Source organism: Hyla sarda, chromosome 12 (genome assembly GCF_029499605.1).
Source record: "Hyla sarda isolate aHylSar1 chromosome 12, aHylSar1.hap1, whole genome shotgun sequence".
Taxonomy (NCBI): domain Eukaryota; kingdom Metazoa; phylum Chordata; class Amphibia; order Anura; family Hylidae; genus Hyla; species Hyla sarda.
This window is the reverse complement of record NC_079200.1, coordinates 60,075,301-60,219,479: the sequence shown is the minus strand read 5'-3', so window position 1 is coordinate 60,219,479 and position 144,179 is coordinate 60,075,301. Positions and strand designations below refer to the sequence as shown.

General features: G+C 44.1%; 1 protein-coding gene across 3 annotated transcripts; it reads left to right on the top strand.

The window, feature by feature from the left end:
* Window positions 1-42,703: 42,703 nt before the first annotated feature.
* On the top strand, window positions 42,704-136,841 carry TAF4 (TATA-box binding protein associated factor 4). 3 transcript variants are annotated; one of them, XM_056548973.1, is made up of 16 exons: window positions 42,704-43,445; window positions 44,079-44,993; window positions 89,883-90,055; window positions 97,165-97,284; window positions 100,478-100,597; window positions 110,288-110,410; window positions 115,518-115,607; window positions 115,725-115,958; window positions 121,375-121,522; window positions 121,645-121,759; window positions 121,848-122,017; window positions 123,079-123,209; window positions 128,394-128,519; window positions 128,714-128,770; window positions 128,858-128,977; window positions 135,031-136,841. In XM_056548973.1, the coding sequence occupies exons 1-16, from the start codon at window positions 43,175-43,177 to the stop codon at window positions 135,196-135,198; spliced, it is 3,081 nt and encodes a 1,026-aa protein (XP_056404948.1). In that variant the 5' UTR covers window positions 42,704-43,174; the 3' UTR covers window positions 135,199-136,841. The 3 variants fall into 3 exon arrangements, with proteins under 3 accessions (XP_056404948.1, XP_056404947.1, XP_056404950.1); XM_056548972.1 differs by having other exon boundaries at window positions 42,705-43,445; window positions 44,073-44,993; XM_056548975.1 differs by lacking the exon at window positions 100,478-100,597 and having other exon boundaries at window positions 42,706-43,445; window positions 44,073-44,993.
* The last annotated feature ends 7,338 nt before the right edge of the window (window positions 136,842-144,179 follow it).

Sequence of the window (144,179 nt, the reverse complement as noted above, 5' to 3'; positions counted from 1 at the left end):
AGATAACACTGATCAATGCTATGCTATAGCATAGCATTGAACAGTGTATACAATCAGAATATTGCATATAATAATTCCCTATGGGGACAAAAAAAAATTGTGTAAAAATAGTAAAAAAATTAAGTTAATAAATGTGATTTAACCCCTTCCCTAATAAAAATTAGAATCACCCCCCTTTTTCCATTTAAAAAAAAAGTATGTAAACAAAAATAAACAAACATACATGGTATCGCCGCATGCATAATAACTGACAATTTTAAACATACTAATTTTGGTGCATGTAGTTATAACTTTTTAAAGTAATATAATAAAATGAGGGTCTGAGGAAGCGTGCCTATGCGCACGTGCATTGGCTGTCACCCCTTCGTTCGAGCCATGTCCTTGTCTGTATTGAGCACCTTGCACTTTGTTGGATAAATAAAACGGTTTTCGTCTACGGCAGTGGAGTGTGATCAGTCTTCTTTACATTTATATAATAAAATAAAACCGACATAAATTGGGTATCCTTGTAAACGTATGAACCTACAGAATAGACAAAAGGTGTAATTTTTACCAAAAAGTGCACTGTGTAGAAACGGAAGCCGCAAAAGAAATTAAATGACGTTTTTTTCTTCAAATTTGTCCTACAAATAATTTTTGCAGATTTTGTGGTGAAATGACTGATGTCAATACAAAGTACTATTGGTAGCACATAAAAAAGTTCTCATATAGGTCTGTTGGTGGAAAACCGTTACGATTTTTAGAAAATGAGGAGGAAAATACAAAAGTGCAAAAAAGGAAAAACGCTCCTTTTTTCTGTTAATGTTTACTTATCCGTATGAGGGCTAATTTTTACCCCGTGATACGTAGTTTTTTATTGGAATTTTTATTCACTGTTTATACTGTTACGCTGAGCGCTCCGGGCCCCCTGCTGGCCTCGGAGCGCTCACAGCATGTGTCCCCAGGCACTGCTCCTGAGTCTCGCCCTGTGCCTCCCCGCTCTCTTGGGCGCGCGTGCGCCGGGACTCTTAGATTTAAAGGGCCAGTGCACCAGTGATTGGTGCCTGGCCCAAAGTGGTTATTAAGGTTTAAGGTTTGTGAGAGGCAGTGCTGTTTGGACTTAATTAGGCCTGCACCTGTGCACTGCCTATAAGTACCTTCCCCTCCCACAGCCTCCTGACGGATCTTTGTTGCCTTTTGTGCCATTGTGAAAGCGTTCCTGTGTATTCCTTGCCTGTTGCCGACCCGTTGCTACCGACTCTTGCCTGTGAACCGTTGCTGCCTGCCCTCACCATTTGCTCTGTCTGACTACGCCTTGCTTGATCCTCTTGTACCTTGCCTTATCTCAGCAGCCAGAGAGGTTGAGTCGCTACTGGGTGGAACGATCTGGGGGTTACCTGCCGTAGCAAGTCCATCCCGCTTTGCGGCGGGCTCTGGTGAAAACCAGTAATCCCTTAGATTCTGTTCCCCTGGTACGGCCCACGTCATCACCTCTCTGGCACAGCGGATCCATCAACAGCCTCCGCTACCAGCTACCAGCCCGGATCCTGACAGTAAGATCCGGCCATGGATCCCGCTGAGGTACCTCTGCCGAGCGTCGCTGACCTCTCTGTTATGGTGGCCCAGCAGTCGCAGCAAATTGCACAGCAGGGACAACAAATGAATCATTTGGCCGCCATGTTGCAGCAACTCCTGTCTGCCCAGCAACAGCCGTCACCTCCGCCTGCACCTGCTTCACCACCACAGCCAGCAGCTGTCTCCACTTCCAGAGTCCGCTTGTCCTTGCCGGACAAGTATGACGGTGATCCGAAGCAGTGCCGCAGGTTCTTGTCGCAGTGCTCACTTCATCTGGAGTTATTGGCCGACCAGTTTCCGTCCGAGCGTGCCAAGGTGGCCTTCATACTCTGCCTGCTTACTGGTAAGGCCCTGGCCTGGGCTACACCTTTGTGGGACCGCTTTGATCCAGCCACTACCTCCGTCCAGAATTTCTGACAAGAGTTCCGGAGTGTATTCGGGGAACCTGCCCGGGTTACCTCTGCAGAGACTGCTTTGTTGAGTCTGACCCAAGGAGGCTCTACCGTGGGTGAATACGCCGTCCAATTCCGTACCCTTGCCTCAGAGTTGCATGTGCCACTTTCAAGAAGGGCCTAAGCAGTGAGATTAAAGACGTCCTAGCTGCACGTGAGATACCATCTACCCTTAGTGACCTTATATTACTGGCCACTAGGATTGAGCGTTTCTCTGAGAGACAAGAGGAACTTCTGCAAGAAAAGGAGAGAGCTCGTCCAAGACGCTATCCTCATCTGGCTCCGGTTCTTCAGCATCCACCGCAACCCTTCTCTGGGCCTCCCGCCGTGGAAGCCATGCAAGTGGACCGGTCTCGCCTGACCTCTCAAGAACGGAGTCATCGCAGAAACGAGAATTTGTGTCTGTACTGCGCCAGTACCGAGTACTTCCTTAGAGACTGTCCTCTCAGTCCTCTGCGTTCGGGAAACGCTCGCACCTAGTAAACGTGGGAGAGGCGTTGCTAGGTGTGGATTCTTCCTCTTCACGTCTTACGCTATCAGTGCAGCTTTCCGTGCCTGCCAAGTCTACCTTCACTGCCACAGCCTTCTTGTACTCTGGATCTGCCGGCAATTTCATCCATGCCTCCTTGATTGACAAGTACCAAATTCCCGTGGTTTGTCTACCCAAGCCTTTCTTCATTTCCACAGTCAATGGAGAGAGACTCACTACTACAGTGCAATGCCGCACTTCACCACTTCAGATGGACATTGGCTTCCTGCATACTGAGAAGTTGGAGTTCTATGTTCTTCCTTTTTGCTCCTCTGAACTCCTCCTGGGTCTGCCTTGGCTTCAGTGCCATTGTTCAGTCCTGGATTGGTCCTCCGGAGAGATCCAGAGTTGGGGTCCCTCTTGCTTCAGCCGCTGTCTCAAGACCGTTCCTGTCAAGCAAAATCCCGTTGCTTCTCCTCCACCTGGTCTGCCTGAGGCTTATCACAGCTTCGCTGATGTCTTCTGCAAAAACCAAGCCGAGGTTCTTCCGCCTCACAGACCCTATGATTGTCTCATTGACTACTCCTCCACGGGGTAGAATCTACCCACTCTCTCCACCTGAGACTCTCGCCATGTCTGAATACATCCGTGAGAACCTACAAAGAGATTTCATAGGGAAGTCTTCCTCTCCCGCTGGAGCCGGGTTCTTCTTTGTCACCAAAAAGGACGGCTCCCTTCATCCTTGTATTGACTACAGAGGACTTAACAAGATCACGGTCAAGAACCGTTACCCTCTTCCCTTGATCTCTGAGCTCTTTGACCGTCTCCGTGGGGCCAGAATCTTAACCAAGTTGGATCTTCGTGGTGCTTACAACTTGATCCGTATTAGAGAGGGAGACAAGTGGAAGACCGCCTTCAACACCTGAGATGGACATTTTGAATACCTGGTGATGCCCTTCGGTCTCTGTAACGCTCCTGCCGTGTTCCAGGAATTTGTCAATGATATCTTCAGGGACCTCCTCTACACCTGCGTGGTGGTTTACCTCGATGACATCCTCATCTTCTCTTCCAACCTTGACCAACACCGGGTACATGTCCGTCAAGTACTTTCCCGCCTCAGGAGGAACCGCCTCTACACTAAGATTGAGAAGTGCCTATTTGAGCAGACCAGTCTGCCTTTCCTGGGGTACATAATTTCTGCCCAAGGCTTACAGATGGACCCGGCCAAACTCTCCGCGGTTCTGGACTGGCCGTGCCCCTCTGGGCTTCATGCCATACAAAGGTTCTTGGGTTTTGCCAATTATTATAGGCAATTCATCCCACATTTCTCCACACTGGTGTCTCCCATTGTAGCCTTGACCAAGAAAGGGGCTAATCCCAAGTAGTGGCCTCCTTAGGCAGAAGAAGCCTTCTAGTACTTGAAAGCAGCCTTTGCCTCCGCCCCAATTCTCACCAGACCTGACCCTTCTAAGCCATTCTCCTTGGAGGTGGATGCCTCCTCTGTGGGAGCTGGAGCCGTGCTCACTCAGAAGTCGCCCAGAGGCAAGACCGTAACTTGCGGCTTTTTCTCCAAGACTTTCTCTCCAGCCGAAAGGAACTATTTGATCGGAGACCGAGAGTTGTTGGCCATAAAATTGGCACTTGAAGAATGGAGGCATCTTCTTGAGGGCTCCATCCATCCTGTGTGCATCTTCACGGATCACAAGAATCTTGCTTATCTCCAGTCCGCACAAAGGCTTAATCCACGCCGAGCCCGCTGGTCCCTGTTCTTTGCACATTTTAACTTTGTGATCCACTTCCGCCCTGCTAGCAAGAACATCAGGGCTGATGCCCTCTCCCGCTCTTCTGATGTTGTGGGTAACGAGAATACTCTCCAGCATATCATTCCGCATGAGCGTCTGATTGCCGTTGCTCAAGGGGGATCTTCGCTCTCTTCCTCCTGGCAAAACGTATGTGCCTCCTCGCTTTTGCCTTCAAGTCCTCATGTGGGGTCATGCTTCCTTGTTTGCAGGTCACCCAGGGGTCCAGAAGACAATCCAGCTTGTTTCCCAAAGATATTGGTGGCCCTCGAGGGATGTCTCGGACTACGTCCAAGCTTGTACTGTCTGCGCACGGGACAAGTCGCCTTGTCAAAAGCCAACTGGGTTGCTCCTACCTCTTCCTGTCCCTGAGACTCCATGGTCTCACATAGCAATGGATTTTGTGACCGACCTTCCTCTTTCCCGTGGTATGATGGTCATTTGGGTCGTAGTAGACCGATTCTCCAAAATGGCACACTTTGTACCCCTGCCAGGACTACCATCTGCACCAGTGTTGGCAAAACAATTTTTTTTACACATTTTTCGCCTCCCCGGTCTTCCCAAGCATATTGTTTCAGACCGTGGGGTGCAGTTTGTCTCTAAATTCTGGAGAGCTCTCTGTGGACAGCTCAAAGTGAAGCTGGATTTCTCATCATCTCATCACCCCCAATCCAACGGCCAAGTGGAACGTGTAAATCTAATCCTGGGGATTATCTTCGCCATTTTGTATCCTCGCGCCACGATGACTGGGCTGATCTGCTTCCTTGGGCAGAGTTCTGCTATAATTACAGAAATTCTTCTGCCTCGAACAAGTCTCCATTTTTCATGGTTTATGGTCGCCATCCTCTTCCACCTCTGCCGTTGTCTTCCACTTCTCCTGTTCCAGCAGTTGATGAGCTTGTCCGGGACTTCTCTTTAATTTGGCAGGAGACTTGCAGCACTCTACTTAAAGCGTCTGCCCGCATGAAGTCCCAAGCGGACAAAAGACACAGAGTTCCTCCGGTGTTTTCGCCTGGTGACAAGGTGTGGCTCTCGGCCAAGTACATTCGATTTAGGGTCCCAAGTTACAAGCTGGGTCCTCGCTACTTGGGACCCTACAAGATTAAGAAGAGGATTAACTCAGTGGCTTATTAGCTCCATCTCCCCTCCACTCTCAGAACTCATTTCATGTCTCCCTCTTCAAACCTGCTGTCTTTTACCGGTTCTCCCCCAAGGTCACCACTCCTAGCCCCGTGGCCAGAACTTCTGACATCTTTACGGTCAAAGAAATCTTGGCATTGTTACGCCGAGCGCTCCGGGTCCCCCTCCTCCTCCGGAGCGCTCGCGGTGTTCATCCTCCGTTAGCAGCGCCCCGGTCAGACTCGCTGACCGGGAGCGCTGCTCTGAGTCCCCCGGCGGGGATGCAATCCGCGCGGCAGGACGTGCCTGTCCGCGGGTCGTATCCCGTTCTTCTCACCTGTCCCGTTCCCCGGCTGTCACGTCCCGGCGCGAGCGGCCCCACTCTCTAGGGCGCGCGCTCGCCGGCTCTCTGAAATTTAAAGGGCCAGTGCACCATTAATTGGTGCCTGGCCCAATCAGTTGTTATCACTCCCATTCTATATAAACCCACTTCCCCTTCCTGTCCTCGCCGGATCTGGTTGCCTTAGTGCCCTGTGAAAGCGTTTTGTGTATCCCAAGCCTGTGTATCCAGACCCTTGCTGTTGCCCCTGACTACGACCCATTGCTGCCTGCCCTGACCTTCTGCTACGTCCGACCTTGCTCTTGCCTTGTCCCTGTGTACCGCGCCTGTCTCAGCTGTCAGTGGGGTTGAGTCGCTATCGGGTGGAACGACCTAGGGGTTACCTGCCGCTGCAAGTCCATCCCGCTTTACGGCGGGCTCTGGTGAAAACCAGTAACCCCTTAGATTCCGTTCCCCTGGTACGGCCCACGCCATCACCTCACTGACACAGAGGATCCACCACCAGTGTCCTCTCCCCATACCAGTCCGGATCCTGACAGTAGATCCGGCCATGGATCCCGCTGCCTAGTGTCGCTGACCTAACCACCGTGGTCGCCCAGCAATCACAGCAGATCGCGCAACAAGGACAGCAGCTGACTCAACTGACCGTTATGCTGCAACAGCTTCTGCCGCAACTACAGCAACCTTCTCCTCCGCCAGCTCCTGCATCTCCTCCACAGCGAGTGGCTGCTCCCAGTGCCGTGGATTCCTGTCCCAGTGTTCCCTACACCTGGAGATGATGTCGGACCAAACAGTCTAAGGTGGCTTTTGTGGTCAGTCTCCTGTCTGGAAAGGCCTTGTCATGGGCCACACCGCTTTGGGACTGCAACGATCCCGCCACTGCTACTATCCAGTCCTTCTTCTCAGAAGTACGTAGTGTTTGTGAGGAGCCAGCCTGGGCTTCCTCAGCCGAGACTGCTTTGCTGAACCTCGTCCAAGGGATGTGGGTGAATACGCCATCCAGTTCCGCACCATCGCCTCAGAGCTATCCTGGAATAATGAGGCCCTCTGCGCGACCTTCAAGAAAGGCTTATCCAGTAACATCAAAGATGTCCTGGCCGCACGAGAAATTCCTGCTAATCTGTCAGAACTAATCCATTTGGCCACTTGCATCAACATGCATTTCTCGGAAAGATGCCAGGAACTTCGTCAGGAAAAGGATCTTGTTCGCACCAGGCGGTTTTTCTCCCAGGCTCCTCTCTTCCAGCATCCTTTGCAATCTGTTCCTGTGCCTTCCGCCGAGGAAGCTATGCAAGTGGATCGGTCTCGTATGACCCTACAAGAGAGGACTCGCCGCCGAAACGAGAATTTGTGCCTGTACTGTGCTAGTACCAAACATTTCCTTAAAGACTGTCCTATCCACCCTCCGCGTCAGGAGAAATGCACGCACCTGGTTCACAAGGGTGAACGACACTTGGTGTGAATTCTGCCTCTCCACGTCTGACTGTACCTGTGCGGATTTCTCCTTCCGCCAACTCCTCCTTCTCAGCAGTGGCCTTCGTGGACTCAGGTTCTGCAGGAAACTTTATCTTGGCCTCTTTTGTTAATAGGTTCAGTATCCCAGTAACCAGTCTCGTCAAGCCGCTCTTTATCTCTTCAGTTAACGGAGAGAAATTGGACTGCACTGTGCGCTACCGCACTGAACCCCTGCCCATGAGCATTGGACTTCACCACGAAAAAATGTAATTTTTCGTTCTGCCTAACTGCACCTCTGAAGTTCTTCTCGGCTTGCTGGGGCTCCAGCGTCATGCTCCTACCCTCGACTGGACCACCGGGGAGATCAAAAGTTGGGGTCCTTCTTGTCACAAGCGATGTCTCACATCTGCTTCCACTCCTGTGTCAAACTCCTGTGGCTTCTTCTTTACCAGGCCTTCCCAAGGCTTACCAGGACTATTCAGATGTATTCTGCAAAAAGAAAGCAGAGGTCTTACCTCCACATAGACCTTTTGATTGTCCCATTGACCTTCTTCCTGGTACCACTCTGCCCCGTGGCAGGATTTACCCTCTGTCAGCCCCAGAGACTCAAGCCATGACAGAGTATATCCAGGAGAACCTAAAGAGAGGTTTTATTCGGAAATCCTCATCCCCTTTGTTTCTAAAAAGGATGGTTCCTTACGCCCATGTATTGACTACCGCGGTTTAAACAAGATTACCATCAAAAACCGCTATCCCCTGCCTTTGATCTCCGAACTCTTTGAATGTCTACGCGGAGGAAGTATCTTCACCAAACTGGACTTAAGGGGCGCGTATAACCTTATTCGCATCCGTAAAGGTGATGAGTGGAAAACCGCTTTCAATACCAGAGATGGACATTTTGAATATCTAGTCATGCCCTTTGGGCTCTGCAACGCCCCTGCAGTCTTCCAGGAATTTGTTAATGAGATCTTTCAGGACTTATTGTATACCTGTGTTGTGGTCTACTTGGATGACATCTTGATTTTTTCCTCTAACTTAGAGGAACACCGTCGTCATGTCCGTCAAGTGCTCCAAAGACTCTTCCATACTCATTGCGAGGTTTATTGGCTACAAAAAGAAGGGGAGACCAAAGGGGGTAGGTACTGTTACGCCGAGTGCTCCGGGTCCCCCTCCTCCTCCGGAGCGCTCGCGGCGCTCTCCGCATACCAGTCCGGATCCTGACAGGCATCTAAGTTTATCCGGGGGAGAAGATTTTTCTTAATCGACTGGGAAGTCTGCGGTCCTGAGGAGAGGTCTTGGGAGCTGGAAGAGAACATCCTGGACCGCAGTCTCATCCTCAAGTTCTTGGGTACCAAAAAGAGGGGGAGACCAAGGGGGGGGGGGGGTACTGTTCCGCTGAGCGATCCGGGCCCCCTGCTGGCCTCGGAGCGCTCACAGCATGTGTCCCCAGGCACCGCTCCTGAGTCTCGCCGTGTGCATCCCCGCTCTCTTGGGCGCGCGTACGCCAGGACTTTTAGATTTAAAGGGCCAGTGCACCAGTGATTGGTGCCTGGCCCAAAGTGGTTATTGAGGGTTAAGGTTTGTGAGGCAGTGCTGTTTGGACTTAATTAGGCCTGCACATGTGCACTGCCTATAAGTACCTTCCCCTCCCACAGCCTCCTGCCGGATCTTTGTTCCCTTTTGTGCCATTGTGAAAGCGTTCCTGTGTATTCCTTGCTTGTTGCTGACCCGTTGCTACCGACTACCGCCTGTGAACCGTTGCTGCCTGCCTTCACCATTTGCTCCGTCTGACTACGCCTTGCCTGATCCTCTTGTACCTTGCCTTATCTCAGCAGCCAGAGAGGTTGAGTCGCTACTGGGTGGAACGACCTGGGGGTTACCTGCCGCAGCAAGTCCATCCCGCTTTGCGGCGGACTCTGGTGAAAACCAGTAATCCCTTAGATTCCGTTCCCCTGGTACAGCCCACGTCATCACCTCTCTGGCACAGCGGATCCATCACCAGCCTCCGCTACCAGCTACCAGCCAGGATCCTGACATATACATTTTTTTCTCATACGCAAAGTTATCAAAAATTTGCAATTCTGGACTTCAGATTTTTTTTTTACTTTTTTTGTTTCAAAATTTTTTTTATTGAATTTTCAAGAAATACAAAGAACTAATAAAAATGACATATAACCAAAACAAAAATAACATGTCTGCATATAAACAATAAATCTCAGACAATCTGTAGCATGTTATAGAATTGTAACAAATGTGTCAAAATTAAGGCTTCAAACGTAAACTGTACCTATTTTGTTAGGATTAGTATCGATTAGTGAAGCTTGGAAAGTCTCTGCATATACTACATACTAAATATATATGATGTAGTGGGTGTTAACATCTTAAATATATTGAGCATATTTCAGTTGGGTAGGGATAGAAAATGTGAACAATAAATTATAAGTAACAGTTTATACCATTACTTTTATGCTATGACTGTGCGGTTTAATATTATATTTCAATAGCTTGGACATTTCCTCAAGTGGCGATACCACATGTTTATTTTTGTTGTTTATTTTGTTTTACATTATTTAATTTGAAAAATGTGAAAAGTGGGGGTGATATAAACTTTTATTAGGGAAGGGGCTTATTCACATTTATTAACACTTTTTTTTAAATATTTTATTTACTATTTTGTATTACCACCTCTAGTATTTGGGGCAACAATGCACTACAACTCCCAAGTGACAGTGCATTACAAGCTCACAACCTCCAGCACACAAGGCAAGAAGGCACTACAGACTGTGTAGTGCCTTCTTGTTTTGTGTGCTGGAGGTTATGAGCTTGTGATGCACTGTAGTTTTACATACTGGGAGTTGTAGTCCCAGTCCACTGGAGGACGGGATGTGAGGATTAGAAATGAGGATTAGATATGGGGACAGGATATGAGGACAAAAGCTTCCTCCTTTGTTGAATTTCCTCCCCCACAAGGATAAGGTAGGAAAAACCGGGCAGCGCCGGGTACTCATCTAGTGGCAATATAAAACCCGAAAAAAACGTAAAAATATATGAATAGAGGGGATTTACATGGAAATAATGGATGGAATGAATGAATGTTATGTTAAACAAATAAAATATAAAATTGAATATAAATAAAAATAGAAAAAAATAAATAAAAATAAACTTGTTCCTTCCAAAACCTTATGCACGTGTACCTAGAAGAATTGATGCTGTTTTGAAGGCAAATGGTAATTACACTAATAAAATTGATCATATATATATATATATATATATATATATATATATAATTATTATTATTATTTTTTATTAAATATACAGTATTACACCACACAAATAAATACAGCTCAGCTTTAACTGAAACAGCTGCCAATTAAGGGGTACTCTGGTGGAAAAAGTTTTTTTTAAATCAACTGGTGCCAGAAAGTTAAACAGATTTGTAAATTAGTTCTATTTAAAAATCTTAACCCTTTCAGTACTTATTAGCTGCTGTATGCTCCAGATGAATTTCTTTTCTTTTTGAACTACATTGATGAGACTCCACTCCCTTTCTCTGCAAAGCCAGAAAATTCAGCAATAGAAAATCATTTTAGTGTGGAAATACAATTCAGTATGGCTAAAAAAAAAAAACATGCATGCCTCATTAGCTAAACCAGGTAAGCACAAGGCATATTCAAGCCCTTCTACACTATTCTGTAATAATAGCTACTATACTGCACTATATAAGCAAAGAAAATATTTCCCAAAGTACTTCTAAAAGTAAAACACCATAACTTTTTATTTGATAATATAACCATTAGCAAAATAGAACTACAAAAACACACACCACAGACCACTGCAACTACTGTAGTTTCCATGTCCACAACCAGCCCTGGCACTGGTCTAATGTCTAAAGTTTGAGTGTAAAGTCAAGACCATCCAAGGTTCAAACCCATACCCAAAAAATACCCTTCCTCCTTACATACAGTACATTCCATCCTAACAACCATGTGCAGTGAAGATCAGCTCACCCCAATTTGCCTGTCCATGGCACGGACCAGTGAGGACTTCACCGAAATCAATGGGACAAACACAGAAGAGATGTCCAGCTCGGCAGCTTGTGAACGAGAGGATTTCTTTTATTACACGCTTACATGAAACACAAGTACGGGACAACAGAAGTGACGTGTTTCAGCCAATCAGCCTTTCTCATAATAAAAAACATCTTTGTAAAACATTACATAAAATACCGGTATATATATATACAACATATACACAACAACATGAATCCATGTTCCAACAAAGACAAAAATTGTTCATTTAATACAAACAATAAGAAACCACAATTAGAATCTAAATCTAAACATGAATCATTAAAAACTGCTAATCTTGTAAGAACAAAACATATCCATGTGGTGTAAAATCAAGGGAAACAAAACCTAAATTCACAAAAAAAAATTCTTTTATTATAATAATATGTCATCCCCAATAATACACAACATGGATAATAAGAGGAACTGCAGGGCACTTAAACGGATGTGTAGGTAAACGGTATGAAGAACAGAATACTAGAAAAGAACCGGACATCTTAAAAAGAGACCTATCATAACCCATATCGTATTACACAATCCTATAGTGTGAACAGGTGACTAAATAAAACTAAACAACTCAATAATGTAACATCACATCTTGCCTGGCCCTTTTGGAAAACGAGTATTTCGTTTAAATGGGCACTGTCAGATACAAAACCTTTTGGTATGTTGTAAAGCATGCAAAACCAATAGGTTTTGCAATTGCTTTCATTAGAAAAATTTCAGTATTTCATACTGAAAAAGCCAGTCAAACTACTGCCCCCCCCTGCCTGCTTGGACACATACTAGTCCTGCTGTGTCCATGCATCATCACCTATGTCATGGACACACTTCTTTGATTGACAGCTGTGAGCGCGGGGCTCACATCTGGAGGAAAAATCCTCCCACTATCAGTTTGTGTCCCGTTACTGTCAGTGAGGACAAGCTGGGAGTTGTAGTTTTGCTAATGCTAGGGGAGATGTGAGCAGACAGCATACTGAGGGAGGGGGCGGAGACCTGCACAGTGAGGTCACGCCCCTCCCCTTTGAGAGGATTTCAGACTAGTGAGCTAAATTAAAAGTGTAATAAAAAAAAAATAAAGGTGCTAGAAACATACAAATTAGATGTACATGGTCAGGACTAGGTACTGAGTGATATATATAAAAAAAAAAAGTTTTTTGTGGGATCTGACGGGTACGCTTTAATGATCCAAAATATCTCTCAATCGAGGAGTTTCTTTCTATGATTACTCCCCCCCCCCCCCCCCCAAAAAAAAAAAAAATTGGGCAGACACTCTCTTAATATCTGTACTGACATAGTTGCAAAACTGCCTCCATGGTACTTAGCACAATATCTGGAAACAATGGAGACACCCCTCAAGCAAAAATGTGGAATGTCCGAGAGGTGTTTACTTACACGTACCTTTAAAGGGGTACTCTGATGGAAAACTATTTTTTTTTAATCAGCTGGTGTCAGAAAGTTAAACAGATTTGTAAATTACTTCTATAAAAAAAATCTTATTCCTTTATTGACTTATCTGCTGCTGTATACTACAGAGAAAGTTCACTTATTTTTTAATTTCTTTTCTGTCTGTCCACAGTGCTCTCTGCTGACACCTCTGTCTGTCTCAGGAACTGTCTAGAGTAGGAGCAAATCCCCATAGCAACACTCTCAGAGGTGTCAGCAGAGAGCACTGTGGTCAGACAGAAAATAAATTTAAAAAGGAAAGAACTTCCTCTGGAACATACAGCAGCTGATAAGTACTGAAAGGATAAAGATTTTTAAATAGAAGTAATTTACACATCTGTTTAACTTTCTGGCACCAGTTGTTAAAAAAAATAAAAATAAATTAGTTTTCCACCGGAGTACCCCTTTAAGGCATTGGTTGTGCACCCCACGTACTGAACTAAGCAACTGTCGCAGGAAAACAAAAAATAACAAAACTAGTATTACAAGTAATAAAATGCTTTACCTACAAGACTTCCTGACTAGCAAAGGACGTGAAGTGTGTGGCTTTCAGCGTGAAATGTGACCACATTTATATGAACCAACCGTGTTAAGCCAAGTAGATCTAGATTGAATATGATCCAAAAAATAAACATGGTGACAGTTTTTGGCCGATAGTTGGGGCCCTCTTGGCCACAATGCTATACCAATTTTGCAATGTTATCGAAAAAAGCAGGATCAGAAACAATAGCTGCCATGTATTTATGAATAATCCTACTGATACCACTGTATTTATTTCTATATTGGGTGGGAAAAATACTGGTTGTTTAGGATCAGATACTTTTATCTCATTACATGGAGTAATAAGTGAATCCCTAGATCTAATTCTGGCTATGTTACATGCGCCTGATGTGCTCCAGCCTGGATAATCTCTATGCTGAAGGCGTATTTCAATATTATCAGCCTCTAGTTCGAATCCTGCCAGAGTGAAGAACGCACCATTTTGCCGATTGGCAAATATTTTATGACGCGCTGAGGATGGCAGGACCCTGCATGCAATATAGAGTTCACCACCATCTCTTTTCTTAATATGGTCGTGAAAATCTGCTTGGACTCTCTGTCTCCCTCTAAATTCAAATCTAAAAAGGAGATGTGTTTATGATGATGGGAGACAGAAAAGACCAAACGCATGGGATTGTCATTAATTTATGGCCTCCATATTGGATTCCCAAATAAACAGGAGATCATCAATATAGCAACCATACAGATTAATCAAAGAAAAAAGGGATTGCGGGGTGAGAATAGATACTTCTTCTCCCACAAACACTCATATATATATATATATATATATATATATGCTACATAGAAATGAAACAGCTATTTAAACCATATCAAATGACAAATTAAAGTGTACCTGTCATTTCAACAAATTACTGACATGTCATAGTGACTTGTCAGAGGTTTTGATCAATGGGGTTCTAAGAGCTGAGAACCACCTAATCCATAGGTCTATGGAATCCAGGCCTCAATGTGTGGGAGCACGGGGGGGGGGGGGTCATATTAAGGAGGCTGATCAGTGTATGCATTCACACAACTGTTATTTTGTGTATGTCACAAATGCAAAATTTTTCCTCTGTATAACCTAATTGTAGAAAAAAATTGTCCAGAAAAGCTGGATGACTTGGTACTGTTGTGGGACAGTTTCACTTGGCCAGACTGGAACCCAAAATAGGCCCGGGTATTTTAGACTAGGCAGCCCATTTCGGTCATGGGTGTGGCTATGTGAAGGCAGGGCCACAAAGGGAAGGGGTGAAATGTCAATCATAGTTGGGCATAATAGGGTACACAATAGGAAAAAATATAAATATGACAATTCCCCATGATACATGAACCTCTATATCAATCTTATATTTACCAAATAACACAGGTATATATGGAGGAATATTATCACCATACATACATTACCATCATACTGTTACTGACAAAATCCCATATACTGACCAATATTACCAATGATACCAGTATACAAGGAGAAATATTATCACCATACATATTACCATCATACTGTTACTGACCAAATCCTGTATACTGAGGCTGTGGGAGGAGAGGGTATTTATAGGCAGTGCACAGGTGAGGCCCAATTAAGTCCAAGCAGCACTGCCTCTCACAAACCTTAACCCTTAATCAGCCACATTGGGCAAGGCACCAATCACCGGTGCACTGGCCCTTTAGATCTAAGAGTCCCGGGCCCAAGATAGCAGGGGCGCACACGCTGAGACGCCGGAGCGCTGCCTGGGGACACACGCCGTACGCGCTCTGGTCCAGGAGCGGGGATCGGAGCGCTCGGCGTTACACCTACGTCAAAGTAAAGGTGTTTCCACAGCTCATAGACTTGAATACAGAACACCTTCTACTAGAAACATTTAGGATACAAATCTTTAAGTACATAACATACGAGCACAACCTTTGAAATTAAGAAAACATATTTTTACAAACAAAAAAAGAACAATCTATTTCTTAACAAAAAACTCTCATATCCAGGCGATCGTTCAGACCGAGGTTACCCTCAGCATTTGTCTGAATGATCCAGCTAGCTTCGTGCTGGAGGAGTCGTTTGCGATTATCTAATCCTGAGGCAGAAAAAACATATTCTACGACCAAGAACTTTAAACTTTTTGCATCTCCCTGATGTTCTTCCAGTATGTGCGAGATTAATCTTGGGGAACCCTTATTTGTAGTAATAGAGCGTACATGTTCTCTAAGCCTCACATTTACCGGTCTAATGGTGCAACCAATGTAAAACCACATGCATGGACAAAAGATGGCATATATAACATTACTAGTTCGGCAGCAGACTGCGCTTTTTGGAGTAATATTGATACTTCCTAATGTCACATTTTTGTCAATGCATGCCTGGCTGCACCAATTGCATGTACTGCATTTATACATTCCTTGCTTAGCGATTTTTTTAACCAATCCTCCATTTTATTATGATTTTAAAATGTACTGCTTACTAAGAAGTCTTTTAAATTCTTGCTTTTCCTAAAGGCAACAACTGGTTTTTGTCTCGTATATTCAGCCAGATCGGCATCATTTTGTACCAAAAACCAGTTGTTGTGTATAGACTTTTAATTTGTTCAGCCATTGACTGATTAACCTTGCTGGGACAATGGAGGTTTATTTGTACCGAACTGTGCTGACCCACTAGTCATGGCTACTTGATGCACAAGATAACTTTCTTTTCCATGTCTTTTCTTTTCGTTACCTCTCAGGAGTACCCTTCTGTCTTGTTTTTTAGCTCTTTCCAGTGAATTTAAAACTGTTTTTGGGTAGCCTCTTGCCAAAAGACGGTTAAAGAGATCCTGTGCCTGGGAAAGAAAATCCTGTACGGACAATTTTTAAGATTGAAGCGGATAAATAGCAAAGAAGAGGATTTTCTTGATACGGTTTGATGTTCCTGATCCTGTACAATGAACGGCATAAATGGACGGCATAAAATTAACGGCATTAAAAAAAAAACACCAAAATTGCTGATTTTGGTCACAACATGTCCCAGAAAAAATGTATTAACCTCTTCAGGACACAGGGCGTATGGATACGCCCTGCATTCCGAGTCCTTAAGGACCGAGGGTGTATCCATATGCCCGTGGGAAATCCGGTCCCCACCGCTAGCCGGTTGGGGACCGGAGCCGGATGCCTGCTGAAATCATTCAGCAGGCACCCTGGCACATCGCCCAGGGGGGGTCCTGAGACCCCCCCCCCCCCCATGTCGGTGATCGGAGAAAATCGCATGTCAATTCAGACATGCGATTTTCTCCAATTCTGGGCTGATCGGGTCTCTGGTGACCCGATCACCCGGAAAATAGGGCTGATCGGAGCTGTCAGCAAAAGCCCCGATCAGCCTAAAGGATAGGAGTGAGGTCGCAAAGCTGCGATCTCCTCCTATCCCTTGGCATTAGTCAGAACGGAGGCAACCCCCGTTCTGCCCGCCCCTGGATGTCGAGGGGCTCTGGGAAGAAGATGGAGGCTGTACCTGCAGGAGAAGATGCCTGGGGACCTGGGATTTTCGCTGGAGCCTGCTGGATCTTTGCTCAGGTAGGGAATCGACAGTGGGGGGGGGGAATTGAAAGCGAAAGTAAAACGATCTTTACTGTGGCAACCACTAGGGGGGCCAAACTGCAACTCCCAGCATGCCCAGACAGCCAAAGGCTGTCTGGGCATGCTGGGAGTTGTAGTTTTGCAACATCTGGAGGGTCAAAGTTTGGAGACCACTGTTACAGTGGTGCCCAAACAGTAGCCCTCCAGATGTTGCCAATCCAACTCTCAGCATGCCTCGACTGCCCAGGCATGCTGGGAGTTGTAGTTCTGTAACATCTGTCCCTTCAGATTTAGCAATTTTCATGAAATTTTTGAAAATTGCTGCTCTACTTTGAAGCCCTCTAATTTTTTCAAAAAGCAAAAGTATGTCCATTTTATGATGCCAACATAAAGTGGACATATTGTATTTGTGAAGAAAAATAAAATTTATTTGGAATATCCATTTTCCTTACAATTAGAGAGCTTCAAAGTTAGAAATTTTGGGATTTTTCACCAAAAAAGGATGCAATTAACGCCGAAAATTTACCACCAAAATAAAGTAGAATATGTCACGAAAAATCAATCTCAGAATCAGAATATTCGGTAAAAGCGTTTTCGTGTTATTAATTCGTAAAGTGACGGTAGTCATAATTGCGAAAAAGGGCTCAGTCCTTCAGGTGAAAAAGGGCTGCGTCCTTAAAGGGTTAAACATGATCTAAAAGGTACATATAAGCAAAAATGGTACAGTTAAAAGCTACAGCTCATGGCGAAAAAAAAAATCTCAAAAAGAACCCTTTCAGAACATGGCACTGAACAATCTTTTTTATTTTTTTATTTACCAGAAAACAAACAAAAAATTATCCAAGTATAATTGGAATCGTACTGACCCAGACGTTACTGCTCCACAAAATTGGGCAATTCAATTTTTTTTAATTTGCCTTACATATATATATATTTTTTCTGGCTCTGTAATACATTATATAATAAAATAAAGTGTGCCAATGAAAATTACAACTTGTTCCACAAAACAAGTACAAGTAATACAACTTTGTCAGTGAAAAAATTAAAAAGTTATAGGTCTTAAAATGTGAGGAGGAAAAAAACATGAGCAAACAAGAAAAACATTTGTATGCAGCACAGACTACAACTCCTAGAAGTCAGTGCAGCTCTGGGTAATGGCTTCCAGCCAACTGCTTTCAATCTCTGTGTGCAGGCTTACACTGCAGCTCTCACACACTTGTACAGGTCTTTTCTTTCAGACTTTCCTTCCTCCAGCAATAAATCATGATGTGCTCTGAATGGCAGCAGTCAGTGATTAGATCTACACAGGAAAAAAGCAGCGTTATGTGCTCAATTGTGACTGAGAATCTTTACTGCTCTTCTCTCACAGCTCACAAGCTTCTCACGCAGGTAGGGGAGAGGGAGGGGATGTGTGGCTGTACAGCTCTAGACCAGACAGAAATCATGTGGTGTTATCATGAAGGGAGGGGGCTAGATCTCACTGAGGAGACAAAGTGGATCTGAAAATGATGTTTTTCTCTCACTTGCTGCTTGTAAATGACAACTGAAAGAAAGAAACTGCTCTATATAGGTAATGAATGATATTTAGACAAATACATAGGTTACATAGTTACATAGTTAGTATGGTTGAAAAAAGACATACGTCCATCAAGTCCAACCAGGTTGGTGGGAGGGAAAGGATGGGCTATGGGTTTAGTTCCCCGGAGTACCCCTTTAATTGTAATTAATACATGTGTATGGTCTGCCTTCTGGCAAACTATACAAATCGATCGCAGATAACATTGATCAGTTCTATGCCAATGCATAACAAAAAAAATTATCAAAAAAAATTAAAAAATGTGAACAAGCTCCTCTCCAAATAAAAAATGAAATCACGCTTTTCCCATTTTACTAGGATAAAAAGCAGCAAAAAAATAAAAAACATATATTCAGTATCACCGCATTAGGAAATGTCCAAACTATTAAAATATAAAGTTAATGATCCTGTACGATTAACAGCATAAACAGAAAAAAAATAGTAAAGTTCAAAATTGCTGCTTTTTGGTTACATCACATGCTAGAGAAATTAAATAAAAGTGACCAAAAAGTTACATAAATGCAAAAGTGGTACAGATAAAAATTACAGATCACAGGGAAAAAAATAAACCCTCATACAGCCTTGTATACGGAAAAATAAAGTTATACTGGGTCAGAACACTAAAATGTTAAACATACTGTACTGCACTGTAGAACCAAACCCTCCAAAAGTCTCAAAATTGCTGATTTCTTTTAAATTTTCCAGCACAAAATGATACATTTTTCATTGGGCCATGCATTTTATGGTAAAATTAAATGTGTCCTTACAAAGTACAATTGGTCACTTAAAAAACAAGCCTCATGTTCATCTTCCAATGGAAAAATAAACGAGATATACAGTACAGACCAAACGTTTGGGCACACCTTCTCATTCAAAGAGTTTTCTTTATTTTCATGACTATGAAAATTGTAGATTCACACTGAAGGCATCAAAACTATGAAATAACACGTGGAATTATAGACATAACAAAAAGTGTGAAACAACTGAAAATACAGTGGTCCCTCAACATACAATGGTAATCCGTTCCAAATGGACCATCGTTTATTGAAACCATCGTATGTTGAGGGATCCGTGCAATGGAAAGAATAGGAAGTTGTACTCACCTGTCCCCGCCGCTCCAGACCCGTCACCGCTGCCCTGGATGTCGCCCTCCATAGCTGTCGCCGCGTCCCCGATGCTCCGGACGTCTCTGCTTCCCTGGGATCCTCGCTTTCCGTTGCCACCATCACGTCACTACGCACGCCGCTCCTATTGGATGATGGGACGGCGTGCGCGGCGACGTGATGACGACGATGGAGAGCGCCGGCGAGGCAGAGAATCCCGAAGAGGAGCTCCGGAGCCCCGAGGACAGGTAAGAGACCATCACCGGGGCACACAGGGAACCGTAAACGGCTATCCGGCGGCAGCTGATGCAGTCAGCACTGCCGGATAGCCGTTTATGCGATGGCCCCGACATACAAAAGCATTGTATGTTGATGCTGCTTTCAACATGCGATGGCCTCTGAAAGGCCATCGCATGTTGAAATTATCGTATGTCGGGGCCACCATAGGTCGGGGGGGTCACTGTATGTCATGTTCTAGGTTCTTCAAAGTAGCCACCTTTTGCTTTGATTACTGCTTTGCACACTCTTGCCATTCTCTTGATGAGCTTCAAGAGGTAGTCACCTGAAATGGTCTTCCAACAGTCTTGAAGGAGTTCCCAGAGATGCTTAGCACTTGTTGGCCCTTTTGCCTTCATTGGGTTCAGGTCTGGTGACTGTGGAGGCCAGGTCATCTGGTGCAGCACCCCATCACTATCCTTCTTTGACCTGTGTAAGGTCAAATAGCCCTTACACTGTCTGAAGGTGTGTTTGGGGTCATTGTCCTGTTTAAAAATAAATGATGGTCCAACTAAACGCAAACCGGATGGAATAGCATGCTGCTGCAAGATGCTGTGGTAGCCATGCTGGGTCAGTATGCTTTCAATCTTGAATAAATCCCCAACAGTGTCACCAGCAAAGCAGCCCCACACCATCACACCACCTCCTCCATGCTTCACGGTGGGAACCAGGCATGTAGAGTCCATCGTTCACCTTTTCTGCGTTGCACAAAGACACGGTGGTTGGAACCAAAGATCTCAAATTTGGACTCATCAGACCAAAGCACAGATTTCCACTGGTCTAATGTCCATTCCTTGTGTTCTTTAGGCCAAACAAGTCTCTTCTGCTTGTTGCCTGTCCTTAGCAGTGGTTTCCTAGCAGATATTGTACCATGAAGGCCTCACACAGTCTCCTCTTAACAGTTGTTCTAGAGATGTGTCTGCTGCTAGAACTCTCTGTGGCATTGACCTGATCTCTAATCTGAGCTGCTGTTAACCTGCGGTTTCTGAGGCTGGTGACTCGGATGAACTTATCCTCTGCAGCAGAGGTGACTCTCAGTCTTCCTTTCCTGGGGCGGTCCGCATGTGAGCCAGTTTCTTTGTAGCTCTTGATGGTTTTAGTGACGGCACTTGGGGACACTTTCCACCTAGAATATGACATTTTTTCAGTTGTTTCACACTTTTTTGTTATGTCTATAATTCCACATGTGATAATTCATAGTTTTGATGCCTTCAGTGTGAATCTACAATATTCATAGTCATGAAAATAAAGAAAACTCTGAATGAGAAGGTGTGCCCAAACTTTTGGTATCTCTTTAAGGGGTACTTCGGTGGAAAACAATACATTTTTTTCAAATCAACTGGTGCCAGAAAGTTAAACAGATTTGTAAATGACTTCTATAAAAAAAATCTTAATCCTTCCAGTACTTATTAGCTGCTGTATGCTCAAGAGGAAGTACCTTTCTTTTTGAATTTAATGTCTGACTGCAGTGCTCTCTGCTGACACCTCTGTCCATGTCAGGAACTGTCCAGAGCAGGAGAGGTTTGCTATGGGGATTTTCTCCTACTTTGGACAGTTCTTGACACGGACAGAGGTGTCAGCAGAGAGCACTGTGGTCAGACAAAAAAAATTCCTCTGCAGTATACAGCAGCTGATAAGTACTGGAAGGATTGAGATTTTTTTTAATAGAAGTAATTTACAAATCTGTTTACATTTTGCCACCAACTGAGCCTCCAGGCCTCAAGGAGCCTCAAGGCCAAATGGGCTGTGTTCTTAAGGGGTTAAGGACTACATAGTGACAAGGTTTATTATGATATGCTGACAAGGACAAGCAGCTCCCTTGTGCACTATCCCAACACAATCATTACACACCCTAGCCATTCATAGGCACTTAGCAGAAGGAAAATTGGTCTTAGGGCTCATTCACATGAACGGATTGATTTGCAAGTTTCCCGCTGCGTATTTGAAAGGGGGCGTGCTCCGCCGCAGACCCTATTGACTTCAATGGTGGATTTTCCGCTGCGGAAAATCTGCTGTGGACAGCCGTGAAGAGCCTGCCCACTTTTAAATACGCAGCGGGAAACCCGAAAATAAATCCATTTGTGTGAACGAGCCCTTAGGGTACATTCACATGGGGGGATTACCTGTGGAAAATCCGCAGTGGACTTTGCTACCATTGACTTCAATCAGCAGAAAATCTGCAATAGAGGCCGCAGGAAATTCTGCAGGTAATCCGTTTGTGTGAACATACCCTTAAGGCCCCCACTATGTGTTCTGCCTTTGACAACCAGCCACCGCCATCGGGACTGCTATGGACTGGAATCATATTGTTTTTAGGATTTAATAATGGTTGGCTACCAATATGGGGGCCTGATGGTTAGCACTTCACTCCTGCCTTTGCTAAGGAGCGACACACTGCCCCAATTGCTGGAGAGATGATGTGGGGAGCCATCGCATACAACAGTCACTCCTAGTAGTGATATAAGGGACACAGCCCTGAATTATGTGCAGGACATTCTGTGGCCACATGTGTAACTTCTCATAGCAGGGCTTCCAACAGGCATTTTTCAGCAGAATAATGCTTACCCACAAGATGGCCTGCCCCATCATATTTATAGCAAATCTAGTATTTTTGGGATGAGCTGGAATGCCAACTTCATCACCCTATACGTTTGCAGGATCTACAGTCCCAGCTACAACATCTGTTGCCAAATATGCCATAGGATGCCATATTAAACCTGTATACCTCTATTAGCGATCGACCGATTATCGGTATGGCCGATAATCACGATTTTGGGCATTATCGGTATCGGCAATTACCTTGCCGATAAGCCGATAATGCCCCGCCACCACCCCCCCGACCCACCGCACCGCGTCGCACCCCCCCGAAACACCGCACCGCGTCGCACCCCCCACCGTAGTGCTGGGCGGTATACCGGTATGAACCGGATACTGTTTTTTTTTTCTCCCACGGTATGGATTTTTGCCCATACCGCTATACCGGTTGGGCCCCTCCCCCACCCTCCGAGTCAATAAAAAAAATGTAACTTACCCGTAATGGGGGTGGTCCGGGCCATCCATCCTTCCTGTAGTGTCCGGCGGCATTCCGGGTGGAGGGTGAACCGGTCCGGGCTGTCCTTCTCCGGGGGTCCTCTTCTCCACTCCGGGCAGGCTCCGGCCTAGTACGCTGCATAGACGCCGCTACGCCGTGACGTCAGGTGCGTCGCTGCGCAGCGGCGTCTATGCAGCGTACTAGGCCAGAGCCTGCCCGGAGTGGAGAAGAGGACCCCCGGAGAAGGACAGCCCGGACCGGTTCACCCTCCACCCGGAATGCCGCCGGACACTACAGGAAGGATGGATGGCCCGGACCACCCTCCCCGGATGGTCCCTGCAGCAACTGGTTCTGGGATGGACAGGGGTCTGTATAATATACTATACCTACAGTAGGCTCTCCAACTGTTGAGGCCCTCAAGCTGTTGCAAAACTACAACTCCCAGCATGCCCGGACAGCCAACGGCTGTCCGGGCATGCTGGGAGTAGTAGTTTTGCAACAGCTGGAGGCACCCCTAGGCGCGGTGCGGCGCGGCGGGGGGAGCGGTGGCGGTGATAGGTCTCAGGACCCCCGGACAGGCAGGGGGAGAGAAGCGGGTGGCGGTGGCGGCCTATGGCACCGCAAAAGCCACTGCAGTGCATTGATTTAAAGCGCCCGCTTTAAATCAATGATCTGCAGCTGTGTCGCGGGGGGATAAATAGCCGATAACTTATACCGGAATATCAGTATAAGTTATCGGCTATCGGCCCTAACCTCCACCGATTATCGGTATCGGCCCTAAAAAAACCAATATCGGTCGATCCCTAACCTCTATGCCTAACTATATCTCATCTTGTATCCAGGCTAGAGCTGCCCAACAGAGTACTAGAGCCTTCTTCCAGTTGTACAGTTTTATCCAGTAACATTTTGATTTCACTCTAACATTGTAACCAATTACATATATCATCATTATATTCACACAAATATTATTGACTTTTTTTTTTTCCCCCAATGAGTGCACTACATATTTATAAGTGACCTTGTAGAGGGATTGCATAGTAAAATATACTTTTTGCACATGATACTAAAATGTGTAAGATGAATAACATAGTAGAGGGCAGTATACTGATATGCATGGATGGATAAGTAGGAAGCTTGGGCTGAGAAGTGGCAGATGAGATAACAATGGGTAATAGAAGGTTAGGCACATGGTTAGGGAAATTTGATCCAAGATTATTTACTAAATTGGAAAAGTTTAATTGTAGTTGATGTAGGAAATGAACCTGTAGCATCCAATGGTAGGCAGCTGCTACTAAGGCAAATAAGACCATGGGGGCATCAAAAGGTGCATAGTATAATATGTGAATTCTCCAGATTGCAGGTCTTAGTTTGCTATTATGACTAGAGATGAGCGAACTTACAGTAAATTTGATTTGTCACAAACTTCTCGGCTCGGCAGTTGATGGCTTTTCCTGCATAAATTAGTTCAGCTTTCAGGTGCTCCCATGGGCTGGAAAAGGTGGATACAGTCCTAGGAGACTCTTTCCTAGGAATATATCCACCTTTTCCAGCCCACCGGAGCACCTGAAGGCTGAACTAATTTACGCAGGATAAGTCATCAACTGCCGAGCCGAGAAGTTCGTGACGAATCGAATTTACTGTAAGTTCGCTCATCTCTAATTATGACCTACGGCAAACATGCACAGCCAAACACCAACTTCTGGTAGCATTCCTGAGGAATCTTAGCCCTCTCCTCATGGAAACTGGCCTCCAGTTCACTGATATTCTTAGGTTTGTGTTCTGCAAAGGCTAATAGACTCGTCTACTTCCTTAAATCTTACCAATAGTTTTCTGTGGGGCCACTTCAGAATTTTTTGAGGAGTTTTTATAAAACCAATCCTTCGAGGTATGATTGAGATCATTGTCCTGTTGGAAGGCCCAATGATGCCCAAGCCTCAGCTTTCTCACAGGAGACATAGAATTTTATCCTTAGAATATTCCTATTCAATGATGTAGCGCTGACACCTTGTGCAGTAACACCATAAGGAGGCCTTTTATAGGAGTTAGTGGGCATAGTAGTGCTCTTCGGGGCATAAGAAAAGTAACATAGTTGTGATAAGTTTGTGCCATCAGCCTATAACAGCAAGTTATTATGGGATGATAACCTGTTGATAGGGTCCCTTTAAATGGTTTTGAGCCTGTTTGAGTTGACTTTTCTTGTGCTTTTGGATCAGTTATAGGTGCATGATTTTGGAGTTTGGGCATAAGGACTTTCAGTGCTTAGTACATGTGCCTTACTGTGCAAGTGGAAACCTTAGTGCCCTCTGCCACCAAATCTTGTGCAGTCACTCTGGGATTTTTGTACATTTTTCTCTTCTGGAATCTGGTGGCAGCTGGTGATAGCACCCTCTTTCTGCCTTGTCCTTGAAGTGCAGCCAGCATTCCTCAAATGCGTTACTGTCATTCACATTGTCTTTTGACATTAGGATTGGCTCTAAGACCCCTTTCGATTGTCAGTCGTGGCTGGGTGAAGTGTGCTTAATCCCACCATAACTAACAACCAATCTTAGGCTATGTTCACACGGCAGAAATTTTGCATAGATTCATGAATATCTGCAGGAATTACGCATGTATCCACAGTGCACCCTAAAAAATGCATTTATTAATTGCAAAAGTTCAATTTTGTGTGGAATCCATTTGAATTATGCACAAAATTCTGTTGACGCTGAGGACAACAGTAAGAGATCCAACACAGAACTACAGAACTTCCTGGCCCACAAACAGGTAAGAAAAAAAGACACATTCTACACAAACATATAATACATGTCAATTGCAAAAAACATGAACATTAAAAGAAGATGCAACATAGCCAAAAATCTTAACCACTGGAGTACCCCTTTAAGCAAAGAAAAGAAGAAATGACTTATAAGTTTTATTCATAAATATAAATTAAATTGAAATAAATGCTCAATAAATTTAGTATTGTTGTAATCATACTTACACTGAATTAAGATAGCATCAGTTGAACGGTGCTCTGCGTGAAAACTAAGCGCCCCCCCCATTACAAAGTCCAATTAGTCCTGCAAAAAACTAAGTCCTCATATGGCCCTGTAGATGGTAAATTAAGAGTTATGGCTCTAAGAAGAAAAGAAGGAAAACATTTAAAAGCAAATAAAGTAAATTTAAAAAAAATAAAATAAATGGCAGTACCTATCATATTCCACAAAAAGTTATATGTTACTCAGTACCTGATCTTGATCATTTACATGTAATATTTATGTGTCTAGCACCTGTATTTCTATCACAAATACCTACTATCTGTTGTTCACTTGGTTTGTCATTCAGTGCTTTGGAGGGGACGTGTCCTTCTCTTTCTCCATGAGTCTGCTGTGCTGTTCTGGGTCTCTTTATCCAATCACTGATGGCTGCTCTGTAACCTCATCCTCTCCGTTTTCATGTTGCAGTCTGATAGCTGATAGGACAGGAGTGAGCACAGAGGAGTGCTAGTCCCACCTTCACTTATTAGACATTGTCCCAGCCTGTGCTTTAGCCTGGGAAAAAAAAAAGGATGCTGCAGCTGGACAGGATTATGTTCTGGATGTTATGGGGACCCCTAGAGGCCTTTTATTTAAAGCGAGGATTTCTATAAAAAGGAAACAAAATTTTCTCATGAAGTATATTAGAAAGGTTCAAGGAAGTGTTTTGTCAAGATGTACAACATTTAAAAAGTTTTTGAATCTGACAGTGCATATTTAAGGGGTTAAACAGAATCTGCGACGATGGCCCTAGCCAGTCCAATGTGTGATGTGTTTTATCTCAAGCAAGTATTGTAGCCCTAGATGCCAACACCTAATCTGCAAATGTAATGTGTGCACTTACGAGAGATTCTATTAGTGGGGTTGAATAATTCTGACAACACAGTAGACAGTAACTGGCATTTTGTGTTGAATGTTTACATTGTTTGTTTTAGTAAACAGCTAAATGTTGGTAAATAAAATTAACCCCTTAAGGACACAGCTCATTTTCACCTTAAAGGGGTAATCCGGTGAAAACCAATTTTTTTTTCATATCAACTGGTGCCAGAAAGTTAAACAGATTTGTAAATTACTTCTATTCAAAAATCTTAATCCTTCCAGTACTTATCAGCTGCTGTATACTACAGAGGAAGTTGTATAGTTATTTTCTGTCTGACCTCATTGCTCTCTGCTGACACCTCTGTCCATGTCAGGAACTATCCAGAGTACAAGCAAATCCCCATAGCAAACCTCTCCTGCTCTGGACAGTTCCTGACACAGACAGAGGTGTCAGCAGAGAGCACTGGGGTCAGACAGAAAACAACTATACAACTTCCTCTGAAGTATACAGCTGCTGATAAGTACTGGGAGGATTAAGAGTTCTTAATAGAAGTAATTTACAAATTTGTTTATCTTTCTCACACCAGTTGATTTGAAAAAAAAAAATAGTTTTCTTCCGGAGTACCCCTTCAAGAACTAAGCCCTTTTTGCAAATTTGACCACTGTCACTTTATATATTAATAACTCTGGGATGCTTTTACCTTTCATTCTGATTCCGAGATAGTTTTTTCGTGACATATTCTACAGTACTTTAACATAGTGATAAATTTTCGTTGTCACTTGCATGAAAATTTCATGAAAATTTAGAAAATTTCGCTTTTTCTAACTTTTAAACTCTCTGCTTGAAAGGAAAATGGATATTCCAAATAAATTATATATTAATTCGCAAATACAATATGTCTACTTTATGTTTCCATCATAAAGTTGACATGTTTTTACTTTTTGAAGACTTTAGAGGGCTTCAAAGTATAGCAGCAATTTTCAAAATGTTCACGAAAATTTCATAATCTGAATTTTTCAGGGACTAGTTACATTTGAAGTGGATTTGAGAGGCCTTTCTGTGAGAAATACCCCCAAAATGACCCCATTATAGAAACTGCACCCCTCAAAATTTTCAAAATGACATTCAGTAAGTGTGTTAATCCTTTAGGTGTTTCACAAGAATAGCAGCAAAGTGGAGGAGAAAAATCTTAATCTGCATTTTTTACACTATCATGTTCTTGTAGCCCCATTTTCTTTCATTTTAAAAGGTGAGAAAAAGCCCCCACAATTTGTAGCCCAATTTCTCTCGAGTATGGAAATACCTCATATGTTGACATAAAATGCTATGCGGGCTCACAACATGGCTCAAGAGGGAAAGAGCAACTATGGGATTTTTTAAAACAAATTTTGCTGTCATGGTTTTGGGGGCCATGTTGCATTTAGGAAGCCCCCATGCTGCCAGAAGAGAAAAAAAAAAAAAAAAACACATGTCATACTATTTTGGAAACTACACCCCTCAAGGAACGTAACAAGGGGTATAGTGAGCCTTAACACCTCACAGATGTTTGACGACTTTGCGTTGAAGTTGGACGGGAAAATTTGATATTTAACACTAAAATGATGGTGTTACCCAAATTTTTTTGCAAACTTTGAAGCCCAATTTCTCCCGATTAAGAAAATGCCCCATATGTGGACATTAAGTGCTCTGCTGGCGCACTACAGGTCTACAGAAGGAGCGCCATTGGACTTTTGGAGAGAGAATTTTGCTGAAATTGAAGTCGGGGGCCATGTGCATTTACACACCTCCCATGGTGCCAGAACAGCAGAAACCCCCCCCCCCCCCCACAGGTGACACCATTTTGGAAACTACACCCCTCCAGGAATGTAACACAGGTTTTTTGAACAATGGGCCATAAATGTAAAAACTTTGATTTTTCTCACAATTTTGATAATGTTACCCCAAATGTTTCATTTTCACATGAGGTAATAGGGCAAAAGGCCCCCAAAATGTGTAGTGCAATTTCACCTGAGAAAGAAAATACCCCATATGTGGATTTTTGAAAAGTGGGCCATAAATTGAAATTTTTTATTTTTTTTACACTAAAATGTTGGGGTTACTCAATTTTTTACATTTTCACAAGGGGCAATGGGAGAAATTAGGTTACAAATTTTGGAGGGCTTATTCTTCTGACTATGGAAACACATCCACATATGGGGTAACATGCTGGGCGGGTGCACAACAAGGCTTAGAAATGAAATGAAATACAGAAATGAAACATCCACATGTGACACCATTACAGAAAGTACCCACCCTGAGGAATGGGTATAGGGGTAAAGAGGACATTTTGAACGCACGTGTGATTCCTAAATTTATTTTCCAGGAATGGATGAAGGGTAGCTTTTGAAATGCGTACCCCGCTCAGGTGGGGAGAGAGCGCTGCACATTTGTGGCAGCTGCAAACTCCCAATGCTGTTGACTCTGTGTTCCATGACCCATTTTTGTGGGAGGGAAAAAGAAAAGATATCGGGGGTATTGGGAAATACGGTAGTTTTTATTTATTTATTTTTTTTGAGAGGGGGGGAGTGTTTGGTTTTAAATTTGGAAGACAATGTACTCTGGACTGGTACATTGAAGTCGAATTTTGGGGAATGAAAATCCGGTGACGGGATTAAAAATTTAGAACTCCATGGAAGTGTGATACTCCCTAAAGCAATCCTTAATGCAGAGGCCCGGATGATCGGGGCAAGTGTTGCACTGAGTGGTGGTGTCTTTCCGAATCCCCCTCCTGTTACACACTCTGCATTTTTTCTGGGATCATCTCTTCATTCCAGTAAGGGGGACCTTACCTGGAAAATGTTGGCCGGGGATGATCCAGGGGACCACAGTTCTACAGGTGCTCTGATCCGCTCCTTGGCGGTCACCAAAGATCAGGGCCTTTAGAACTTCCGCTTGGAACTCCTGGAATGTCCTTGTGTTACCAGCATACTGGGACAGTACAAAAAAGTTGTACATGGCAACCTGTATCATGTAGATCGCAACTTTTTTTGTACCATACCCGTGTTTTCCACATGGCATCATATAGCTTGAGGACTTGATCAGAAAGATCAACTCCCCCCATATACTGATTGTAGTGCAGAATACAATCGGGCTTGAGGACCGGTCCCACGGTACCTCGCACAGGGACAGGGGTGCTGTCGTTCCCATGAATTGTGGTGAGCATAAGGACATCCCTCTTGTCCTTATACCTGACCAGCAACAGGTTTTCATGGGTAAGGGCCTGGGACTCACCCAAGGGGATAGGAATTTGGAGGGGCTATGAAGGAAGGCCTCTTTGATGCTTTTGGACTGTCCCACAAGCTAGCGTGGATCTTGCGGTGAGGGATGTGAAGAGAGGGGATACTAGTATAAAAGCTATCCACGTAAAGGTGGTAACCTTTATCTAGCAATGGGTGCAAAAGGCCCCAAACAATTTTCCCGCTAACACCCAGAGTGGGGGGACATTCTGGGGGTACAATACAGGAATCTCATCCCTCATACACCATAAACTTGCAAGTGTATCCTGAGGTACTCTCGCAAAGTTTATACATCTTCACGCCATACCGCACTCGCTTGGTAGAGATGTATTACCGGAAGCTGAGTCTCCCCTTCCAGGGACATAGGCCTCCCAAAATTTAGCCCCAAAGTGATTGATGACCGGCCTGATTTTATACAGGCCGTCATATGCGGGATCAGTTCGGGGGGGACATGCCGCATTATCAACATAATGCAAACATTTCTGAATGGCCTCGAATTTGGGACGTGCCATGGCCATATTGTAGAGCAGGGTCTGGTAAAGGACGTTCCCACTCCAATATTGCCTTACACTGTTTTTTTTTTTTTTTTTTTTTTTACTAGGCCCCAAAATTTCCTCATTTTGGCTGCATCGACTGGGAACCAGCCATCGGGCCTAGCCGAAAGTAAGCCCGGGTTTGTGGCGACGAACTGTTGGGTGTACAGGTTCATCTGCTCAACCATCAGATTGACAAAGTCGTCTCTGAAATAATAACTAAAAAAGTCTATTTCAGTGAAACCGACTATGTCAATCTTGATTCCTGAGTCCCCAACAAACTCAGGAATCACGGGCTCGTGGTCCGCTGGCTGAGTCCAGACAAGTTCTTCGGTATGGGGCACCAGTAAACTTGGCTGGGGGGCTTGACTAGTATGTGCGCCATGGGGACTCATACTAGCATGGGGCACAGGGTCAGGAGCAGAGGCGGTTTGCGGTCCCACATGGCAGAACACAGAACCAGATGAGGAGTATGACAAAGAAATAAGGAAGGTGGGGTCTTCCTCGTCCTCTGTGGCGCTTTCAGTGTTGGAGGCAAGTATTGCATATGCCTCCTTCGCTGAAAATGCCCTGCGGGCCATTTCCCTACTCTAATGGGGATGAGGGTGTGTATGTGTGTGGTGAAAACTTTATTTGTGTATGTGCTGTGTGTGGTTTGGTGCAAGACTACCTCCCTAACCTAACTAAACCCGCCCTAACAGAAAAAAATATAAACTAAAAAGGGGGGGGGGGGGGAAGCGTTTACCTAATCAGTGGTGTGCGCACTGATTAGCGCTTAGTGGCGGCAAGAGGCGCAGAAGTCAGTGGGGGGGGGGGGTCCAGCCACTCAGCCCAGAACAGTGGCTGGTGGCACGTACACAGATCCCCACACAAAATACCCGAAAATTAAATAATAAAAGGGGTACTCTGCCCCTAGACATCTTATCCCCTATCCAAAGGATAGGGGATAAGATGTCAGATCACCGCGGTCCCGCTGCTGGGGACCCCCAGGATCGCCGCTGCGGCACCCCGCTGTCATTACTGCACAGAGCGAGTTCGCTCTGTGCGTAATGACGGGCGATACAGGGGACAGAGCAGCGTGACGTCATGGCTCCGCCCCTCGTGACATCACGGTCCGCCCCCTTAATACAAGTCTATGGCAGGGGCGTGACCACCACGCCTCCTCCCACAGACTCGTATTGAGGGGGGCGGGCCGTGACGTCACGAGGGGCGGGGCCGCGACGTAACGATGCTTCGTCCCCTGTACTGCCCATCATTACGTGCAGAGCGAACTTGCTCTGTGCAGTAATGACAGTGGGGTGCCGCAGCGGCGATCCTGGGGGTCCCCAGCAGCGGGACCGCGGCAATCTGACATCTTATCCCCACATCCTTTGGATAGGGGATAAGATATCTAGGGGCGGAGTACCCCTTTAACCCCAGAAAATGCACCCGCCTGAACCCCCCCCCCAAAAAAAAAAACGTTGATCAGTGATAAATCACTGACAGCAGTGGGGCAGGCCACACACAGAGGTACGGTCCGTCCACACAGCACAGGCCTGCTACTGGTGCTACGGACCGCCTATCCGTGCAAACAAATTAATAAGCCGATATAACCCAAAAAAGCGCCTGCACCCCAAAAAATTAAAAAAAAGCTATGGGACTGATCAGCGGCGGGTGGGCTTTAGCTAATGGTAGCGGACCACTCTTTTTTAACTAAGAGGGCCCAGCCACACGTTTAACTAACAAAAAAAAAAAAGGTCTGCGCCAAAAAAAAAAAAAACTGTCCCTACCTAATCTAAACTGTCCCTGATTGCTTTCTGTGCCAAGGGGCCACAGAAAGGGGTCACTTTTTTTTAACTCTGAGGAGGGAGATAGCAACATGGGGCTCTATCCTGCACACCAGATCACTGAAGTATGGTCGGCAGAACAGAGCAACATGCTCCTCCACCCACCTCCCCAGACTGCTTTGGTTGGTGCAGTCACTACAGCTGCCCAATCACAGCTGTACTGGGGGGTGGCAACACTGCCACCTTCTAGTACAGTACAGATGATGATTGGTGGTGTATATTACACCACTGATCATCATCCTTATCCGGGTCATGGAATTTCCACTGCAGAAACATCTGCCATGGAAATTTTGCCGTGTGCACAGTGTAGGAGAATCCCATTGAAATGAAATGGGGCTGAATATTCCAGTGGAATTCCGCTCAGAAACATTGAACATTGCCTAGAGCAGAATTATCATATGGTCGCAAAAATCCCATTAAACTCTGTAAGAGGCTTATTTTATGCAGAATACACACTGATTTTAAGGCAAATTCCAACCAAAATTAAAGGATGAGTCTCACACATTAAAAGGTATCCCATAAATCTTAAAGGGTACCTTTCATCAAAAAATGTTTTTGATATATTATAGATTAATGTATGCAGAACAACTTTCCAATAGCATGTTATTAAAAAATATGCTTCTTTCTATTTAATTTTCCACTTTGAAAAAATGACCACTAGGGGTCTCCCTACCAGTTATTTTTTATAGATTTCAGACTCATGCTGGAGTCCTAAATCTCAGACTGCAGCCGGGACACAGACAAGCTCAACACTGCTCCCTGGCATTGAGCAGTGTTGAGTTTGTCTGTGTTCCAGATGCAGTCTGAGATTTAGGACTCCAGCATGAGTCTGAAATCTATAACAAAGGACTGGTAGGGAGACCCCTAGTGGAAATTTTTTCAAAGTGGAACATTAAATAGAAAGAAGCATATTTTTTAACAACATGCTATTGGAAAGTTATTCTGCATACATTAATCTATAATATATCAAAAGTTTTTTTGATGAAAGGTACCCTATCCGGGGAGGGGGGGTCTGAGCACTGTATGGAGCCTCTGTGCTGTAGCACAGGAGCACGTCACGACCCCCGCCCGAAGCAGAGGCCCCCACACCCCCTCCATAAAGCTCTATGGGAGAGCCGAAGGTTACCGAATGGTTCTCTCATAGAACTATATGGAGGGGGCATGGTGGCCTCCGCTTTGGGTGGGGGTCATTACGTGCTCCTGTGCTACAGCACAGGGGCTCCATACAGGAGGTCACGGGGGTCCTTGGATAGAGGATAAGTTTTAATGCATCAGACTTATTCTTTAATCAGTGTATACTAGCCCAATCTGTAATTGAATGTTGTTAAATAATTTTGATAACTATTGTATATATACACACATAAAGATACTGTAGAGAGATCTCCCTCCCATAATCATGTCCAAAAGTTGGTTTTCACAAGTTTTGCTGCCTAAAAGGGGCTATCTGGCAGAAAGTGTGTTGGGCCTGGGCCACATGTACTTCCACTCATTTAAAGGGCCAGTGCCCACATTTCTTATTCCTTCCCCCCAACCTATTCACGCTGGGCATTGTATACTGTATGTAAAGGGGATCCAAGACTTGTGGTAGCACTTACCATATATACTCGAGTATAAGCCTAGTTTTTCAGCACGATTTTTCGTGCTGAAAACGCCCCCCTCGGCTTATACTCGAGTGAACAAAAAAAAAAAAAAAACGTTTTTGGCTTTAGCTGTGAGGGGATGGTCCCGGCCTGTCCACCTGTCAATCCCTTATCAGTGGTCTTCAACCTGCGGACCTCCAGATGTTTCAAAACTACAACTCCCAGCATGCCCGGACAGCCATCGGCTGTCCGGGCATGCTGGGAGTTGTAGCTTTGAAACATCTGGAGGTCCGCAGGTTGAAGACCACTGAGAACGGATTGACAGGCGGTGATGATGAAGGGGGTGTTAATGACGGGGGTCTGGATGATGACATGGGGGGATGATGTATTTCCCACCCTAGGCTTATAGTCGAGTCAATAACTTTTCCTGGGTTTTTGGGGTGAAATTAGGGGCCTCGGCTTATTTTCGGGTCGGCTTATACTCGAGTATATACGGTACCTTTTCTTCTCCGGACAATTTCTTTAAATGTCCCAAACAGTCTGAAGGGGCTTTATCATAGAAAATCACTTTACCACAGTTTTCTGCAGTCCAATCCCTGTACTTCCTGCAGAATGTCAGTCTGTCCTCTTGGAGAGAAGTGGATTCTTAGCTGCCCTTCTTGGCATCAGTCTCCAAAAACCTTCACCTCACTGGTCCAGATTCATCAATCTGTCTAAGACGAAGACTGGAGTGATTTCCCTATAGCTACCAATCACAGCTTAAGAGAGCTTGTAAAGATATAAAGCTGCGCTCTGATGGGTTACTATCGGCAAATCACAGCATTTGTCTAGAACAGACTGATAAATCTGTGCCACTGTGTGAACACCAACCTGCTGCCATCCTGAAACAAACTTTGCACTGGTGTTGGGCCAACCCACTTGCTCAACTTTTATGGGCACACTGAAATCTTCTTCCCAGCAACTGAACGTCTCTCCATTTAGTTTTTGATGATCTGATAAATGGTTGATTTAAAGGGGTACTTCAGTGAAAAATACTCTTTTTTTTAAATCAATTGGTGTCAGAAAGTTAAACAGATTTGTAAATTACCTCTATGTAAATATCTTAATCCTTCCAGTACTTCTCAGCTGCTGTATGCTCCACAGGTAGTGCTTTTCTTTTTAAATGTATTTTCTGTCTGATCACAGTGCTCTCTGCTGACACCTCTGTCCATTTCAGGAACTGTCAGAGCAGGAGAAAATCCACATAGCAAACCTCTCCTGCTATGGACAGTTCCTGACACGGACAGAGGTGTCAGCAGAGAGCAGTGTGGTCAGACAGAAAAGAAATTCAAAAAGAAAAGAACTTCTTCTGTAGTATACAGCAGCCAATAAGTACTGGAAGGATAACATTTTTAAAATAGAAGTAATTTACAAATCTGTTTAACTTTCTGGCACCAGTTGATTTAAAAATAAATAAATAAATAAATTCCACTGGAGTACCCCTTTAAAGCTCTTTTGATGCAAAGTGTTGGTGACTGCACATTTCATTGAAAATAGCCTTGGTAAACAGAAGACAATAATTTTTAAGCACCAGTCCCATTTTACAGCCACATGACAGCTGCCTTGTCCTTGTTACACTTTATCCTGAAGATCACTTTGTTGCAATTCATCTGATCACTCTTAACAATCTAGAGTTAAAGGGGTATTCCACTGTTTTTCAAATAGAAAACTGAAGCAGCAAACTGTAAAAAAACTAAACTAGTTTATTTTATTTGGCATCATTTAATAGTAAAGAATGTTTTAAGAATAATAGTGACGTTTTAGTGATCCTGTGCCACATTCGTCTATCTTTTCTTTCAAAATGTTTTTACTAGAATTGTTCAAGGAATGTAGCAGTTTTGTGAATAATAGTATAATACTCTAAACATTAGTCTTATACAGTGTAATGTCTCCCTTTACCATCCTATGGAGGATATTCCTCTTTAGGGTGCGTTCACACTACGGAATTCCCGCAGAATTCCAAGAGCGGAATTCCGCGGTGTGAACTTAACATTAGTGTGAATGGGTCTCCGCGAGACCCGTTCACACTGCGTAATTTCCGCGGCGGACAATTCCGCCGCTGAAATTGTTCTGCGCAAACAAAGAACGTTCATTCTTTGCGCGGATTCTGCGAGCACTGCATAGCCATCAATGGTGACGGCTCAGTGCCCCGTGGGCCCTAGCGCCGAAGGATGGTCGGCAGCGGCCGCCTGGCGGAATTCCACAGTGTGAACGCACCCTTAGGTGAATGGGTAGCATCTTCTATTATCTTTTCAATCAAAAATATTGGCAACCACTGTATTTATACCAGTTTATCTACAACAAGGGGGTATACTCAACATCTAGAGGAAGGAACAGAATTGGTCACTGTAAAGGCCTATTCATACTACAGAATTTCCAAGCAGAATTCCGTTTGGAAGTTCTGGTGCTGCAGCCTCCTATTGTTTTTCATGGGATTCTGCTGAAAAGTGCACAATACTGAATTTTCCCGGCTAAGAATTCTCCCACCGAAGTTCAAATCCCCTACTCTGCCGAAAGAATGAACAGGTTCATTCTTTTTATATTTAAAGGAAACTTTAGTGCTACCTAAACAACACAAGTCATCGGGCTGTCCCTGGTGGCTTCTGCCTGCCCCCTCAGCCTTGATTGATAGCTCTAACCCTATACACAAATATCAGAAATAAAAAGACAAAACAAGAGACAGGGGGCGCTCCCTTTGTAACAGGTAAAAGTACTGTAAGAACCCTCCACCACACCTAGGTGATATTACTCATCCGTTGGTGCAAATCTCTGTGGAGGATTGGTGGGTAGAGGTATTAGGAAGCTACTGCACTCAGACCGGGACTGGACTCTAAGGGCCCGTTCACACGTCGGAATTCAAGAGGAATTTACTCGAGTAATTCCTCTTGAATTATCCGCTCCAAAAGAATTGCCATCTCCTCTGCCATTGACTTCAATGTAATTTCCGCTGTCCTGTTCACACAGCGTAAATTCCGCTAGCGGAATTCCAACACTGAATTCCGTTCCTCTTGAAGAAAGAGCATGTTCATTCTTCAAGTGGAATCCGCTAGCAGAATTCAATTGAAGTCAACGGGGAAAATTTTTTACGCCCGAGATCGTTTCCCCGCGGAATTCACGCGGAAAAATGTAGAAGAGACAGCCCATGGAAAAAGGATGACACCCATTCTCCACCCCACACTCCACCCTTTTTTTACTCGTCAGACATTTTAGGACAAGATAGAAGCAGAGGAAAGTGCTGTCTTTCCAAAATCTGTTAAAAATTAGCGAAACTAAATGATATTAATTATTAAGAAACTAATTTCTGACTAGCACAATCATAAAATGGCCGATTTGGCCGTCCCACAAACCCTCCCCTTCCTTCTTACCCCTTTCCGCGCGTAATTCCGTGCGCATTTCTGCTCGAAATGAAATTTGGATTTTTTGGACGTAATTTTTTTTCTGCTCGAATTCCTCTTCAATTCCAACGTGTGAACGCACCCTTTGCAGGAAGAGCCAGTGTTGACACAAATATCTCAAAAAGAGGCAAAAACGGTCTTATGAGGCGCTGCTTAGGAGATCACAAAACGGAGAGACTCAAGCCAGCACAGGACAAGTGATTTTTATTTGCAAAAAGGACAACGTGTTTCGGCACATACAAAGTGCCTTCCTCAGGTCCAAACGTACAACAGCACTCTTCCAATGCTGATGGGTGCAAGAGATGCTGGTAAGGATTCCTGTGTGTTGCGGCACTGGAGGTCAAACCACGCCAGCGCCGCAACATACAGGAATCCTTACCAGCATCTCTTGCACCCATCAGCATTGGAAAAGTGCTGTTGTACGTTTGGACCTGAGGAAGGCGCTATGTATGTGCCGAAACACGTTGTCTTTTTTTTGCAAATAATCACTTGTCATGTGCTGGCTTGAGTCTCTCCGTTTTGTGATCTCTTTAACAGCGCCTCATAAGACCGTTTTTGCCTCTTTTTGAGATATTCGTGTCCTATACACAAATAGTGAGAGCTCTATTAGTCAAGGCTAGTGGGGTGGAACTGAAGTGCCATTGACTTGTGTGTGATTTAGGCACCATTCAGGTTGTCACAAAATGGTCATATCATAGCGTCTTATGGTGTGATCACGTGGCATAGACTGTGAAATGGCCTGCAGCTAGTACTGGGAGCTCAGCTGAGCTATTGATATTCATATTCATATTTTTACGCCTGATGTAACTTATGGGTTTCTTAATAAAAGAATGTTTTTTTTGCACAAACATTATAGGGTGACTCCCATGTTTATTTTTCCTTTTTTCTGTCGCATTGCAGGACTATTTTCCTATGATTGCGCCCCCCGTCGCCCCACATGTATACCCTGCTGCAGCCATATTGGGGTTGGATATGTTGCATTCCTTTTGTTGCTGATCACTTTGTGACTTTTGTTCTGGACTTATGGCTACAAAAACTGGCCCAACAACTGAGGGTCTAATAGCCCAAACATACAGTATCAAAACCATCTACATCAGTGGTCTTCAACGTGCGGACCTACAGATGTTGCAAAACTACAACTCCCAGCATGCCCGGACAGCCAACGGCTGTCCGGGCATGCTGGGAGTTGTAGTTTTGTAATATCTGGAGGTCTACAGGTTGAAGACCACTGATCTACATCATAATGTTAAACTCAGAATGGTAACCCTGCCATCAGACTGACATCAGCCATAATATAGATGTTAAAATGTGACCTATGACTACAATAAAGCTATAGAATTAGGTTTATCAAAACCTGTGCAGTGGAAAGGTGATGCATTTGTACAGAACAACCCTTTAGATCACTTCTATTTTTTCAGAGGCCTTTTTTAAACTAACAGCTTGTCCACCCGGACTAAACCCAATATACAGGGTTATAGTGCAGGTGAACCGTATTACAATTATGTATAACCCAGATTGGTGCTGCCATACTAGAGATACAATCGGTATTAGCCTGAATTACTAGTGTAAAAGGGAAAAGTTTTTTTTTTTTTTTTTTAAATCAACTGGTGCCAGAAAGTTAAACAGATTTGTAACGTCTATTAAAAAAAAATCTTAATCCTTCCAGTACTTTTTAGGGGCTGTATACTAAAGAGAAATCAAAAAAGAAATGCATTTCCTGTGATGTCCTGACCACAGTGCTCTCTGCTGACCTCTGCTGTCCATTTTAGGAACTGGAGAAAATCCCCATAGCAAACATATGCTTCTCCGGACAGTTCCTAAAATGGACAGCAGAGGTCAGCAGAGAGCACTGTGGTCAGGACATCACAGGAAATGCATTTCTTTTTGGTTTTCTCTTTAGTATACAGCCCATAAAAAGTTCTGGAAGGATTATGATTTTTTTAATAGAAGTGATTTACAAATCTGTTTAACTTTCTGCCACCAGTTGATAAAAAAAAAAAAAAAAAAGTTTTCCACAGTAGTACCCCTCTAAGGATGGGTTAATGTGTGGCCTTAATCTGTGAGTGACTACCGCTGTACTATTTTGCCGAGCATCGACGTAAGAAAATTCACACCATGCCACGTTGGTATGAATTCCCTCCTCGGTGTTGACTTGGTTTTTACATTTGGAAAAAGGAGGGTTAGTTATGACATCACAATTAGCATGTTACATTTTGATTGGTTGTTTGATTATTGTGTCCGTATATATTAGCATATCTAGTGTCCATTAATTTCTGGGCAGAAGTTCTCTGTTCGTCAGATGTTTAGTCTTTCTACTCCCGCATGGAGTCATTTCAAGGCCTATATTCAGAGTCACGAGCAGATAGCATTCTGATGTATATGGGTTTAAGTGTAGGTAACAGGTATATTTTTCCAGCAGCAATGGCATTTTAGTATTAGTATATTGATAAGGCATTAGAAACATAAGGGTCATCCCTATCACTAGTATGGCGGTAAATAACCCCCTTAGTGCAATGGAGGCAGGCGCCAGCAACCCTGCCTCCATCAACTTTGCCCCATTATACTTGCCAACCTTACATGGGCAAAGGAGGTCTCATGGATATTAAAGAATTACACCACTGAAAAACGTTTTTATTTTAAGCCGGCTGGTGCCAGAAAGTTAAAAAGATTTGTAAATTACTTCTATAAAAAAAATGATGTAATAATGACGTAACTGCTGCTGCCCGGGACCCTGCAGAAAGCAGCAGCGGTTTGGGCGGAGCTTACTGATGTCACCGCTGCTGCTCTCTGCTGGGTCCTGGGAACAGCAGCGGTTACATCATTAAGCTCCGCCTGTGCCCCAAGCCAGTGCCTGGAGCGAAGATACCGGAGAAGATTACAGGAGATCCTCGCAATGGACCAGGACAAGGTAAGTACCGTTGTCATCAGATTCACCTGCACTACCTGTCGGTACCGACAGGTTAGTGCAGGTGACACTGGAGACAGATTTCCTTTAAGATTTTTTAATAAAAGTAATTTACAAATCTGTTTAACTTTCTGGCATCAGTCCATTAAAAAAAAAAAAAAATTCCAGGGGAGTACCCCTTTAATGTGCTGGGCAGGAATATGGGAGCAGAGGTAAAGGAAGTAAGGTTGCACCCTATATTGTACAAAGGGGGGTTAATTAGCATATTAGCAATTCAGGCTAATACTGGCTGCAGCTGGGGGTCGAACCGCCGGCAACCCCCAGGTATGGGGGGGGGGGGGGGGGTTGACCCCCCCACAAGGCAGTAACCAACACGATCCCTCCACGTGTCTGTAGGAGAGAAGTAGATACAAGGGGAGATTTATCAAAACCTGTCCAGAGGTAAAGTTACTGAGTTGCCCATAGCAACCAATCAGATCACTCATTTTTGAAAAGGTCTCTAAAAAATCATTGCCATGAGCAACTTTCCTCTGGCCAGGTTTTGACAAGTCTCCCCCACAGTGTTTGGGTATCTCAAACCCTCCCATAGTGAAACATATGGGCGGCATGCCGGCCACCACTTCACGCAGGGGGGGGGGGGGGGGTCGACATGCCCCTTTCCTGGGGACTACCAGGCAGGCGAATGGGTGCGGTGATCCCAGCAGTCAGACACTCACAAACTAAACATTTTCATCTATCCTTTGGATATGGGATAAGTTTTACTGTACTGAATAGGGCTGGGCGGTATACCGGTTCATACCGAAATTTGTGCTGCACGATATGAATTTTAACCCATACTGCAATACCGGTTTGGCCCCTCTCCCTCTGGAATGAATGAATTATCAGCCCAGTGCTGCGCTGTCCCCCACATCGGGGAACTAATCATGTGACCCGCAAGGACTGTTCTGCTTCTCCCCAACAAATTATCAGCCCAGCGCTACTACTCACATATGTCACCCGCAAGCGCTGCCCTCCTCGTCCTCCTGTCTGTTGCGGCCGCCGGCACTGACACACTATACCAGTGGTCTTCAACCTTCAGATGTTGCAAAACTACAACTCCCAGCATGCCCGGACAGCCATGCTGGGATTTGTAGTTTTGCAACATCTGGAGGTCCGCAGATTGCAAACCACTGCTCTATACTGTATCCCTATGCCCGGGCTGCAAAAGGTAAACAAGATAAACTTTAACTCACCTTCCCCGTTGGTCCGGACCAGCTTCCCAGGGAATGGACCATCGGACAGCTGTCAGCCTATCACCTGCCGCAGCGATGTTCCACCTCGGCCGGTGATAGGTTGAGCGCACTGTCATGTAAGGAGCCGGCTTCTTACATGACAGTGGGCTCAGCGTATCACCGCCCGAGGCGGAACATCACTGCAGCCGTTGATAGACTGCCGGCTGTCCGATGTTCACGTCCCCAGCGTAAGGCCGACGTCGGAACATGCGTTAGTTTATTTTGTTTACCTTTTGCAGCCCAGGCATAGGGATACCGCACAGTATAGTGTCAGCACCGGAGGCCGCAACAAACAAGGCCAGGAGGCAGTGCTTACAGGTTACGTTAGTACCCCGATGGGGACAGCGCTGGGCTGATTTTTTTTTTTTTGGGGGGGGGGGGGGGGGAATACCGTTATATACTGTGGAACCGCCAAAGGTTACAAAAATACCGTGATACACATATTTGGCCATACCGCCCTGCCCTAGTACTGAAGTACTCCTTTAATCCAGATTGCAGGGTTCTCCCACACTTATGCTTCTTTTGCAGTTTTATATTAAGTTTTGCACTGGGTATATCCGCAGAGGGGTTTAGCAGGTAAAACCACATTGCATACCCACTTTATTTACAGTTTTGAGGGAGGAAGTGCATTCCCCCCAGTTGTTTTTCGGCTCAAACAACCCTAATGATATTTTCCCACAGGTTCTGCACATCACACTTAGCAGTACAGACCAGTGGCAATAAGTTTGAGAATACACCCTAGGGCAGGGTCATACGGGGTGGAACCGCAGCGCGTTTCACACTGCGGATGCGCCACGTGAAATGCACTGCGGATCTGCCCCATATGACCCTGCCCTAAGGCAACATTTCCCAACCAGGATGCCACAAGCTGTTGCAAAACTACAACTCCCAGCATGCACTGTAGCATCCTAAAAGTGCCGATTGTATGTCCACTGAATGGACTGCTACTGGTTTGACATATGCTCGTGTTCCCCAAATACTGCAAAGCTACATCTCCCAGCAGGATGCCGAGGCGTACTGTAGCCTTGCAGTATTTGTAGAGTGTGATGTAATCCATTTCACTGACAACAAGCAGAGATCTTGATTAACTGGTGACGAATCGTGAAGTACGAGAGAAAGTTGGTGAAGTTTTTTCTGACGAGCAGTATAGAGCCCCCAGCAGTGACAGGAGGTGGAGCCCCCACTACACCCGGGCGGACCCCCGCACCTGGGCACTGTTACCTCGTGTACCCGGAAATGGTGTGACAGCCCCGCCCCCCCGGTATCCCGCGCCCCGCACATACCGCCTCCATATCTCCGCCCCCGGAGGCTGGGTGTGTATGACAAGAGAGCTGGCTCCTGTCCCCCGTCTATAGCGCTGTCAGCCGGGGGGACTAGCAACCTCCAGCCGGCGGCAGGTGTGACGCCCTTCAGCCGGGCGCTCACCCGCAGCCATTTTGAATTAGCACAGACAAAAGAGCCGAGCCCCCCCCGTGCTCCTGGGGGCGCCCTGAGTGCCGTGCTCCAGACCCCGAGCCCACGCCTGGACCCGGTCATGTCCGCCAGGCCCGCCGCCGTGTAGCGCGCCCGATGTCACCCCTGGAGCTCCGCTCCATTCCCTCCTGGAACACCAAATACCGCTCGCAGCCATTTGCCCACGCTTTATATAGGGCGGCTCTGGCCAATGAGGGCGTCCGCTTGTCGTGACGTGTTTGGCCAGCCGCGCAGGCGCATAGCGCCGTTGCCCTCCTGGAGTTGAGCGGCGGAGTAAAGATGGCGGCGGGTTCGGATCTGCTGGATGATTTCTTCAACACGGACGTGGACGAGAAAGTGGTCAGTGATCTGGTGGGCTCATTGGAGTCCCAGCTGGCAGCCCACCACCACCATCACCACCACCACCCACAGCAGCCGCATCCGGGCCCCCCCGAGGTCCGCAGCCAGGCCCTAGCCAACCATGTTGCCAGCCCTGGGGTAGGGGCAGCAGCCAGTGCCGGGGTCCAGCCAGAGACGAAGCTAGGAATCTCCCCGGAGATGCCCAAGACGGGTGAGCCAGGGGAGCAGTGTGCTGGAGGGCTGGGGGGCCCCTGGATGTTTAGGGATGTGCTGAGGACAGACACTGGGTGCCTGGGACCTGCCTGCTGTCACTGCTGGGGGGCAAAGTCCTACATTGGGGACCCCAGTCATCTACATGACTGTTTGGGGTGTTTGCCACTCTTTAGGGGGGTGGTGAAGTACTTGGGGTGTCTGGGGGGTCATCCACTTGGCATAAAGTCAGCCTGGGGGTGATCTGGGGACACTGTGGGGCCTAGCAATGGATCCAGTAACATCTAAGGTACATTGTGGCGGTCAACACTATATTAGTGCAAATGGTCACGTGATCTGACTTTCATACGATGCGAGCGCCGCAAATGTTTCGTGTGATCTCAGTTAACAAGAAGGTCATGTTAACTTTTAAGTGTCTGATTAGTCACCTACAAGTTTTGGTGGTTTCCTTAGGACGGCCATATGGTGGGGCACGGTGCCAGCTTGTGGGTATCCAGGTGGCATCTAAAGTCCAGTGTGGGGGTTGTTATGGGTGAAGATACTGATATATGAACTATTGCTTTATATGGTGATGTCCTTGGTCATCTTGTGTTGCTCCATGGTGTCACAATCTTCCTCTTCCCCGCAGGAGCAGCAGTACCAGGAGTCCAAGGAAGCGTCATCAACAACAGTCGACCCCAGAGCGCGGTGCAGCCGGACAGTGTCCAATCTGCAGGATCTGAAGCCCCGGGAGTACTGAGTCAGGCCAAAGCTGGAGTCCTTGGCACCATAGCGACTGCTCTACCCAACCACGGCTCAGGGAATGGCAAGACGGCAGCCCTGCAGACCATGAATGGGAGTAATGTGGTAATAAATTCTCATGGACCTGGTGGGCACCCAACTGCATTTCAGGGGAATAGTAATCCAGTGCCAGGCGTTAATCTGGTGAACAACGGCCCTGCTCCTGTCACCAAGGGTGGTGTCAATGCAGGGGCCAACACGGTAATTCAGACTTCTTATCTTGCGACGACTAATGTGTCCGCTTCTGTCATCTCCTCCTCATCTGCATCGACTGCTGGGGCAGCTGCGCAGCCCACGGGCATGGCAGGTGTACCCACTACTGTAGCGCTGGTTAGACCTCTGGTGCATCAGGGAGTGCCAGCCACCCAGAATGGAAGCAATACTGTGATCAATTCCCCCTTGCCGACTCCTGGTGGAGTTCCTTTGCATATTAACAGCCAGCCCAACCCGGCCCCTAGCCAGGTGATCAAGTCGGAGGCCCCCAAAACCATTATTCAGACTCCTCAACAGAGCCAGCCTAACCCTGGAAACATGGTTATAGGACAGACTATGCAAGCAGGGCATCTGGGCCCTGGAGGGGCAGCTCCGGCACCTGGCACTCCTGCGGCCATGGGCAAAGCGACAGTCAGCACTGTGCCTCCAAGCTTGCCAAGGACTCCTACAGCACCAGCTGGCGGCATCAGGGCAACTATTGCACCTCCTATGTTGGCACCACGGGTACCGCAGCCTCCAAACGCAACCAACATCCAAAACTTTCAGCTACCCCCAGGTAAGAGAGAGAGCAATGTGTGTGTCTTTTGCCTGGCAGAAGTTTCCCTAGTCCCCGGCTTCCTCTCCCCTTCAAGTTGTGTTGATGCTGTTTCATGTGATGCTGCGTCTGGGACCAATCACTCTGTCAGCTTGGCAGAGCAGCAGCACGTCCCTCTGTGTATGGGGATCACTATGTAGATGCAAAGTAGTGTAGGTTACCTGGTGTGCTCTGTCCTACGACCCTGTGTGCCCCCGTCTCTCCCTTCTGATACAGGGGCATCTATCCTTTCCGCTCTACACCCTTCTCCTCGGTTAACCCTTCCTCCACCCTGTGAATGTCCTCCAGCTTGATCGATGTTTGTCAGGGATATTTATCGGTTATGTAAGCAGTGGGCAATGTTGCTTCTGTAGCGAAGAACTAATAAAGCTACAGATTTCAATTGTCACTCGGGTGCTATGTAGTTTATTGCAAGTTGTAATGTTATGTTCCAGACGTACGGTATAGGTCTTGATATAATATACTGTAGACCTGACCTGTATATTAAATTATAGACTTTGTACATATATAATCTCCATAATGGGTAGGGGGCTGCTGCTTGACAGTAGGGAATGAGATGGGATGCTCAAGGAGTGTTCTGGTTATGTTGACATGGATGATATTCATGAAAGGTTCTGCTAAAAGATAGTAAAACCTCTGCTTGCAGTAAGTGATTGGTATTGTTCTTATTTAACTCTACGTAGTCTTCTAATTTAGAGTTTTAAAAAAGATATTCTATCCTCTGCACAGTAAACACACAGGCAGTACAAATCTCTTCCGTGCTGATAGTTTGTTACAGTGTATCTGTTTTGGATAAGGCTGCATTCGCCCCACGTTTTTGCAATACGGTTCCCGTATACGTTTTTAATTTGAAAACCATATGGAACCGTATTGTAAACCGTATGCATTGACTCTCCATTGAAAACCTTATGCCAAAAGATGTATCAGGTTGTGTCCGTTTTTCATCTTGATCGATTTTGTCCATTTATTTATTTATTTTTTCCCGTACCCAAAACCGTAGCCTACCACGGTTTTTGGTCTGGGTGAAAAACCGTATTGAAACCGAATACATTTTTATTTTTACACTTTTTAATAATATTTTATTTGGGAACCGTACAGAACCGTATGTGCGTACTGTCCCTCCGGTTTGCACCATACGGTTTTTTACTTCTGCACAGTTTTTTTTTGTTTTTTTCTTGAAATTATAACCAAACAAGTGAAACTTTATTCATAATAGAATGAAGTTATAAACGTAGACATTTTTTTTTTTCTTCAGAAACGGATGGAACCGGACATAATTTTTCAAACCGTATACGGGTTAAAACTTGTACACGTGTTTTGATACAGTTCGGTCCGGTTTTAAAGGGGTACTCCAGTGGAATTATTTTTTATTTTTTATTTTTTTTTAAATCAACTGGTGTCAGAAGTCATTTACAAATCTGTTTAACTTTCTATTTTAAAATCTTTATCCTTCCAGTACTTATTGGCTGCTGTATGCTACAGAGGAAGTTTTTCTTTTCTTTTTGAATTTCTTTTCTGTCTGACCACAGTGCTCTCTGCTGACACCTCTGTCCGTGTCAGGAACTGTCCAGAGCAGGAAAGGTTTGCTATGTGGATTTGCTCCTGTTCTGACAGTGTCAGCAGAGAGCGCTGTGGTCAGACAGAAAATACATTTAAAAAGAAAAGAACTTCCTATGGAGCATACAGCAGCTGGTAAGTACTCGAAGGATTAAGATATTTAAATAGAAGTAATTTACAAATCTGTTCCACTTTCTGACACCTGTTGATAAAAAAAATGTTTTTTCACTGGAGTGCCCCTTTAAGGAATCCGTTTTTCCATCTAAAACCTGATACAGGAACTGTATTGCAAAAACATGGTGTGAATGCAGCCTAAGACTGTAACAAACCTGGCACATAATATAGATTTGGTTTTACTGACATGTCCATCATTCTGCTCCACTCTAGCATCCACTGCATGCTGGGCAAGGATGGTGCCCCATTAATGCCATGGGGGTTTCCAGCATGGCTAGCGCTGCGTGCTTTGTTATTTTGTCCAACGTTTTTTTACGGAATCTGTCCTACTGGAACCGCCTCAGACATAGATGTGAACAGGACCTTATGTGTCTGGAGTCCAGACTGCCTAGACTACGGTTTCCCCAACCAGGGTGCCTCCAGCTGTTGCAAAACTACAACTCCCAGCATGCCCGGACAGCCGAAGGCTGTCCGGGCATGCTGGGAGTTGTAGTTTTGCAACAGCTGGAGGCACCCTGGTTGGGGAAACACTGGCCTAGACTAGTGTATTCCTACATGTAGATGTCCAGCTGTTGCAAAGCTAAAGCCCTCAGCTGTCAGGGCATGACAGGAGTTGTAGTTTTGCAACAGCTGGGGAGCCACAGTGTGGGGAACACTAGATTTTAGTGAACTTGGCTCTGAAAAATATTAATCCCGGAGAAGTCTCAAGCCAGTTTGGTTTACATAGGAGGAGATTTTTTTTTTTAATTTTATATATTTTTTTGCAGCGTTTTTAGCTTACTTGCGCCAAATTTATCAAAACGGCACACAGACTTTGATAAATTTTGCGCAAATGAAAAATCGCCTCAGATCTTGCTGTAGAATGAATTTGCAGGTTTTGCGCTTTTTATTTATTTTTTATTTTTAGTTTTTGTAAAGTCACAAATTTGTAAATAACTTTCACTCCAATATCTATAATGATTCGCTGCATTTCAGTCTGTTTTGAAATTGCGCAAAAACAAACTTTTTGGGCAAAGCTAAAGCCAAAAAATGCCAGGAAGGCAATGTTAAATCTCCCTTGTAGATTTAAAAAAAATGAGCAGGGACTATGCTTTAAAGGGGTACTTCGGTGGAAAATAATTTTATTTTTTATTTTTTTTTAAATCAACTGGTGCCAGAAAGTTAAACAGATTTTGTAAATTACTTCTATTTAAAATCTTAATTCTTCCAGTACTTATCAGCAGCTGTATACTACAGAGAAAGTTCTTTTCTTTTTAAATGTATTTTCCATCTGACCACCGCGCTCTCTGCTGACGCCTCTGTCCATGTCAGGAACTGTCCAGAGCAGGATAGGTTTGCTATGGGGATTTGCTCCTACTCTGGACAGTTCCTGATAGAGATGAGCGAACTTACAGTAAATTCGATTCGTCACGAACTTCTCGGCTCGACAGTTGCTGACTTTATCCTGCATAAATTAGTTCAGCCTTTAGGTGCTCCGGTGGGCTGGAAAAGGTGGATACAGTCCTAGGAAAGAGTCTCCTAGGACTGTATCCACCTTTTCCAGCCCACGGGAGCACCTGAAAGCTGAACTAATTTATGCAGGAAAAGTCATCAACTGCCGAGCCGAGAAGTTCGCGACTAATCGAATTTACTGTAAATTCGCTCATCTCTAGTTCCTGACATGGACATGTAAAAAAATAATAAAACATTTAAGAAAAGACCTTCCTCTGAAGCATACAGCAGCTAATATGTACTGGAAGGTTTAAGATTTTTAAATAAAAGTAATTTACAAATCTGTTTTAACTTTCTGGCACCAGTTGATTGAAAATAAATAGTTTTTTACCGGAGTACCCCTTTAAAGAAGGTTATATGCAAACTGGGTTCATATAAATGTACCTTTTAGGTCCCATCAGTGTTATGTTTTTGAGGTACATAGCTGTTATCATGATGGGTTTTGTTGATGTACTCCAAAATGTGGTAGGCATGTGACCGTAGCTGAGATGAAAACTTATTTAGCATTTGTCAAAATTGGATCACTGACCTGTTTTCTTAGGGGTTGCACCTGCAGGGTTGTGTTGTATATGTGGGCATGGTGCCCTCAGTGGTCTCCCACCTGTAGTTGTAGTTTTGCAACAGCTGGAGAGCTACAGGTTGGAGACTGCTGATACACTATAGATCAGTGTTTCCCAACCAGGCTGCCTCCAGCTGTGGCAAAACTAAAACTCCCAGCATGCTCGGACAGCCAAAGGCTGTCCGAGCATGCTGGGAGTTGTAGTTTTGCAACAGCTGGAGGCGCCCTGGTTGGGAAACACTGCTATAGATAAACTTTTAGCACGCAATAAGGTATGGTCACCCGTGCCGTATTTTGCTGCTTATTTACTGCTGCGTATTTTTCTACCGATTTAAAGGGGTATTCCAGACAAAACCTTTTTTTTTTTTTTTTTTTTATATATCAACTGGCTCCGGAAAGTTAAACAGATTTGTAAATTACTTCTATTAAAAAATCTTAACCCTTCCAATAGTTATTAGCTTCTGAAGTTGAGTTGTTGTTTTCTGTCTAACTGCTCAATGATGATGTCACGTCCCGGGAGCTGTGCATGATGGGAGAATATCCCCATAGGAACTGCACAGCTCCCGGGACGTGAGTCATCAGAGAACAGTTAGACAGAAAAGAACAACTCCACTTCAGAAGCTAATAACTATTGGAAGGATTAAGATTTTTTAATAGAAGTAATTTACAAATCTGTTTAACTTTCCGGAGCCAGTTGAATATATATATATATATATATATCTATCTATCTATCTATCTATATATCATCTATCTATCTATATATCATCTATATATCTATTATAAAAAAGGTTTTGCCTGGAATACCCCTTTAAGTCAATGGGTAGCAAAATACACAGCTGATTTTGCTACCTATTGATTTTATTGGGTAAGAAAGTAAGCAGCAGCAAAATACAGCACATGTGACCCAACCAGTAGGGTAGTGTTTTCCAACCAGGGTGCCTCCAGCTGTTGCAAAGCTACAACTCCCAGCATGCCCGGACAGCCAAAGGCTGTGGAATGGGGTTAATGGGTGCCCTATTACAGATATGCACATCACTAAGGCCTTGTTCACATTGCTGTTGGATGTCGCTATTCGGAGTTCCGTCGGCAATCCAGCCAGAAGGACGGGAGTTTAGCGGATAAATAAAATAGTGCAAACTCTCTTTTTTTTAAATTTTATTTATTAATTTTTTTAAAAAAATATATTTTCTCCGCTAAAATCCTGTAAAATTACCGGGTCACTGATGGACCCCATGCAAGTGAATCAGGTCCGTCATGGCCCGGTAGTAGCCGTGTGCATCTAACTTGTTTCAGGGTCCGAACAGTTTAAAAAAAAAAAGCCGATCGGACCTTTAACAGCTCGGATGCGAACAGTCGTGTGAACCTAGTCTAAGCTGTAATACAGCTGTTAGTAGATCCACATGGAGAATTTGTCTGCTGGAAATGTGCAGTAAGATTTGCAGGTGTCACTTTTAGTGTGAAAATCGGCAACAGGAATTAAACCTTTCCAAACCATGTGGATGATATTGGTAAAATCTCCATATCCTATCCTTTTGCCTGTTACTGTAATCCACGGAGGATTTTACTTTGACGAATCTCCAGCAATGCCATCCCGCATGGATGCTACTTCCATACTGCCCATAAAATGCCATATATTGTATGTTTTTAACTCTTCATTATGTGGAAATGCGATGACCTAAACTGTGGCAACAATCACGCCACTTGTGAAAATATGTAGTTGTCCCTGGTATGAAACAAAGATGTAGCACTCGCAGTTGGCCCCCCAACTGATCAGATGTTGGTGGTCTATATTATGGATAGAGCATCTCATAGATTTTTAATGCATCCATACGCCACACTCTTAGCTTTTCAAGGAAATCCGAACAGAAACTCAGGCTACCGTATTTTTCGCCCTACAGGACTCACCGGCATATAAGACGCACCCAATTTATAGGTGCAAAATCAAAAAAAATTAAGATTCTGAACCCAACAGTGGTCTTCAACCTGCGGACCTCCAGATGTTGCAAAACTACAACTCCCAGCATGCCCGGACAGCCAACGGCTGTCCGGCCATGCTGGGAGTTGTAGTTTTGCAACATCTGGAGGTCCGCAGGTTGAAGACCACTGGATAGGAGGTAATACTTACGTGTCCCCGTCGCTCCAGACCAGTCACTGCTGCCCTGGATGTTGCTCCATCGCTGTTGCTGCGTCCCTGTGGTGTCCCCAACGCTCCAGACTTCTTCTTCCCCGGGATCCACGCTCTCCGTCGCCGTCATCACGTCACTATACACGCCGCTCCTATTGGATGACGGTGTGCGCGACGACGTGATGACGTCTAAGGAGAGCGCAGGGGATCCCGGCACGGAGAAGACACCGAGGAGGCAGGTAAGGTCCCTCCCGGTGTCCTGTAAGCTGTTCGGGACGCCGCGATTTCACCGCAGCGGTCCCGAACAGCCCGACTGAGCAGCCGGGTTAGTGTTATTTTCGCTTCAGACGTGGCGGTCAGCTTTGATCGTCGCGTCTGAAGGGTTAATACAGGGCATCACCACGATCAGTGATGTCCTGTATTAGCGGCGGGTCACGGCCATTGATGGCCGCCGGAACCGACCCGATAGGTGTGTATTCGCCGTATAAGACGCACCAACTCCCCCCCCCCCCCCCCAGTTTTGGGGAAGAAAAAGTGCGTCTTATATGGCGAAAAATACGGTACTTTCCCATTGTCGTTTGTCTCCAGCAGTGTGAAGCCCGTTTTATTTTAGGATCGCGAATTACGGGAGAAAGATTTGTGCTCGCACAAACTTTTCTCCCGCTACTCGCAGCTAAAAAATAACTGGTCCGTCGGGACCCCATCATAGTGAATTAGGTCCGTTTCGACCCCTCAGGTAACGGGCCCGTTTTCGGCCTAAAATAAAATAGAGCCTGACGGACCTGTTAGTGACGGGTCCTGACAGCAGTGTGAAAGGAGCCTAAGAGGGACACAGAGCTCAGAGAAATTGCTCTAGCAGTCGATGGGGGGCCTCAGCAGCCAGACCCCTATCACTCACATCTTCTGACTTGTCTCTGACATTTCAAAAGTTATGTGAAAGTTTAGGTATGCTTTAAGCGTTAAAAATAACTTTTTCCCTATTCAAAAGATAGGAGATAAGTTATAGCTCCTGAACGGGGCCCAGGCAGTCTACCAGAAGCGCCCGTTCTGACCCCCGCAGGAAGCTGTGGCCATCATGCCCCCCTCCATGTATCTCTATGGGATACATGGAGGGGGAGTGTCGGCTGCCACAGACTGCTGGGGCCCCATTTAGGAGATCGCGGGAGGTTCTTTTAGTCAGACCACCCGCAATCTATAACTTATCCCCTATCCAATAAGTTATCTTTCACTACACTACTCCTATAAGATTTTATCTTAATATGATACGTTAAACCATGTCAGGGGAATGTAGGGAATCATTTCTCATTGTTATTTGGAGAAAAACTTCAATGATTTAACTCAACCCTAGTTTAGTGCTAAATGTATACACAGCAATAATAGGTGTGAATGAAGCTTTTGGGGTCTTAAAGGAGTAGTCCAGTGGTGAACCCAGTGGTGAACAACTTATCCCCTATCCTAAGGATAGGGGATAAGTTGCAGATCGCGGGGGGTCCGACCGCTGGGGCCCCCTGCGATCTCTCTGTACGGAGCCCCGACAGCCCGCAGGAAGGGGGCATGCCGACCTCCGCACGAAGCGGCACCGACACGCCCCCTCAACACAACTCTATGGCAGAGATGTATTGAGGGGGCGTGTTGGCCGCAGCTTCGTGCGGAGGTCGACACCCGCTGTCTGGCCGGAGAGCCTGGCCCCCGTACAGAGAGATCGCAGGGGGCCCCAGTGGTCGGACCCCCCGCGATCTGCAACTTATCCCCTACCCCTTTAAGGACAGTGGATCCATTTATGTCCTGTTAGGGCTCATTTACACCATGTTTTGGGGATACGTCAGCTGGGACGGGAGAAATTAAAAGCCGTCCACTGCAGATCCCACGCCACACCCCATTCATTTGAATGAGCCGGACAGAATCGGATAGTGACTCTGGTCGTCTTTTTATGTATTTTTTGGACCGTGTCCCCATGGTCTGTCATGGTTTTTAGTCTGGCAATAAAACTGATTTGGCACGGTAACGACCAAACTGATCAGCGTCCCCTGCACTACCGTATTCCCAAAACGTGGTGTGAATGCACCCTTAAGGTATAAAGACATCATATGAGCCAGAAGATTCCTCTATAGGATTAATATACATTCTGGTGGACTCAAGCCATCCTGGTGTTACATGGATGACTATTCATCTAAATCACCCAACCAGCTCCTCACCATGAACTTCTTCTTAAAGGGGTATTCCAGGAAAAAAACTTTTTCATTTTATTTTTTATATCAACTGGCTCCAGAAAGTTAAACAGATTTGTACTTCTATTAAAAAATCTTAGTCTTTCAATAATTATCAGCTGCTGAAGTTGAGTTGTTGTTTTCTGGCAACAGTGCTCTCTGCTGACATCTCTGCTTGTCTTGGGAACTGCACAGAGTAGAAGAGGTTTGCTGTGGGGATTTTCTTCTACTCTGGACAGTTCCCGAGACAGGTGTCATCAGAGAGCACTTAGACAGAAAAGAACAACTAAACTTCAGCAGCTCATAAATACTGAAAGGATTAAGATTTTTTTATAGAAGTAATTTACAAATCTGTTTAACTTTCTAGCACCAGTTAATTAAAAAAAAAAATTCCACCGGAGTACCCCTTTTAAGTGAACTGAGCTGCCATGTGCATGTGGTCGGACCCCACATATCAGATATTTAATGACATTCTACAACTTCCATGTCATATTTTAAGCTGACATTTTAACTTTGGGACAACTCCTTTAGGTTTATGTAGAGAGAACACTTTATTTCCAGTACAGAAGATTTACCAAACTTTATATATGGAGAGGACGGGTGTCCAGAAGGGGTCCGTCTTGTGTTCAAACTCTCATGGTAAATCCATGCTGCAGTTCACACTGACAGGCCCTTTTTGACTTCTATTCTTACTTTAGTATGTATACCATTGAGTTATGGAAGTTTTGGATATTATTTAACAAATAAAGACTCTCCTTTATCTGTGTATGGCTGCCATCACACGTGACAGTTTTTTTTTATTTTTTTGGAGGAAAACTGTTACTGCAAGGTACAAGCCAAAGCCAGAAGTGTATTCAGCAGAAGGAAGAAGTACAAGTCTTTCCTTTTGAATCCTCTCCTGGTCATAAAACTGCAGTGGTATCTTAAAAAACAACCTTCATAGATATATAATTCATGCCATGTGTATTACACTATACTACTATTAAATATTGCTATGTGTGAGACCTGTTTGTTACATAAGAGTTAAAGGGTTACTGTCATTTAAAACTCATTTTGATGTGTTGCCCAGACATGTAAAAAGTTGTGATTGCAGGGATCTTGCTCCTGAGACCTACTGCTATCAGGAGTTATTAAAGGGGTATTCCAGGCCAAAACTTTTTTTATATATATCAACTGGTGCCAGAAAGTTAAACAGATTTGTAAATTACTTCTATTAAAAAAATCTTAATCCTTCCAATAGTTATTAGCTTCTGAAGTTGAGTTGTTGTTTTCTGTCTAACTGCTCTCTGATGACTCACGTCCCGGGAGCTGTGCAGTTCCTATGGGGATATTCTCCCATCATGCACAGCTCCCGGGACGTGACATCATCATTGAGCAGTTAGACAGAAAACCTCAGAAGCTAATAACTATTGGAAGGATTAAGATTTTTTTAATAGAAGTAATTTACAAATCTGTTTAACTTTCCGGAGCCAGTTGATATATATAAAAAAAGGTTTTGCCTGGAATACCCCTTTAAGGCTAGGTTCACACTACAGAATCTCCAGGCAGAATATTTCCGCCCCGGAGATTCCGAGTGCGGCCAGTGCTGACTGAATCAGTCGGCACTAGGACCGTGTGGACACTGCAGTCTCCAATAGACTTCAATGTGTTCCGCGAGTATTTCCGCCTGAAGAATGAGCAACATTTTTTAAGTGACTGTCCGGGCATGCTGGGAGTTGTAGTTTTGCAACACCTGGAGGCACCCTGGTTGGGAAATACTGGATTAAACAATGTATAGGTTTCTGCTGTACTTTCCTTTAAAGGCTGAATGGGGGCCTTGGTGATTCTTCAATAGTTGGAGCAGGGATTTCTGATGCCTTTGACTGATCCACAGTGTGGCCCTTCAGGAGGGAAAGCAAGATGAATGCTTGTCTATATAGCTAACCAGTAGTATGAGAGGATGGCTTCATGTTTTAATAGTAGCGGGAGCAAGAAAGGGAAGTATTGTGTTTTTTTTTATTTATTATTATTATTTTTTATTTGATTAGAGTTAAAGTTTTGCAACAGCTGGGGAACCACAGGTTGGCTTTTAATCCATTACTGAATTTTGGGACACTTTGTAGATGCTTGTAGTGACTCCACTGGCAGATCATGTTAATAAGAGATTTTTATTTGTAGGTGACTTTAGGTCATTCACTTTTAGTATTCTTGTACTCTTCCTGCACCCGTTCATTAATAAATCAATGCATGTTGCTAACCTTGTAGGGTACAGTTAGCACTAAATATGGGAGTTGCTTAAAGGGGTATTCCAGGCCAAAACTTTTTTTTTATATATCAACTGGCTCTGGAAAGTTAAACAGATTTGTAAATTACTTCTATTAAAAAATCTTAATTCTTCCAATATTTATTAGCTTCTGAAGTTGAGTTGCTGTTTTCTGTCTAACTGCTCTCTGACTCACGTCCCGGGAGCTGTGCAGTTCCTATGGGGATATTTTCCCATCATGCACAGCTCCCGGGACGTGACATCATCATTGAGCAGTTAGACAGAAAACTTCAGAAGCTAATAACTATTGGAAGGATTAAGATTTTTTTTAATAGAAATCATTTACAAATCTGTTTAACTTTCCGGAGCCAGTTGATATAAAAAAAAAAAAAAAAAAAAAAAAAGGTTTTGCCTGGAATACCCCTTTAACATGTGGGGTGAAGTGAGTGCACCTGCTACTTCATTATTTTGCTTTCCCCTTAATTTTCATGGAATTTGTATCTCACAAGCTGTATGGAGTGGGTTCATGGAGTTCTCATAAAGACAACTCTAGTCCATATTCTGCAGCAGAATCTTATTGATATCAATGGGACTCTGCTACTGCGGAATCTCTGTGTGTAATTCTAATTCACTAAAATTCCATCATGTAAACATACCGTAGGGTACACGGACATCATAGATTGAGGGGAAGTCTCCAACCAAGGACCCCCCCCCCCCCCCCCCCCCCCAGTGATATAGGACACAGAGCTAGCTCCCATTCTGGCTCACAATCTCTTTGCCTGAAGCGGTGCTGCTGCTGACTGCTGCACACGTCGCATTAAGAGAAAGGGATATTTCTGATTTAAAAAAATAAATAAATAAATAAATAAAAACAACTCTTAGTTAATCAAAGATATATATTGTTTTTTTAATGCACATATACCCAACTGCACTGTGTACTCAAGGTTTATAGAAAAACGGTCAGCCTGTTGGGTTTAGTGTGGGTGAACAGGAGTCCAACGAGGGGTCACTTACCTAAATTATGTCCAGTAGGTCCTGAGATGTCAGTGAATCACGCGCAGTGAAGTGGAGTTACAGACAATGAATATGCAAATTGAGTGTCTGGAGCCCAACCCCCTATATTCTAGTGGAGTCACAGACAATGAATATGTAAATTGAGCAGTGAAGACCCACCCCCCCAGGGCTGACAGTTTTCCTTTTTAAAGGGGTTATCCAAGAATAGAAAAACAGAGCTAATTTCTTCCAAAAATAGCACCACACTTGTCCTCAGGTTGTATGTGGTATTACAACTTGGCTCCATTTATTTCAATAGAACTGAGCTGCAATAACAGGTAACCTGAGGACAGGTGTGTTGCTGTATTTTGAAGAAATCCACTCTGCTTTTCCATTCCTGGATAACACCTTTAACTCCAGCTTGACTTTCACAGCTGACTTTGTAAATTTTTATCCCATGACAATTAAAGGGATACTTCACTGGGCAGCGTTCTGAACACTGTTTTTGCGCTGCGGGGGTCAGCCGCGCCCCATCGTGATGTCACAGCCATGCCCCCTCCCATATGTTTGCATTGAGGGGGGCGTGGCTGTGACCTCACGAGGGGAGTGTGGCCGACCCCCGTAGCACAAAAACAGCGTTCGGCACGCTGGCCAGTGGAGTATCCCTTTAAACAGACGATTTTGGTGTCCTTTCATGGGTTTACACTCTGCTTTGTGTTTACGTTTCACTGATTTCCATTTGTTTTGCTGTATAGAATATTGTATTGTATATTGTATCTATTGTATCCGGCAAAAAAGAAAATGTTGGATTTTATGTAAGTCAACGATGAACTAATTGTTTTATGGCCGGGGTACTGAACTATATTTAGTAATGGTCCACTTATCCAGGTCTGCTATCGGGCGAAGGTCCAAGCTGAATGCTAAAACCTGGTTTACACCTAGTTGCTGCGGTGCCATGCCATTAAAAAAAAGAGGCAAAAACCCTAACAACAAGTCACAGGGTAAAACAAACACCTAAATTGTGGCGCATATAATTCTACTGTTCCCTGTATGACCTGAATACTGCCGCACACTAATGCTGTCGTTTGCAATAACTGTAGAAATAAAGGTTGGGGAACACCTGGAAATACTCACCTGTCCCAGCTCCTGCGTTGTATCCGTTGCTCTGGCCTCTTCTAGTCAGGTTAGACCAGAATAATGCAGGCAGAGTTAAAGGGGTTCTCCACCATAAGGTGATTTTAGTACGTACCTGGCAGACAGTAATGGACGTGCTTAGGAAGGATCTGCGCTTGGGCTAAATGGCTATGCTGTGAGATTACCATAACACTGTGGCTAGCTTTTTGTGAACTTGTATTCCCTGTTTGACTTTTCTTTTTTTTTTTTTTTTACTACAAATCCCACAATTCCATTTTCCTCTCTCCCACCCCACCCATTGAAACAAAAGACCTGTGATTTTCACTTAGGGTGCCTGCAGCTGTTGAATTAGTTGCAGATTGATCCCTCCACCCATTGAAGCAGACAGGCTCCCTGTCATCAGTGAGTCAGGTCTCGGCCGCATTGCAACCTGGGAAAAATCTGAGACAACAGTCATTTTGTATGCTGGTAAAAATAAATAGTGGGGTGAAAATCACAGAAGAATGGTGAGAAAACCGTCACACACAGGTACAGACACTATATTATGAACTACACTAAATTTACAGCCCCTGTAGCATAGTCAAATGAAGTTTTTTCCGGGAATACCCCTTTTAATTGCGCCGTCTGCATCATAGAGGAATTGCAGGGCAGAGAGCAGTAACCTAGTAACATAGTTCATAAGGTTGAAAAAAGACCAGAGTCCATGAAGTTCAACCTATAACCCTACAGGGATGTGGAATTCCTATCGCCCGACGCCCGGGACTAGCAGTTTTGGGCGCCGGGCAGGTGAATTTGTCCGGCCCTTAGCCCGGCTTCGGGCAAGCAGGGCCTGACCTGACAAGCGCGGTGGCGATCTGCAGTCTGTATGGAGCGGGCTCCCGACTCGTGCCCACTCCATACTCTGCAGCCTGTGTCCTCGGAAGCAGAGCAGGGGAGAGGAGAAGCTGTGTATTTGTCTTCTCTCCCCTGCTCTGCAGACGTGCGTTGGGAGATGAGGGGGCGTGGCTTCTTGCTCTGCAGATCTGCGGGGGGAGATGAGGGGGCGTGGCTTCTTGCTCTGCAGACGTGCGGGGGGAGATGAGGGGGCGTGGCTTCTTGCTCTGCAGACATGCGGGGGGAGATAAGGGGGCGTGGCTTCTTGCTCTGCAGACGTGCGGGGGGAGATGAGGGGGCGTGGCTTCTTGCTCCCCGTGCAGACCTGCGTCCTCTGCCTTCACTCCCCCCAGCTGTAGCTTCGGAGAGCTGAGGGGAGGAGGCACGTCTGCACGGGGAGACTGTATGCGGCGCTCACAGGGGAGTATGGAGCGGGCTCGGGATTCCTGCCCGCTCCGTACTCTGCAGTCCCCGGCAGTTCTCAGTAGCCGGGGGCCGCCGCTAATAGCCAGCATGCAGCGATCGCCGCGGCTGGCAATTAACCCTTTAGATCGCCGCTGTCAAAGCCTGTGAACGCTCCCTGGTGGGCTAGTGGGGTGGATCGCCCCCCTCAGCGCGATCTCAGGGGGGAGATCCACTATAGATGTAGCCGGAGGACTTACCTCTGCTTCCTCCAGTCCCAGCTCTGTCATTGATAGATCCTGGCTGGACTAGGCTCTATCAATGGATCACAGAGCACACAGATTAATAGAGTTCAATAGAACTCTACTCATCTGTATGAGGAATCTAATGATTCCTCCTAAGTCTAATAAAGTGTTAAAAAAAATAAATAAATAAATAATAATAATAAATAAAAGTTTTAATAAAAGTTTGAAAGACACACATTAACCCAGTGGTCTTCAAACTGTGCCCCTCCAGATGTTACAAAACTACAATTCCCAGCATACCAGGACAGCCGTTGGCTGTCCTGGCATGCTGGGAGTTTAGTTTTGCAACATCTGGAGGGCCACAGTTTGAAGACCGCTGCATTAACCCCTTCCATGTTAAAAGTTCAAATCACCCCCTTTTCCTATATAAAAACATGTAAACATAATAAAAATAAACATATTTGGTATCGCTTCGTGCGTAATTGTACAACCTATTAAAATATTACATTATGTATCCCGTACGGTAAATGTAAAAAAAATACCAAACCACATATTTGAAATTTTTATAAAATCCCAGAAAAAAAAGTTAAAAAGCGATTAAAAAGTCAGATCAATGCCAAAATGGTACCGATACAAAAAACAGATTATGGCGCAAAAAATGAGCCCTCATACAGCCTGGTATGCGGAAAAAAAATAAAGCTACAGGGGTTAAAAAATGGCAATTAAAAAAATTAGAAAAAGTCCAGATTTAGTAAAACGACGTAAACGATACAAATCTGGTATTGCTGTAATCAGGCGCCTAAAGTAAAAAACGAACATGTTATCTCAACCACAAGGTAAATGGCGCAGAAAAGAAAACCACCAAATCTGCAAAATTATCTTTTACTATTTCAATTTCACTTCCCTAAATATATATTTATATATATTTTTTGGTTCAGAGAATACGTTATTGAAAAATTAAAAGGTATCATTATAGTAGGTAGTTATGGCTATTACAGTGACCCCCCAACTTATGATGGCCCCGACATATGATCACTTCAACATATGATGGCCTCTCAGAGCCCATCGTATGTTGAAGGCAGCATCGACATATGAAGCTGTTGTGTGTCGGGTCCATCGTACAAACAGCTATCTGACAGAGCTGACAACTTCAGCAAATGACAGATAGTTGTTTAATGTGCCCCGTGTGCCCAGTTCTGCCTCCTGTTACTCACATGCTGTCCTGCTAACTCACGCAGGCTTCCACTGTGAGCTCAGTGTAAGCCCCGCCCCCCCAGTGCAGCCATAGCCAATAGCCTGCAGAATCTTGCTGCAGGCATCCAATGAGCTGCTGGCTGCCCTCCCCTTCCTTTCCTATAGAGCTGTAGTCGGCAGGATCGTAATGGAGGACATTCTGTCCCCCCTGAAGGTATTTAAAGAACTGTACAGTACTGTATGCGATGTCACACATCACATACAATACATATACACCCCATACATCAATGTTTCCCTATCAGTCTGCCTCCAGCTGTTGTAGTTGTGCAACAGCTGGAGGCACCCTGGTTTGTTAAACACTCCCCATATACTCCACATACAATGGTCATCCCAGAACCAATTAGCAGTTTCCCATAAAGAGATGTATTCAACATACAATGGTTCCGAGGCCCCAGAACCAATTACTATTTTTACATAGACATATGTACTCGACATATGATGGTTTCAACATATGATGGTTCTCCTGGAACCAATTAATATCATATGTTGAGGGACCACTGTATAGGGCGAGGAGGAAAAAAACGAGAGCGTAAAAGCGAAAATTGGCCCGGACAAGTGGATCGTCATGAGGGCCAAGTAGATTTTGCTCCATTTTAGTCCCGTGGACAAGTAGTTTTTTTTTAATAAAATTTCCACACCCCTGTCCTAATGAGTCCCTACTGAGTTGAACCAGAGGAAGGCAAAAAAAAACCTCATACTAGAGGTAAAAATTCCTTCCCGACTCCAAATATGGCATCAGAATAAATCCCTGGATCAACCCTCTGTTAGGGCTGGGCGGTATGACCAAATATGTGTATCACGGTATTTTTTTTTAACTTACGGCGGTTCCACGGTATATAATGGTATTTTCACCCCCCTCCCCGCCCCAATCATGTGACCTGCCAGCGCTGTTCTGCTCCCCCCCCAATTAGTGATCAGCCCAGCGGGGTACTACTCACAGATGTCACCTTCAAGCACTGCCCTCCTCCCCTTGGTTGGGGGCCGCCGGCGATGGAACTCGCTGTACGCCACTGGTCTCCAACCTGCGGACCTCCAGTTGTTGCAAAACTACAACTCCCAGCATGCCCGGACAGCCAACGGCTGCAAAAAAAAAACGCTTGCAAAAAAAAAACAAAAACGATGTAAATAAAAATAAATATAAACATATGTGGTATTGCCGCGTGGTTAAATGTCCAAACTATAAGAATATATCGTTTAATTAAACCGCATGGTTTTATACCATTAACCTGTTCAGGACCCCGGGCGTACAGGTACGTCCTGACACCCTGATCAGCAGGCACCCCACGCAAATCAGCAGACCCCCCCCCCCCCCCCATGTCGGTGATCGGCGCAAATCGCAAGTGAGTTCACACTTGCAATTTGCACCTATTCTGGGTCATACGGGTCTATGGTGACCCGGTGACCTGGAATAGAAGGGGGATCGCGGTTGTCTAAGACAACTACGATCCCCCTGAAGGCATAGGAGTGAGGTGGTAGGGGTGCCATCCCTCCTATCCCTGCTATTGGTCGTCAAAAGAGACGACCAATAGCAGATCGGGGGCGGGGGGGGGGTTTAACTTTCGCTGTCCACCCCTATGCAATCCCTAATTTAGTCCTCAAATGTGCATGGCGCTCTCTCACTTCGGAGCCCTGTTGTATTTCAAGAAAACAGTTTAGGGCCACATATGGGGTATTTCTGTACTCGGGAGAAATTGTGTTACAAATTTTGGTGGGCTTTTTCTCCTTTTACCCCTTATGAAAAGGAAAAGTTGGGGGCTACACCAGCCTGTTAGTGTAAAAAAAAAAAAATATTTACCCTAACATGCTAGTGTTGCCGCATACTTTTTTATTTTAAGTGTTAAAAAGAAAAAAAGACCCCCAAAATTTGTAACGCAATTTCTCCTGAGTACGGAAATACCCCATATGTGGGCGTAAAATGCTCTGCGGGTGCACAACAAGACTCAGGAGTGAAAGCGCACTATGTAGATTTGAGGCCTAATTTGGTGATTTGCACAGGGGTGGATAATTTTACAGCGGTTCTGACATAAACGCAAAAAAAGAAATACCCACATGTGACCCCATTTTGGAAACTACACCCCTCACGGAACATAACAAGGGGTATAGTGAGCCTTAACACCCAATGGAAAATTTATTTTTTAAAATTTATTTATTTATTTTTTTAAACTAAAATGCTAGTTTTAGCCAACATTTTTCATTTTCTCACGGAAAATAGGAAAAAAGACCCCCAAAATTTGTAACACAATTTCTTCTGAGTAAGAACATACCCCATATGTGGATGTAAAATGCTCTGCGGGCGAACTACAATTCTCATGTTCCCCAAAAACCATTTCAGAAAAATTCACTCTCCAAAATCCCACTGTCGCTCCTTCCCTTCTGAGCCCTCTACTGCGCCCGCCGAACACTTGACATCCACATATAAGGTATTTCCTTACTCGAGAGAAATTGGGTTACACATTTTAGGAAGATTTCTCTCCTTTTTACCCCTTGTAAAAATTCTATAACTGGGTTTACAAGAACATGAGAGTGTAAAAAATGAAGAATTTTGAGTTTTCTCCTTCAATTTGCTGCTATTCCTGTGAAACACAAAGGGTTAACAAACCTTTTGAATGTCATTTTGAGTACTTTGAGGGGTGCAGTTTTTTTTTCTAATGGGGTGATTTATGGGGTATTTCTAATATGAAAGCCCTTCAAATCCACTTCAAAACCGAACTGGTTCCTGAAAAATTTTGATTTAGAATTTTTTTTTTTTTTTATTGGAAAATTGCTGCTATACTTTGAAGCCCTCTGGTGTCTTCCAAAAGTAAAAACATGTCAACTTTATGATGCAAATATGAAGTAGACATATTGTATATGTGAATCAATATATAATTTATTTGGAATATTCATTTTCCTTATTAGCAGAGAGCTTCAAAGTAAAAAAAAAAATGCAACATTTTCAATTTTTTCATAAAATTTTGGAATTTTTCACCAAGAAATGATGCAAGTATCAACAAAATGTTACCTCTAACATAAAGTAGAATATGTCACGGAAAAACAATCTCTGAATCAGAATGAAAGGTAAAAACATCCCAGAGTTATTAATGTTTAAAGTGACAGTGGTCAGATGTGCAAAAAATGGCCGGGTCCTACAGTGAAAATTGGCTGGCAAAAAATTAGCCCTCATACCCCCCCCCCCCCCCCATGTGGAAAATCAAAATGTTATAGGGGTCAGAGGAGGACATTTTTTAAGCTTATAAATTTTCCTGCATGTAGTTATGATTTTTTTTCTCCAGAAGTGCGACAAAATCAAACCTATATAAGTAGTAGGGATGTAAGAAAAAATCGATTCTCGCGATAATCGCGATTTTTCATTTGCCGATACAGAATCGATTCAAAATATTTTTGAATCGATTCTTTTAGGGATGTGGAATTTTTAATAAAACGCACTTTTCTTACCTGCCAACGAGCCCCCGGAGCTCCGGTACAGGTGTTCGGTCCCCGGGCTGTATTCTTCTTACTTCCTGTTAGTCCGGCACGTCACACGGAGCTTCAGCCTATCACTGGCCGCAGCGATGTCCCGCCTCCGCTGGTGATAGGCTGAAGCTCCATGTGACGCGCCGGACTAACAGGAAGTAAGAAGAATACAGCCCGGGGACCGAACACCTGTACCGGAGCTCCGCGGGCTCGTTGGCAGGTAAGAGAAAGTGCGTTTTATTTTATTTTGCAGCACCGGAGTACTAGATCGCCGCTGTCAAAGCTGACAGCGGCGTCTATTGGGATCTATGAATGCTCCCAGGTGGGCGATATATCGCGATGTATCGTCACCTAGACGGTATCGCGATATATCGCGATATATCGAATCGCCACACTGGTATCGCGATTCGAATCGAATCGCCAAATTCTTGGCGATTCACACCCCTAATAAGTAGGGTATCATTTTAATCGTATCGCCCTACAGAATAGAGGTGTCATTTTTACCGAAAAATGCACTGCGTAGAAATGCACTACTTTTGCCGTGGATTTTTTGGTAAAAAGACTGTCACTCTTTTTTATAAATGGGAAATGGGGGTTGATTCAGACTTTTATCAGGGAAGGGGTTAAATCAACTTTAACTTTTTTTTTTTTCCCACTTTTTTTTTTTCTCAAAGTTATATCTCCCATAGGGGACTATAACATGCAGCACACTGATCAATGCCATTGCATTGCATTGATCAGTGTTATCGGCAGTCTATTGCTCAAGCCTGGATTTCGGGCTTGGAGCAATCAATTGCCGATCGGACGCGCAGGAGGCAGGTAAGGCACCCTTCTGATGCGTCTTAGCTGATCTGGACATCGCGATTTCACTGTGATGGTCCCAATCAGCTTGACTGAGCTGCCGGGAAGCTTTCACTTTAGACGCGGCGATCAACTTTGATCACTGTGTCTAAAGAATTAATGCGATGGCGATGTCCGGCATTAGCCACGGCTGAGAGCAGCCGGGACCGTACAAGTATGATGTAAGGACAGCTCCTGAGCTCGCTACATAACCCTGCCGTGCCGCAGCACCATTTATAAACAGCGTTTGGCGGCAAGGGGTTAACTATGACTCCCAATTCTTTGGTTCGGATCAGGACTGCAGTCTGCCAGTTAAGTACAGTTACTGTATGTCATACAGTATAAATCTGTTTTTAGCGTCCATATAACCTATACATTTTTATCCTTTTCAAGAGTATATAATAAATACTTTGGAAACACGAACACAATATGAACCCAACCTATACTCCTGCCCATATTCTACTAACTTAGTGTCCCTGTCAGTTTAAAAACTTTTCGACATGATTGGTTGGAGTCTTATTATTAAAGGGGTACTCCAGTGGAAAACTTTTTTTTTTTTTTTTTAAATCAACTGGTGCCAGAAATTTAAAACAGGTTTGTAAATTACTTCTATTAAAAAAAATGTTTCCTTCCAGTACTTTTTAGCAGCTGTATGCTACAGAGGAAATTCTTTTTATTTTTTTCTTTTTTGTCTTTTCTACAGTGCTCTCTGCTGACACCTGATGCCGTATCAGGAACTGTCCAGAGCAGGAGTAAATCCCCATTGCAAACCTATGCTATTCGGGACAGTTCCTGACATGGACAGAGGTGTCAGCAGAGAACAATGTGGACAAGACAAAAAAGAAATTAAAAACGAAAAGAATTTCCTCTGTAGCATACAGCCGCTAAAAAGTACTGGAAGGGTAAATACTTTTTTAATAAAAGTAATTTACAAATCTGTTTTAACTTTCTTGCACCAGTTGATTAAAAAAAAATGTTTTTCACCTTTTTAAGATTTTTTATTATTTTTTTTATTATTTTTTTTTTTAGGGTGCGTTCCCACCTGCCGTATTGGCTGCGTTTTCCTCGCTCACTATACACACAGGGCTTTCCGGCGGCAGCCCTATGCGTGTAGTGAGTTTTGGAGGCGGGGCCGTGTGCTGGCATAACTGTGACGCGCGGCTCTGCCTCCAAAACTGACTGCACACATAGGGCTGCCGCCGGAAAGCCCTGTGTGTATAGAGAGCGAGGAATACGCAGCGTATTTCCCGCTCCTGACACAAATTATGCGCAGCGTTAAATACGCTGCGTATACGCCAGGTGGGAACGCACCCTTAAGGTCACTTAAAGTTTAAAGATCACTCCACTTAGCTCACCAAAAAGGATGCCTGGACTAGCCAGACAGACAAATATCCAGCAAGTTTCTAAATGAAAAATGAACCAAGTCCAGCATCCTCTTTGTGTCCACATTTATTTTAGTAGCATCATTAGATTTTTAATAGCAACATTTTGACCCTTTCAATAGTGTTAATTTTTTTGCTTAGGCTCCTTTCCCTCTGCTGTTATGATACTGTGACTCCCTACAGGGGAGCTGGGGAGAATAGCAGGAGAAAAAATACGGCTTGCATCGTCTTTTTCTCCCGCTATTCTGGTCAAAAAACAACGGCGCCTGACAGACCCCATAATAGTGAATGGCCTGTTGTGCCCGGTCACGAAAACGGGCATTAAACGGCGCAACAGCAGTGTGAAAGGGGCCTTAAATGTCTCTGACATGTCCAAAAGGTTTTTTTTATTTTTTTTTCATTTTGAAATGACAAGGACTCTTTAACCCCTTAAGGACCAAGCCCATTTTCACCTTAAGGACCAGGCCAATTTTATTTTTGCATTTTTAGTTTTTTCCTCCTCGCCTTCTAAAATCCATATCTCCTTTCTTTATATTTCCATCCACAGACCCATATAAGGGCTTGTTTTTTGCATGACCAATTGTACTTTGTAATGAAACCTCTCATTTTACCATAAAATGTACGGCAAACCCAAAATATTTTTTTTTTTTTTTTTTTTTTTATAGGGAGGAAATTTTAATGAAAACGAAAATTTTGTGCATTTTGGTGGGTTTTGTTTTCACACTAAACACTTTACGGTAAAAATGACATGTTCTTTATTCTGTGGGTCAATACGATTAAAATAGTACCCATGGCTAGATACTTTTATTTTATTTTTGTACTTTAAAACTTTTTGTACAAAATCAGTCATCTAAAATTGCCCTATTTTGACCACCTATAACTTTTTCATTTTTCCATATATAGGGCGGTATGAGGGCTAATTTTTTGCGGTTATCTGTACTTTTTATCAATACCACATTCGCATATATAAAACTTTTGAACTGATATTCACGCACGCGGCAATACCAAATATGTTTATAAAAAAATATATTTACGCTTTTTTGGGGGGTAAAATGGGAAAAACAGACAATTTTCATTTTTATTGGGGGAGGGGATTTGTCACTTTTTTTAGCTTTTTTTATTTTCAGATTTTTCAAATTTTTTTTAAACACTTTTTATGTCCCCATAGGGGACTATTTATAGCAATCGTTTGATTGCTAATACTGTGCAGTGCTTTGTATAGAACACAGGACTGCTCAGTATTATCGCTGATCTTCTGCTCTGCTCGATCTCAGACCAGAGCAGAAGACCCCGGGAGACGGCCGGAGCCAGGTGAGGGGACCTCCAGCTGCCATGCTGGATGACCGGATCGCTGCGGCAGTGCCGCGGGTGATCCGATCATCCATTCAATGTACCGCAGATGCCGTGATCTGTATTGATCACGGCATCTGAGGGGTTAATGGCAGACATCCGCGCGATCGCGGATGACGGACATTATCGGCGGGTCCCCAGCTGCTGCAAGCAGCCGGAACCTGCTGTGTATGACGCGAGCACCGTTCCGATGCTCACAGTCATACGGAAATGTACGTCCTGGTGCGGGAAGTCCCGCCAAAACAGGACGTACATTTACGTCCGTGGTCGTTAAGGGGTTAAAGGGTGTTAAGTCCCTAAAATATATTTATGGGGCAAAAAAAAGCCTTGTTGTGGTTTGCGGTTTGTTTCAAAATTGTGACAAAATATCTGGAGAAAATGACCATAGCCTAAGGCCTTATGCACACACCCTTAGTTTGCTATATGCCTGTAGTGCTCTTTGTTTGCCCAACTTAAAAGAGTACTTCTGCAGTGTATTACAATTTGTCCCCTATCCAAAGGATAAGTCTCTGATCGGGGGGTCTAACCATTGGGGACCCCCTGCGATCTCCTGCCTGGTGCCCAGCTCTCCTCATGCTCCGAGCGAACTCCACTCCATGTAAGGAGACTGTTGACCCTCGCAAGAATCAGTGGTCGACACGCCCCCTCCATGTATCTCTATGGGAGAGCCGGAGATACACGAGAGCTGTATCCCAGCAGTCGGACCCCCTGATCAGACACTTATCCACTATCCTGCGGAGAGGAGATACATTTTCATACACCGCAGTACTCATTTAAGATTGTGGCACATCAAATATCACATGGCTATTAGACAAGTGTCTTCACAAGGATTGATCAGTTGTGCGTCCGGCCCCCATGAATGATCACTGGATGGTTCTTGTGGTCCTTTCCTTCAATGCTGCATCCTTATTACATAAGGAGATATTCGGTTGGGGGCAAATGACTTATTAGCAGGTCAGAATGACTTAAAAGGGTATTCCGGGCAAAAACATTTTATCACCTATCCAAAGGATTGGGGATAAGATGTCTGATTGTGGGGGTGGGGGCGCCACTGGGACCCCCCGCGATCTCCCTGCAGCACCCACATTCTATGCGGGAGCTGCGTCTCCAGTTTCGTAAACTTCCGGAACTGGGGATGTTACGCCACGCCCCCTCCATTCATGTCTATGGGTGGGGGCGTGATGGCCATCACGCCCCCTCCCATAGACATGAATGGAGGGGGCGTGGCGTGACGTCACATCCCCAGTCCCGGGAAACCCGGAGGTTTCCGAAACCGGAGACGCAGCTCCCGCATAGAATGTGTGTGCTGCAGGGAGATCGTGGGGGATCCCAATGGCGCCCCCACGATCAGACATCTTATCCCCAATCCTTTGGATAGGGGATAAAATGTTTTTGCCCGGAATACCCCTTTAATGAGTCTACAAACAGGTTCTGTTAGGGGCTTTAATCACAAATTCTGTCACTTTTGAAGGGAAGAAAAGTGCTGCGTGTAACAAACTTGTCCACGGAGTAGCGGCTCTGGCACTACTGGAAACCACAAGGCACATGACAATAGCATGCTTTCTATTTGAAGCCTTGCTAGTGAGGAGTATCCAGGCTCTCATTGGACAGTGAGCATTTTTTATCTGACAATAAAATATTTGAATAGGTGTGACGGTCTCATATTGGTAAAAGGAAAGGGGTCCCATCTTTACAGGACAATCCTCCTTTAGTAGGACTATTTACAGGCAGCTGGGATCCTGGCTGGACGCTACAGAGGAATTTGTGTCAATACTCAAGACGACTTGGAACATCCAAAGATAGATCAAGTGGAGGAAAAGGTCATGTGATAGAAACAGAGGAACAAAGGAGCCAATGCCAGTGCTCAGTCTGTACATGAATAGTAGATCTAGGGGAAGCAATAATCTGGTTATATTCACCATTTGCTATGTACGGATAGACTATGGTGACCTCAGACCAAGGTGCTCACCGTATGGCCACATTCTCACAGCATAGATTTACAAATAGTCAATCTATGAATTATTTTTTCTAATCTGAATCTGATCCTATTTTTACTATTTCTGGATTGCTCACATTGTGATGTAGTAGAGATATGTTACTTATGTGAGGAATCAGTGAGAACTATCATTCCGTGCAAATATTTTCTTAAAAGAGTACTCCGACGCGCACTTTTTTCCTTTTATCCCGTCCGGACTGCAAAATAAAAGAAAGCACACTCTCTTACCTGCCAACGAGCCCCCGGAGCTCCGGTACAGGTGTTCGGTCCCTGGGCTGTATTCTTCTTACTTCCTGTTAGCCCGGCACGTCACACGGAGGCGGGACATCGCTGCGGCCGGTGATAGGCTGAAGCTCCGTGTGACGTGCCGGGCTAACAGGAAGTACGAAGAATACAGCCCGGGGACCGAACACCTGTACCGGAGCTCCGGGGGCTCGTTGGCAGGTAAGAGAAAGTGTGTTTTCTTTTATTTTGCAGTCCGGACGGGATAAAAGGAAAAAAGTGTGTGCCGGAGTACTCCTTTAAATATAATGGTCTATTTACACGTACAGTATTCTGTGCAGATTTGATGCGCAGGATTTTCTGCTGCAGAATTCAATGTAAACTGAACACAGCTTGAAATCCTGCGCATCAAATCTGCGCAGAATACTGTACGTGTGAATAGACCCTAAATGGGCTCAGCTCAATGTTAAATTTGTTCAGAGTTTGCCATGGATTTTTTATTAAAGGGGTACTCCACCCCTAGACATCTTATCCCCTATGCTTTTAAAAATCATACCCCTTTCAGTTTTTAACAATCAGTGCCCCCTAAGTCCTATGCATCGTTAAGGAGTTAACTGTCATTTCCCCCTAAGACAGTGTTCAATCGTGGTGTGAATGCCCCCTAAGACAGCGCCCCCTTCAGTGTATGGGGATGACATTTTTGGTGACTGCTCAGCAAATCCTGCAGGTAACACTATTGCATTTGCCACATATCTGTGCCGAATAAACTTGCCCACATTTGAATGTTTCATTAGCGAATTCAGTCACAAAGCCGTCAGACAGAATATTAAGTGTGTAAACAGGACACGTGACATCAAGAGGTGTGACTAATCTGGTTGTGTTACATAGTCTCCCTGTTACAAATATAGAAATAAAATCTATACATACAGACTAGATATTGGGTCAGTGTGGTGTTAAAGAGTACCAGTCATCATCGAAACTTTCCCTGATCCCCCTTCCCATCTGTCCCCTTCTCTAACTATGCCTATCTTTGTGTTTATTGAGGTTTAAAACGCTGTGGAAATACCTTTTTTCATCCCTCTTCATTAGCTCAAGAACACTGACTTTCTGAGGGGTGGAAGGCGGCGGGTCCCAGCAGGCATGATGTCACATGAAGCCTGGCTGGAACTCTGCTTCTGCCAGTCTTCATGTATGCTGCTCTCCCTCTGCAGCAGTGTTTCCCAACCAGGGCACCTCCAGCTGTTGCAAAACTACAACTCCCAGCATGCCCAGACAGCCAACAGCTGTCCAGACATGCTGGGAGTTGTAGTTTTGCAACAGCTGGAGGCACCCTGGTTGGGAAACACTGCTCTGCAATGTGCATACAGACTAAGTACAGGTGAGGGATGGCAGCCTGTCTCTCTCTCCTGTGTCTCTCTGCACTAAAAAGTCAATGCTGAGAACCAGGGGCTGAGGGAGCAATTACAGAGGCAGTGATTAAGATGAATGTCGGGGGGGGGGGGGGGGGGGGGGGGCCACAAAGCAGGGAGTGCAGTGAGATAATACAATGTATAAGATAATGTGTGGTGAGGGGCAGGGAGAACACAGAGCAGGGGGGAGGGGGAGGTGACTGGCTGTTAAATGAGAGGCATGTGTAGGCTTGTAGGTCACAGGCTGGGAGCGAGTTCTGAGCTGAGAGTACTGAACTTCCGGTGGAAGGACCAGAACCCTTTCAGCATTAGTCCTAAAAGCTGTAGACTTACTATGAAAAGCATAGGAAGCTACCTGCAGACCAGGCATAGAAGAGTGACCCCTAGTGGCCAAAAGTATAAAATGAAAAAACTGGTATAAATATTAATATTTTTTAATGAAGATATATTACAATATCTCTTCATTAATGATTATGAACAACATATTAAAAGTTTTTGTTGATGACGGGTACTATTTAAAGGAGTAGTCCGGTGACTTATTTTATTTTTTTTTAAACAGATTTGTAAATCACTTTGATTAAAAAAAAATCTTAATCCTTCCAGTACCTATTAGCTGCCGAATACTACAGAGGAAATTCTTTTCTTTTTGGAACACAGAGCTGACATGACTACAATCCTCTCTGCTGACATCTCTGTCCATTTTAACCCCTTAAGGACTCTTAAGGACCCTTTTCCATTTTTGCATTTCCATTTTTCCTCATCACCTTCTAAAAATCATAACTTTCAGTTTTGCACATAAAATTCCATATGATGGCTTATTTTTTGCACCACCAATTCTACTTTGCAGGGACCTAAGTCATTTTACCAAAACATCCACGGCGAAACGGGAAAAAAAATTAATTGTGCAACTAAATTGAAGAAAAAATTTCATTTTGTAACTTTTGGGGGCTTCCGTTTCTACGCAGTGCATTTTTTGGTAAAAATGACTCCTTATCTTCTGTAGGTTCATACGATTAGAATGATACCCTACTTATATAGGTTTGATTTTTGTCGCACTTCTGAAAAAAATCATAACATGCAGGAAAATGTATACGTTTAAAATTGTCATCTTCTGACCCCTATAACTTTTTTATTTTTTCGCGTACGGGCCGGTATGAGGGCTCATTTTTTGCGCCGTGTTCTGATCAGTACCATTTTATTGGTACCATTTTTGCATTGATCATACTTTTTTGATAGCTTTTTATTCATTTTTTTTTATGATATAAAAAGTGACGAAAAATACGCTATTTTGGAATTTTTTTTACGCGTACGTCATTGACTGTGCTATTTAATTAACAATATATTTTTTATAGTTAGGACATTTACTCACGCGGTGTTTTAAACAATGGGATCGGGCACAGGGAGTACATGTACGTCCTGCGTCATTAAGAGGTTAAGAACTGTCCAGAGTAGGAGAAAATCCCCATAGAAAACATAAAATCCCCATAGCAAACATATGCCGCTCTGTCAGTTCCTAAAATGGACAGAGATGTCAGCAGAGAGCACTTTGCTTGTGATGTCAGCAGAGAGCTCTGCGTTCCAAAAAGAAAATAATTTCCTCTGTAGTATTCAGCAGCTAATAAGTACTGGGAGGATTAAGATTTTTTTAATAGAAGTGTTTTACAAATCTGTTTAACTTTCTGGCACCAGTTCATTAAAAAAAAAAAAAACACTAATCTTCCTATTAAGTACTCATTGGTTATCATATAATTGTATTGCAGCACCACTATCTGTCACATATCCAATCGATTATACCTTCAATGCCCATGGTAGGAAAAACTCATGTGTCGCTCTACCACAAGTTTGTTAATAAGGTCATTAGATTGTTCACCCCACGATTTGTTAATACGGTCACCAGATCCGTCTGGGGGATGTGAAAACCGTGCGCTCCCATATCACAGGCAGACCCAGCCCGCATCTCAATCATTTGAATGAGCCGACCGGAGTCAGATAGTGACTCCGGTCGGCTTGTTTTTGCCCTGTATCTGGTTTTGTGACCAGACTGAAAACTGTAGTATACCACAGTTTTAAGTCCGATCACAAAACTGGATACGGTGACTAGGGATCGACCAATATTGATTTTTTTTATTTTTTTAGGGCAGATACCGATAATCTGTGACTTTTCAGGCCGATAGCCGATAACTCGGCCGATAGCCGATCGTCTCTGGCTGGGGGCGGGACAATATCTGCAAGGTAATTGCCAGATACCGATAATGTTCAAAATTGTGATATCGGCCAAACCGATAATCTGTCGATCCCTAGCGGTCACTATATATTAACGAATCGTGGTGTAAATGCCCCCTAAGACTATTGCAAGGCTACAACTCCAATCATGCACTGACGCCTTTGGTTGAACAGATCATGGTGGGAGTTGTAGATATGCAAGAGCTGGGAAGCCACAGGTTGGTCTGGGCATGTTGGGAGCAGCTTGAGAGGCACAGGTTGGTGAACCCTATCCTTAGGTTACACAGTGATCCTGTGCATTATTCAGTTTCACATAGTAGAAGCTTTGTCTATAGACATTATGCAACCTTTGAAAAATGATGTCCGGTTGCATCCGTTTTTTTAACAAAAAAATATACATTTTTAACTTTTCACTCATTATGAATAAAAGTTTCACCTGTTTGATAATTGGCAGAGGGAATCAAAGTCCAAACTGTGGTGCTCAACATTTGATAAAAACTTCAAAACTTTATTTAGCGTCCATGGGTCTGGGGAGAGTGTCAGAAAGAGGTCCTCAGTAGGGATCGACCGATTATCGGTTTGGGCGATATTCACGATTTTATATATAAGCCGATAACTTATACTGGAATATCGGTATAGGTTATCGGCTATCTGCCTCAAAGTTCACATATTATCAGTATTGGTATCGGCCCTAAAAAATCAATATCGGTCAATCCCTAGTCCTCAGTGCTCACCTGCTCTGCTGCTGGATCACATCTTGTTTTTTTATCATCCACCCGGTGAGTGCCACATTATCTTTGCCTCATTTTGATATGGTGGCTTTATACAAATACAAAATAAGCACACAGGTAGTGAGACATGGAAACCTCAGGATGAATGAGGAACGCAGTGTCTCCTCCGCAGACTACCTCACCACTTTTCCACTGCTTTGCATGAGAAATAGATCTGTATTGGGTTTTTATGAAAAACTCTTGTAGATTGTCACCAGGCGCTGTCCGCCCTGTATCGTATTGCCAGACCTTTCCATGCAATATAAGACATCCAGCATTTTCCGATTGGATCCACTGCGTGCTGAAGTCACACGGGTTCAAAGGATTTTTCTAGGACTAAGATCATGCAATTGTTTTTCTTCAGCAGAATCCTGAACTCTGATGCTGTGGTGTCCAGATTATCTAGAATTTTTTAGGGTCTGCTCTTTTTTTTAGCAGCCAAAGAATTGCACAAAATCTGCACTTGGACCATTTCATAGGAAACCCCACCTCTGCTAGATGATGTATTCTCAATCGGAAGGAAAGATTCCTATGCGGACCCCCAGGCGGCTCTTGACCACGCCGTTGGGTGTTCATGTCGCTGAGGTGGACTGGCAGTGTAGGGGAGTACACCGACCACCTCAAGGTGAGGGACTTTGGGCAGTTTTATGAATCCTCACTATCCACATAGGAATTCACTCTTTACTTCTGGAATTCTGTTTCTGTCATTCCATGGCTATCATAGTGGAGATATGAGAGGTTAGGGCCATATTGTTTATAGAATATATGATATAGACTTGATTTGTCTCCCGTTCTCATACCCCCCCCCCTGCAGTTACCTGTTGCATTGAACAACATGATTTTTTTTTTTGTTTAGCTAAGAACAATAGGGGAAATGTATTATGAGCTGTGCAAAGGAACAGTAGGGAAATTACCCATCGCAACCAATCAGGGGTGTGTGTGTTTACTATAGAGGTATCCCAAATGGCCCTTATTTATCAATCTGTCCAAGACCAAAAGTGGAGCGATTTGCCAATAACAACCAATTACAGCGCAGCTTTTATTTGTCCAGAGCTTGTTAGAATTTACAAGATGAGCCGTGATTGGTTATGGGCAGATATCCCCAGTTTTTGTCTCTGACTATTAAATTTTTTTGGGCCAATCTTTATATAATGAGAAATTTTGTAACTTTTCAATCTTCTTCTTAGATGCACTTTCTTAACATTTGTAAGATCTCTACTTGCTGTCAGCATTCTGAAATGCATATAAAATCTAAATTTTTTGCTTCATTTGACACCATTCCAGGGCTCTCGTTATGTCCACACAGTGACTTTTCAATGCTAAAAAAATACACCAAGGGCTCATTCACACTACAGAATCTCTGCCCGGAGATTCCACCAGGAGAAGGTGGCGGCAAAACAAGCCGGGGCTAGGACTGCCCTGAAATGGGCCATCTCTATTTTCAAGTGTTTTGAAGCATTTACATGTAACACTTATGTAAAAAAAACAATGTTTTATGAGCATACCCTTCTTGTGAACTGTCAGGGGTAAAAGTGACATTATTTTGACATTGAGGCGTAAAGCGAAATAAAACAATATACTTGTAGCCAGAAAATAGTGGTTCACGCTGGACACTGCTGCTCTATTCATTATCTATGGGACCTGCAGGAGCCTTACGCAGAGATCTGTGACCGTTCAATAGACCGGAAATAGAGTGGCTGTGCACATGTCAGATTGGAGACCCAAGAGCCCCATTCTTTAGGGGTCCCAGCATTTGCACTGACCTCACATAGACACACACACACACTCGCTCATTCTGTGGTTAGATGCGTAGTTATTGTGGGACAGTCTCTTTAAAGGGGTACTCCTACGGCATCTTATCCCCTATCCAAAGGATAGGGGATAAGATGCCTGATTGCGGGGGTCCCGCTGCTGGAGACCCCCCTGATCTTGCACGTAGCACCCTAGTTAAAATCAGTCCCCAGAGAATGTTCGCTCCGAGTCTGATTACCGGCGACCACGGGGCCGACGGCGTGTGAGGTCCCGCTTCGCCCCTCAATGCAAGCCTATGGGAGGGGGCGTCACGCCCCCTCCCATAGGCTTACATTGAGGGGCGGAGCATGACCTCACATAGGCGTGACGTCACACACCGCCGGCCCCGTGGTCGCCGGTAATCAGACTCAGAGCGAACATGCTCTGGGGACTGATTTTTAACTGGGATGCTGCGTGCAAGATCACGGGGGTCCCCAGCGGGCGGGACCCCCGCGATCAGGCATCTTATCCCCTATCCCTTGGATTAGGGGATAAGATGTCTAAGCGCCAGAGTACCCCTTTAATAGTTTCATACCTGTCTGACAGACTGCATGCCTCTGGGGATAACAAGTGTTCCCTTTTACAGACATCATTGAAGGATTTGGGGAGAAAAGCCCTTTTCTAATTGTCAATTTCAAGTTAGTTTCCACCAGTTGTCATCGCACCGCGCAATTGTGGGGTTATAACCTGTCTGATAAGGAAAGAATAATAATAGTCACTGGTGCCCATTCTCCAGGAAGACTTGTAGACGTGGAGCCCGACATAAGAGATTTCCTGCATAAAATCTGCTCATCCGCTTTTGCTTTTAAAACAGTTCTTTCCTTGTTTCCAGTTTCTACTGTCTCATTACTTGCAAGATTCTGCATCTGCCATATGAAGTAGATATAGGTCAGATTGGAGCAGGAAAAGACACTGGTGATGCAGTATTATAGGTGCATTACTGCATCACTAGTGACATCCAGGAGCCAAGAAAAGCTGGGGCCATCTAGCTTTCCAATAAATGGCTGCAGCTATGGTATTAGAGACTTCAGCACAGTTCACATTCAAAGGCAGTTTTGTGGAGGATTTCACGACTATATTCACCCATCTCTGTTAAAAAAAGGTGAAATCTGCAGGGAAAAGCCATCACAGTAACTGACATGCCATGGATTTATAAATGCTAAATAGTTTATTTTCATGCAGGGAAACTTGAGGTATGCAAGTTCTCGTCCACCTCTTTGGTACTGTCATGTTCTGTAAGCTTTTGATTAGAGATGAGCGAACTTACAGTAAATTCGATTCGTCACGAACTTCTCGGCTTGGCATTCGATGACTTTTCCTGCGTAAATTAGTTCAGCTTTCAGGTGCTCTGGTGGGCTGGAAAAGGTGGATACAGTCCTAGGAAAGAGTCTCCTAGGACTGTATCCACCTTTTCCAGTGCACCGGAAAGCTGAACTAATTTATGCAGGAAAAGCCATCAACTGCCGAGCCGAGAAGTTCGTGACGAATCGAATTTACTGTAAGTTCGCTCATCTCTACTTTTGATGCATATTAAGGTACGTGTGAATTTGCACTTAAACAATCCTATCACAACATAACCATCATGAGTTTACTGTATAGGCGGCCCAGGTTTGGGACCCCCCCCCACTTTGCTGGTATCGCCCATGCGAGTCAGTAACTGGGTTCTCAAGTTGGGGTAGCTCTTCTTTGCAGTATATCTCCACTCTGGTTAAAATAGTACAGTGATCCCTCAACTTACAATGGCCTCAACATACAATAGTTTCAACATACAATGGTCTTTTCTGGACAATTGTAAGTTAAAACCAGACTCAACATACAATGCTACAGTCCAGATCTGTGAAACGTGTCAATGGCTGAAAGAACTGACTAATCAGAATGGGCATTCACTAGAACACACTTTTCCCCCCCCCCCCACTGTATTACTGAAGTGCATGCACTGACTGATGTCTGGTAGCGCCCCCTACAGTACAGGACGGTATTACATGTTCTGTACACTTTACCTGTACCAGGATTAGCTGCTCCTCTGGACATCAGGTGAGGGCGACTCCATGTTACTTTTTTAGGACACTGCGTGTACTTTACAGGACCCAGAAGAAGCTCCTGTCCTCTACATAGACCAGTGTTTCCCAAGCAGGGTGCCTTTGGCTGTCCGGGCATGCTGGGAGTTGTAGTTTTGCAACAGCTGGAGGCTCCATGCTTGAGAAACACTGACATAGACAGTGATTACAGCTCCCAGCAGATCTTTCTTACTTTTATATGTAAGGATTTTCTTTATCTGTATTAGTTATCTACTTATTTTTCTTTAATCCTCACTTTTTCCTATTTTTAGATGACATTTTGGTGCCTTTAGAACCAATTACCTGGTTTCCATAGAGTTCTGTTCTCAACATACAATGGTTTCAACATACAATGGTCGTCCTGAAACCAATTAATATTGTAACTTGAAGGACCACTGTATAGTGTTCCCCCATCTGGGGCTCACGAGCTGTTGCAAAACTACAACTGCCTTGACAGCCTTGAGGACTCTTTTTATTACAGTGTTCTCCAGGCCGCAGCTCCTCAACTGTTGCAAAACTACAACTCTCATTATGCTCTGACAGTTTTGAGGATTTTACAGTAGTCTTTTCCCCAACCTGTGGCTCTTCATCTGTTGCAAAGCTACAACTTCTAGCATACCTTGACAACTATGAGAATTTTATGCTGCATTGATCTGTAACCTATAGCTCTTCAATCATAGCAAATTTTCAGCTCTAAACGTGCCAGGGCATGATGGGAGTCCTTAGTTTTACAACAGCTGGAGAAGCACAGGTTGGAGAACAATGCGTTATAAAACGCACACGCTCTATTTCCCCTGTTCACATTATTTACAGTGGGACAAAAAGTATTTAGTCAGCCACCAATTGTGCAAGTTCTCCCACTTAAAAAGATGAGGCCTGTAATTTTCATCAAGGGTATACCTCAACTATGAGATGCATAATGAGGGGAAAGAATACAGTAAGTCACATTGTAGGATTTCTAATTTAATTAATTGGTAAATTCCTCAGTAAAATAAGAATTTGGTCACTTACAAACAAGCACGATTTTTGACTCTCACAGACCAATAACTTCTTCTTTAAGAGTCTCCTCTGTCCTCCACCTGTCCACAACCTCAGTCACACTCCCAAACTTCACTATTGCCAAGACCAAAGAGCTGTTGAAGGACACCAGAAACAATATTGTAGACCTGCTCCAGGCTGGAAAGACTGAATCTGCAATAGGCAAGCAGCATGGTGTGAAGAAATCAATTGTGGGAGCAATTATTAGAAAATGGAAGACATACAAGACAACTGATAATCTCCCTCGATCTGGGGCTCCACGCAAGATTTCATCCTGTGCTGTCAAACTGATCACAAGAACAGTGAGAAAAAATCCCAGAACCACATGGGGGGACCTAGTGAATGACCTGCAGAGAGCTGGGACTAAGGTAACAAAGGCTACCATCAGTAACACACTACACCGCCAGGGACTCAAATCATGCAGTGCCAGATGTGTCCTCCTGCTTAAACCATTGCGTGTCCGTGCCCATCTGAAGTTTGCTAGAGAGCATTTGGATGATCCACAAGAGGATTGGGAGAATGTCATATGGTTAGATGAAACCAAAGTAGAACTTTTTGGTAAAAACACAACTCGTCGTGTTTGGAGGAGAAAGAATGCTGAGATGCATGCAAAGAACACCATATCTACTGTGAAGCATGGGGGTGAAAACATTATGCTTTGGGGCTGTTTTTCTACTAAGAGACCAGGACAACTGATCCATGTAAAGGAAAGAATGAATGGAGCAATGTATCGTGAGATTTTGAGTGAAACCCCCCTTTCATCAGCAAGGGCATTGAAGATGAAATGTGGCTGGGTCTTTCAGCATGACAATGATCCCAAACGCACCGCCCGGGCAATGGAGTGGCTTCGTAAGAAGCATTTCAAGGTCCTGGAGTGGCCTAGCCAGTCTCCAGATCTCAACCCCATAGAAAACCTTTGGAGGGAGTTGGAAGTCAGTGTTGCCCAGTGACAGCCCATGTTTGACTTCTGTCATTGCCAACAAAGGGTATATAACAAAGTATTGAGATGAACTTTTCTTATTGACCAAATACTTATTTTCCACCATAATTAGCAAATTCTTTTAAAGGGTACCTTTCATTAAAAAAAAAAAAAAAAAAAAAAAAAAAAGTTTGATATATCATAGATTAATGTATGCAGAATAACTTTCCAATTGCATGTTATCAAAAAATATGCTTCTTTCTATTTAATTTTCCACTTTGAAAAAATGACCATTAGAGGTCTCCCTACCAGTCCTGGCCGCAAGCCCTTTTTATAGATTTCAGACTCATGCTGGAGTCCTAAATCTCAGACTGCAGCCGGGACACAGACAAGCTCAGCACTGCTCCCTGCCTGTCAATCAGACATGCAGGAGCCAGCACTGTGCTCATAGAACAGCAGAGTATACTCCTGACTCTGCCTTACTGCATGCCCTCATTCATTTTACTATCTGAGCTCTGATCTTTTTTCTCTGCACATGGGGAGAAGATTCAGAGCTGCCAGCTGAGCTTGTCTGTGTCCCGGCTGCAGTCTGAGATTTAGGACTCCAGCATGAGTCTGAAATCTAAAAAAAAAGGGCTTGCGGGCAGGACTGGTAGGGAGACCTCTAGTGGTCATTTTTTCAAAGTGGAAAAGTAAATAGAAAGAAACATATTTTTGAACCTGTTAAGGACCCAGGACGTACTGGTACACGGGGCCACTCGTCATAGCGGGTCGGTCCCGGCCGTTAAACTTATCCTCTATCCTTAGGATAGGGGATAAGTTGTTCACCACTCGGTCACCACTGGACTACTCCTTTAAGTGGGAGAACTTGCACAATTGGTGGCTGACTAAATACTTTTTTGCCCCACTGTACCTATAGTCTGCCATTTACCCACTGTCCCTGCAAACAGCACATACTCGATTTTAACTTTGAGGCTGTAGGGACATGTTGGGAGTTGTAGTTTCACAACAGATGGACACCACTGTAACTAATGATATTTCCACCTGACACTTCATTTATGTAGGTCTATAGAAAGTGTTGTGTTCATCCTCTATACCAGTGGTCTTCAACCTGCGGACCTCCAGATGTTGCAAAACTACAACTCCCAGCATGCCCGGACAGCCAACGGCTGTCCGGGCATGCTGGGAGTTGTAGTTTTGCAACATCTGGAGGTCCGCAGGTTGAAGACCACTGCTCTATAGCGCCTCCTCGTCCCCACAGCCAGCAGGGCTGCAGTAAAGATGGCGGTCTTTGTGCACAGCATCCTCTGCTCGGTGACAGAATGAGAGCAGACTTGGTGGGAATATTGTATGCTCGACACAGGGAGCCAGATTGAGAATTCCCGTTGCCATGGTGATCAGTGTAGGGATGGTGCTGGCAGATACGTATAGTAAATGTATAGGTACGTCTGTGTCATTGTTACATGCATAATGTAAAAGTAATACTTTTTTAGTAAATTTTTTTTTTTTTTAATACAAGTTGTAGTGGGGGGAGTGTATTGGTTGCAGTGACTTCCGAAAATTTTATAAAGTTTAAAAAGTTTTTATATTCATCCCTATTCCCTGTATCTCTAGAGCAGTGGTTCTCCAGGGGGTACTTGAAAAAAAATCAGTAATGGCAGCCACTGGTTACTGGTCTGGACCACTTTGAAAGAAATGGTCGGCTGCCGTCACTGCACCGAGGAGCGGAGCAGGAGGACAGCAAAGGGGAAGCGCGGGCACTGGGCTGATGTGGGCAGTAACTACCATCAGCTTTGTTGCTCCACTGCCCCTGCAGACCGGGGACCTACTGCTATGAGCCATAGTAATAGGTCCCCAGACCAGAGGAGCAATAGAGCACCAAAGCAGGACAGTATGGTGGCCTACAACTATATATTGGGGCAGTTTGGGGGCACAGAGGGGGCCTAACAACTTTATGGGGACGCAAAGCGGGTACAATTACTGTGTGTGACAATAACCATAGGGAGTTTGTAAATAGGTGGGTATTGTACGTCAGAAAGGAGCCTAAAATGTTTGTTTGACTGGTTCTGTGGAGAAGTCTTGTATAGGAGAAATCTTAATGGCGGTCTAGGCCAGATAGTGAAGAAAAGAAAAGTAAACCACTCCGGTTAGAGAAGACGTCACCTGTAAATCGGGGGACTGGGGAGATAGGGAGAGGAACAGTGTTATAGAGCAAAGTAAAGCATATGAATTATACTATAATCATTACACAATGTCTCTTATATGGGGGTACAATTTTTGGGGAATGGGCTGTCAAGGGGTACTCAGTAGGGACCGACCGATTATTGGTTTGGCCCTTATCGGCCAATAGTAACTATTTTGGGCGTTATCATTATCGGCAATTACCTTGTCGATAATCCGATAATGCTCCGCCCACCGCGACCACCCCCAACCCCCGGTCGATCCCTAGTACTCAGGCAAAAAAGGTTGAGAACCACTGCTCTAGAGTAGTTATCTAAACCTTTATATTGCTGTATGGTAATCTGTAGAGAGGAGTTCACTGGGCGTTCTGCTGTAAAAGAGTCCAGTGTATAGATCAATCCTCCAATATAAAAACCAGCCGCTGCCACATCTCTGCCGCATCCCATTCATCTGAATGAGCTGGACAGAGTCAGATGGTGGCTGCTTATCTCATTTTCGGACCGTATCTAGTTTTGTTGCCGGACTGAAATTTCTTCAGATCCCATTTACTTTGCTGTTACTGTAATAGTCTGTTGAGTTTTTTTACATACAGATCTGTGGTGGGAAATCCGCAGCATTTTCTGTCCTGCGTCACTACACCCTAGATTGGTATTGGACAGAGGGGTTTTCAGCAGCTTTATAACATGACCTGTTGGACTTGATGTGGTTAACCAGGTAGTAGTATGTTTCGCTAACTGCAAACCTCCGGCATTGGGGGACTGCTGTGATTTTTGACTGCATGTGATGACAAATACCCTATATACCCGAGTATAAGCCGAGTTTTTCAGCAGGATTTTTCGTGCTGCAAACTCCCCCCTCGGCTTATACTCGAGTGAACAAAAAAAACGTTTCTGGCTTTAGCTGTGAGGGGATGGTCCCAGCCGTCCATCTCCGCCTGTCAATCCCTTCTCAGTGGTCTTCAACCCGCGGACCTTCAGATGTTGCAAAACTACAACTCCCAGCATGCTGGGAGTTGTAGTTTTGCAACATCTGGAGGTCCGCAGGTTGAAGACCACTGAGAAGGGATTGACAGGCGGTGATGATGAAGGGGGGGGAGGATGATGTATTTCCCACCCTAGGCTTATAGTCGAGTCCATACATTTTCCTGGGTTTTTGGGGTGAAATTAGGGGCCTCGGCTTATATTCGGGTCGGCTTATACTCGAGTATATACGGTATTCATGTGGACAAGCCGACACCTTGTGTTCTCAGGTGATAAATGGTGCCAAATGTTGTCTGTGTGTTTCATGTCTATGAGGGGGAAGCAGGATGAGAACCGCCAGCCAGAACTACATGAGAAAACTTGAGGATCCACCTTCAGACATGCTGTTAGATTACAAGGCGGGTGGTGTGCCTAGGGTGGTTTATGCCTTTTAAAAAAAAGTTCATTAAAGGGGTACGCCACTGCCCCAGCGTTCTGAACACTTAGTTCCGAACGCTGGCTGCGGGGGTCGTGACATAACGGGCACGCCCCTCGTGACATCACGTCACACCCCCTCAATGCAAGTCTATGGGAGGGGGCCTGGCAGCCTCCACGCCCCCTCCCATAGACTTGCATTAAGGGGGGGGGGTGGCGTGACGTCACAACGCCCACACCCAGCGCTCAGAACTAAATGTTCCGAAAGCTGGGGCAGTGGAGTGTCCCTTTAACAGCTGCATAGCAAACCCTAGGGCCACCTGCTTTCTCTGCTAACCAACTAGACACCTGTTAGAATGGATGGGAGGAACGTGGCTTTTATCTGCCGGAGTTGTAAACAGTGGAGTAAGCAGCCAGCCCTGGACTTCCATACACATGAATGTAACGGCAGACGGTGAATGTCCTTAGCTCAACCCTGCAGACGGAGTGCTGGCTAAATACAATATTCTCCAGGACTCCTGACAGGATCAGATCATTACTCGGCATCTCTATCCAAAACACTAGGCGGCTCGCGCTGCACACTATAGTGGTTGTCATATGGAAGCATGAAACTAATAGCAATGCAACTGCACTAACCAGATTAGAGAACATTTCCACCCTTTCTGCGGCAAACTGCATAGTACAGGCATTGTCAGATCTGTGTTTTCTCCTCTCCTGTGTAGGGGGTCAGTGCACACTCCCATCACACACTTCCATTTGTTTCCTCAACCTGTGGCTTTCCAGCAATTGCAAGGCTACAGCTACAAAAAAAACTACCCCATGCCCTCACTGCCTTCGGCGATCACCACTTCTGTTCAGATTTGCCTGCGTTTTTTAAATACCTCCCAGCAAGAAATCCTAGAAACACTAAATGTCACTCGCTGTGATAAACGTTCTGGTACATTTCACAAGAAGTCATGCATCATTTTTATTATGTATGCTCCTTTTGGTCTGCCTTGTAGATGCTGCCCTCTGTGGGGGTAGTTTAGTCTCTGATCAGTGTCTCTTCAGATACAAGGAAAACATATATTAAATAATTTGTTATGTTTATTTGGATTAATCGGTAATGTTTATTTACACACTAGCTGAGTACCTGGCGTTGCCCGATTTTTCTTCCTACCTGATCTTCGTGGATGAGGAAAAGCCCAGGGGTGTGGAAATAAAAACAAAAACAAAAAAAAAACTACTTGTCCAAGGGACTAAAGCGGAACACAATCTACTTGTCCCTCAAGAAAATCCACTTCTCCTGGTAGATAAACTAATTTCAACCAAAATAGTACGATTCACCCCACTAGACCACCAGGGATGGTTATAAGATCCCTTTAGACACTCCTGTCAACTATAACAGCGGTGACCTAATGGTTTAATAGCGGCCACGGCGATCGCAGCATGCCAGGCTATTAGCGGCTGGAGAGCTGTAGCTAGCTCCTTGTACACACGAGGCAAGACCCCCCCCCCCCCCCATCTGACCCCTATAATGCCAATTCTCCATATACAGGGATGAGGGTAATCTTGTGTGACATGATCTGTAGTTTTTATCAGAACTTTTATTAGGAAAGGGGCTTATTCACATATATACGCACTTCTTAAAATATTTTAATCACTATTTTTCAGTCTTCATAGGGACTTATATATGGAGTCTTTTGGATAACAGTGAACAACGCTGTGTTATTGGGGGTGGGTGGGGGGGGGGGGGTTCTGCTTCTCCAGTTTATATGGTGCATTTTATTCTAATTATGTGTCAGAAAATGCTGGTAGTTGCATTTAGTTACTAGATATCTACAACACCCAGCATGCCCTGATACAGTCTATGGTTGTGTGGGTGTTGCAGCATGTTGCACTGTATAGTACAGTTAAGGTTATTGTGTAACATGTTGGGAGTTGTAGTTTTGGTTTGTGTCAGCTGCAGAGACATAGGATGTGTCAGGGAATACTGGGAATTACAGTTAGTAACTACAACACCCAGCATGCCCTGATGCAGCCTATGGCTCTGCAGCTGACCCGAACCAAAACTACAACTCCCAGCATGTTGCACTTTATAGTTCTACAGATTAGGTTATGGTGCAACATGCTGGGAGTTGTAGTTTTGGTTCGGGTGTGTTTTCGTGCATCCGTGGGGCTCTTGGTTGGCGGGTGAGTATGAAGGGGGCGGGATTCTGGGGGTGCAATTTAGTGCGGGTGGCCAGAAACCACTAAAAATTAATAAAATTAGATAGCACAACTGGCAGCAGCACTGGTCAGTCCGCCCCTGTACAAAACATACATGCATACACATATCATACATATACATCATACATACACCGGCCACTGCCCCCTATATTATACATTACATACATTCATACATAGACGACACATACATACATACACCCACCACTGCTCCTCCCCCCCCCACATCATACATTACATACACACATCACACATATACCCATACACACATCATATATACACATACTCACACCATACATATGCACACATCATACATACACCCGCCGCTGCCCCCTATATCATACATTACATACACACATCACACATACACCATACACACATCATATATACACATGACAAATACACCATACATATGCACATGATGCATACACCCGCCGCTGATACACCCCCCCAATCATTCATTACATACATATACAACCACCCTTCCCGCCGCCTGCATGCTCGGCCTCCTCACCTGAGCTGGTGTGAGGTGAAATCCCCAGCCCATGCAGTGCAGTCTCCTCACACATGTCCTCTCCCCTCCCCCTGCTCTGTATTTTCCCCCGTGAATACTTGAAACCTCCCCGTGATAAATGAGGTCCTGTGTAGACAGAGCAGGGGGAAGGGAGAGGCTGTGTGTGGGGGAGGAAGGAGCTGTGGACGTCCTCATTCTCCCCCTGTATTCTTGTATTATGCAGAGCTGCGCTCTCCATCCTCCAGGAGGGGGCATGAGGGGGCGTGGCTTAATCATCTCCTGCAGACGTGCGATCTCGGGCTCTGCCCTCGCTCCTGAGATCCCCTCACACCGGCTGGGGGGAGGTGGGGGGCTCTGAGCAGCGACCCCGGCTACTGAAATCAGCTGGGGGCCGCCACTGCCCCCTCCATACACTCTGAGCGCTGGTGTGAGGTGCAGACTTGCATTGGCTCCTGCACCTCACACCGGCATTAAAGAAAAATAAGGGAAAAGTCTGTCTGTCCCTGCTAGCCCGATACAGGGCTAAAGCTAAATTCACCTGCAAAGCCACAAAGGAGGAAGCTTTTCTCCTCCTATCCCTTTCCCATATCCTGTCCTCAGGTGGGGCTGAGTTGTGATAAGGATATTGTAATCTGAAAATAGAAAGGGACGTTGCTTTGTGGGAGTGGGTGTGAATTGCAAGCCAGACCGATGCACAAAAAGGGTAGGAAATAAAAGGGGTGCGGCTTAAAGGGTGGGAGTGGCTTTGTGAGGTGGGGCTTGACATTCGGGGAGGGTGGGGCTTGCAAGCCCAACTGACTCACTCACCAGGGGATGCAGAGCGGAGCTTGTGGGGTAAGGTACCGGAAGTCCCATATACTTGCATGGGACTTGAGACAAAAACCACATCCTTATCGTAAGGATAGGTTAGATTAGGGTTAATTTAAAGGGGTACTCCGGCGCTTAGACATCTTAACCCCTATCTAAAGGATAGGGGATAAGATGCCTGATCGCGGGGGTCCCGCCGCTGATCTTGCACACAGCATCCCAGTTAAAATCAGTCCCCAGAGCATGTTCGCTCCGGGTCTGATTACCGGCGACCACGGAGCAGGTTGTGTGTGACGTCACGCCTCCGCCCCCGTGTGACGTCACTCTCCGCCCCTCAATGCAAGCCTGTGGGAGGGGGCGTGACAGCTGTGTGCTCAAACTATCACCGGCCGACTCAGAACATCGCTGCTGCCGGTTACAGGCTGGCGGCTCTCTGACGTTCCCATCCCCAGGAAGCAGGTCCGGACCGACTGGGGAATGTAGGAAGGTGCGTTAAAGTTTATTTTGTTCATCTTTTGCAGCCTGGGCATAGGGATACCGCGTACAGTATAGAGTTCCAGCGCTGTGACCCGCAACAAACAGGAGGACGAGGAAGGCCACGCTTGCGGGTGACATGATTAGTTCCCCGATGGGGACAGCGCAGCGCTGGGCTGATAATTAATTGGGGGGGAGAAGCAGAACAGCGCTCGCGGGTCACATGATTAGTTCCCCGATGTGGGGACAGCGCAGCGCTGGGTTGATAATTCATTCATTCCCAAGAGGGAGGGGCCCAACCAGTATTGCGGTATGGGGAAAAATTCATATCTTGCCGCACAAAAGTTTCCAGCACTAGCTGGAACATACATACACACATACATACACACATGCATGCTTGCGTACATACACACACATACATATATACACACTCGCGCGCACACACACACACAATCTGAAGGGCATTTCTTATTTATCAGTGTATTATAGAGGCATTTTTCCCCCTTTATACTGTGTGTATTCCCCATGCTGCTCTGAATTTACCAACCGGGCGCACTCGTCTCTGTAAATCTTGCACAATAATAGAAATCACCTCATCCCTTCTCCGTAGCTCTGATACATACGTGTCCTCTGAGCTGGTGTATATTTTTGCATAAAAAGGCCAGTTGTGCATTATTTGTGCGCTGAAACTGAAAGTCCGCAGTTAATAAATCGCTGTGTGTGTATGTGTGTGTATATGTATATATATATAACACACACACACATTATATATTATAAATATAGTGTGTGTGTGTGTGTGTGTATATATATATATATATATATATATATATATATATATATATATATATATATATATATATAAATTTTTTTTTTTTTTTTATATATATTTTTTTATATTATAATAATTTTTAAAACCTCATTCTAGGTCCATCTTCCTCTATCTTCCAGGTCCATAGGATAACAAATACATCTTTATATTAGTGCTCCATCTTCCAGGTTCAGAGAAAGACAAATAAGCATTTTATAGAAGTGCATTGTCCGAAATAGATATAGTATAGAAATAGTCCTGCATAGGAAGACCATGGTAAGTTACAGAGATGTTTGCAGATTTACTCCCTCAAGTAAGGGGCAGTATTTAAAAATGCAGTTATCTGTAATGTGGTGTCAGTTCTCTGCATAAATAAGCACTGTCATTTGCAAAAAAAAAAAAAAAAAATTATTGTAGGTAATAACATATGTATATTTATAATATGCAATGGTTAAAAATGTGTATTTTTGGGGGTGAAAAAAATGCTCTATACTTCTTACCACTAGGGGGTACCAGAATACTTTCTTGTCCCTGCAGCTACTGTCTGTGTGCTAAGACAAAATACAGGAATTGTTGGTGTGACAAGCATGGCTTTGTGCAGGCTCCTGGTAGATCAGTTAGCCGGGGGCATGTCACAGTGCCTCAGTACACAGATCAACCAATTGTTCACTCTGAAGTGTGAGGGAGGAGGTTCTCACATGAGCAGAGAGGACAAGCGTCATGTTTTTCCAAGGGATGCCCCCTCCTTCTCAGTGAACTGAATACAGTGTAAGCACCATAAACAAGGGAATTAGGAGCCAAAAAAGGATGAAGACCAGGATTTAAGGACTGCGACATGGACAGGGTCAGTTAAAGAGTAAGCCTGGAGCTTTCGTTTTTTCTTAAATCTCTGGACAGATACAGTTTAATTTAATTGTGACTGGTTTGAATCTTCAAACATGTGGGATGCTCTTTGGCATCTGTTCTGTCCTTTTTATGTGTGAGGGGACATAACTTGACAGACAGCTAAACCTTCCCCAGGAATTCATCGACAAAGGAGCAAAGGCTAACTTCAACTTTATTGCAAGAATATATATGGTGAAACGGAGGAACAGAAAAATAACGCACACTGACATATGACAATGCATATAATACAGTACTGTACAAGGCAATGCAGATACAAATATGTGCACAACATGTAATTTACATAAAACACAAATAAATGAGATAAGCATCCATAAAAGTATACACAGATATATACTCAGGAGCATGCTATCCTATCTGGATGACAAGCATGGTTCCCAGCTGCTAACTATAAACTGTTATAAAATAGGAAAACATGAAAACACAATAATATGCATAAAGAAGCAAACTATATTGTTAGATAGTTGTGTGAATATACCATACCATTCCATAAGCTTAGATGGAGAGGATTGATCAGGACCCTACTAGCCATGTGGTTACCTCTGAAAAGCTGTAAAATGTGGAAATGGCTGCTATGGCCTGAGCTGATGACATTAGATTTCATAGGCTACAGGCTATGGAAGCTGAAATTGGTCAAACTTCTAATGTGAAGATCTACAGTGTATACAAACGGCCACTAGATGGTGCTGTTACAACATCAACAGAGAATTATACACTATAAAAAGCAAAGTAACCCATATATTATTAAGTAATAAACTGCTAACAAAGGCATCCTTGGTGTCTAGGAGCTATGATCAGACATATGTTTCACTTGATGTTTTTTGCACGGTGTATTAAATAGACTGTGTTCTCTTTCAGGGATGGTCCTTGTCCGCAGTGAGAACGGTCAGCTGTTGATGATTCCCCAGCAGGCTCTGGCTCAGATGCAGGCTCAGGTTCAAGCACAGGCCCAGTCACAAGCCCAGAATGCAATGGCCCCTCGTCCCGCTACTCCTACCAGTGCCCCACCGGTGCAGATCTCCACGGTGCAGGTATGTTCACTATCACGACATTATATCCTCATCAAGATATGAACAGGTCTATTAACATAGTTCAGAGTAGCATACAGCCTATGGAGTCCTCTTTGTAAATATACAGAAGTGTGTGAGCTGATGATCTACATAAGTAATGTGAGACTTTTCCAACAGAGCAGGAAAGCTGAGTAATGGCTGGCATATTGGATGTCATCCAACTTTCCCAGAAACTGGAATATCTCTGGTTCACCCTCACAGATGAGGTCTACTAACAAAAAGCTAGTGAAGCTTTATAAACTCTGTGCTCTTCACAACATGGAATGTATGTGGGGAGTGGGGCCGCTCCATACTCATTGGGTGCTGGCTGGTTATTTCAACTGACAACCGCTAGGACTATCTCCAATCCCACCGGTAGCTAGCTGCAGTATTGGAGGCGGCAAGTGCAACATCTATGAAGCGAGTGCAGCTCCTGTGCTCGCTTCATGTTCATGACAAATGTATGTCATGGCGCCATGAAGTACATTACCATGACAGGTCCCCTAAGGCTTAAAGGGTACCTCTCATCAAAAAAACGTTTGATATATTATAGATTAATGTATGCAGAATAACTTTACAATTGCATGTTATTAAAAAATATGCTTCTTTCTATTTACTTTTCCACTTTGAAGAAATGACCACTAGGGGTCTCCCTACCAGTCCTGGCAGCAAGCATTTCAGACTCATGCAGGAATCCTAAACACTACGAGCTGCCAGTCTGCTTTTTTCACAAAGGAGAACACTCAGAGCTGCCAGCCTGCTTTGTTCACATCCTGTTTGGCTGTGAACAAAGCAGGCTGGCAGCTCTGAGTGTTTAGGACTGCAGCATGAGTCAGAAATGCTTGCTGACAGGACTGATCGGGAAAAATACAATAGAAAGAAGCATATTTTTCATTAACATGCTATTGGAAAGTTATTCAATATTCATTAATTTAAAATATATCAAAAGTTTATTTGATGAGAGGTACCCTTTAAGGCACTTGGAAATAAACAGAATGTAGTGATTGCAGCTGCTTAGCCTGATTCAGGAAACCCTGCACCCAAAGGTATTCTATGTCCAATTTGGCCCCTAAACCTGTTGCAATAAACTACCATGTCCTATGAGATACAGCCAAGGGTGCATCGAAATGAAGAATTCTGGACTGAAACAGAAAATTTAGATTGTGCTAAATCAAAAATAACTTTTGCAAAAGTTTGTGTTACTGCACCTTTTGCATTGCTGGTATTTGTCATTTCCCGCTGAGAGTTCAGGTTCTGCACCAGCGTAGGAGAGCCATAGGTTGCAGATCACCTCCTACAGAGGAAGCATTTTAGGCTGCAGTTCCCTGGTTCTCCACTAAGTCAACAAAGAGCTGCCTGGGTAACCTATAGCCACAGCATGGTCATTCCCACTCTTGTCACTAGGGGCAGAAGTCTCTGAGTTATAACCGTAGTAAAGGTGCTCATTACCAACACTGACACAGCTGCAGCAGAGTAGTCCCTCCTATCCTGGCTCCCATTCTTACTTTCTTACTTGGAGCCGAAGCCATGATGGAAAGGTGGTGCTCTCCAAAGTGTTGTGCGAGGCCTGAAATGCGGAAAGGTGGGGAGAGGAGTGGTTGATGAAATTTGACTGGGCCAAAAATGCTGATAACTGCATTTTTGGCCAAAACATTCTGCCCACCAATATATCTGTGTTTCCTTAAATGGGCACTGTCATATACAAAAACTTTTTATATGTTGAACATTTTGGCAAAACATAAAATCATGGCTTTGTCCTAGCTGAAGCACAGGCATGGACAAAGTCCAGTAAGTGAGGGTGGGCTAGCACTCCTCTGTGCTCTCTCCTGTCTGATGGCACTCCTCTGTGCTCTCTCCTGTCTGATGGCACTCCTCTGTGCTCTCTCCTGTCTGATGGCACTCCTCTGTGCTCTCTCCTGTCTGATGGTACTCCTCTGTGCTCTCTCCTGTCTGATAGTACTCCTCTGTGCTCTCTCCTGTCTGATAGCACTCCTCTGTGCTCTCTCCTGTCTGATAGCACTCCTCTGTGCTCTCTCCTGTCTGATAGCACTCCTCTGTGCTCTCTCCTGTCTGATAGCACTCCTCTGTGTTCCCTCCTGTCTGATAGTACTCCTCTGTGTTCCCTCCTGTCTGATAGCACTCCTGTGTTCCCTCCTGTCTGATAGCACTCCTCTGTGTTCCCTCCTGTCTGATAGCACTCCTCTGTGTTCCCTCCTGTCTGATAGCACTCCTCTGTGCTCTCTCCTCTCTGATAGCACTCCTCTGTGCTCTCTCCTCTCTGATAGCACTCCTCTGTGCTCTCTCCTGTCTGATAGCACTCCTCTGTGCTCTCTCCTGTCTGATAGCACTCCTCTGTGCTCTCTCCTCTCTGATAGCACTCCTCTGTGCTCTCTCCTCTCTGATAGGACTCCTCTGTGCTCTCTCCTCTCTGATAGGACTCCTCTGTGCTCTCTCCTGTCTGATAGGACTCCTCTGTGTTCCCTCCTGTCTGATAGCACTCCTCTGTGTTCCCTCCTGTCTGATAGCACTCCTCTGTGCTCTCTCCTCTCTGATAGCACTCCTCTGTGCTCTCTCCTCTCTGATAGCACTCCTCTGTGCTCTCTCCTGTCTGATAGCACTCCTCTGTGCTCTCTCCTGTCTGATAGCACTCCTCTGTGCTCTCTCCTGTCTGATAGCACTCCTCTGTGCTCTCTCCTCTCTGATAGCACTCCTCTGTGCTCTCTCCTCTCTGATAGGACTCCTCTGTGCTCTCTCCTCTCTGATAGGACTCCTCTGTGCTCTCTCCTGTCTGATAGGACTCCTCTGTGCTCTCTCCTGTCTGATAGGACTCCTCTGTGCTCTCTCCTGTCCTAAGAGGAGTACTAGCCCATCCTCACTTACTGGACTTTGTCCATGCCTGTGCTTCAGCTTGGACAAAGCCATACATTTATAAGCCATGATTTCTATAAAAAGGTAATAACATTTTCTTATGAAGTATATTAGAAAGGTTAATGTTTTGCCAAGATGTACAAAATATTACGTTTTTGTATCTGACAGTGCTTATTTAAATATAGCAGCAGCGCACTTCACTTCTCATCTCTGCACTTATTGCAGGAGTCAGCCCATCTCCTGCAGTCAATCAGAATGTATGCCTTGCTGTGGAGTGAAGTGTGTTGCAGTGTACTTCACCCAGCTATTTTTCACAATCAGTGCAACATGTCAAAAGTTAAATGACCATAATGCTTTAAAAACACCTTAGTGTTTTTTGGGGCCTCCATATACTGCGATCTGCCAGCAATAAACACTTTTTCTTTCAGGTGCCAATCTACCACTCCAGGCCCCATCCCATGGTTGTAAACCACATAGAAGGAGATTTATCAAGCTCCTTAATAGATTTTTTTTTTTTTTTGCGTAAAAAAGTCTCCCGTACTTTCAGACGTGTGACTTTTTTTTTTTTTTAAACATGCTGCGACTTTTTGATTTTTGCTAATTCCAAAGCACATTTCCGAAATCTGCTCACATAGTAATTCTCTTTTTTTTTTTTTTTTTTTACTTTGCAGTGGTCATGTATTTATCAAATGCAATAGTCGTTATTTATGAAGGGGGGGGGGGAGTTGCATCTTCATTTAGAAGTTGCATATATATATTCCAGGTCCAACCTGGCTTACAGAAAGTGCATACATCCGCAGAAAATGACATTTACACCCAATTCAACTGTTCTTGTTCTGCATCAGGAAACAAAGCTACTACATGAATGTTAATTATAGAAAAATTGTATTATATAACTAATAACTATTCATTTTAAGGTTGAAAATACACACTGCACACCTTGTTAATTTTAGGACACGTACATGCTGGTGTGCCCACTACATTGTAAAATTAATGTTGTGTTAAAATAGAATAAGGCACAAAATAATTGTGTAAGAATTTTTTCAGACTACGTAAATAACCCATATGTGGCTCTAAAATTTTTCCTTTAAAAAAAAAAAAAAAAAAAAGAAAAAAAAAGAAAAAATAAGAAAAAAAATACATCCATAGTAATACAGCTTCATGTACATATTGGGGTGGGTAACGTACAGAGCCCACCAACATCACAAAATGTGGGCTCAAAATTATACAAAAAAGCCTCCAGACTACGAATATTCATAGTGCGGCATAGTATGTTTTTAATTTATATTTGAATATCTGAGGAGGGTGGATGGGTTGTTGCTGGATAGTTGGAGTGCAGCTATTTAGTGCCAAACAGGCCAGTCAGGGTGTCACCCGATGTGGTACCCCCCCCCCCCCCCCCCTCCTCGACACTCTCTAGGAACGCTACTGGTAATAAAGGGTAGATAAAGAATTTTGGCTAGTAACATAAGGGAAAACTTTTCTGCTTTAAAAATTATTTTGTAAGCGGGTTTCCTGGGTTTTGCTTACGTACGATTTATTTATCAAGGTCGTGCGACTATTTGATGAATAGGTCGCACGTAAGCAAAAGTAAGTTAACCTCTTAAGGACGTAGGGCGGTCCCGGCTGCTAATCATAGCCGGGACCCTGGGCTAACAGCGCGCGGCACAGATTGTTGTGCCGCGTGCTATTAACCCTTCAGACGCGGCGATCAAAGTTGACCGCCGCGTCTTAAAGTGAAAGTAAACGCTTCCCGGCAGCTCAGTCGGGCTGATCGGGACATTGCAATAAAATGCAGAGGTCTCCTTACCTGTCTCTGCCGCGTCCGATCTGGGTTTGATTGCTCCAAGCCTGAGCTACAGGCTTGAGCAATCGAGCCCCTATCTCGCTGATCCATGCAAAGCTATGGCTCTGCAGGGATCAGCATAAGAGATCAGTGTGTGCAGTGTTATAGCTCTCTATGGGAGCTATAGCACTGCAAAAAAAGTGAAAAAAAAAGTTAACAAAGGTCATTTAACCCCTTCCCTAATAAAAGTTTGAATCACCCCCCTTTTCCATAAAAAAAAAAAAAAAAAAAAAACTGTGTAAATAAAAATAAACATATGTGGTATCGCTGCGTGCGGAAATGTCCGAACTATAAAAATATATCGTTTAATTAAATCGTGCGGTGAATGGCGTGCACACGCAAAATAATTCCAAAGTCCAAAATAGCGTATTTTTGGTCATTTTATTAATAATAAATAAATTAATAAAAAGCAATCAAAAAGTCCGATCAATACAAAAATGGTAACGATAAAAACTTCAGAACACGGCGCAAAAACTGAGTCCTCATACCGGCCTAATAAAGTTATAGGGGTTAGAATATTTTTAACATATACATTTTCCTGCATGTAGTTATGATTTTTTTTCCGATGTACTACAATATCCAACCTATATAATTAGGGTATCATTTTAACCATATGGACCTACAGAATAAAGATAATGTATTATTTTTACGGAAAAATTTACTGCGTAGAAACAAAAGCCCCCAAAAGTTACAAAATGTCATTTTTTTTCTTCAATTTTGTCGCACAATGAATTTTATTTTCCGTTTTGCCATGGATTTTTGGGTAAAATGACTAATGTCACTGCAAAGTAGAATTGGTGGCGCAAAAAATAAGCCATCATATGGAATTTTATGTGCAAAATTGAAGGAGTTATGATTTTTAGAAGGTGATGAGGAAAAAAAGAAAATGCAAAAAACGGAAAAACCCTGCCTCCTTAACCCCTTAAGGACGCAGGACGTAAATGTACGTCCTGGTGAGGTGGTACTTAACGCACCAGGACGTACATTTACGTCCTAAGCATAACCGCGGGCATCGGAGCGATGCCCGTGTCATGCGCGGCTGATCCCGGCTGCTGATCGCAGCCAGGGACCCGCCGGCAATGGCCGACGCCCGCGATCTCGCGGGCGTCCGCCATTAACCCCTCAGGTGCCGGGATCAATACAGATCCCGGCATCTGCGGGAGTTCGCGATTTAAATGAACGATCGGATCGCCCGCAGCGCTGCTGCGGGGATCCGATCATTCATAACGCCGCACGGAGGTCCCCTCTCCTTCCTCCGTGCGGCTCCCGGCGTCTCCTGCTCTGGTCTGTGATCGAGCAGACCAGAGCAGGAGATGACCGATAATACTGATCTGTTCTATGTCCTATACATAGAACAGATCAGTATTAGCAATCATGGTATTGCTATGAATAGTCCCCTATGGGGACTATTCAAGTGTAAAAAAAAATTAAAAAAAAAATGTAAAAGTAAAAGTAAAAAAAAAGTGAAAAATCCCCTCCCCCAATAAAAAAGTAAAACGTCCGTTTTTTCCTATTTTACCCCCAAAAAGCGTAAAAAACATTTTTTATAGACATATTTGGTATCGCCGCGTGCGTAAATGTCCGAACTATTAAAATAAAATGTTAATGATCCCGTACGGTGAACGGCGTGAACGAAAAAAAAATTAAAAAGTCCAAAATTCCTACTTTTTTAATACATTTTATAAAAAAAAAATTATAAAAAGTGTATTAAAAGTTTTTTTATATGCAAATGTGGTATCAAAAAAAAGTACAGATCGTGGCGCAAAAAATGAGCCCCCATACCGCCGCTTATACGGAAAAATAAAAAAGTTATAGGTCATCAAAATAAAGGGATTATAAACGTACTAATTTGGTTAAAAAGTTTGTGATTTTTTTTTAAGCGCAACAAGAATATAAAAGTATGTAATAATGGGTATCATTTTAATCGTATTGACCCTCAGAATAAAGAACACACGTCATTTTTACCATAAATTGTACGGCGTGAAAACAAAACCTTCCAAAATTAGCAAAATTGCGTTTTTCGTTTTAATTTCCCCACAAAAATAGTGTTTTTTGGTTGCGCCATACATTTTATGATATAATGAGTGATGTCATTACAAAGGACAACTGGTCACGCAAAAAATAAGCCCTCATACTAGTCTGTGGATGAAAATATAAAAGAGTTATGATTTTTAGAAGGCGAGGAGGAAAAAATGAAAACGTAAAAATTAAATTGTCTGAGTCCTTAAGGCCAAAATGGGCTGAGTCCTTAAGGGGTTAAGGGGTTAAAAAAAAATTGTCGTATAAAAGCCATACGTTTGAAAAGAATGAGAAATCTCCTTCATAGTATTTGACTGAGATCACTTATAAAATGTAGACCTCCTTTACTTGTTTGCAGTCTCCCGGAGCGCCCCTCCTGGCAAGGCAGGTAACGCCAACAACCATCATCAAGCAAGTGTCTCAGACACCCACCACCGTGCAGCCCACCACCACACTACAGCGGCCCCCAGTTGTACAGGTGAGACCGTACCTTCCTTTTAATCTTTGTTTACCAGTCCATGGAAGTATTTCATCATACATATGGGGTCACGCTTTGCTCATTCATAAGTCTGCATACCCAGAACACAGCATTATGATGTCATCTCTGCTCCTAGTATTTATCTGAATTTTTACTTTAGTGTTTGTTATCCAAATCATGTTTACTATGTTTCTTCTGTTGTTTTATACCAATTTCAGACTGGTCATATTTATGCAATAGTGATTCAGTATATTCATATTGCAATACCAGTCGCCTGCCTTTATGAAATGTAAAGGAAAACCAAAACCTATGCCTAAAATCTTTACTGATCCATTGTTTGTTCCCTATTGATTTGTTGAGTTTTTTATTTATTTTTATTTTTTTTATTTTTTTTGGAAGACTTTATCTGTTGCTTTCCTGTAACCAGAGAGCATTGCATTGTGGGAGCTCATAAGATGTCGTGAATGGAACTAAAATGCTGACTGTTACCAGCGGCAACACCTAGAATTTTGAAAGCTCCTATGTATATGAGAAACAGCGTGAAATAACTAATTTAACTGTATCTCTACCAAAACATTAAGGCGAAGGATCGACAAAGTTACGCAACTTAATCTATTGATTTAAAGGGGTACTCCCACCCTAGACATCTTATCCCCTATCCTGTTTCTTGTCCGGAAGCGCTGGAGGGTCTCTGTCGCCACCACTGGAAAGGAAGTCCGTGACGTCAGGACTCCACCCCCCGTGTGACGTCACGCCCCGTCCCCTCAATGCAAGTCTATGGGAGGGGGCGTGACGGCAGTCACGCCCCCTCCCATAGACTTGCATTGAGGGGACGGGGCGTGACGTCACAGACTTCCGTTCCCGTGGTCTCGACCGAGACCCTCCAGCGCTTCCGGACAAGAAACAGGTGTGTGCCGCGGTCAGACATCTTATCCCCTATCCTGTTTCTTGTCCGGAAGCGCTGGAGGGTCTCTGTCGCAACCACTGGAAAGGGACCCCCGCGGTCAGACATCTTAGGGGATAAGATGTCTAGGGTGGGAGTACCCCTTTAAAGGGAAGTCCAATATTGATAACCCATCCTTATGATTGGGTAGATGGAGGCATAGCCATGCATATCAAAGGGCCTAGTTAATATGGGACAGACCCTCTGCCGATTTAAACAAAAGGATACACTTCCAATATATGACTTTTGGAAAGTGAAATTTCTACTTTCCTCTCCGATGACATCACAATACTGCTTGCCATATACAAAGCCGTGTTATATCTATTGGATCATTTCCCACCAGTTCTTGGCATGGATTGCTCTGCATGATCATCCGATAGCATAAATCATTTAGAACTGAATGTGATGTGTTTTTATATAGACAGAATAGAAAAGGGGTTATTACTCTAGAGCAGCGCTGCCCAACCTGTGGCTCTTCAGTGATGGCAAAACTACATCCCCATTGGCTGTCGGGGCATGATGGGAGTTGTAGTTTTCCAAGCCGAAGGCTGTCGGGTCATGATGAAAGCAGCTTGTTTGTGGGCTGAAGGTTTTCCGGGCATTAGTTTTGCAAGCCATAGGCTGTTGGCGCCCGATAGAAGTTGTCAAGGTAAAATGGAAGTTGTAGTTTTGCCAGCCAAAAGCTTTAAGACCATGAAGAGAGCGGTAGTTTTTCCAAGCCTAAGGCTGTCGTGGGATAAGAGGAGTCTTACTTTTGCAAACCTCAGTCTGTCGGGCATGATGGGAATTGTAATTTTGTAAGCTAAAGGATTTCAGGGCATGATGGGAAGTGTATGTGTGCAACAGCTGGAGAGCCACAGGTTGGGGAATGCAGTGGTCCCTCAAGTTACAATATTAATTGGTTCCAGGACGACCATTGTATGTTGAAACCATTGTATGTTGAGACCAGAACTCTAAGGAAACCTGGTAATTGGTTCTGAAATCTCCAAAATGTCATCCAAAAAATAGGAAAAGGTGAGAATTAAAGAAAAATAAGTACATAACTAATACAGATAAAGCAAGATCGTACATATAAAAGTAAGAAAGATCTGCTGGGAGCATGTAATCAATGTTAGAGATGAGCAAACTTACAGTAAATTTGATTCGTCACGAACTTCTTGGCTCGGCGGTTGCTGACTTTTCCTGCATAAATTAGTTCAGCTTTCCGGTGCTCCGGTGGGCTGGAAAAAGGTGGATACAGTCCTAGGAAAGAGTCTCCTAGGACTGTATCCACCTTTTCCAGCCCACGGGAGCACCTGAAAGCTGAACTAATTTATGCAGGATAAGTCATCAACTGCCGAGCCGAGAAGTTCGTGATGAATCGAATTTACTGTAAGTTCGCTCATCTCTAATCACTGTCTATGTCAGTGTTTCCCAACCAGGGTGCCTCCAGCTGTTGTAAAACTACAACTTCCAGCATGCCCGGACAGACGTTGGCTGTCCGGGCATGCTGGGAGTTGTAGTTTCGCAACAGCTGGAGGCACCCTGGTTGGGAAACAATGGTTTATGTAGAGGACAGGGGCTTCTTCAGGGTCCTATACAGTACACACAGTGTCCCAAATGGAGCCACCCTTACTTGGTGTCCAAAGGAGCAGCTAACCCTGGCACAGGTAAGGAGAAGTACAGAATGTGTAGTTCCTCCCTGTACTGTAGGGGGCGCTACCAGACAGCCAATCAGTGCATGTACTTCAGCAATAGAGGTGATTTACCAGTAAAATGCTCATTCTGATTGGTCAGTTCTTCCAGCCATTGACACGTTTCACAGATCTGGACTGTCTGTACATTGTATGTTGAGTCTGGTTTCAAGTTACGATGGTCCAGAAAAAAACATTGTATGTTGAAACTATTGTATGTTGAGGCCATTGTAAGTTGAGGGATCACTGTACTGCTCTAGAAAAATGTGTAGCGTGTCTGCCACCTAGAGGTCTCTGTTTGCCATTGCAATATTTAAACTGGCTATATACAGAGATACAATGTAAAGGAAGGTGCAGGGATTACATTGGGGTGCAACCATGTAACATCACCTACAGGAATTATATACAGCTCTTTTGGCAGTGCAGCCATTGTGTGCATAAGAGGTCTAGTGCGGTATTTTCATGCCAGTGTGGCACCTTTTTTTTTTTCTATAACTGGTTTTGATGTGTGACTGGCTGAATGGCGACACTAGGCCTATTTGCCAGGTATAATGTGCGTGTTGTTTCTTCTGCACAGAATCAGATAGTACTCGGCAGCACGGCACAAACTGCCACATTGGGGACAGCAACGGCCGTACAGACTGGAACTCCTCAGAGAACGGTGCAAGGAGCTGCTACCCCTACGACAGCCACCACGGTACAACGCCCAATGCCACTACCCATCTAAGCCTTCATTCAGTGGAGATCTGCACCATCTACAATGATGGCTCCTTATATAGCATCCCAGATCTCACAAGTGTTAAAGGGGTACTCCACTTGAAAACATTTTATTTTTTTAATTTATTTTCTGTCTGACCACAATGCTCTCTGCTGACACCTCTGTCCATGTCAGGAACTGCCAAGAGTAGGAGCAAATCCCCATAGCAAACCTATCCTGCGCCGGACAGTTCCTAAAATGGGAAAACCAAAAAACTGAATGTAGCCCGGACCTTCTAGGTGAGTAAGTGGAAATAAATAATCGTGGATCGTGCTTCAATAATAATCAGAAATTTATTAAAAATAAAATTAGGTACTTCTAACAGGGCCCTTGTGAGAAGAACATACATAATAAAAGCAACCTAACAATATATTTTATGCATAAGATAATTAGAACAATAATACTGGCAAAAAATTGGCTTCTATTTTATGACAAAAAATGGGAACAGTACCAAACAAGTTCCTAAAATGGACAGAGGTGTCAGCAGAGAGCATTGTGGTCAGGCAGAAAGGAAATTCAAAAAGAAAAGAACATACAGCAGCTGATAAGTCCTGGAAGGATTAAGATTTTTAAATAGTAGTAATTTACAAATCTGTTTAACTTTCTGGTACCAGTTTATTTAAATAAAAAAAATATACATATGTTTTCCGGGGGAGTACCCCTTTAATTATATTTCAGTCTAGTTCAGTCTGGTGGGGAAAACATAAACTTCCTCCATATTGTGGTTCATCTATATACCTGCAGCCAACTACAATGTTCAGCTATCTGTGAGGTCCAAGCCAACTTGCTGTTGTTACTGATGTTAAAATATCATGTAAACCTATTTGTACATGATGCATTTAGGTTGGGTCCCCAGGAAACAAACAAAGAGTAGTTGATAAATAGGCTTGATCCCTCTCTCCATCAGCTAAGACGTGATGGCTTAGAGATGCTCAGATGTAACTCTACCAACCGTTTGGATTGGCATCTCTCCACCCGAAATTTGATCAGGTGGCAGAATTACATTGGAAGAACAGGCCCGAACTCTGAGGTTGCAAAACTGAGATACTTAAAGGGGTTATCCAGGGAAAAAACTTTTTTAAATATATTAACTGGCTCCAGAGTTAATAAACAGATTTGTAAATTACTTCTATTAAAAACGGCTTAATCCTTTCAGTACTTATGAGCTGCTGAAGTTGAGTTGTTCTTTTATGTCTAAGTGCTCTCTGATGACACCTGTCTCGGGAACCGCCCAGTTTAGAAGCAAATCCCCCATAGCAAACCTCTTCTACTCTGTGCAGTTCCCGAGACAAGCAGAGATGTCAGCAGAGAGCACTGTTGCCAGACAGAAAAGAACAACTCAACTTCAGCAGCTGATAATTATTGAAAGGATTAAGATTTTTTTAATAGAAGTAATTAACAAATCTGTTTAACTTTCTGGAGCCAGTTGAGATATATATATATATATATATATATATATATATATATATATATATATATATATATATATATGTATATATGTATATGTATATATGTATATGTATATGTATATATATATGTATGTATATATGTATATATATATGTGTATGTGTGTATATATATATATATATGTATATTTATATAATATAATCTCAACTGGCTCCAGAAAGTTAAACAGATTTGTTAATTACTTCTATATAAAGTTTTCCTGGAATACCCCTTTAAGACAATGTGCCTCTGCTTTCAGTCCGTTACATCGCTTTCATGGGAGACCTACCTGTGAGAATTCATATTGTCAACCATATGAGGCCAGTATTTCCCAACTGGTGTGCTCCCAGCTGTTGCAAAACTACAACTCCCAGCATGCTCGGACAGCTGGAAGTTGTAGTTTTGCAACAGCTGGAGGCACACCGGTTGGGAAACACTGGCATATTGAAGTGGATTGGAATTAGGATACACACAAGGACTTTAAGAAAGCATAGTGCCTGACAGAATATGACACAAAAAAGAAAAAAACAATGGAAATTTTGTCAACAGAATTTGTCAGCACTGCGGCCTCAGGCTTTGAGCCTGTATAGTCATAAGAACATCTCAGCGTATTTTGCCTGCCATATCTTTTCTGACCACAAGATGACAGCATTCATCACTACATATAAAATCAGCTGCCCCATTCACTATAAGAATCCTATAATAAGATACTGTACTCTAATATTGTTCTCCTCACAATTTGCTGGGCGCTGGTATACCCTGCAGTCCAGAAGACCAGATCTGTCCAGGCTCAAACCCTCTCCAATAAGGTTTTTACCAAGCCCTCACGTAAATCAAAAACCATTTCAATGCTCCTGTGTACGTAAGAGCAAAGCAATCCTGAATAGATGACGTCTAAATCATTGGGGTGTGTATCTATAGCTGTTGTCCCCCAGTCGTGTTTAATAGAGGACTTAAATTCCCCTTAACCGTGATTGTGCAGAGCATGAAGATGCTAATAGGGGAAATGTGAATAGATATTCCTTGCAGAATGATGGTTTCATACAGGTGATCTCCTTCCAAGCCTTATTGTTCTTTGAGCCAAATCACAGTAAACCAGAACCTGATGGCTCGCCCATTGCTTTTGTCTGCATAAACTATTGCCAATTTACAAGTGCTCCAGTTGCTCTGAGAAGTCCTGGATGACCATCTTGGGTCTCCTAGGACTGTATCATCTTTTCCATTCAACCGGGGTTCCTGAAAAGCAGACTAAAGCAATGGCATTTTCTGTGGTTTCGCTCAGCACTATTGATGATATACCAGTCCTGAAGTTAGGCATGGTAGAAAAACTCAAGAGATTTTGCCCAGAACAACCAGTCACAGCTCAGCTTTCCTATCCCTAACTCGCTCTGGTAATGTTAAAGCTAAGCTGTGATTGGTTGTTAAAGGGGTACTCCAGTGGATTTTTTTTTTCTTTTTAATCGACTGGTGCTATAAAGTTAAACAGATTTGTAAATTACTTCTATTAAAAAATCTTAATCCTTCCAGTACCTATTAGCTACTGGATACTACAGAGGAAATGTCTTTTCTTTTTGGAATACAGTGCTTTCTGCTGACATCATGACCACAGTGCTCTCTGCTGACATCTCTGTCCATTTTAGGAACTGACCAGAGCAGCATATGTTTGCTATGGGGATTTTCTCCTACTCTGAACAATTCTTAAAATGGACAGAGATGTCAGCAGAGAGCACTGTGGTCATGATGTCAGCAGAGAGCTCTGTGTTCCAAAAAGAAAATAATTTCCTCTGTAGTATTCAGCAGCTATTAAGTACTGGAAGGATTAAGATTTTTTAATAGAAGTAATTTACAAATCTGTTTAACTTTCTGGGACCGAAAAAAAAAAAATTCCTCCAGAGTACCCCTTTAAGGACAAAACATCTCCAGTTTTCTGTCGCAGAGTTTAATAAATGTGGGTCTTAAAGTTAAAACATTTTCCTAAATGTGAAATTGCACTTTGAAGCGGAGCAGTCGGCAGAAAACCAGGGGTGTAAATAAGTAAATGTGTAGATAGGGGTAGTCAGCCTGTGTCCTTTTTATAGTCATTTCCTGACCTGAGATATAAGCCTTTTGGTTTATATGTAAATAAGACTTAAAAGCCCAGGGGTGGTCCCCAGCACAGCAAGAACCCAGGTCTGTCTAGCCCATCTCTTTATTTATGAAAGTGCACACAGGGGCAGCGAATTGGCTAGACTTGCCTGGGCTTTAAAGGGGTACTCTGGTGGAAACAATTTTTTTTTTAAATCAACTGGTGCCAGAAAGTTAAACAGATTTGTAAATTAGGGGATAATAAATGGTAGCAGTCCTGCTAGGCTAAGGGTAGTGAATATCAGAGAGAGAGGAAGAAGGTATAAAAGAATATTCAAGAAAATTGTTCAGTAATAAAATAACATTTCTTGAACAATTGTAATGTGAGGTCTTTAGCAGGGCCCTTGCTTCAGACGGATCACTAAATATTAAAATCATTGTAAAACGTGCTAAAATGCAATAGATATATTATACAATAGATGCATATATATATACTGGATAGGTCACACTTGTAGTAATTCCCCTGTAGAAGAATAGGTTGGGACACAGAGTATAACAGTCTCTACGCTGTGGTTGGCGCGATGTGCTGGTAAGTACTGAGTGAATACTTTCCCACAGCATAAAATGGGAAAATAGGAGATTTGGCGCGTCAGTGATTTTAGTATTGCATATTGCTGGCGTCATGTCGGTGAGGGGGATTAAAATGCAGAACTGTAATACATTTAGTAGCAGCGCTGGAAGTTATTTTATTACTGAACAATTTTCTTGTATATTCTTTTATACCTTCTTCCTCTCTATCTCTGCTATTCACTACACTTAGCCTAGTAGGACTGCTGCCATTTATTATCCCCTTATACTCTATTGGCACATCGGGTTATGTGCAATGCAGTATCCTCGGCTTGGGTATTCTATTTTATATAGAGCTCTTGCACTTTTTAATTTAGACTACTTCTATTTAAAAATCTGAATCCTTCCAGTGCTTATCAGCTGCTGTATGTCCCACAGGAAGTTGTATTTCTTTCTGGAGTTCTTTTCTGTGTGACAGCTCTCTGCTGACACCTTTGTCTGTATGAGGAACTGCCCAGAGCAGCAAATGTTTGCTATGAGGATTTGCTTCTTCTCTGGACAGTTCCTGACATGAACAGAGGTGTCGGCAGAGAGCACTGTGGTCAGACAGAAAAAAATACAATTCCCTGTGGAGCATACAGCAGCTAAGTACTGGAAGGATTGAGATTTTTAAATAGAATGTTAAACAGCTTTGCAAATTACTTCTGGCACCAGTCAATTTAAAAAAAACATTTCATTTCTTCATCATGAAAGCACCACCATGAGATTGTCCCTTGTAGCTCTAATAGGAACAGGAAACACAGAGAGGTTAAATAGGCCCCTCTCCATCCACCCCTTAGTGGTTTCTGTTCCTAAGAGCATACAATGAGAGTTGAGGTTCTTACCTCTGGTGGGCTGGTGTCTGCTCTGGACAGGGCTGCCAGGCAGTGGGGGTTTCGGTCACGATGCGTCTCCCTCCCCCTGTGCTGCACTGGGTCGTGCCTCCTTAGGGTTGTTGCCTCCTGGTCCCTTCCTTCTGTGCCGCTTGTCCTGGTTTATGCAGCAGGAGTCCTGTATAGGCTGGTCTCAGATCTCCCTGGCTGTTCTGGGCTCCATGCTGCTGGGGCGCACGTGTGCGTCTGACGTTGCGGCACGCGTGTATGATGTCGCACAGACACGAACGTGTTCTGCCTGGAAGTCTTTCCCCCAAGATGGCTGTGCCCACAGGAATGCCGGGGAAGCGTGGAGGGGTATAAATTGCTCCTCTGTTCCATCATGCATCCCTCTGAACAGCTTTCTTGGTGGATGCATCATCGGAATCAGTTAGATTTGCAGCAAAAGCCACCGCCTTATCTAACTTCGCTAGAAGGGCCCTACGGGTTAAAAACTGGCAAGGTGACTCTACCTCTAAGGTTAAACTTTGTGCTATCCCCTTTCAGGGTAATCTTGGGTTCGGCTCGGTCCTTGAAAAAATTCTGGAACAGGCGGCTGACAGGAAAAAAGATTTCCCTATTCAGAAAAAACCTAAACAAAATAAAAAATGTTCCGTTTAATAGGAACCAAGAGTATAAAAGAAATGGTAAAGGAGGTCGCTGAAGCTATCCGAAAGGAGGAAAAAGCAATGACAGTCTTGTAGGAGGAAGGCTGTCTCTATTAAGTAGCCATTGGTCTCAAAAAATCCCTTCTTTCTAAATTCCATATCCAGGTATGCAGAATAGAGTTCATCAGCCTTCCTCCTCCAAAATTTTGTTTTACAAAGCTCTGATCAGACACCTTAAACAAACGTCTTTTTTCTGGCATAAAGGATCTTGTGTCTCTAGGAGCTGTCATTCCGGTCCCCATCTTGGAACAAGGTCTGGGTCACTATTCCCATCTCTTTTTGGTGCCCAAACCAAACGGCACCTTCCGAACAATTATAAATCAAAAAAATCTATACAAGTTTATTTCTTACAAAAGGTTCAAGATGGAGACCCTGAAGACAGCCATACCTCTGATTCAAAGAGACTCCTGGATGTGCACCATCGATCTAAAAGGTGCCTACTTTCACCTACCAATTCATCTGTCTCACGAAAAATACCTCCGGTTTGCAATTCAATACCATTGCTCTGCCCTTCACTTTCAGGCCCTTCCTTTTGGAATAACCTCTGCCCGAGGATATTTACAAAAGTAACGGTAGAGGTGATTTCTCACCTGGACGACTTACTGATTATTGCTCAATCAAAGGAGACTCTTCATAAACTGTCAGACTTAATTCCAGCAAGGAAGAAGTTGTTTCTGGGCATGATCTTAGACTTGGAGAAACTAAAGACCTTTCTCCCAGAAGACAAGATTCTCTCCCTTCAGCTGAAAATAAAAGATCGGATACAGAGAAAATCTTGTCCCATAAGAACAGCCATGTCAGTCTTGGAATCAATGACATCCTGTATACCAGCAGTACCTTGGGCTCAAAGCCATTCGAGACCTCTTCAATCTCTAATCTTGAAAGTGTGGGACAGATCCCAACTGTCCCTAGAGAAGAGATTACAGATACCACATCAGGTAAAAGCCTCCTTAGCTTGGTGGCTGAAGAAAAATAATTCATTGGATTCTCAACGGACGTGAGTCTTTGGGGATCTCACGTCGAGCACCTTCATCTTCAAGGTTCCTGGTCCCAGAAAACCCGATGTCACGACTCCAACTTTCATTAATTGAAGGCAGTTTTAATGGCATTAAAAGCTTCAAAAGAACATCTTTTAAAAAACCATCACGTGAAGGTATATACTGACAATATAACCACAGTGGCCTTTCTCAACCATCAAGGGGGGATGAGACATTCCCCTCTAAGGAATCTCTCCTCAAAATGTTTTAATATGGGCAGAGAAAAATGTTTCCCTTACAGCCGTACACCATAGGGGTTTAGAAAATCAGGAAGCAGACTTCCTAAGCTGGAACCAAGTGAATCGGGAATGGGAACTAAAGTCTCAAGTTTTTCAGTCACTGGTAAGAGTTTGGGGGAATCCAGAAAAATATATTTTTGCCAGCAGGAAAAATTGCAAAGTCCAGAACTTCTCTCTCAATCCAAGAGAGAAACATCTTGCAGTAGATGTCCTTCAACAAGTTTGGGACTTCTGTCTTGCTTATGAATTTCTTCCTCTGCCTCTCATCCTGAAAGCTCTCCAAAAGTTTCAATTGGGGAAAGTTTGAGTCCTCTTCATAGCCCCTTGGTGGCCCAAGAGAGGTTCGTTCAGTCTCCTAAATGTTTTCTCTGTAACATATCCGATCCGGCTTCCTCAGGTGAAGAATCTTCTGACACAGAGACCTCTGTCTTGTCAAGACCTAGAAACCCTACAGTTAACAGCATGGCTCTTGAAAGGCAGATTCTACTAAAGAAAGGACTTTCTAATAAAGTGGTTAGTACTTTGTTAAAAAGTAAAAAAGGAACACTTCTTCTATATATTTAAGATACTGGAAGAAATTAATTTCATGGTGTGGTTCTTCTCCCCCCCCGGACATTCTGAACCCAGACATCCCTAGAATATTAGACTTTCTCCAAGAGGGGTTCGAAAAAGGTCTTAAAAGTTCAGACGGCAGCTTTAGGATGCTACTTTGATACGTCTTTAGCTGAACATAAATGGATAAAAAGATTTTTTCTGCTAATTCTAGATTAAATCCAGGCTTTTTTTTTTTTTTTCTCCATTGAGGAACCATATGGTATCATCCTGGACGATAGGATTATTTTCAAACTTAATCCAGCTTTACTTCCAAAGGTGGTCAATAATTTTCACAGGTCTCAAGATATTCTATTTGCCCTCATTCTGCAATAATCCAAAAAATCAGAAGCAAGAAGTCTTACATAACCTAGATGTCAGAAGTTGTGTTATTCACTACTGGGAGACTGCAAAATCTTGGAGAAAAGATTCTAACCTTTTCATTCAATTTCAAGGTCCCAACAAGGGCAAGAAAGCTTAAAAAAAAAAAAATTCAATTTCTAGGTGGCTGAAGATAGCTATCCAGGAGGCCTCGAAATCTTCCGGTAAGCAAGTCCCTGAAGGTCTTCTTGTTCACTCAACTAGGGCGCTAGCGGTCTCCTGGGCCGAAAATGCCTCAGCCTCCATCGAACAGATTTGCAGAGCGGCAACATGGTCATCTCCGCATACCTTCTTCAACAATTATAGGTTGAATCAGGGCCCAAGTCCTGCAGGGACGTGTGGGAACTGCAAGTTCCTGCACTTTTTTCACAACAGGAACACCGTTCCCATTAGCAATAGTTCTGCAGGACCAGCCCTTGAGTAGAAATTGTTGGTGAGTTCCTGCACTACCCCCCAGAACTTGACCCCTGGGTTGAATATAACCTCTTCCCAAGATCTGTCTTTTGTCCGGAAGGTGTTGCAAGCTGTGGTCCCTCCCTAAAGTCACCTGTCATCTATTAGAGCTACAATGGGACAATCTCATGGTGGTGCGGTCATGATGAACTCATGAAAAACCAATTATCAGTAAGTAATAATTCCAACTCTTTCCACTGGAGTACCCCTTTAACTGCTAAGGAGGCTGCCCCCTGGGCTTTTCAGACTGCTTTACATATTAAAGGGAACCAATCATCAGATTATACCCTATATAACGCTTGGCAAAGCGTTATATAGGGTAAAATTGTTGTCCTCACCATCCCCGGGGGACGCTCCTGCCCCAGGGATGGTGAAGATATGAAGTTATAAACTAGTCCCCGCCGCCGCCGTAAGTAGTCACCTGGGCGGGGAGCTCTTCTCACCTACTCCCGTTCTTTGGCCGGGAGCGACGCCCCCTCCGCTTGATTGATGGGCCGCGTCATTGTTCCGCTCACTGAACAGACGGAGCAGAGTGATGACGCTGCCCATCAATCAAGCGGAGGGGGCGTCGCTCCCGGCCGAAGAACGGGAGTAGGTGAGAAGAGCTCCCCGCCCAGGTGACTACTTACGGCGGCGGCGGTGACTAGTTTATAACTTCATATTTTCACCATCCCTGGGGGCAGGAGCGTCCCCCGGGGATGGTGAAAATAAAGATTTTACCCTATATAACGCTTTGCAATCTGATGATTGGTTCCCTTTAACTAAAAGGCTTATATGTCAGCACTGGAAAGGACTATGGAGGCAGAAAAATGCCCAGAATCTTGATAAGAAGCCCTATCTACCCATGGGCTTATTTACACCCTTGTTTTTCCGCTAACAGGTCAAGTTAAAGTATACGATGTGAAAAAATTTCAGTATGGAGAGAGGTTTCTCTTTGGCACTTTCTCTATAAGCCAGTGTTTCCCAACCAGGGTGCCTCCAGCTGTTGCAAAACTACAACTCCCAGCATGACCGGACAGCCAAAGGCTGTCCGGTCATGCTGGGAGTTGTAGTTTTGCAACAGCTGGAGGCACCCTGGTTGGGAAAGACTGCTATAAGCAGTAGACCTCTCCTGCTTCTTGACTTTATGGGACTGTCTGCTTTTACATGGTCACCCATTATCAGAACTGACGAGCAAAAAAAAAATGTAACTTATCTCTGATTATCCAGAAGATTTACTGTTGCCTGTATGCATTATATTGAGTGTTTGACATATGCATTTATGTTTTCACAGGAAACTATGGAAAATGTGAAGAAATGTAAGAATTTTTTATCTACATTAATAAAGCTGGCTTCATCGGGTAAACAGTCCTCAGAGACAGCGGCTAACGTAAAGGAGCTTGTGCAGAATCTGCTGGTAAGATGTCACGTCCTGTGATCCCCCATGACTCTGTGACCCCCAACCTGCCATGTATAGCTATCAGGGCAAAGTCAAATTATCAGTATATACCCATAAAATGAATAGTGGAGGCATTAATGGATAAAAATAAAAAGTTGGCTATTACTGAATTGCAGTCATATAAAGTTGCCGTCATGTTGTTGCGCGGTAGGGGGTGGGTTAGTTGCTTCCTGGCGACAGACTATAGAGAGACAAGTTGGTGTGGAGCGCCAGGCCACAAGATTTTGATTTAGGTCTATAAAGCCGACATGTGCAATGAGACAGATTAACTCCTTAAGGACTTAGGACGTATGAGTACGTCCTAAGTCCGGTCCCTGTCTATAACTCGGTCTCGGCGCCTATTCACAGCCGGCACCCGCGGCTAATAGCGCACGGCCACGATCGTTCGGCCACACGCTATTAACCCTTCCGCATCGAAATTGAAAGTAAATGCTTTCCGGCTGCTCAGTCGGCCTGATCTGGGTTATCGCGATAAAATCGCGATGCCCCGATCAGCTACCCGGAGAGAAGAAGGTCCCTACCTTCTTTTGTCGGCGTCCCGGCTCTGATTGATTGCTCCATGCCTGAGTTACAGGCTGGAGCAATCAACCGCCGATTACACAGCTTGTTGCCATGCAACGGCAAGGCAACAATCTGTGTATGCAATCAGCCATTGCAAGCTCATAGGTCCCTATAGGAGCTATGAGCTCGCAAAAAAAAAAAAAAAAGTTAACCCTTTCAGGTATTCCCTTCTGAATTAAAAGTTTAAATCATCCGGCATTTCCTAGTAACAAAATAAAACTGTGTAAATAAAAATAAACATATGTGGTATCACCGCGTGCGGAAATGTCCGAATTATAAAAATATACCGCTTTTAAAACCGCACATTCAATGGCGTACGCGCAAAAAAATTTCTAAAGTCCAAAATAGCGCATTTTTTATCACTTTTTACACCACAAAAAAGTGAATAAAAAGTGATCAAAAAGTCTGATCAGATAAAAATGGTACCGCTAAAAAATTTAAGATCACGGTGCAAAAAATGAGCCCTCATAGCGCCCTGAACACAGAAAAATAAAGTTATAGGGCTCAGAAAATGACAATTTTAAACGTATACATTTCCTGCATGTATTTATGATTTTTTTTCTGAAGTAATTCAAAATCAAACCTATACAAGTACGTATATGGACCTACAGAATAAAGATAAGGTGTCATTTTTACCGAAAAATGTACTGCGTAGAAACGGAAGCCCCCAAAATTAAAAAAAACTTTTCTTCAAGTTTGTCGCACAATTAATTTTTTTTCAGTTTCGCTCTGGCTCCAGAAAGTTAAACAGATTTGTAAATTATTCTATTAAAAAAATCTTAATCCTTTCAGTACTTATGAGCTTCTGAAGTTAAGCTTGTTCTTTTCTGTCTAAGTGCTCTCTGATGACACGTGTCTCTGGAACCGTCCCAGTTTAGAAGCAAATCCCCATAGCAAACCTTTTCTAAACTGTGCGGTTCCCGAGACACGTGTCATCAGAGAGCATTTAGACAGAAAAGAACAACCTTAACTTCAGAAGCTCATAAGTACTGAAAGGATTAAGATTTTTTTAATAGAAGTAATTTACAAATCTGTTTAACTTTCTGGAGCCAGTTGATATATATATAAAAAAAAAAAGTTTTTTTTTTTCCTGGAATACCCCTTTCAGCACCTAGCCAGGGAGTGAAGCATGATCCCATTCTCGTAGTGAAGGTCTCAGACCATGACAGATCACAACTTTTTAAAATGTATGCATGACATGTTAAACAATGTTTTAAAGGATTCCTGTGATTTCAATTAACTTAAAAATTTAGCACAGTTGCATCAATAATTAAGATTGGTTGGGGGTATCAGTGCTCAAATTGTAACCGATCATTTATTATAGCCAGGTGGCAGCACGCTTCACTCCCTGGGTCGGTGCTCAATGCAGCAGACAGTTTTTATAGACTATAATGGAGCCCATCACCGGTAATAAGTGGCAGTACTCCGATCTGAAGACTCATGGTTGCTTCCACCTCACAGCTGCTTTAAAGGGGTACTCTGCTGCCCCAGCGTTCAGAACATTTGTTTCCGAATGCTGGGTGCGGCGGCAGGGGTCATGACGTGACGTCACTCCCCCTCAATGCAAGTCAATGGGAGGGGGCGTGGTAACCCGCACCCGGTGTTCTAAACGAACGCCAGGTGCTGCACAGACATTCAGCTGCAGGACCCCTGTGATCAGACATCTTATCCCATATCATTTTCGATCGGGGATAAGATGTCTAGGGGTGGAGTACCCCTTTGAATGGGTTGCCCAGGGAAAACAAACATTTTCTTCAGGGCTGGGCATCATGTTAGAATAATAAACATTCTATATTCAGCTCCTCTGGTCCCTCCTACCCCCAGATGCGACACAAACGCTTCTGTTCTTCCTCTGGTTCCCACTTCTTCCTGGCTCTGTGCCATCTTGCCACCCAGTAGCCTTATGTGTCCCATCTAAGTCAATGATTGACTGAGCAGACTGATCCAGTGAGATCGGGTCAGAATAGCAAACAAGCAAGATGATGTACTGGAAGCATTAAGAAAAGAAACTAGTGGGGCTCAACCCAATATCATAAAGGGTGCTACTCAGCAAAAGAACCAGAACTATAAATGGACAAAGAAAAAGAATTAGCTGATAGAGAAGCACACCTAGGTTAATTTAATGCAATTTTTATTCAGAAAAGTACACAAAAGAAGACCAATATACACACAAAAAATGGCCAGTCAGGACATGACACAAACAAGTTAAAAGCACTTAAAATTCTGGCTTCCATATGCCAGCGCACAACTTATGGGAGGGGCCATGAACCCCCTGTCCTATACCGACACTCGTCCTCCTTGATGATAAATCAATAATTCATAGCCTTAATGTCAAACAGTCTGGGTATGATGTGCTATTAGGAATAACCACCCATAGAAATATAAGATGGTAATGCAATAATAAAGAAAGTGACCAATGCCTGTGCAAAATAATGCAAAATAGCAGTAGAGAGATACCAAATAAAGTGCATCAGGTAAGGTAAAAAGTAAATCACAATAGCAAACAATTCTAGCTAGTGGGTGTAACCTGGTACTTATCAGAAATAGGTCATGACCAGAAGCGAGCGTCCCAGACAGGGATAGGGCTGGTGTAGAGGGTGATAGAGGAGGACGAGGTCACCCAAAGCCCCACGCGTTCCGTTGCCTTGGATGGCAACTTCCTCAGGGTACATCAAGGAGGACGAGTGTCGGTATAGGAGAGGGGGTTCATGACCAATCCCCTAAGTTGTGCGCTGGCATATGGAAGCCAGAATTTTAAGTGCTTTTAACTTGTTTGTGTCATGTCCTGACTGGCCATTATTTGTGTGTATATTGGTCTTCTTTTGTGTACTTTTCTGAATAAAAATTGCATTAAATTAACCTAGGTGTGCTTCTCTATCAGCGAATTCTTTTTCTTTGTTCATTTATAGTACTGGAAGCATTGGCATGATAACTGGGGGGCCCGGAGGAGGGGACTTAAACCAACAGTTAGGGCATAAGGAGATAAAACAAGACAGTGCCTTTCTTTACTTGGCCTCAGCTTGTAAACTTATATCTCGGCTGTTTTTACTTTGGGCCAAGTGGTCGTAGAGGCCGGCCAAGTCACAACTAGAAGTTGCAATACTACAACTCTCAGTATGCCAGGACAGCGTTTGGACAGCCAAGCATACTGAGAGTTGTGATTTTGGTGGCACCCTGGTCAGCAAACACTGGTCTAGACTGTTTAAACCGAATAGCAGCTAGTTTACTATACACTAGTTCTGCTGCAATTTTGGCGCACATAGTCACATACAGGACACCTGCCCATTCCTACAACGCCATACCTCTTTTCTGTTAACCCACATTCCATTTTCAAGTGAATATTTTATCCAAACTATTTGAGACATTTAGCTTGTTTCCAGCTGGAGCTGAGAGTTCAGAGCTACCGTATATACTCGAGTATAAGGCGAGTTTTTCAGCACGATTTTTCGTGCTGAAAACGCCCCCCTCGGCTTATACTCGAGTGAACTCTCCGCCGGTCTATCCCTCCATCAGTGGTCTTCAACCTGCGGACCTCCAGATGTTGCAAAACTACAACTCCCAGCAAGCCCGGCTGTCCGGGCATGCTGGGTGTTGTAGTTTTGAAACCTCTGGAGGTCCGCAGGTTGAAGACCACTGCGGCCTTCGTCATCATCCAGCTCCCCCCCCCCCCCTTTTTGTTTTGTACTCTCCTCCAGTCGGTGGGAAGTTAAGGTGAGCTGGTCCGGGCCATCTATGCTGCAGGGGACCGTCCGTGGGGAGGATTAGTCGTTGCGGGCTGTCCATTTTCACCGGGGGGGGGGGGGGGGGGTGCTCTTCTCCGCGCCTCGGGCCCGGCCCCGGAGTATTGACGTTGCCTTGACGATGCCGCACAGGCCGATGGCTGTCTGGGCATGCTGGGAGGTGTAGTTTTGCAACATCTGGAGGTCCGCAGGTTGAAGACCGCTGATGAAGGGATTGACAGGCGGGGGTCTGGATGATTACATGGGGGGGATGATGATGAAGGGGGGGGGGGATGATGACGAGGGTGATGATGATGGGGGTCTGGATGATTACATGGGGGGGGATGATGTATTTCCCACCCTAGGCTTATAGTCGAGACAATAACTTTTCCTGGGTTTTGGGGGAAAAATTAGGGGCCTCTGCTTATACTCGAGTATATACGGTATTTGTGTGTACATACAAGGGAATACTGCACGAATCTTACAGACTTCTGAGATCTTAAAGTGCATCTGTCATGTCTTTTAGCCTTGGTATACTAGCAGACCCTGTGCCACACCTCTCTGACACTTAGGCACTACAATAAAATCTTTTTTTATTTAATTGATAATAAAGCAACAAAATAGCTAAAAAAAAATTTAAATATTTAAATAATAATAAAAAAAAAGTATGCCTGGCTTTTCTCACCTACTAGAATGTGTCGCTAGGTTAACCAGGCTAAAAAAAGTAACAGATGCACTTTAGTATTAAAAATGCAAATACTATTTACGATTATTTTGTTCTGCAGGATGGGAAAATCGAAGCGGAGGACTTCACCAGTAGGTTATACAGAGAGCTAAATTCTTCACCTCAACCTTACCTCGTGCCTTTTCTAAAGGTGAGTTGTATCTAGTATTGATCACTATATTAGTAGTGTCTGCATATATAGACAGTGTATAACTTACTAATGACAGCTCTTTGTGACAACATATCACCTTATTTTTTGTCTTTACAGAGGAGCCTCCCTGCCTTGCGCCAGCTGACGCCTGATTCTGCAGCCTTCATTCAACAGAGTCAGCAGCAGCAGCCCTCCGTGCAGGCCACGACCGCCCTCACTGCAGTCATGTTAAATAGCTCTGTGCAACGCACAGCCGGCAAGACCACTGCCACCGTCACCAACACGTTACAGCAGCCAGTCATCAGCCTTGCACAAACTGCACAGGCCAAACCTGGACAGCCAACCCCACTGGTACGTAAGCCACGAAGAAGTAAAACGTTGTTAACCTACAGAGAGAGACCCTGTAAAATCTGATAGCTCTGAGAATAAATACTTAGAATCGGGAAATAAATGTAGGAAAAAACTAAATAGTTCTCAGCTCACCACCCACAATGGAAACAAATGCAGAAGGACTACGGCTGTAATGTAAGTCCTGGAGCACGGACTGTTGCGGGCCGCTTCCCGTATGCAGTAGAAGGATAGAAGAGGAGGTCCAGCTCTCAAGTTAGTTGCTGTTAAAACATAGCTTTTACTGTCTTAGATTAAAAACATGGAAACAAAAAACACCTGTGGTGCATTAAAAAAAACAGCACACCGACGCCTTTTAAGCTTAGGACAAGCTCTTAGTCATGGCGGAGTAACACCATACAGTGATGGTTTAAATACACTCATAGAAGAAATGAAAAGAATGACACATGAAAGCCCACGAGACACCGGGCAGCAGGTTCAGCTAGGGCTGGGCGGTATACCGGTGCATACCGAATACCAACATTTTTGTGCTGCACGATATGAATTTTAACCCATACCGCAATACCGGTTTGGCCCCTCCCCCTCAGGAATGAATGAATTATCAGCCCAGCGCTGCGCTCTCCCCATCGGGGAACTAATCATATGTGACTGGCGAGCGCTATTCTGCCCCCCCCCCCCCCCCCCCAATTAATTATCAGCGCCCAGCGCTACTACTCAGATATGTCACCCGCAAGCGCTGCCCTCCTGGTCCACCTGTTTGTTGCGGCCGCCGGCGCCGACACTCTATACCAGTGGTCTTCATCCTCCAGATGTTGCAAAACTACAACTCCCAGCATGCCCGGACAGCCAACGGCTGTCCGGGCATGCTGGGAGTTGTAGTTTTGCAACATCTGGAGGTCCGCAGATTGCAAACCACTGCTCTATACTGTATCCCTATGCCTGGGCTGCAAAAGGTAAACAAAATAAACTTTAACTCGCCTTCCCCGTTGGTCCGGACCAGCTTCCCAGGGAATGGAACGTCGGACAGCCGTCAGCCTATCACCGGCCGCAGCGATGTTCCGCCTCGGCCGGTGATAGGTTGAGCGCACTGTCATGTAAGAAGCCGGCTTCTTACATGACAGTGGGCTCAGCCTATCACCAGCCGAGGCGGAACATCGCTGCGGCCGGTGATAGGCTACCAGCTGCCGACGTTCACGTCCCCAGCGTAAGGCCGACGTCGGAACATGCGTTAGTTTATTTTGTTTACCTTTTGCAGCCCGGGCATAGGGATACAGTATAGGGATACCGGACAGTAAAGAGAGTGTCAGCGCCGGCGGCCGCAACAAACAGGAGGACGAGGAGGGCAGCGCTTGCGGGGGACGTGAGTAGTACCCCGATGGGGACAGTGCAGCGCTGGGCTAATAATTGATTATGGGGGAGGGGGAATACCGTTATACTGTGGAACCGCCATAAGTTACAAAAATACCGCGATACACATATTTGGCCATACTGCCCAGCCCTAGGTTCAGCGTGTGACGACAGATCCGGTCATTTTCAGCTGCAGCACACACAAAGCCTGGTATGGATATTGGTGCCACAGCTGGATAAACAGGGCTGCAGTAACCCATAGCAACATTACATGAAAAAGAAACGGATATAGTCAGTAAGAAAAAAAAGTGAGTCCAGAGTATCAAAGTACACACACATGCACATGGGCAGACATTAATATAAGTACGAAATAGAAGTAAGTACATAAATAGAAGTGTGTAGTTAATCGTTATACGATCTAGTTTGGCAGTAACTATGTAAGTATATCGTGTAATGTCTTCTGTGCCGACAGTTTAGCTTAGATATGGTTATAATAAAACGTAAAGATGAAAAAACTAAGAAATGATATAATAAATAAAATGTTACAGAAGATTGTTTAAATGAATCACAGAGAGTTATTATGTGTGTATATATCAAATAACCTGTTAATTTCTGTTATAAGCTGTATATCATGATATGTACAAAAAAATAAGGTAGGAAGCAAACTATCCTGCCAAACAAACCAGATAAAGTGTCCAACGAGATTATACATCAGTACGTTTTTGGTAGACAATTATATTGCAATTGCACACAGACACAGGAGTCGGCACTCCAACCCGGAGGAGTCTCAATCAGCAAGATACACAATGGGAATAGCGGCAGCAATTCATAAAGTGCAGGGTGCGTATTCAGAGAAGCACATAGAAAAATGATGACATCGCACTCGCCGCTGTAGTAGAGACAAAAAAGCCGGTTTATTCAAACTTCACAGACTAGGTGCTATACAAAGACGAGACGCGGCTCTTCCAAATGAATGGGCGACGGCTGTTGCGCGTGTGCGCCCAGGCACGCTCCCTCAGACCCTATCTTCTGACAAACCGGCATCACCTTAAGAAGTCTAACGGGATGACGTGCATCAGAGGAGGTGGCAACAAAAGTAGGTGCAAATTAAAAAAAAGCAAAAACTTTAAAATATGCAAACGTCATACAAAAACACTGTAATCCAGCCTTTCATTTAATCCGAGATTGCCGTGGGCATTTGTTTTTAAAATCCATTTTGCTTCGGCTCGGAGTAAGGCTGTATAATTCTTTCGATTCCATGAACGGCCAAATCCCAGAGAGAAACCCCTTTTGTGACTTGATTGAATATAGATGTTCTCTAAACCGTGTGTGTATGGATCTTTTGGTATATAAAAACGGCCACATGTACATACAATAGCGTAGACTACCCATTGAGTTCTGCAGGTTATTAGATCTTTAACAAAAATATCTACACCTCCAATTCGAAAGAACTTTTAGTTACAACATCTCTTAAATTCTTGTATCTTCTAAAAGCAAAAAGCGGGTTAAAGATCTAATAACCTGCACAACTCAATGGGTAGTCTACACTTTTGTATGTACATGTGGCTGTTTTTATATAGGCAGCACCAAAAGATCCATGCACACATGGTTTAGAGAACATCTATATTCAATTAAGTCACAAAAGGGGTTAATTATGCAGCGGGTTTTGATAGGCGAAAAGCCTTACTCTGCGCTGAAGCAAAATGGATTATCAAAACAAATGCCCACGGAATCTTGGATTAAATGAAAGGCTGGATTACAGTGTTTTTGTATGAAATTTTCATATTTTAAAGTTTTTGCTTGTTTTTAATTTGCACCTTCTTTTGTTGCCACCTCCTCTGATGCACGTCATCCCGTTAGACTTCATAAGGTGATTCCGGTGTGTCAGAGGATAGGGTCTGAGGGAGCGTGCCTGTGCGCATGCGCAACAGCTGTCGCCCATTCAGGATGGAGCCACGTCTCGTCTTTGTATAGCACCTAGCACCTTGTCTGTGAAGTGTGAATAAACCGGCTTTTTTGTCTCTACTAGAGCGGTGAGTGCGATTTCATAATTTTTCTATTCTTGGTATTATATTGCAATATTCGCGCTCGTGTTCTAAATAAAATTACATGTACAGGACACAAAGCCACCATAACATTCCAGTGATTATAGCAAATACATGGATCATGTCAAGAGCACATATATTCACTGAACAGGAGGCTTAATGGCTAATTGGTCAACAAACATACACTGTATATACTTAAAGGGGTACTCCGCCCCTAGACATCTTATCCCCTATCCAAAGGATAGGGGATAAGATGTCAGATCGCCGCGGTCCCGCTGCTGAGGACCCCCGGGATCGCCGCTGCGGCACCCCGCTATCATTACTGCACAGAGCGAGTTCGCTCTGTGCGTAATGACGGGCGATACAGGGGACGGAGCAGCGTGACGTCATGGCTCCGCCCTTCGTGACATCACGGCCCGTCCCCTTAATGCAAGTCTTTGGCAGGAGCCGTGATGACCGCCACGTCCCCTCCCATAGACTTGTATTGAGGGGGCGTGCCGTGACGTCACGAGGGGAGGAACCGTGACGTAACGATGCCCCTGTATCGCCCGTCATTACGCGCAGAGCGAATTCGCTCTGTGCAGTATTGATAGCGCGGTGCCGCAGCGGGGATCTGACATCTTATCCCCTATCCTTTGGATAGGGGATAAGATGTCTAGGGGCGGAGTACCCCTTTAATATTATAGTACTATGGTTCACCGTATAGACTGCACATAATCAAAGGCCAGAACTATATATAAACATGAATAATGGGTTCAATAATAAATAACTGGCAGATATGACTCATTTAAACAATCTTCTGTTATATTTTAGTTATATAATTTCTTTATTTATTTTTTCATCTTTTTACATTTTATGATGTCTCCTATCTAAGCTTTACTGTTGGCACAGAAGACATTACACGATATACTTACATAGTTATAACAAACTAGATCGCATAATGGATTAACTTCACACTTCTAATTATGTACTTACTTCTATTTCGTACTTATATTAATGTCTGCCCATGTGCATGTGTGTGTACTTTGATTCTCTGGACTCACTTTTTTCTTACTGACGATATCTGATTCTTTTTCATGTAACGTTGCAGCCCTGTTTATCCGGCACCAATATCCACACCATGTGTGCTGCAGCTGAAAATGACCGGATCTGTCATCACACGCTGAACCTGCTGCCCGGTGTCTCGTGGGCTTTCATGTGTCATTCTTTTCATTTCTTCTATGAGTGTATTTAAACCATCACTGTATGGTGTTACTCCGCCATGACTAAGAGCTTGTCCTAAGCTCGAAACACATCAGCGTGCTGTTTTTTAATGCGCCATAGGGGATATTTGTTTCCATGTTTTTAATGTAAGACAGTAAAAGCTATGTTTTAACAGGTTCATTCTTCCTGCGAACATGGAAAACAGAATTTCCGTTCCAGCAAACATCTGGCACGAAAATTCCCCCGTGTGCACAGCACAGCAGAATCCTGTTGAATTCAATGGGACTCTGCTGCAGCGGAATCTCTGCAGAATTCCAATGTGGAATTTGGCACGGAAATTCCAACTTGTAAACATGACCTTAGGCAGGATACCAAGGATTTTTGTAGCCAGTTATACCACTGAAAAAAAGATTTTTTGCTGGGCAAGGGTAAATGGCACATTAGCCCTAATGTATTGCCAAATCCTCTGCAACAGTTCCATACAACCCCCCCACCACCACCAAAAAAATTCTGGAAGTGCTGCTAAAGATTTTTTTTCTGCAAATTTCTAAAGATTATTTCTCTGCCAATGTCTGGGAATCTGGTTACTAGAAAGTTTTATGACATGTCTGGACTTCCTCATTAAAGTCAATAATAAAAATCTATTATAGCGACTATTCCCGGCCTGACAGCAGGTCTAATGACCTGAACTGACAGGATTTGCGGTCTTCGGCTTCTGGGATTTCTCATCCCGGCCCTAAAATATTTGTTAATTCAGGTAGGATGCCAGACTTGTGATGGTGTGTAGGGATCTGTGGCCTATTTTCCTTTTTTGTTCCTTGTAGGTAATCCAGCAGGCACATAAAGCAGGAGCAGTAGTACGGCCACCACAGGTCACATTGACCCAGACGCCCATGGTAGCACTTAGACCACCTCAAAGCCGGTTAATGGTCACTACACAACAACAGATCCAGTTAAACCAGCTACAGACGGGTGAGTCTTGACCCATTCACGTTACATGCGATTGTGTCACATTGTTCCAGACTGCCACCATTGTAGACTGGACATCTTGCACAGGTCTTGTAATCACCTTGTGTTTCTTTGTCTCTTCACAGTCCCAGTTGTAAAACCAACCATTGTAACAGGAAACAAAATGTTTCCAACAACGTCTGCGCAGGCAGCTGCAGCACAGAAGAATAAATTAAAAGAACCAGGGGGAGGGTCATTCAGGTGAGTGGAACCAAAAATGGTGGCACACTGGCTATTCATAACTGTTTCCTCAGGTATTATATAACCATCTTTTCTATTCCTTCCGCAGAGATGACGATGATATTAATGATGTAGCGTCTATGGCTGGGGTTAACCTGTCTGAGGAAAGTGCACGAATATTGGCCACAAATTCCGAGCTGGTGGGCACCTTAACGCGATCCTGTAAGGATGAAACGTTCCTCTTACCTGCAATACTGCAACGACGGATACTAGAGATTGGTAAACATTTTGTCACGTCTTATGGACACTACAAAGATTGACACTACTATCTGATTGGTTGCTATGGGCAGCTGCACCACTCTCCCTCTACACAGGTTTTAATAAATCTCCCACTATATCTATCTGAATCTGAGGTGCTGTAATGTGTAGACAACCCCCCAAAAATTATCCAGTTGGAGATTACAGACAGTTGTCCAGGATTAGCAAAAGAAAAACAAAATTGCTGACAGATGCAGGCCCAGTCTCCGGGACTCTCGCCTATCTTGAGATCAAGGGTCCTCTGGCTCTCTCTGGCCTTGTTGCTGTGGCTATAGGTGGTCTGGAGTGGAGTGTCTGTTTTTCATGTCAGGAACTGTCCAGAGCAGGAGCAAATCCCCATAGCAAACCTCTCCTGCTCTGGACAGTTCCTGACATGGACAGAGGTGGCAGCAGAGAGCACTGTGATCAGACAGAAAATAACTACACATCTTCCTGTGGTGCATACAGCAATTTACATACAGTAATTTACAAATCTGATTAACTTTTTGCCAGCAGTTCATTAAAAAATTTTTTTCCACCGGAGTACTATTTTAAGGAGGTACTCTAGCCCTAGACATCTTACCTCCTATCCAAAGGATAGGGGATAAGATGTCTGACCGTGGGGGTCTGGCCGCTGGCCTGACACCCCAGTAACCCGCTGTACGGAGCGAACTCCGCTCCATGCCAGATTATTAGCTACCCATAGACCTTAATGGAGGAGGGTATGACTACCACGGCCACCCGAAGCCTAGGACAGCTGGTGGTCTGAACATAAATATTCAGAACGCTGAGGTGCCGGCCGGAGATCACGGGTGGTTCCTGCAGCACAATACACAGGTGTGAACCCTAAACATATGTTTAATATAGACACATTTGTATCTACGTTATGGCTGTATTTTCTGGCTTAACTGGGGGCCTGATGGCCCAAACTGACAGTCAGCCATAATGTACATACAAAAATTCTACGTAAATCCAACCTGACAGAGTAAAATGCACTTTGTTGTAAGAAATGTTCCCTCATTTTATCCACTTTTTTTTTCTAGGTAAAAAACATGGTATTACAGAAATCCATCCTGATGTGGTCAGTTATGTGTCTCATGCTACACAGCAGCGACTTCAGAACATTGTTGAGAAAATCTCAGAAACCGCTCAGCAAAAGAACATTTCTCATAAGGTGAATTGCATACTAAAAGTAAAGCTTATGTATGTGCTAGAGACACTTCTCCACAGGCTAGGCTTAATAATACACCAATAGGCTTGGTGCATGAATCTATTAACATTTTTGGCTCCTCACTGCAGTCTACAAAGTGAATTGGGGATAGGCACGTCAGGCACTTACCTCAGCACAGTGATTTAACCCCTTAAGGACCAAGCGTTTTTCAGATTCGTTTTTTCCTCCTTACCTTTTAAAAATCATAACCCTTTCAATTTTCCACCTAAAAATCTATATTAGGGCTTATTTTTTGCGACATTAATTCTACTTTGTAGTGACATCAGTCATTTTACCCAAAAATTCACGGCGAAACGGAAAAAAAAAATCATTGTGCAACAAAATTGAAGAAAGAAACGCTGTTTTGTTAACTTTGGGGGCTTCCGTTTCTACGCGGTGCATTTTTCTGTAAAAATGACACTTTATCATTATTCTGTAGGTCCATACGGTTAAAATGATACCCTACTTATATAGGTTTGGTTTTGTCGTACTTCTGGAAAAAAAAAATCATAACTACATGCAGCACAATTATATGTTTAAAATGTCATCTTCTGACCTGTATAACTTTTTTTTTTTGCCACATATTGGGATGTATTAGGGCTCAGTTTTGCGCCATTATCTGAAGTTTTTAGTTGTACCATTTTTGTTCTGATTGGACTTTTTGATCGCTTTTTATTCATTTTTTTTATTATATAAAAAGTGACCAAAAATATGCTATTTTGGAGTTTTTTTGCGTGTACACCATTGACCATGCGGTTTAATTAACGATATATTTTTATAGTTCGGACATTTACGCATGTGGCAATACCACATATGTTTGTTTTTATTTACACACCTTTTTTTTTTTTTTTTTTTTTTTTTTTTTTTAAATGGGGAAAGGAGGGTGATTCTGACTTTTATTATGGAAGAGGTTAAATCACATTATAGTCCTCTAGTGGCTATATTACTGCATACACTGATTGCAGACACTGTTCAATGCATTGCCATGGGAAAGCATTGATCAGTGTTTTTTGCGCTTAATTGTTCAAGCCTGGATTTCAGACTTGGAGCAATCAAACACCGATCGGACAGCGGGAAGAAGGTAAGACACTTCCCGCTGTCCTCTCAGCTGTTCGGGACTCTGCGATTTTACCGCGGCGATCCCAAACAGCTCCACTGAGCTAACCAGCAGTGTATTCTCTCATTTTAGACGCCGCAATCAACTTTAATAGTGGCGTCTAAAGGGTTAATACCGGACATCAGCCCGATCGTCGGGTATTAGCCGCGGGTCCCGGTTGCTGATGACAACCGGGGCCCCACAGATACGAAGCGCGCTCAGCTTCTGAGCGAGCATCATATATCGGGAGCCGGCCACAGGATGTAAATATATGTCCGTGGTCGTTAAGGGGTTAAACATCAGCAATGCCTGGCAAATAACTTGAACAGAGGACCCTCTATTATTAAATCAGAATTTATTAATAGTATGTATGGAAGTGGATTTTCAAAAGTGGACAACCCCTTTAACGAACAATGCACAGAGTAAAGTTGCCATCATCACACCAGACTGCTCCATGCATTAGCAATGTGCCAAGAATTAAATAAGTGGTGATGGAAAGGGTCTGGACACTTGCTACCAGAACCCAAAGTACATGAATGTATAGAAAAGCCTTTAGGACCCTGTAGTGCATAGATCCAGGGTGGAAATAATGTAGCTCAGGAGTGGCATACCAGACTCCTTTTTGTTCAGTCCATGGCTTACTGATGTGCTGGATAAATTCTGCCAGTCTTCTCCATTGCTTCTTGTCACGATCACACCCTATCGGTCCAGCCAAGACATTAGAGAGAGTGTGATGGTGCAAGGGTTAAGGCCACCAGACCTCTGGGTATCCACTACTAGTCCCAGCAAGTCACCAAATTAACCCTTAGATAAACGTGTTTCCACCCGAGCTGCCTTCAGAAAGGTGAGCTCATATATTTAGAGATCAAAGACCAGAGCTGATTAATTAAACATTTAATCTGGTAAAAGGTATCACAGTGCTGACTATATAAAAATACAGAAACAAATGACATACAGTTACAAAAATATGAAAGAGTTTAGCAAGGCAAGTTCAGAAAACAAAAGATGAAGTTCTTACAGCATGATGATATAGCAGTCCATGAGAGTGAGTTCCAGCTGTTCTTAGGATGGTCTTGTCAGCTTGTTGCACAGCCCTGAACAACCTGAGTCTAGCATTGTAAAATATTATATATCTGCCTTTTTGGAGGGAGACTCCATTCCCCCCTCCCCTCTGATCCCACCAGGGGAGCACCACTGTCCCTGGCCCTCTTATCTGGTTGATTATATGATGGGACCAGAGTGCCCTTACATCCTGCTGCTTCAAAAGAGCCTCTGACTTCAAAGGAGATACAAACAGCCAGACCCCCAATAAAATGCAATACACAAACACACAGTCTGAATGACCTCTCACCCCCAGGTCTTAGATTATACACAGATACAATAAAACACATGTATGTTTCCATAATCAGGCTTTGGGCCTGACACTTCTCTCTAAGTACAGAAATTGGCATAGAAAGCATTAGCTACATTAGGCGGCTGCCAAGTGCAGGACAGTGGAGGAGTTGTGTGTTGAATTGTAGGGGCACTGGCACTGTATATGCCCGCTGCTCTGAATGGCACATTCCAATAAACATTGCTGTGGCTGGCAGATTAGTATGGCTAGGTCACTGTTGAAACAACTGATATATGTAATTGTGTGGGGACAATGCTTGAGGATGTTACACTGCTGGCACTCTTTTCTAGGGAACAGCGGGTAATACCTGGCACCACCGAGTACTTACTATATGGCATTAGTGTGAGGATGTTGCTCTTTGAGCTCTACTATCTGGAACCACACAGGGATATTTGCATCAGCAGTGGGATTTTGAAGTGTGACAGGGAAAACAAAGCTTTCACATGGATAGAAGTATTCAGAATTTTTGCTATGACACCTAAAATTGAGCTCTCAGGCCTCTCATTTCTCTTGCTCAATCAAGGTGTATAAACATCTCAAAGATGGACTCATGGGTAAATTCAGATGGTTGGACAGGATTTGATACAGCCCTGTCTATATAAGGCAGTGTTTCCCAACAAGGGTGCCTCCTGGTGTTGCAAAACTACAACTCCCAGAATGCCTGGACAGCCAAAGGCTACCAGAGGCTATGCAGGCATGCTGGGAGTTGTAGTTTTGCCACATCTGGAGGCACCCTGGTTGGGGAACACTGATATAAGGTCTCACAGGTCTAGAAAAGGGGTAGAAAAGAAATTTCTGCTGCACTGAAAGTTACCAAGAGCATCGTGACCTCAATAATTATTAAAGGGGTACACCGCCCCTAGACATCTTATCCCTATCCATATGATCGGGGATAAGATGTCTGATCATCGGAATCCCGCCGCTGGGGACCCCTGCAATCTCTCCTTTTGTACTCCCGTTTCTCAGCTGTACAGAGCTAGGATCGCTCTGTGACTGATGACGGGCGATGCAGGGGGACGGAGTATCGTGGGGCCACGGCCCCGCCCACTCCTGACATCACTATACTCCGTCCCATGAATTCCCCTTCATCAGCCACAGAGCAATCCTCGCTCTGTGCAGCTGAGAAACAGGGGTGTTGCAGGAGAGATTGCGGGAGTCCCCAGCGGCGGGATCCCTGCTATCAGACATCTTATCCCCTATCCTATGGATAGGGATAAGATGTCTAGGGGTGGTGTACCCCTTTAGAGGGATTAGCCAAGAAGAGAGAAACAGCCTATTTCTTTCAAAAACCGCTCCCTGTCTGTCACCAGGTTGGGTGTAGTTCTGCAGCTCAGTTCCATTGAAGTGAACGGAGCCAATTTGTAATATGCCACACAACCTGAAGACAGACAGGGAGCTGTTTTTGAAGAAATAAGCTATGTTTCTCAATTCCTGGATAACCCCTTTTTAAAGGGCAGATATTTAGCCCCATCAAACTAAGAAATTAGGGGAGAAGTTCAAAATCACTGCAGCCTCTGGGCTTAATGGCAGAGTCGCCAGAAAGAAGCTTCTACTTTGTAAACTCCAGGTGGCTTTCATGTGTCTTTTACTAACACCCAAAGATTCTCTTGTCTGATGAAAACAAGATTGAACTTTTGCCTATAGATTCTAATCCTATTGAGAAAACAAGGTACTGCTCACCCCCTGCCCAATACTGTCCATACAGTGAAGCATGGGGGAGGCTGTATGCTGCTGTGGGAGTAGTTTTCAGCAGCTGGGATGGGAAGACTGGTCAGGGTTGAGGAAAAGCTGAATTGAACAATGTGCAGAGATATTCTTAATGCAAACCTGATCCATAGTGCTTTGGACCACAGACTGGACTGAAAGATCAGGACAATGACCCTAGGCACAGATAAGACAGATAAGACAACACAGTAGGGGCTTAGGGACAACTCTGTGAATGACCTAAGGTGGCCCAGCCAGAACCCTGACTTGAACCCAATTGAACATCTCTGAAGAGACCTGAAATAGCTGTCCCCACTGATGGCCCCCATCCAACCTGACAGAGCTTGATAGGGTCTGCAAAGAAGAATGGTAGAAAATCCCCAAATCCAGGGGCAAATCTTATGGTATCATTCCCAAGAAGACTGGAGGCTGTATTCTCTGCCAAAAGGGCTTCAACTAAATACTGTGTAAAGGTTCTGAATACTTATGTCAATACAATATTATTATTATTTTTTCCTTTTTAGTAAATAAGCAACGATTTGTAACCTTCTGTTTTCACTTTGTCAATATGGGAGATTTAGCGCAGAATGATGGAGGGAAATTTTTTTGCATAAGTCCGCAAGCTTTTTTCCACAATGTAAAGAAAGGTCAGCCATTATAGTATGTACTGTAGTCCAGTACTCCCAAACCTGTGGTTTTTCAGATGTTGCGAAACTACAACTCCCAGCATACCCTGACAGGCACAGGCACTTTAGATTGCAAGCCCCTCAACCCAACAGCTGTCCACTGGTTGCAAACCTGGTAGGGTGCCCAAAAACTGCCATCATATCCTGAGTGCCTTCAACGCTGTCAATACATGAGTAGTTTTTTCTGAAGAACCACAGATTGATGATTATTGCTATTATTGTCGTTATTTGTTAGCACACTTTTTTAATACCCCTCATTGTGCCTGTAGGACGACGATCGGTACGAGCAGTCAAGTGATGTTCGGACACAGCTCAAGTTCTTTGAGCAGCTCGACCAAATAGAGAAGCAGAGGAAGGACGAGCAAGAACGGGAGATTCTCATGCGAGCAGCGAAGGTCAGTGTACTGAATATGGGGGGAAGGGATTGGGGAGAATGTGCAATGACCTATATACTGTAGACCCCTAAAATGACCTTATTACAGTCTATTTAGCTGGCTTAGAATGGGCAAAGCTGGAACATAGATGCTGGTATTGCATGTTTTCCTATGCAGTAAAAGCTCACTTTTTTTGCTCTGTTTTGCCTTCACAGTCTCGATCACGGCAGGAAGATCCTGAACAGTTACGGCTAAAACAGAAGGCCAAGGAGGTAGGTGAAGTATACTGTAACTTTGCAGCTAGGTTTTTGTGGGTGCAGAAGTTCAGCTGTAAAAATTCTCTGTATTTTCCTTTGTAGATGCAGCAACAGGAACTGGCACAGATGAGGCAGAGGGATGCAAACTTAACGGCATTAGCAGCTATTGGTCCTCGAAAAAAGAGGAAAGTAGACTCACCGGGTCCTGGATCAGGGTCAGAGGTAAGTGTCTGAAACCAGCGTCAGGAGAACTTGAGGATCCAGGATAAAAGGGAATTTTCTATTCAAGACATCCCCTTTCTCTGTCCCCTGCTTTCTGGTAGACCTGACTTGTAAATGAACAGTCGTTCATTAAAATGGTAGCCATGCATTACTGCATTTCCCTTTGCATATACTAAATAGTTGACTTTTAAAATTCCAGCCAAACCATTGGCTTTCAGGGAGCAGGTAATTAAATATAATGAAATAAAAAAAAAACTAAACCCTTATCTCCTTCACTCCTACACTGCCACTGTTATCACAGAGCTTCCGTCCCCGATGTGGTGGGTCATGGACGGAACTATGACACCTATGACAGGACACACATACACACATATGTATAAGATAGAGATAGATGTAGATATAGAGATAGATAAATCATAAAAAGCATGCAGCCCGGGCTACCCCTGTCATGTATTACCCTCCCAGGTCTGGCTCCACCTATAGGCAAAATAGGCAGCCACTGAGAATCGCCCATCGGAAGAAAGTCATTGCACAAGGTCTTTAAGTTCTGACAGCAACTGCTTTAGGAATAGCAGTGCCCTGCACCCTGTTGAGCGGTGGGTCGCAGTGCTAAACCACGGCAGCCGGCCACAATCAGAATATGTATGTATAATGGATTTATGGCTAATGTACAGTATACTGTATATTAGTCATACATCCATAAAACATGCATATATTGTACACATCCATAAAACATGCATATATTGTACACATCCATAAAACATGCATATATTGTACATTAGTCATACATCCATCATATATACATATACTGTAGATCAGTCATGCATCAATCATACATACAGTGTACATCACATATACTTACAGCAGTAGTGCATAAAGTCATACATCTGCCTTGTTGACACATACATGTACTTTACATTATATGCATTGAGCATACAGCACTCATATCTGCCATACATACACATACATAACATCCTCACACGTAATATATACACGTCCTCTAATTTTAGGGAGGGGAAGGCAAGTCAAGAATTTGCCTCGAGACCTATGAGACTAATTTGACCCATGATCTTATCTTATATCTGCCAAGGGCTTCAAGGGGCAGAGCCAAAAGGGCGTTAAAATTAGGTTTTGCCTAGGGTAGCAAAAATCCTTGCACCAGCCATGTACTCTCCTGTAAGCCCTAAGCATGCTGAAGCTTGGAGTTTGGACTCCCATTTGTTGAATGGATTAGGCAGCGGCTGAGTGACAGACAACAGGTTACAAGTGGGGTACCTCAGGGATCTTTACCTGGACCCATTTTGTTTTAACATTTTTTATTCATTATATTGCAGAAGGTTTAGAAGGTAAGGTATTGGTCTTTTTGCTGAGGACACAAAGATTTGTAACAGGGTTGATATTTCTGGAGGGATAAGCCAAGTGGAAAAGGATTTAGGTAAACTAGAACAATGGTCAGAACTCAGGTAACGCACCTTGGGTGTATAGGGAGATGTATTGGTAGTAGAAAGAGGGAAGTGCTCATGCTGCTGTACAGAGAACTGGTGAGACATTAAAAAATGTTTTAAATAATATAATCCTGCCCTAATAAAAATGTAAAACATCAACATTTTCAAATAAAAAGCTGTAAATAAAATAACATACATATTTGGAATGACCGTGTGCATAATTTTCCGAACTATTAAATTATTTAATTTCTCATTCTGTGTGGTTTACGGTTTAAACGCAAAGAAACCCCAAACACCAAAATTCCTGATTTTAGGTCACATCACATCCCAGAAAAAAGTGATCAAAAAGTCAGACCAAGCGTGGTACCACTAAAAAATACAGCGCAAAAAGTGAACCCCAACACTGCTCTGTAGGTAGAAAAATAAACAATAGTTTTTTTTTGTAACCATAAAAATGTTTTCTCCCCCAAGTTTGTATCATTGGAATCATACTGACCCATCGTATAAAAGTTTGCATGTCCGTTTTACCGTATTGTGATCTCCCAGAAAATTATTGCCCCTCAAAATTGCTTAATTCCATCCTTTTTTTTAATTTTGCCCTACATACACTTTTTGAGGGCTTTGTAATACTTTAAATAAAATAATGATAAAATAGTGCGTCTATGAAAAGTACGTGTCCCACAAAAATATGCCCTAATACAACTTTGTCTGTAGAAAAAAAAATAAAGTTATAGGTCTTAGAAGGCGAGGAGGAAAAAATGTGAGCCAGAAATAAAAATTCATGAAGGGGTTAATTTGTTCAATTTGTCAGTTTTTTTTTTTTTGTTTTTTCTTTCTTTTAATGTCTTGGTTCACACATAGTTTTGGGTCTACTACTGGTTTTCGCTGCCAAAACAGAGAACAAAAGGTGGTAATCTTTCTATTTAAATATTTTTCAGTCTCAATCCTGGTTTTGGCAAAAAAATAAAAAATAAATACTGACCAAAATATGACGTGTGAACCAGCACATCACTTTCATAAACATTTTTTTTTATTTTTTACTTCCCTCTGTAAACCTTCTAGGGGACTCGTTGACCACTAAGGGGTTACTGTTGGATACAGAGGATCCTCCAATCTGAGCTGCTAGAGCAAGATATAGGTTGTGATAAGACTCCTGAGCATTCCTCCTCCCAGCACAGGATCCATGCAGGGCTGATTTCACTGCACTATAAAAAGATATATGTAGTGGAATAAATCCCTTTAGCTTACATAAAAACATGTTGGTGGTCACTAATGGGTAGAATGCCACCATACTTTTAAAGGGCTACTGTGCCCCTAGACATCTTGTCCCACTCCAAAGGGTAGGGGATAAGATGTCTGATCACGGCGGTCCCACTGCTAGGGACCCCCGCGATCTTCCTGCTGCACCTAGCGTTCGTTTAGAGCGTCGGGTGCAGCGCTGAAAGCTCATGACATCACGGCCACGCCCCCTCAATGCAAGTCTATGGGAACGGGTGTGACTGCCACCACGCCCCCTCCCATTGACTTGCATTGAGGGGGCTTGACCGTGACTTCACGAGCCTCTGCCCTGCATCGCCAATCATCCGACAGGGAGCAAAGTTCGTTCCGTGCATCGGATGTCTGGGGTGCCGCAGCTGAGATCACGGGGGTCCCCAGTGGCGGGACCCCGTGAACACATTTCATCCCCTATCCTTTGTATAGGGGATAAGATGTCTAGGGGCGGAGTACCCCTTGAAGGCATGACATCTGTAAGGGACTGCATCTTTACACATATTTGGCAGCAATGATGGCTACACAGAAGCTACTCCTTTTGGCTGTGGGAAGCTTTCCTTTGATCAGGGCTGCTCCATGAGTAGGACACAGTTTGCGGCACCTGATTCTTCTGTATGAAACCGAGCTGTAGCTGCTTTTGGGGGGTATTCTCACCTCTGTACGAGGGCTCCATGCTTGTGGCTGCAGGAGATGGTCAGGAAGCCATTCTGGCAAATTGCTAAAATGGAAAACAGCCCTGCTGTCTTCTGCACCCTGACCAGCAGCAGCTGCAAGCAGGCCGGGGAGCCTATGTACCAAGATGTGAATAGACATTTTATAAAGTGTAAGATTAAATCATCTGTGACCATCTAGCAAATACAAACACCTCAACCACAATGCAGACCACATTATCTACAAAGATTGATTTTCTCATTACATCAAGTGATCCCCTATCCTGCCTATACTGTACAGCTGATCTGAGTCTGCTAAACATTGGGATTGAAGCAGTAAGCAGCAATTCCCTATTGATCACTGTGTATTATGCGATCAAAGAGGAAGAGATGGTAAAAGTCTCTGCCTTCTCTTTGGAGAATCTCTGATCCTCTTGTTCAGCTGCACATCTTACTTTGTGATTTAATAGCTTTATCCCTTAGAGGACCTTGGACGTAAATGTATGTCCAGGTGCCCTAGTACTTAACGCACAAAGATGTACATGTGCGCTTGCTTTATAGACTTTAAGCGACAGCTACTATGAGCAGCCATGCACTTACAGTCAGTGATGGAGAACAGAAATCTCACTCATTAACCCCTTGAGTGCTGATATCCATATTGGTCACAACACTTCTGCCACATTTATGCTGGAGACCAATTGGTTTGTTTTCCCACTGGTTCACTTACCTGCTCTGTGCGCGCCCCAGCTCTCATCTACCAATAAAGCCTTCTGAGCCAGGCTCTATCAGCAGATCACTGATAACAGTGAGTAATGCTATGCCGTAGCAAATACAAAGTGAACAAAAAACATCTGTCATGGCTGACTGGAGCATAGGGATGCCGATCGAACGGCGAGGAGGAAGGTAAGGGCCCTCCCACCATCCTCTCAGCTGATTGGGACACAGTGATTTCACAGCGGTGGTCCCGATCAGCTCCGCTGAGCAGCTGGGATCAGTTTTTACATTTTAGACGCCGTGATCAACTTTTCATTGTGGCATCTAAAGGATTAATGCTGGCATCACGCGATGTCCAGCATTAGCTCCTGAGCTGCGTCATAGAAGGGGAGCGGGCACCGGGTTTGCATGTACACCTTGCTTCTATTAATCCCTTAGAGACGAAGCCCATTTTGGCCTTAAGGACCAGGCTACTTTTCATTTTTGCATTTTCATTTTTTCCTCCTCCCCTCCTAAAAATCTTAACACTTTTAATGTTGCACCTAAAGACCCATATGAGGGCTTGTTTTGTATCACCAATTGTACTTTTTAATGACTTCACTTACTGTATAACAAAATCTGCAGCGAAACAAACAAAAAAAAATGATTAGTGGGGTGAAATACAAAAACGCCATTTTGTTAATTTTGGCAGCTTCCGTTTCTACGCAGTGCACTTTCCGGTAAACATTACACATTCTTTATTCTGTAGGTCTATACTGTTTCAAGGATACCTAATTCATGTGGGTTTTATTTTACTGCAAAATCCTAACTACATGCACCAAAATTAGTATGTTTAAAGGAAATCTGTCATCTGTGTCAGCTGCACTAACCTGTCGATACAAACAGGTAGTGCAGGTGACACTGATGACAACGGTACTTACCTTCTCCTGTTCCGTTCTGTCATTCTCTGGCAATCCTCTTTGGTATCTTCAGCTCCGGGCCTTTTTTGCTCTGTGATCTGTAGTTTTTATTGGTACCATTTTGTTTTCACTAACCTTATATTTTAATATTTGGGATATTTACGCATGCGGTAATACCACATATGTTTATTTTTGATTGCATTATTTTATTTAAAAATGGGAAAAGTCTGAACGTTTGAACGCTATTCGAGATGATACTGTTCTGTGATTTGATAAGGTATGGGGTGCTTGGATAGCCTCTTCCCACGCAATGGATATGTCTTACTACCTCTCTTTTGTGATTATATTTACTTTGATATTTGTCACCTTTTTCATGTTGACCTTATCGCCATTTTGCCATGCTATACTTGATTACTGTGCTCCAGCCTCCTCTAGCCCCCTTGAGATTTCATTGCGAAGGTCCCGATCAGCTCCGCTGAGTTGCTGGGATTGTGATTGTTTCACTTTCATTTTTCACTTTTAATTGTGGCGTCTAAAGGGTTAATGCGGGGCATCTGCCCGATCAGTGATGCCCGGCATTAACCCTGGTCCTGGCTGCTGATAGCAGTCAGGACCCACTGGGTTTGAAGCACGCTTACCCCGTGAGCGTGCTTTTAATGCTGGTAACGGGACCAGGGTGTACAGGTATGCCCCTGGTCCTTAAGTACCAGGACACAAGGGCGTGCCCATATGCCCTTCATCCTTTACAGGTTAAGGTGTTAATAAAGGCTGGCTGCAGTTCCCTATAAAGCTGGTGTCCAGGTGCTGCCATCAACTGAATTGCTGGGGGGTCTCAGAGGTCAGACCCCACCAATCATAAAGGGATGGCATAACGCTAGGATATGCCATCACTTTATAGCAGTGGCCCACTCTCCAGCTGTTGCAAAACTACAACTCCTATCGCACCCTGACACCTAAAAGATGCAGGTTGGCGGAACATTGCTTTACAGCATAGTAATACCCTTGTAAGTTGTCAATAAGATGTAAAGTTTGTGCCATGAAGACTTAATAGCCCTGTCCTCCTTTCTCCGCAGGCATCGAGCACAAGTACAACGCCCACCAGCAGCTCGGGGGCAGGTGGCAGCAGACAGTTTACAAGACAAAGGATAACACGAGTCAATCTCAGGGACCTCATATTTTGTTTGGAAAACGAGCGAGAGACAAGCCATTCACTATTGCTATATAAAGCATTCCTTAAGTGAAAACAAATACATAAAAAAAAAAAACTAAACAAAAATGGAAAAGATCAAGGTATTTTTTGTTTTTGTTTTTGCAAAGACGACACCCCACATCCTTTACTGGGACTATTTTTTATATTTTACAAAAAAAAAAAAATGTGCTCCGCCTCCAGCTTGGTTTATGAAATGGGAATCGTTAAATCAAAAATATCCTTCCATTTGTGTTTTTATTTTTTATGAAACGGCACAGAGAGCTGCAAGGGATGAGAATTTTTGGATGGACAACCCCACGGTGAGGAAAGCTGCCTTCTGCAAAACAAGCCATATGTGGAAAAAAAAAAACCTGCTCATTTTAATCAATGGATTCAACTTTTTTAAACCTTTTCTTTTTAACTATGTCCACAATTAATTGGATTTTCAGCTTTTACCCCATCGTCACCCCATCTCTGCAGGTGAGGTGTTAAGGAATTATGCATCGCTCCTTTTTAATTATTTTTGCAGATGGCAGAGGCCCCTCCTCTTCCCTTTCCCCCATTGCTTCCTTTCCATATTTATTGGTTTTATCTGCTTTGGACACCTCTACCGACATGGGATGCACAGACCAGAATCCTCTTCAACTCTGAAATTTTAACAATCTACAGTTTGTGTTTTTTATTTTTACATTTTTTTGTGTGTGTATTTCATTACCCTTTTGTTTTAAAACAACCTCGGTTTTTAAAATAATTTTCCACAATAAAACTTTAAAAAAAGTGTTTTTATCTGTAGGAAAAAAAAAATTATAATAACCAATGCAATGCTGTTATTTTTATTTTAGATTTTTTTGTTTTGTACAAAAAAATTGAAATAAATGTACCCTGTGGGCAGTTGCAAAGATTATATGACAAAGGAAGGTAATGTTTTATGACATAAATATATAAATATCTATATTTTACTTGCACTGTTTAGATTTTTTTTTATTCATTTTTTTTGTTGAGCGCTTCACCCTGCAACATCTGTGCTTATTGCACGGAAAGGGTTAAATTAATTTTATTATTATTATTTTTTTTACTTCTGTGATACACTTGGTGAAGTCTATACATGGCTTGCTGTATTTTTTGAGTAGTTAATGTAGATCATTTTTGGCACATAATGGAGGAGGGGTTACTATAACACGAATTCTCCCGTTTTACCACAAATTACTATGTAAAAAAAATAAAACAAACAAAAATAAACCATAATTATTTTGTTAATAACAGTATGCAAGCTCTGGAGACAGGCTTTCTGTCTCCATGGCAATAGCCCCGTCTTTGTACCTATTTTTTTATTGCGGAAAAAAATAAAATATACTAATTGGTTCTTTCTATTTTCGGAGGTTACTGTATTAAACTGTCGATTGGTAATACTTTTCTGAGTGTACATAGTCTGGCTTTGTGTGTGTCCCCTTCCTCCAGAACTCTCTGCCTTGTTCACAGAACTCTGATCAGTATTTGTATCTGACCGCTGTTACATCACGTTGTCGTCTCTCTCCCCCCGCCTGCCGACCTTGTCTTTCCATTTTGTTTTCTTGTACATTTTGCACAGTTACTTGTTCATATGTAAATATATTACTTTCAAAATGAAGTTTTTAATTGCTATTGTTTTATATAGGATTGAAAGAAAAATTAACTCCTTTATTAAAAACGAATTTATCTGTACCCACGTCTCTGTGTATTTGCATTTGAAATGACCCTGGATGAACTGGGAAGGGGAAGCGGGGTTGGGTCATGGGTGCCTAGAAATTGCTTTTGCGATAATTTTAATACAAGACCTCATACATGTAACCCAATGCACCCTTTTATGGTGCATCTCTAACAGCCTTTGGATGTCAGGGCATCATGGGGCTCGTAATTTTGCAAGCCAAAGACTGTCTTGGCTTGGTGGGAGTTGTAGTTTGCAAGCTGCCATCTGGCTTGCAATACTAATACTCCCACTGTACCTTATAGCCTTTTGCTTGATGCTGAATGTCGTTTTGCAAGCCAAAGGCTGTCGGGGCATGGTGGAAGTTGTAGTTTTGCAAACCGAAAGCTGTTGGGCATGACACAGGTTGGGAAACACTGATGTACACAAAAAAATGATGTGGCAAAAATGTTAGAGATATCGTATTATAAGCATTTCCCCAATATACGTCCAGTGGTTAAATATGATTTACTACAATATGTAACACATGTAAATGGTTCGAAAGAGACTGATCCCAAATCTGTATTTCTCTATCGGCTCCATTGGGGGACACAGACCATGGGTGTATGCTGCTGTCTCTAGGAGACTTGACACTATGGCAACAGAAAAGTCGGCTCCTCCCAGCAGGGTATACCCGCCCACAGGCACCTGAGGTAATCAGTTTTAGCTTAGTGTGTTAAGAAGGTGGACATGGTCTGGAGTTCTCCAGACCAGGTCTTAGGTTTTATTATTTTCCTAGTTTTAGGGATGTGTTAGTTTTTTATTCAGTTTTCTTTCCTATTTTCAGGTGGGGACTCAGGAACTGCGGCTCACTGTTTCCCCATTGCGATTGAGGGGGCACAGACATTGCGTATTTGTACGGTTAACCCCCTCTCGCCAATGGTCAGCGCCTGGGGTTGTACCTCATGGGTCTGGTTCACCCTACCTCCCTGCTCGCCTCGCTCGCACATGATAGCCCGGGGTGATGCAGGTGACAAAAAGCTGACTGAAGACTTCATAGGAAGACTTCATTAGGTAAGTTCTTCTGACTGGGGTAAGTATATTTCCCTTTCTCCCTTAGGTGCAGATTTGCAACCTCTGGAGACCCTCAGTTTTTGGCCCACCTTTCTCATGGGTCTAATGGGGCTGGCCTGGACAGGGAGTTCTTTATTACTGGGGTGAGCAGTGGCAGTTTGGATGGGGCACAATTTACAAGGGGCACAGTTTTTTTTTCACTTTATTCAAATATGTGTGTGTTTTTACTTGAAGCGGCTGACAGCCGCGGCGTTTCTTCTATGCGGGCGCACAGAGTGCCGGCTTACTTTCACTTTCAGTAGCAGGCTGCTGCCGGCGGCGTCTCGCCCGCTCAGTTCCCCGCGAGCGCATATGCATTCGCATGTGCGCTCGGGGCAAGGAGCGGGCGCCATTACGAGGGTTCTTGTTAAAACTTGAAGGGCACGAACTGACACAATCAGCGCTGTGCACTCACACATGAGTGGCAGGGGCCAATCAGCGGTGCTTTTGCTCCTAGCACGCCCCTCTCTTGCCATTGGCCTGCATTTCTCCCCTCTCTGACTAATCTAAGAGCGGAGTTTTCCTCACAGCCTGCCCAGGGAATACAGGCTTGGGTGAGAGAGTTCTTTTTTAACTATAGAACTGTTTCCTCCCTCTAAACAGTTAACTGGAGTGTTAGCCACTCGTTACATCTGTAAAAGCTGTAACTCAAAAATGTCTGGTTCTGCTGAACCACTTGTTCTGCCTGCTCCACTGCTCCCCCAGACTCCCCCCTGCTATCTACCCCGGTTTTCTTCCAGACCCGGTGGGTTCAGCCGCCCCTCCAGCCTGGGTTCCCTCCCTCTCCCAATTTATACGACTTGGCTCAGGTCTCCCCTTATGTGGGGACTGCCTTGGAGAGGCCCTTCCTACACCGGCCCTCCAGAGGGTCCCGCTCTCCCCCTATACTGACGCTATTGCAGCATCATAGGGGTGTTTTTCATCTGACTCCTCCCCCGAGTCTTCTGGCAGGCACGGGCACTCCCCTCGCTGGCATCGCCTCGTTACTCCGACCTGTAACAAACGTCTCTCCCCTAGAGGACGCTCCCATGGTTGCCGCTCTGGCTCTCCAGACCCGCTTACCAGGTCCGTCTCTCTCTCTCTCTTCCAGGGCCACCTCACACGTTCCCATTCACCTTGTGAACTTGTGGATGAAGTTTCCGATTCGGCCTCTGATTCAGAAGACCGCACGGATATGTCGGACATGGTGCACTCATTGGTTTCGGCCGTAAGAGACGCCTTCCATCTAGAGGACCCAGGAACTTTGGACGTGGCTTCAGAAGTTTCCTTTATTCGTGCCCGACCGGCACCCAAGTCTTTCAGCTCTCAAGCTGAATTTGACGCCCTGCTGGTATCCGCCTGGAGGCACCCTGACAAGAAGTTTCAGGAAACGAAGAAGGTTCAAGCGCGGTATCCCTTCGCCGTGGACCTCCTCTCCAACTGTGGATTCACCGGTCTCCCGCCTCTCTAAGGTGCCTACCCGACCGTTGGCTGATGCAGCTGCCTTCAAGGATTCAGCGGACATGAAGGTGGAGACTTTAGCAAACCTTGCCGTTGAGACAGCAGGTCTCCTGCTTTTGCTTCGGCCTGGGTGTCAAAGGCCCTTTCAGTATCGTCTCCCAACTCCGCCAGGGTAGTCTTCAAGATTCCTCTGGAGGATTTATTTAATCTAGCTCTCCGATGCTCCGCAGCTGGAGATTTTCTGTGTTCTGCTTCCATGCGCAGCCTCTGTGCTGCCTTTGCCACAAGCTACCTGGTAGCCGCTGTCCCTCCATGTGGCTTAAAGCCTGGAATGCGGACGCCGCCTTCAGGAAGTGAGGCGACGGGCATAAAAGAGTTCTTTATTACCTCTGGATAAGGCTCACTGAACCGCTTTCCGTCGTAAGTCTTCCTTCCGGTTCTGCGGACCTTTGGTACCAACAAAGGGTACATACAAAGGGTCCAGCCAGGCGCCTTCACGGGAAGAGGGCTCCCTCCTTCCGGACCTGTCCCTCCCGGTGGTCGGATATCCGTTTTGCGGCCCCATCAGGCACCCGTAGGCCTTCCTCGGTCTGATGGGTCGCCCCCACCCGCCACCTTTTTTGGGTGGTTGGTCTCCTCTTACTCTTCCGGGATGCCTGGACAACGTACTTTCAGGATTCCTGGGTCAGGGATGTGGTAGTCAACGGATACAGGATCGAATTTGCTTCCCTTCCATGGGATTGCCTTTTTCTTTCCTGGACCCTTCGGTTCCCCTCTCTAGCGAAGGCAGTTCGGGGCGCTCTCCAGCTCCTTTTTAATCCAGGGAGTAATTGTCCCGGTTCCTTCAGGGGAATGTTTTCGCGGTTTATTCCAACCTCTTTGTGGTCCCCAAGAAAGGCGTTTCTGTTCGCCCAATCTTGGTTCTCGAGTATCTCAGCCAGTATCTTCTGCTTTTCCATCCCGAATGGAGTCCCTCCGTTCGGTGCTGGCATCCATGGTTTTCTCCGGTTGTGGTTGGCTTTCAGCTCCCTTAGGGACTCAAAGGTTCGGCCGTTTCCATTCTTTTTCAAACATCCTCTGGTGTTCAATTATCATGTCCGAACCTAGTTCAGGGAGTGGCACAAGCTGCCCCTCCTTATCAGTCCCCTTTTTTCCCTTGGGACTTGCACTCGGTATTAGATGCCCTGCAAGGCCCCCCATTTGAACCTCTCAGGGACATTTCTCTCCGCCTCCTTCCCCGGAAGGTGGCGTTCCTTATTGCTCTTCCCTCTGTTAGGAGGGTGTAAGAGCTGGCGGCTCTCTCCTGCCGGCTCTCTTGTCCTGATATACCAGGACAAGTTGTTTGTTTTCCGTCCAGGTCCGTCCTTTGTACCTGATATGGTTTTTACTTTTTCATCTCAATGAGGACATCGTCCTACCATCCTTTTGTCCGGCCCCTTCTCATCCCTGGGAGCGTTAGCTCCACCATTTGGTTGTGGTGAGGGCTGTTCGGACTTGTCTCTCAGTCACTCTTTCCTTTCGACTCCGTTTTTTGTTTTTCCGGAAGGTCGTCGTACAGGACAACCTGCTTCTACGGCCACCATTTTTCGGTGGATCCGGTCTGCTATTTCGGAAGCTTACCGCTACAAGGGGAAGATCCCACCCTTCAGGGTTTTGGCTTATTTCACCCGTTTTTCGGGGCATCCTGGGCACTCCGCTACGTGGCTTCGGCATCGCCGTTCTGGTCGTCTTTGCACACTTTCACAAGGTCCTACCAGATTCATACCTTTGCATCAGCTGATGCTCCTCTGGGCCGTAAGGTGTTGCAGGCGGCGGTGGTCCAGCCGTCCACCTGACTGATTTCCTTGCCCACCCAAGGGACGGCTTTGGTACGTCCCATGGTCTGTGTCCCCCAATGGAGCGGATAGAGAAAAGGAGATTTTTATGCTTACCGTAAAATCTCTTTCTCGGAGGCTCCATTGGGGGACACAGCTCCCACCCTTTTTCTGGTGTTCCTATTTCAGTTATCTGTCCGAGGGTGTGTTCAGTTACCTTTTTATTCTGGCTGCTCAGACAGTTTGTGGTTTTTCTCTTGACCTGTCGGTCTTCTCCTATTGCTCTGGGACAAAAACTGATTACTTCAGGTGCCTGTGAGCGGGTATACCCTGCTGGGAGGAGCCAACTTTTCTGTTGCCATAGTGTAAAGCCTCCTAGAGACAGCAGCATACACCCATGGTCTGTGTCCCCCAATGGGTCCTCCGAGAGAGATTTTACGGTAAGCATAAAAATCTCCTTTTTTACTCTCTGCTCACTTGCATTCTCCTGCTATAATCTTGCAAAAAATAAGATAAAAAAAAAAAAATGTTAGGAGCCATGATTATGTAACATGACCTTATATGATCGGTCATTAGTGTCCCCTCCTCTTTCCATGTGTCAGTCTTTACTGTCCCCTCATCTACTCCCTGTGTCATTTATTACAGTCCACTCATCTCCTCCCTGGGTGAAAAAAAATTGCACAGGAATGGTGTGAAACAGATGTGTCTTTTTTTTGTTTGTTTGTTGTACAGTCCTTATTGGAAGGCACTGACAAAACATGTCAAGCTTGAAGTAGTCCTTTCCATAACATCACTAAGCTTAGTAGTCTACTCTTTTGTTTTCCAAAAGGAACAGGAGAGAGTAGCAGGATAACAAATAGATTTGGAATTAGTGTATTTTTAACAGGAGGGGATTATAGTCATGATCCATGTAAAGAATAAACTAAACACTTAGCTGACATTCATAGTTGCCAAAGCACAGGCCTGCACAACATACAGCCCACCAAAGGTTTCCTTATCACCTGCAGTGATTGTGCTGTGATGTCAAGGAAGGTCCTAGTCAAATTACTAAAATGGGACTTACCTTGACATTTCGCTGTATATGATCAAGTCAATTCGCCTATGCAGTGATTCCAGGGCTAGCGGAAACAAACACATCTGATGTTGGTTATCCCTGCCCACTATGTATACGACAACAGTAGGACCTTCTTTGACATATAAAGCAGGGGTGGCCAAGTCTGCTGTTTATGCACCTGCTATCCCCTACCCTCACTACTCTGCAGGATGCGGCAAAGTGATCCCAAGGCAGTAGGTCCAATGTGCAGCCATATGAGCAGGCTATGATAGTTAAGTGAACTAATTTACGTTGTCAGACTGACTTGAGCAGGGCCTTAAACCTATAGAAGGGCTGTCACCAGATATTTTGGGGCCTGTTACACAGCTCAAGGCCTGGGCCCTCTACCCCCATAGCCCGTCCCTGAGTCCAACCCTAGGGCCCACCTGCTATCTATGGTGGAGCAGGAAGCAAATCACACTCCTGCTCCACCAATAGGACAGCACACAGGAGCATGAGAAGGGGAAAAGAGAAGCGTGTCTTTCTGCTCTCCCCAAGAGTCAGCTTGGCCACGGCCCCTGTGCTGGCTTTAAAGGGCCAATAAGCTTTAATGTTTGAAAATATCCGCCTCTTCTGTACTGCCACTTCTGCAGGGGGTGCAGCCAGAGGCGGCTTTCCCATTAGGCGTGTTAGGCGGCCGCCTAAGGCCTCGCGCTTGAGGGGGCCTCACGGCCGGCGAGCTCACCCGCTAAGTGAGTGGCGATGAGTACATTGTTCGCTTCGCCACTCTGCAGAGCCGGGTCTGGGACTCATTTAACTATAAGTGTGTTTGAGTGGAAGGGAATGCTATTAACTACATAAAGGGGGTCACTAAGGGGACTGCTATTCCCCAGCAGCGGGACCCCGGCAATCTGACATCTTATCCCCTATCCTTTGGATAGGGGATAAGATGTCTAGGGGCGGAGTACCCCTTTAAGGTCTATCCATAGATTTTCAATTATGTTGAGGTCAAGAGATTGTGAAGGCCATGGCAAAACCTTCAGTTTACGCCTCTTGATGTAATCCCCCGTGGATTTTGAAGTGTGTTTAGGATCATTATCCATTTGTAGAAGCCATCCTCTCTTTAACTTCAGCTTTTTCACAGATGACATCAAGTTAGCATCCAAAATTTGCTGAAATTTTATTGAATTTTTCTACTCGTAAGATGTTCCCTGTGCCAGTGGCTGCAATACAACCCCACAGCATTGGGATTGATCCACCCCCATGCTTAACAGTTGGACAGACGTTCTTTTCATTAAATTCTGTTCCCCTTCTTCTCCAAACGTACCTTTGCTCATTCCAGCCAAAACGTTCAATTTTAACCTCATCGGTCCACAGAACTTGTCTCCAAAATGTATCTGGCTTGTCTATATGTTCATTTGCAAAGTTCAAACGCTAATTTTTGTGGTGAGGACATAGAAGAGGTTTTCTTCTGATGACTCTTCCATGAAGACCATATTTGTACAAGTATCTCTTTATAGTGGAATAGTGTACCACAACTCCAGTGTCTGCCAGATCTTTCTGGAGGGATTGTGCAGTCAAACGTGGGGGTTGAATTGTTTTTCTCACAATCCTGCAAGCTGTTCTGTCTGATATTTTTCTTGGTCTTCCAGATCTTGCTTTAACTTCCACTGTTCCTGATGACTGCCATTTCTTAATTACATTCCGAACAGAGGATATTGGCTTCTGAAAATGTTTTGCTTTCTTCTTATAGCCTTCTCCAGCTTTGTGAGCGTCAACTATTTTCAGTTTCAGATTTCTAGACAACTGCTTAGAAGAACCTTTGGTGCTGATTGTTGGGGCAAGGTCAGATGAGTCTGGGCATTTAATACCTTTGAGATTGACATCACCTGGTCTTCCCAGATGATGATTGAGAACAATCCATGACTGTTACGCCGAGCGCTCCGGGTCCCCGCTCCTCCCCGGAGCGC

What these genes read in the sequence shown, in the direction of transcription:
- TAF4 (XM_056548972.1), top strand. Translation starts at nt 43,175, where the DNA reads ATGGCGGCGGGTTCGGATCTGCTGGATGATTTCTTCAACACGGACGTG. An exon ending in ACCTCGTGCCTTTTCTAAAG is followed by an intron (nt 115,608 to 115,724) that starts GTGAGTTGTATC and finishes TTGTCTTTACAG; the next exon opens with AGGAGCCTCCCTGCCTTGCG. An exon ending in TTCTCATGCGAGCAGCGAAG is followed by an intron (nt 128,520 to 128,713) that starts GTCAGTGTACTG and finishes TTGCCTTCACAG; the next exon opens with TCTCGATCACGGCAGGAAGA.